Source organism: Hippoglossus hippoglossus, chromosome 23, assembly GCF_009819705.1.
Source record: "Hippoglossus hippoglossus isolate fHipHip1 chromosome 23, fHipHip1.pri, whole genome shotgun sequence".
NCBI classification, from domain to species: domain Eukaryota; kingdom Metazoa; phylum Chordata; class Actinopteri; order Pleuronectiformes; family Pleuronectidae; genus Hippoglossus; species Hippoglossus hippoglossus.
In genome coordinates this window covers 11,869,957-11,989,210 of record NC_047173.1, presented here as the reverse complement: position 1 = coordinate 11,989,210, position 119,254 = coordinate 11,869,957, and the positions used below count along the sequence as shown (strand labels likewise).

General features: G+C 43.2%; 6 protein-coding genes across 11 annotated transcripts in view; 1 reads left to right on the top strand and 5 right to left on the bottom strand.

Annotated features, from left to right (window-relative positions):
* Positions 1–793: 793 nt before the first annotated feature.
* On the top strand, positions 794–5,203 carry mest. 3 transcript variants are annotated; one of them, XM_034578505.1, is made up of 12 exons: positions 794–948; positions 1,734–1,912; positions 2,431–2,510; positions 2,605–2,682; positions 2,803–2,939; positions 3,065–3,123; positions 3,314–3,354; positions 3,478–3,548; positions 3,634–3,735; positions 3,852–3,928; positions 4,354–4,417; positions 4,597–5,203. In XM_034578505.1, exons 2-12 carry the CDS (start codon positions 1,759–1,761, stop codon positions 4,712–4,714), a joined length of 981 nt encoding a protein of 326 aa, XP_034434396.1. In that variant the 5' UTR covers positions 794–948; positions 1,734–1,758; the 3' UTR covers positions 4,715–5,203. The 3 variants fall into 3 exon arrangements, with proteins under 3 accessions (XP_034434396.1, XP_034434398.1, XP_034434397.1); XM_034578507.1 differs by having other exon boundaries at positions 797–948; positions 1,740–1,912; XM_034578506.1 differs by lacking the exon at positions 794–948 and having other exon boundaries at positions 1,717–1,912.
* Positions 5,204–5,549: 346 nt separating this feature from the next.
* copg2 (COPI coat complex subunit gamma 2) lies at positions 5,550–12,143 on the bottom strand. The gene is made up of 24 exons (XM_034578504.1): positions 12,013–12,143; positions 11,399–11,451; positions 11,197–11,277; positions 11,035–11,106; positions 10,866–10,945; positions 10,643–10,718; positions 10,412–10,504; positions 10,224–10,310; positions 9,950–10,107; positions 9,693–9,826; positions 9,519–9,586; positions 9,129–9,317; positions 8,759–8,854; positions 8,392–8,635; positions 8,189–8,264; positions 7,894–7,997; positions 7,643–7,768; positions 7,488–7,559; positions 7,180–7,361; positions 6,929–7,058; positions 6,713–6,810; positions 6,477–6,615; positions 6,182–6,280; positions 5,550–5,959 (listed from the first exon to the last, which is right to left on the bottom strand). The coding sequence occupies exons 1-24, from the start codon at positions 12,047–12,049 to the stop codon at positions 5,829–5,831; spliced, it is 2,625 nt and encodes an 874-aa protein (XP_034434395.1). The 5' UTR covers positions 12,050–12,143; the 3' UTR covers positions 5,550–5,828.
* A 1,762-nt stretch (positions 12,144–13,905) lies between these two features.
* Positions 13,906–15,461, bottom strand: ucn3l (urocortin 3, like). The gene is made up of 2 exons (XM_034578994.1): positions 15,127–15,461; positions 13,906–14,858 (listed from the first exon to the last, which is right to left on the bottom strand). The coding sequence occupies exon 2, from the start codon at positions 14,846–14,848 to the stop codon at positions 14,396–14,398; it is 453 nt and encodes a 150-aa protein (XP_034434885.1). The 5' UTR covers positions 14,849–14,858; positions 15,127–15,461; the 3' UTR covers positions 13,906–14,395.
* Positions 15,462–17,825: 2,364 nt separating this feature from the next.
* col7a1l (collagen type VII alpha 1-like) lies at positions 17,826–67,781 on the bottom strand. The gene is made up of 108 exons (XM_034578790.1): positions 67,683–67,781; positions 62,661–62,867; positions 58,754–58,934; positions 58,410–58,569; positions 57,274–57,367; positions 55,315–55,488; positions 54,789–54,952; positions 53,154–53,283; positions 52,935–53,051; positions 52,488–52,643; positions 51,897–52,013; positions 51,626–51,772; positions 51,400–51,519; positions 50,364–50,522; positions 49,845–49,958; positions 49,572–49,721; positions 48,947–49,084; positions 48,468–48,614; positions 47,837–47,956; positions 47,119–47,265; positions 46,406–46,678; positions 46,143–46,282; positions 45,406–45,529; positions 44,657–44,800; positions 44,371–44,558; positions 43,851–43,931; positions 43,677–43,694; positions 43,555–43,581; positions 43,311–43,376; positions 42,935–43,015; positions 42,825–42,851; positions 42,523–42,567; positions 42,324–42,398; positions 42,151–42,246; positions 42,023–42,049; positions 41,818–41,871; positions 41,604–41,675; positions 41,451–41,510; positions 41,154–41,189; positions 41,016–41,060; positions 40,797–40,832; positions 40,608–40,652; positions 39,850–39,921; positions 39,731–39,763; positions 38,688–38,759; positions 38,515–38,574; positions 38,371–38,406; positions 37,909–37,989; positions 37,583–37,618; positions 37,372–37,416; positions 37,002–37,073; positions 36,769–36,804; positions 36,481–36,507; positions 36,233–36,271; positions 36,083–36,145; positions 35,698–35,736; positions 35,498–35,551; positions 35,362–35,394; positions 35,073–35,138; positions 34,891–34,935; positions 34,733–34,768; positions 34,623–34,649; positions 34,468–34,539; positions 34,168–34,230; positions 34,022–34,039; positions 33,892–33,927; positions 33,772–33,810; positions 33,654–33,689; positions 33,431–33,565; positions 33,163–33,261; positions 32,935–33,075; positions 32,565–32,672; positions 31,713–31,757; positions 31,384–31,455; positions 30,612–30,680; positions 30,252–30,305; positions 30,103–30,153; positions 28,919–28,972; positions 28,773–28,826; positions 28,649–28,687; positions 27,971–28,561; positions 27,696–27,731; positions 26,980–27,006; positions 26,830–26,889; positions 26,378–26,503; positions 26,222–26,293; positions 25,995–26,030; positions 25,762–25,821; positions 25,434–25,478; positions 25,281–25,316; positions 24,203–24,238; positions 23,995–24,051; positions 23,631–23,702; positions 23,392–23,463; positions 23,249–23,284; positions 23,074–23,154; positions 22,924–22,977; positions 22,782–22,835; positions 22,629–22,691; positions 22,474–22,536; positions 22,246–22,362; positions 21,287–21,364; positions 20,987–21,040; positions 20,826–20,874; positions 20,256–20,459; positions 18,800–18,871; positions 18,121–18,306; positions 17,826–18,022 (listed from the first exon to the last, which is right to left on the bottom strand). Exons 2-108 carry the CDS (start codon positions 62,734–62,736, stop codon positions 18,003–18,005), a joined length of 8,985 nt encoding a protein of 2,994 aa, XP_034434681.1. The 5' UTR covers positions 62,737–62,867; positions 67,683–67,781; the 3' UTR covers positions 17,826–18,002.
* A 12,149-nt stretch (positions 67,782–79,930) lies between these two features.
* lrguk (leucine-rich repeats and guanylate kinase domain containing) lies at positions 79,931–93,683 on the bottom strand. 4 transcript variants are annotated; one of them, XM_034578852.1, is made up of 21 exons: positions 93,582–93,683; positions 93,396–93,449; positions 93,035–93,136; positions 92,341–92,422; positions 92,134–92,234; positions 91,782–91,863; positions 91,503–91,627; positions 90,267–90,410; positions 89,978–90,058; positions 89,660–89,746; positions 89,340–89,446; positions 88,647–88,766; positions 87,508–87,604; positions 85,715–85,828; positions 85,112–85,313; positions 84,140–84,253; positions 83,430–83,587; positions 83,085–83,173; positions 82,668–82,736; positions 81,228–81,349; positions 79,931–81,009 (listed from the first exon to the last, which is right to left on the bottom strand). In XM_034578852.1, the coding sequence occupies exons 1-21, from the start codon at positions 93,585–93,587 to the stop codon at positions 80,792–80,794; spliced, it is 2,274 nt and encodes a 757-aa protein (XP_034434743.1). In that variant the 5' UTR covers positions 93,588–93,683; the 3' UTR covers positions 79,931–80,791. The 4 variants fall into 4 exon arrangements, with proteins under 4 accessions (XP_034434743.1, XP_034434745.1, XP_034434744.1 ...); XM_034578854.1 differs by having other exon boundaries at positions 79,931–80,998; XM_034578853.1 differs by having other exon boundaries at positions 81,228–81,346.
* Positions 93,684–95,370: 1,687 nt separating this feature from the next.
* The window catches only part of exoc4 (exocyst complex component 4), a 112,248-nt gene continuing 88,364 nt past the window's right edge, over positions 95,371–119,254 (bottom strand). Inside the window, exons 17-20 of the mRNA XM_034578378.1 lie at positions 112,762–112,906; positions 110,616–110,794; positions 110,244–110,403; positions 95,371–98,125 (exon numbers count right to left, since the gene is read on the bottom strand). Of these exons, the coding sequence (XP_034434269.1) occupies positions 97,888–98,125; positions 110,244–110,403; positions 110,616–110,794; positions 112,762–112,906 (722 nt within the window). The 3' untranslated portion in view covers positions 95,371–97,887. The remainder of the gene's footprint in view (positions 98,126–110,243; positions 110,404–110,615; positions 110,795–112,761; positions 112,907–119,254) is intronic.

The window sequence follows — 119,254 nt, the reverse complement described above, 5'->3', positions numbered from 1 at the left end:
ATATTTGCATTTAACCCAAATTGGTTTGTTAATGTCAATGAATTCAAGATTTTGTTCAGATTTTTTAAAAATTTCATTACTTCCTTTTTCTTTTCGCTTTGCTCTTATTTATTACCATTTTTCTTTTTTACATTTTTCTCAATTTACATTTTAATTATATTTTACTTTTTTACCTTTACTTCAAAATTAATTTATTGAACTAATCTAATATTTTCTACTGAGTGTGATTCAAGGTAATTAATATTGTTTTCTTTTAATGGGATTTTAAGTGACAAACGTTCACATGTGAATATTTCACATTCAGCAATATGGAGTAGTGGATTAGTTTTTGTGTATGTTATATCTTTGAACATAATTCTTAAAAAACATGCAATTAATTTATTCATTTTAGTTGTTTGGGAAGTAATGAACAAATTTAATTTTATATCAAGTGCTTAAATCACTTTTGGCTTTGGAGCGCAAAGCCAGTTGCCAGGAAGAAAGACAGACTTCATCAGACTTTAAACAGGACTGAGGTTATAAACATATATTTTCATTATTGATTAATCTGCTAATTAACTTCTGGATTATCAAAACAAAAGAAATAGGAGAAAAAGAAACTAATAATTATCTATCTATCTATCTATTCTATCCTGAGGACATGTTATTACACATCCAGACCATCAGGGGGCAGTAAACTTCTCTGATCTTCTTCTCTGTGCACTTTAAACCTGTCAACCTCTCAAAGATCGTGTAGGCGTGTGATGACTCCCTCCGTTTCCTGACCAGGCACAGTAGCTGCCCCCCTGCAGGCAGCTGGACTCTCCGGCCTGAAAAGCAACATATTAAAGGAGTCAGAAAGCGGAGCGGAGTGAGAGCTCTGCGTGTGTCTCTCCTCCCTGTGCTTCCGCTCTGCAGTAATGGGTCGTGAACACAGGACGAAGGTTGAACACTGATCCGCACATTTCTGTGAGTACTGAGCTTCCGGAGACTCCACCGACCAGGACCCTGCTCCATCAGGGCTGCGATTGGCTTGTTGTCAAATCGCTTATGCACCCTGCAGGTGCACATGATCGTGCACGGTCATGCACGACTGTAAACAGTGTAGGTGCAGGGGTGCGTGCATGTGATGACACCTGTGTGCACGATCTCTCACCTGCAGGGGGGAGGCTACAACCTGGAGCTGCACTGTAATAACCTGCCCCTTGTGTTGTTGTTGTTGTGTTGTTGTTGTTGTGTTGTTGTGTGTCACCTGCAGGGAGGAGACTACAACCTGGAGCTGAACTGTAATAACCTGCTCCTTGTGTTGTTGTTGTTGTTATGTTGTTGTTGTGTTGTGTGTCAGCTGCAGGGGGGAGGCTACAACCTGGAGCTGAACTGTAATAACCTGCCCCTTGTGTTGTTGTGTGTCACCTGCAGGGAGGAGACTACAACCTGGAGCTGCACTGTGATAACCTGCCCCTTGTGTTGTTGTTGTTGTGTTGTGTGTCAGCTGCAGGGGGGAGGCTACAACCTGGAGCTGAACTGTATTAACCTGCTCCTTGTGTTGTTGTTGTTGTGTTGTTGTTGTTGCTGTGTGTCAGCTGCAGGGAGGAGACTACAACCTGGAGCTGAACTGTAATAACCTGCTCCTTGTGTTGTTGTTGTTGTTGTGTGTCAGCTGCAGGGGGGGGGGGGCTGCAACCTGGAGCTGCACTGTGATAACCTGCTCCTTGTGTTGTTGTTGTTGTTGTTGTGTTGTTGTTGTGTGTCAGCTGCAGGAATGACACTGAGCTCATCATGAGAGAGTGGTGGATCCATGTGGCTCTGATCTGTGTCCCCCTGGTGGCCGTTTACCTGCACATCCCCCCGCCGCAGCCCTCACCTGCCCTGCAGCAGTGGCACAGCTCCGGGGAGGAGTTCACCTTCAGAGGCTGGACGGTCTTCTATAGAGGCGAGTATATACTTTATATCTTTATATACTGTCACACTTTACATACTTTACACATCACTGTAGTTTACTGAACGTTGTGATGAAATATATCACAACAGCAGCTTTTTTAGTCGTAATGCATCATCTTCATCAGTAGGTGGCGCTCGCCCAGTTGTGTCATGTTGTCATTTTTTAAATTAAGTACTAAAAAGCTCTTCTTGTTAACGTTAGCGTACAAACACGCGTGATGATGAACACGCAGAGAAAATCAGAAAATGACTTTTTCTCTCTCAAGCAATCAACTGATTAAAACATTTGTCCAGTGACTAATTGATAATTGACTCATCATCTAAACCTTTTATTGACCCCAAAATTCATGAATCACGTCTTTCCTCAGCATTAGTCACCTTCACAAGACTCCTTGCACCAAACAACATATTTACCTCTTTGCTTATTGTACTTTATGTGATTGTTATATTATGATTGTTATATATTATGATTGTTTTATATCATATGGGTGTGTGTTCTCCTCTGATCAGACTCCTACGGGGCTTTGGGAAGCTCTGATGTCATCATTCTGCTCCACGGCTTCCCCACCTCCAGCTACGACTGGAACAAGGTGTCCACTGCACAGCTCCGTCAAAGCGTTCACGTTTCGTCACCTCGGCAGAGACGATATAAAACTATATGTGTTTTTTCTTCTCTCGTCACAGATCTGGGAGCCGCTCACTCAGCGCTTCAATCGAGTCATTGCTCTGGACTTCCTGGGGTTCGGCTTCAGCGACAAACCGGTGAGGAAAGCTTCCGTTTAAATGTCGTGCAACAAAACTATGAGAATTCACTTAATCCATTATTAAATCTATATTTCCTGCTGGATGCTCTTTTTGCTAATTCCCTCGTGGGCTTCCCAGCGACCACACAGCTACTCCATCTTCGAGCAGGCCAGCGTGGTGGAGGCTCTGGTGGCCCACCTGGGTCTGAGCCACCAGAGACTCAACGTGCTGTCACATGACTACGGAGACACCGTGGCTCTGGAGCTGCTCTACAGGTGTGTGTGTGTGTCTGTGTCTGTGTGTGTGTGTGTGGGGGGGGGGGGGGGGGGGGGGGGGGGTCAGTTTGTATAGACACACTGAAAACTGTCTAAACTCATTCTCTCTGTTGTTTTCCCACCAGGAGCGACCAGAACCGCACAGGTCACCTGACCTTCAACAGCCTGTGTCTCTCTAACGGAGGTTTTTTCTTTTACTGTGCTTTTATAATAATAATAATAATAATATGCTGTATTTATAAAGCAGAAAATACATTGAGCAATTACAGCATTTAAACCTGCAGGGAGACGATGGATAAAACATCTCATTGAAAGCTATTTTATAAGAGCGTGTTTTTGAAAGTGACAGTTGTGACACTTGTCGTTTCCCACAGGAATCTTCCCAGAGACACACCACCCGCGGCTGCTGCAGACGGTGAGTCACCTTCGTCTCCTCCGACCTACTTTTGCCGAGCGAGAGCTTAGGAAGACGATGCGTGAACGGGGGATGAGCAGAGGATGTTTGACATTTTTTTGTTTGTTCTTTTATTCCCAAAAGCTTCTGAAGGACTCCGGCTTCCTGTCTCCTCTTCTGATGCGTCTCACCAACTACATGATCTTCCAGAAGGGGTGAGCAAGAAGCAGAGGTCGTTTCCATGGTGACATGAAAAGCATCAGGGTTTACATTTAGTCGTCTCTTGCTTCCTCTTCTCAGAATCGGTGACGTGTTCGGTCCGTACACGCAGCCCACGGACGCCGAGTTCTGGGACATGTGGACGGGTTTGCGCCACAATGACGGCAACCTAGTTTTAGACAGGTGTGTGTGTGTATGTGGTGTTCACGCTGTGTGTGTGTGTGTGTGTGTGTGTGTGTGTGTGTGTGTGTGTGTGTGTGTGCGTGCGCTCACTTGTGCTTCTCTCTTCTCTCTGTCAGTATTCTCCAGTACATCAACCAGAGATTAAAACACAGGGAGCGATGGGTGGGCGCGCTCACTTCCACCTTCGTGCCACGTGAGTTTGTGCAGCTACAGCACACAATGGCGTGTGTCTGTGTGTGTGCGTGTGCATGTGTGCATGTGTGCATGGGTGTGTGATGAAGTAATCAGAGGTTTGCGCAGGACAAACATTTCCTTAAGGTGTGTTGAGCCAGCAGCCGCCTCGGCCCAGAGAGCCACTGACGCTAAGCTGCTTAACCCAGTGGGGAGCGGCCTCGTGGTCCATCTGTGATCCAGAGTTTAGGAGGGAGGGGGCAGGCGTGTGTGTGTTCACATATTTCTGTGTTTTTAAGAAGACTAAAACTCTGGGAAAATGACAAATGAAACAAACAAATGTCTAAATGTGTTTAATTATGCATCTGTCAGTTTCTCTTCTATGCTGTTTAACTCTGGACCTTCTCCATGTGAATCCTCCCTCTTCTCCTCTGTCTTCTCTCGCAGTGCACATGATCTACGGACCCCTGGACCCAGTCAACCCTCATCCACATTTCATCCGTCTTTACCAGTGAGTGAGGTTTTCAAAAAAATATGTTCCCTGACTTTGACTTGAAATTCCAATGCTGCCATTTTTCTGTGGTGAACCAGGGTTTACATGGTCAAGGACATAATCAGTTGCCACTAAGCCACCAGGGCTTTGTCTGTCCTCTTGATGTTACATCTGAGATCTGTGTCTCGTCCCTGCAGGCAGCTGGTCCAGAGGTCCACCTTCACCGTCTTGGACCAGCACATCAGTCACTATCCTCAGCTGGAAGATCCCACCGGCTTCCTCAACGCATATTTCAACTTCATCCACTCTTTCTGAACGATGCTCAAACTGGGACGAATCATCACATGTGGTGAAAACACCACCACCACGATGATCGAGTCCCAACTGACGGGTTCATTAACCAGCATTAATCCCCGAGATGTTAGTTACTGCCGTAGAAGACTTGAGATGAGCTAAATAAACAAGTAATGCAAACTGAGTGAGAAATGTGTTGAACCCTGTGAGGAAGCATGATAATGTCGATTAGATCTAATTGTGTGAGGTTTTAGATATTTTAGGGCATAATGATAGGAATGAAAAGGGGACAGAACAAAGTCGGAATCGAACCTGCTCAAACCGCCATATTTTGGGCACCTGCTCCACCTGCTGAGCTGGCAGGGGTCCGCTGGTGCAATCTCATTTTGATTCCCTCCATATTCTGTTTGTCGGGTCCTGTGATCAGCTGCATTTGGCCTGAATTTTGATATGATTTTCTACATTTCTCTTGTCAATGAGTCTTCAAATAAACCTAGTTTTGTAAAAAATCATGTTTGTGCAACAAATTATTCCAGGGTTATTTCTTTAGGTCCTGAACTGACATGGAAATATTATATTTCCTCTGTTTTCCCATAACGAGTTAGTGAAGTATGGCTTCCATTATCTCGTTATCTCTAGATAACAAGTTAATTATCTCATTATCTCCAGATTACAAGATTATTATGTCGAGATAACGAATCTTTGTTTTCTAATTATCTCGTATTGAGATAAGTAAATTATCTCGTTATCACGGGAAAACAGAGGAATTGAATGTATGATCCCATGTTAGGCCTTCTGTAGTAAGGTGTAAAACGAAAAAGGCTTCAAAAAAGGTCATTAAAAAATGAAAGTATAGTAAGGTGTCAAAATCCTGTTTTGACCTTTATTGAAGATTTGACAAATCCAGGAGCAGCAGAAAGTATAAAGTCAAGAAGAGGAAACACCTACGTTCACGCACTAGATTTAATAAAACATTAATGACATTTTTCTGGTTGGATGGTGTCGGCGTAGTAATTACAACATTATATATATTTAATTTTAGAGCTGTGAAAAAAAAAAGTGACGGTTCAGAGGGTTCGCCGTGCAGACATGACATTACGGTAGCGGTTGGCACAAAAGCTGCGCCGCGAGCACTTCAGCCCACGGACGCCAGGATGACGTCCACGACCGTCTCTTCCCCGCTGCGGACCGTCACCTGCATGGTGACGCCGTCGGCCAGAGCGAGGCGGGCCCGAACCAGCACGTCGTGACCTCCACGGAATACACCTGGGGGGAGGAGGAGGAGGGAGAGGGGAGGGTTAAACAGATGTTGACTGATTAAATCACATCTGTCAGTGTTTTATAAAATCTTAGCATCCAAAAGTATCTTTAGAGTTTCATGAGAGACAACATCTTACATATATTCTTTTGCATTTCAAGAGATTACATTTAGGAAGAAGCAATTTGTCTGAAAAGGTCTGAGACCAAAGAGTGACACTCGACACCCACCAGCCAGGAAGAGGACGTGCGAATTCTTGTTTTCGGGAACTTTGTCCGAGCGCTCACACGGCTGCATTCCCAGGAAGCTGATGATGTTACCCACCGCCTCTGTACATGGAAAGCACACATTAGTCACATAACACCGAGTGTCAGTTAATGCACCAGTCGAAAAATGATACGGAAGCAGTTATTCGAGAAAATATCCAAAAAGTACAGATAACTTTTGTTGAAAATTCAATACAAGTCAAATAGAAAAAGTAAGTGAAATATTATTTTCAGCCTAAAATCTTTGACTTCTCCGTACCATCTAGAGTTCGTACAGACGCGAGGGCAAACGTCTCCTCCTTTTCAAATTCGTCTCCCACTTCATCCCACGCCGCTCCGAAGTTTGGTTTCAACACCTTCTGGATGTGATCTGCGACGGTCACCTCCAGATCCTCCAGCTGAGGAAGAAACACGAGAGCAGTCGGTAACACACGTAAATAAAAGAATAATATTGTTTACATTGAGGAAGATGCACAGCTCAGTGTGATCACGTACCACGTATTCGTCGTCGTAGCCGTCGTCGTCGGGCTCTCCTGTGTTGGGGTCGCAGTCTTTGACGAGGTACTTCATAGTGCAGCTGAACGTGCACGACACTGAGGAACAGACATGGACACGTCAAGCTTTTCTCAAATCAGCTCTTCCTCATATTCAGAAATTGCTGTATAACTTAGTGATCTAGAAGTCAAACGTTTCTTTGACCAGTGTTCCTACCAGCTGTGGGGTCGTCTTCGGGCAGGCGGACCAGAGTGTAGGTGGACCCGGGATGACTGTAGGGGAGCGTGGCGGCGGGGATGTAGTGTATCACCTCGTAGGATTCTGACGGCTCCATCTGCACAAGGACCTGACCGAAGAAAACCACACGTTCACAACTTTGAAAATTCCGAATACTAAAAGTAAATTGTGAGGATACATTTGACCGAATCCTCGGGAGAAACCAAACGAAGCTGTGTAAGTGCTGGTACCTTCTGCAAGAGCTGGTCGTTCAGAGTGTTCGTGCAGTCGAACTGGAACACCATGTGTCGGGCGAAGGTGTGTTTGATGCAGCGCACCACGTATTCTGTCTCCGCCTCCGTCAGCTGCACCTGGTCCGAGGACTTGAAGAGCGGCCCGAGACCCTGGAACTCCGTGATGGCCGCCAGTTGCTCTGTGAGGGGGACGAAGAGGCAGAGACAAATTAATATTACAGAAAATTAAAGGGTTTAAATTTCTGTGTAACAGCTTCGTGTACGTCTTGAATTCCATGAAGGACGGGTGGTGGTTATTATCGTACCCTGGTAAATGTCCTGGCGCGATGGGGTCAACTTGTCTGCAATTTTGCTGGATGCAGACATGGGGGTGATGTCTGGGGAGAAATAAACAACTTTTTACAGACACTTCTCGCAATGATATCAAAGTACGACAACCAAGAGAAACCCTTCGTCGTACCTGACTTGTGCTCTGTGATTGGAGTGGTGGCCAGGGGGACGGACTTCATGTCGAAAGGTTTCTCTGAGGGATCTAGAGTGTACTGGTGGAGGGACTTCTCCAGGCCGGGGATGGAGACGGACAAACCTGAGAGAAGCAGGAACAAGAGAAAACTGTCAGGCTCAACGTGCAATGGCAATTTTTACAACCAGATTCCATGACTGATGAACACAGAGAGAAGTGGCGTGTGCGTGTGTGTGTGTGTCTGTTACCGTTGAAGATGTAGGCAGCATTCAGAGCCTTCTGCTTCTGCTGGAGCACGTTCATGTAGAAAGTAGCTCTGTCACGCACCTCATCATCACTGTCCATCATGCACCTGGAAGAACAAGAGGAGTCACATATTCACCACCACTGCATGATCCATTTTTACCATCTTATTAAAAATCCACTAATTTTGGGGGTGAAAATTAATTTCTCAGGTCCCTCGAGGTCAATATTTTATCCAGAAAAATGAAGAAAACACAGTCACAAACGGATGAAGACAACAAAAGCAGATAAATGAAGTACCTCTGCATAAGAACCAGGACACTCGGCAGCAGGTCGTCGTTCTGAGCTCCGAATTTAGCCAAAGCGCTGACGGCAGCTGAGAGTGGAGAAAGAAACCAAAACCATTTACAGCCCGTTTCAAAATGTCTCGAAGGACTCACTGGTAAACAGGTTGCGATGTGTCCGTCTGTGGATGTTAAACGATAAAGTCTCCGGAGTCTCACCTGCACGAACGGCCTCGCTCTCCAGCACCACTCGGTTGAAGATGAAGCGGATGTACTTGGAGGGCTGCGGCGTGCGCGGGCCCTCTTTGCCCAGCAGGTGCAGGATCTTGGTGGCCAGCACCGTGTGCTCGCAGTCCTCGATGAACTCGCACAGGTGGGCCAGGCCCGTCTCCTTGCTCTCGGGGTTCTCCTCGATGATGCTGATGATGCAATCCACGATGGCACGCTTGTAATCGAACCCGCCCTGCAGGGAGAGGAGAGGGGGGTCACTGGATGGACATTCATTTTTTGTTTTGTACAGGTAAGTTTTCTGTAAAGGTAATGAAATCAGCTCCTAAAGTCTGTGCTCTGTTAAATATCCACTTACATCATCTCTGAGCATGTTGGACAGGAAGTTCATCATGACGCTGTGCTTCCTGGGATACTTCTGACACAGTGCGCTGATGGCCTGCACCACCACCACCTGGAGCAAACGGGTATCAGCGACAGATTGAGGATGAAAAACATTAGAACAAAAATAACAGGATTTAAAAAACGGGTACAAAGCGATGAAATTCGTATTAGAAGTTAATCTTTCATGGCCACAGACAGACGCTGAAATCCTGGGATAAAAATAGATCATCCTGACAAGTTGAGGACATTTCAGCAGGTATCATCTTTTCATTCATTACAGAAATATAATGGTTTTGTTATCAAGCACAGGATGAAACAAGACTTCGAAAACAACGATTTCTGACCTTGAACTCGTCGGAGATCTCAGAAACAAACGAGGAGATCTGCTTCATGAGTCGGTCCACGCTGCTCTCGCTGCCCGTCTTGAGCAGAGTGGTGATGGCGAGCGTGGCGATGCTACGGTTGGAGTCGGTGATCAGGTTCTCCAGGTCCAGATTACACGCTGTGACGGCTGAGGGATGCTTCATCGCCACCTTGTGGACACAAAGACAATTTCAATAAAGGTCTTGAACTATTACAATAAAATGTGTTGCTTTTGAAGAATAAACTTGTCCTGTAAAGAACTTGTATGTGATATCATTTTAATACGTGTGTAGTAACTGAATTATGATGCATATTAATTCTTATACATGAAAAACCAGCTATGTAAGTGGAGTGACAGAGTGAAGCTGTACCTTGTTGAGGGTCCTGACTGCAGCATATCTCAAAGCAGCTTTAGGAGAACTGCAGAAGAGCTGCAGCACTGCAGGGGGACACACACATTGATATTTATTAGCATGTAACATAAATAGTCACTTTACAATGTCACTAGGACCTCACTGTACAAAGAGAGTGAGTGAAGGACGGACCTGACACAGCGGGGGCCAGCTCTCTGGCAGTGCAGTTGGGCATGTGGACGATGGCAGACGCAGCCTCATACACCACCATCTCATTCTTGTTCCTCAGGCAGCTCTCGATGAAGTCAAACAGGGGGCTGTCGTGACTGTAAAGATAAAGTTAAATGCCATGAATAAGTCATCACTGTGGAATCAGCTGCTCTATTCGAGGACCCAGACGTCCCTGTCCATCTCTACTGATTGTGTCACATGACAGCACGTCCACTCACCCCCCCTCGGTCTCGTCCAGCAGCTTGCTGGCGATCCGGATGAGCATGCAGTACGCGAAGGGAGACTTGAGACCAGACTTGGTGAACTTGTTGAGCATCTTGGTGACGGCAAGTCGGTCGTTCTTCCTGAGATGGTACAACAGGCCCAGGGCATGGTACTGGAGGACGGGACAAAAAACAAACAAACTAAATGAATATACGCTTGTTTAATCTCTACATTTATTATATATCTTTCAAAATCGCAATAACTTCATTTATGTTTGTTTCTTCTCACCTGAACCATGATATTGTCACTAGAAGCAGCTTCCTGGGCTTCATTCACCCATCGCTTCACCACGTCATAGCTCATCTTCACCATGTGCTGCACACACACACAAACAGAAAGACACACCCTGATTAAACAACGTTACATTAACCACATGGTAACACAACAATTTGAAGTCAAATCTGATGCTGTCTTACCAGTGACGACACCAGAGCAGAACTGGACACACTGGGCACCTTGTCCACAATAGCCTGCTTCATGTATCTCTCAATAGCCTGCAGCATGGTGGTCTGTGGGGAAGACAAAGGAAGCATGAGGAAAAAGTGCTTTCCTTCTTATTTAGGTGCATTTTGAGGATTCACAGGGTGGTTTTGTATGTTATGGACTAAAAGCAAAGGAAGAGATGGGGAGAGAGGACAAGTGCTCACATCTGTGATCCTGCAGAGGGCTCTGATAGCAGGTCCTCTGTATACGTCCTCCTTCCCAGTCATGTCCTTGGTCAGGCTGGAAAAGACCAAACAAGACATAACTACATGACACAAATCAGAATGTTGTGCATCAAGTATCCTCGAGTTGTACTGACACTTTCTCCTTTTAGTCAGCCAGGAAAAGACAAGTCCTGTGTGAGACACCACTATGTCGGGTACAAACCTGCTGGTGACAATGATGACATCCTCGGAGATGTTGGCCATCTCTTTGATGGTAAGGTAGCACATCCTCCTCAGGGTTTGCTACGAGGGAAAGAGAGCACAAACTTACAATACAGCATTTCTACGTTAACAAAATGGAACCTATAATTAAAACAGATTTGATATCTTACATCATTGGACTGAAAGAGCCTGGTCATGGCAAAGAAGGCCTCGGTGGCCTCTGTGGTCCCGAAATGCTCCCCCTGAGGAAACAGAGAGAAGCAAACACAGTGAGACAGTGTTCAGACGTCAGTGAAAAGCTCCGTAACTGTTTTCCACACAGATGTTTTCACCTGGTTGAGGAGGTAGATGATCTTGGTGAGGATGTGGAGGCATTTCCTCGGGTTGATGGGCGTCTCGTTGAAGATACGCGCCTGTGAACGACAAGGGGGTCAACTGATTTAATGTCTGTGCGGCGATTGATATAATTCAACATCTACTTTCATTTGTGCAAATCGTGTGTTTTCAGGAAAAAGAAACAGGTGCAGACTTTACCTCCTGCAGCACAGCGCTCTTCTCCAGGTGCTGGAACGGGTTGGACCCGCTTCCTGTGAGGCAGAGCAACACGGTCAGTGATGTTAACCTTTGACTTGTTATTGCACTGAACTGTCATCAGACACAACAACACACGAAGGACGCAGAGGCGACGTGGGCTAATGCTACACGTACGTGTTAATGCAAGGTGTCAGGTGTCTCCATTCATTCAAAGCACCAGGAGTCATCCATATAAACACAGGGGAAGCTAACGTCACAGCGGACAAGTCAGACAACGACCAGACATCACAACACCCAGCTGACACCGACCTGCTACAGTTGAGCTAATGCTAAACATCAACCGCAGCTAAACCCCGACGGGAGGAGGAGATCTATCTGCGGGTTAACAGCAGCTGCACCTCCGCTAAAAATCTGCATTAAAACATCTGCTGCATTAAAGTTAATAAATCAGAAAAGTCCCTGTTACACTGAGCGTCATCTCTCCTGACAGCTACTTTAGCTCGTTAGCTAACCAGCTAGCACCGAGTTAGCTTCAGCAGCGACCATAGGTTTTTCCATTCTTTCCTGCGCCGTCGCTTCTTTACAGTAATGAACTGACGATGTTAAAATCTCACCGGACTCCTCGTCCTTCTTGTCGAACTTCTTGATCATCGTGTCGCGGGGGACGTGTCGCTCTCAGCCTCGGTGAAGAGAGAAGCTACTTCCACGTAGCCGAAGAGAAAACTCACTTCCTGTTAGGGAGAACTCACTTCCGGTAAGAACGTCCACGTCGACGGATCCTACGTCACAACCGTTCTGTACCGGAACCAGCAGAGGGCGCTGCTGCTACACAAGTCATTTATATTATATTATATTATATTATATTATATTATATTATATTATATTATATTATATTATATTATATTATATTATATTATATTATTGTGATTAATTACAATTATAAACATCCATTGATAATTATTTAAATAATTATAAACATTTCTTAAACGTAGATTATATTTGTTTTAAATATTGTGAATTATTAAAATATTATTTTATCAGTTTATTTACGTTGAGAGTGTCCTTTAGCTCAAGTTAAACTAATCTAAAAGTATAGACAGTTTCAAATAAGACTATATTACAGGTTATATTACCATTCCATGCCATTCCAGGCCCAATGTTTAAAATGACCCACTTTACAGACGTGTGTTTTTCCTGTTGCATGAAAATAACTATTAGATACACACAAAATAGTCTTATTCTTATTCTTATTCTTATTCTTATTCTTATTCTTATTCTTATTCCTATTCCTATTCTTATTCGTAGGGTTAAGGTTCTCACTTAATATATGAAAGTACAATTTGATATTTGACAGGACATAAAGATGCAATAACATTTGTGAAGCCGCCTTTTTGTGAATTGAGGTCTATACAGTATTTCGGTGTCTCTGGAAAAAAGAAGCCAAACTGTGGCAGTGGACTTGAACCCTTCAACCCCTGATTGTTTTAGGTCCCAGAGGAGTTGCCCACTTTGACTGGGAGCCACATTTGAAAGATGAACAATGAAAATGCACTTACTGAACTTATTACACCAGCAAAGCAGCAGAGATCTGGGGGAGATGCACCTGTGGATCTGATGTGTAGTTAACCCAAATGACCACAAGATGAAGACATTGTTCTGTCTTGTCTGAAGCAGGTGAACTCTTTAACCCCAAAACCCCAAAGCTGCCAAAACTAAATTTGATAAGATTAATACTGATACAAATTAAAAAGTGGGTCACTTATTGTTTGTCTTCAACATAAATACACAGTGTGATCAACTTCTGGATCTATTAAATCTGGTTAGAAAGAAATGTGATCAAGTCAAGTGGAACAATATGCGAATGACAAACAAACTTTTATATATTAATACAAATATGATAAGATAATCTCAATCAGTCAGGCTCAAGTGTCATGGACAGTAAAGGAATAATAATAAGTGAAAATATGAATGGATTGTTCATAAAGCTGCATAAAAAAGGGCACATTTGATTGGTTCTTTTTCGTTGCTTTATTTGAGGAAAAATAATCCTTTATTTTGAGTTGTATAAAAATAACAGACATCTGATGAACACATACATTCCCATGCATTTGCATTTTGACTGTGTTTCATGATGTGTCGGTTGGTTCGTGTGTTTCACACTGAAATCTGGAGTCGTCACAGGTCCTCATGTGAATTTCTGAACAACAAATGATCAGAAACGAGGCAGCAAAGAGAAAAAAAACATGTAATCCTCTGAAATGTAATGTTATGATTATGCAACATTGGTCATTTGCAAAAGGAAATAAAAGTAGATGCTAACTTTGTTCTTGTGGTTTAGTCCGAGATTGAAAATTTCATGACTCAGGGGTAAACTAAACCTATTAAGTATTCATTCTCCTGAAAAATAAAATCAGAGGTTTGTCCCGTACCGCTATAACAACAATAATAATATTAATAATAAAAATATGAAATCCTCTCTGCAGACTTGAAAGCAGTCTGCCGCAGAGTCAATCACATTATAACACAAATAAAACATTAAAAAATATAAATTCGGTTTAAATAGGTTTGGAAATTTGCAGCAAAGAATATCGACTAATCAACTTTTCATCAAATTTGTATATATTTTATATACGTTCAAATTTATGAGTTGGAATCCTGAATCATCATCCATCTTGGAGTCACAAGGTTTAATCTGTTCACATCCTTTATTGCCCCTATCATTATTATTATCATTATTATTATTATTATTATTATTGTCCCTAATCTGGATTGGAGCAAAAAAAAGATGATGAACACCTTTAATCTGATTTGGAACTTTCAGTAATCGCGACATTAGAAATATATTTTACCTGGAATGTGAGAAAAACAAAATCTACCATTGCCCCGCAGAATCAGACCAATACAATTACTTTAAAAAGTGAATGAGAAGTAATCGATTACAGCAGAGTAACGAGGCGCACACTGGTCATGTTAGAATCAGACTTGTGTCCTTCACGGTCACTTTCTCCGTCCTATCTGCGCCAGGAGACGCGCGTTCTCGGCCGCCTTGGCGCGCAGGTTCTTGGCCTTGGCCACGTCGAACAGGACGTTCATGATGTTGGTGGGGACGTCCAGGGACAGGGTCAGTCTGCTCCTGCGGTCCCCTTTGCTGCTGTTGCGGAGCATCTGCCCCCTGAGCTTGGTCCGGCTCATGAAGCGGTAGTTTGCGGGACTCGAGGTCCTCTTGCCGCGGCCGGACTCGCCAGAGGAGGATGACGATGAGGAGAGGGAGGTGAGGTACTCCGCGGACTGCAGCAGGGACCCCCAGTCCTCCACGGGGGAGTAGCCCGGCTCCTCCAGCTGGTCGGTGCACAGGAGGTCGGAGCGGCTGTGGTAGAGGCGCAGGCACAGGCTGGAGGTCGGTGCGCACAGGACCGAGAGCAGCAGCAGGGTCTTCAGGGAGGACAGCATGCTGGCTCCCCTGGGACATGGAGGGTGGAGGACAAACATTCACTGCGTGCACGTGTAGGGTTTTTCTTTTTGTATTGTGTTTTACTCTGAAGAATGAGAAGGATATTTTCTAAAAAAGGAACATTTTCTTTTCATAAAAGTCAATTAAACATGTTCATTTACGCACAGAACAAGCAGAAAAAACACTTTCTTCCATTTATCTATAGGACTAACCTCTTGTTTTAAGATGATATGATATAATCAGCTCACAGATGTGTACAAGCAACTTCCCAACTCACCACTCGCGTCCTGTAATAAAGAAAAAACTGTTGCAGATGTCAACCACTGCGTTTCCCTGCAAAGAAATGAAAACCCAAACAGGCAAGAAATCCTCAGGAGTGACGACGACAAATCCTGTGTGTGATAGTGTGCGTGCGTGTGTGTGGTTGTGTGTGTGCGTGTGTGCGTGGGGAGGTCAGCAGTGCGCACAGTCTGACCGCCGGTGCGTCCTGCTCCTCCATCCCCACCATGCATTCATTTAGTAGCAGCCGAGGAACCGCAGCTCTACGCCAGCAAACACGTCATCCCGCTGCTGGTTCACACGGAGGAGAGGCTGCTCCTATTGGCTGAGCTGCGCTGATGAAGAGGTGGAGGAAGACTAGAGAGGAAGGGAAGTTGGTAAATGTGACCTGTTGGTGAACACGAGGCATCACGAGGCACACACACACTCACACACACACAAAGAAAAGTTTGGTTTTGTTTATCACAGACTTTTTAGTTTGAAATGCAAGTGAATTGTTTGTATGCTTTTACAGAAGTTTCCCTTAAGTTAACACTACACACCAACACTACAGACTGACTACACGCTAATACTACTCACTAACACTACACACTAGCTACACACTAAGAAGTAACACTACACACTACCACACCAGGTCAATGTTATATTAGAAGCAGAATCATGATCCAGTGTGAGACTGAGCTCACATTCAGGACCATGGACAGCTCCATGTATCATTGTGATATATTTTCATGGGACAATGTTAGAAACTGTTTCCACAAACATTTTCACAATTATGTACAAACTCTAAATAAAATGCATTGGTTAGTGGGTCAATTAGTCAATTAGTTGGTATTTATATGAATAATTAATCATCTGTTTACAATCATTTTCTCTAATGTGAAGATTTTATGATTTTTATTGTCACTGAAGTGAACATATTTTTGAACTAGTGATGAAATAAAGCAAACAATCTTAACTTAAGCTGCATTAGTGAATCAATTAGTTTCATTTTAAAGCAAAAACAACATCAAACATTATCTAAAATATGAGGATTTGGTGCATTTCTTTGTTTTATATGACAGTGAAGTGAATGTATTTTGGTTTTGAACCATTGCTGAAACTTGAACTCAGCACCTTCAACTGTTGGTCGATCAAGAAAATAACTTGCAGCTAAACTATTAAGGAACATGTTGGTGGCACTTTCTAATATGATGCTTTTAAATACGTGTTTATAAGAAGGGTGAGTAGAAGTGTTTTACTCATGTTTTTACAGTAGTTCCCCTTAAGTAATCAATAACAACACTCCACTCTAAGAACTAACACTACACAGTAACTCATAGAAACAGTCATTAAGTGTTGCGTGAATGACACCATGTAACGTTAGTGTTTGACAATCGTACCCCGTGTGTATGATTTTCATGTTGCATATGTAGTTACTTGATTTCATAAGAGTGAAGATATGCGAGATGTCAAAAGAACGTTGTGTTTTTAATCAAAATGAATAATTGAGCGTACGTGCAACAGACACCAGCACCACCCGCAGTGATGCTCCATGTCAGTCAGGAGAAAAGAGCAAGGAGGAAGCGAGAGGGTGTTGGGTCCGGGTCTAACGAGCGACTTGATTGTAGGATTAATAAGACTGAGTCCTCACAGCTGGAGTAATGACACATTGTGTAACGAGATGTCCTCCCACTCTGAGGTGGAGTAATAATCTCCCCTCCTCAACCTCAATGGAAAAAAAATCACACGTTCATGCCTGTTGAGCCAGGAAATAATGGGCTGTGTGAAGGTGTATTTTTATCTTTTATATATTATTGGCTCTATTCTTCTACCAGTATCTATCTACCAGAAGACTGAGGTACTTTCATTTCATACAAAGACGTTTTAACATTTCCTTTTACTTTCACTGTCCCTGGTATCATAACCTCAAAACCTCAAACTTTTTTGCCAAAGTAATTTCAAATGACAGGTTTTAGAATTTGTGTTTTTGTCCTTTCCTGTACGTTTATTTGTTGGTTTGTTTAAAAGCAAGAAAACATAACAACTAATGGATGGATCATCACGAAACTTGGAAGGATACATTATGTGTCAGGGAAGAACCCATAAAATGTTGGTGCTGATCCAGGAATTTTTACTTTCTGTAAAATTGCTCAGGGAATAATGGCTTACATGAACTCAAACTTATCTCTGCCAAAGTCATTTCACATAAGATGAGGAGCTAACTTCAGTTTGATAGAATTGGTGCAGATGCTAAATTACAACCCTGACTGTTGGCACGAGAATTCAGCAGGAACTGAGACACTGCTGCATTTTTCATCAACCAATGAAAAACGGTTCATCTTAGTCGTGTTGTGTCGCTCTGCCAGAAGAAACAAAAAAACCCCTCCAAGGCGTGCTGCCCCCACATCAACACCCACGCAGGAATCCCCTGCCACTGCTGCGGCGGTCTTGAAATCAGTCCCTGCGTGTTCTCCCTCCCTGGGCCCCCCGTCGGCCTCTCGTCTGGCTCCCAGCCTGACCCATAACACCCCCCACCAAAGGAACATATGTAGCGGTGGAGGAGGCAGCAGGCAGTCAGCTCCACCAGCATCGTATTTTTCACACCACACAGGATGGAGGGCAATCCACAGACACACGAGAAAGGTGACTGAGTGTTATATAAAGAGAAACTGCAGAAAGACGTGGGCAGGGAAGAGACGAGCACGACAATACAGAAAGGATTTTATATATATTTATATAATTACAACATTTTCAGCATTCACATATTCGAATCCATACAACACATCGAGACACAGCTTTTAAAATGTATAAATAAAAGCAACATAAAACACAAAATAATAACATTTTACACAGTTATGTACATAATGAGGATATTATCTCGGGTTGCTGGCTTCATCTCCAGGGTTCAGTGCCTGTGAAAGTGTAGAGATGAACAGGACATTATCTTTCAGCATCTACACTGTTAAATGTCTTATCAATCTGACCCACTGCTCCTCCGTTTGTGCTCTACCTGTCCTCTGCTTCCCACACCAGCTCTGACACTCCTGCCTTGTGGAGAACCGGTTTCGGTTGCCGCCACAGCCGCCGTGCACAAACGGCCGGCACTCCCCTGAGCGACGGTGGAAGTACCAGAGCAGAACGTACTCTGAGCACGTCCCCTCTGACATGGGCTCCAGACAGCGGTCAGCTGCCGAGGCTGCACGTCAGACGACAAGAGAGAAAGTGAGGAATAAAGTCGTAGCTGTTTTTCAAATTATTAATTAATCCTGTAGATTTGATCAATTTCCCCAAACTTCAGGTGCAGAATAAATTAGATTAGCTATCAACTGAGTTGCTGCGAGCTTTATTTATTGTCCTCGGTTCTGACGTAAACAAAAGGTTTAATCACCAAACTCTCGGCTGCACTTCTGATCTGTTTCCACTTGATATTTTTTATTTATAAAACCCCTCATGAAATCGACCACAGGCAGTCAAACATTCATGGATTAAAATTCTGCTCTTATCTTTCTCTCCCACCTTGTGCTCTCAATAATCTCAACTCATTACTCACAGATGATACACGAAATATACGAAGAGAGAGACAACAACACAAAAATAGGAGACTTGAGACACAGAGCAAGTAAACAAGGGGGAAAGAAGAGAGGAGGAAGAGAGAGATAAGGAGAAAATGAGTTGTCTTGGCCACTCACCAGCTGCGTTCTCTCCAAATACTCTTCTTTTCTTCCTCTGGCCCCACTCCGCCGTCGCTCCATCAACAGAATCTGAAGCCAGAACCAATGAGAGCGATTAAACGCTGGTAGATTCAGTTGTCAAGGAGCAAGAAGAAGCTGGTGACATTCGGACTTATCTCGAATCATAATGAGAGAGAGATGGAGGTGAGGGACGAGGGGCAGAGCTGCAGCATTTATTCACATGTTTTTTAAATGTCTTAATGCAAACTTTCTGTAAATGTACAATCTCGGTATGAGATAATAACGGGTAACCTTCAAATTGCTTTTCAATTGTCTGCTTTTTTTAACCATTTCCTGTTGTTTGCCTTCCATTTTATATCTCTAACTTGCAGAGCCCCTTGTAACTGCAGAATACAGTTTATTATTATTATTACAATAACCTGCTGTTGCTAATAATCAGAAATGAAAGAGAGAAATCCAAAATATCACATTGTCATCTCATACAGAGATACATTTTAGCAGCTCGATCAAAGCAACGAAGCGAAGCATTAGTGAAGTCATGATTTCACTAAGCTAAAAGAATAAGGAGCTAAAATAACGCAGCTAGCAAACTGCTGGATGGGTCAATAAACATATCAACTTAAAAAGGTTATGATTGGTTCCATTCACAACTTGTTAACACTGCCCCCAAGTGGCCAAAAAAGTCAGTTATTGTAGGTTTAAATTCCACTTTATTAAATCTTCCATGGGGGTTATTTTTTGTCTGTTTGTTAGTCTCATATATAAAATATGAAATTCAGGTCAGATGCTGGTACAAGTGGCAATTCTTATTCAAATCTAAGTTTAACTACTAACATTAATGTGTTGATATTGGACTGTGGCCCACTGTGCTTGTGCAACATTCATTAATTTGTACACAGGGTGATGAGTTCTCATCATTTCTCAATAATCACGCTGACTTTGACGATGGGCAATGACAGGCTCACTCTTTGATTAGGTTTCTGGTCCCTGAAGCTACAATAACTCAGGATGCCGACAGATATTATGTCCCCGAGGCTTTAGTCACTAATGAGCTCTTTAGAATATTGTGTTGGTACATGATGACCTTTTGTTTAACTTTCTGATTTTTGCTTTTGGCTTTGACGCTGACGGCCCCAGTAACAGCAGCACTGGAGATACTGGCATAGGGAGAGCAAACTGGGCTATGATGTGTTGAAGGAAACTTGGTGGTTTTCATGTGATCAATTCTTGAAGTAGCACATTTTACGTGAGGACAATGCGGTGAAGAGAGAAAAGGCTTCCAGACCTGCAGATCCTTCTCCAATCTAAACTAACGCATGAGAAAACATGCCTTCGTCAGAGCTGTTACAAAACCAGTAAACATTTATGGTCACACCCTACGAATCTGTGTGTTCGGCCACGGGCTCGGACCCGGCTACCACGTAAGAAACCTCTATAAACTGTATTTGTTTACCAGTGCGGTTTGGTATCATCCCTTCTTCTCCAGGGATCCCAGGGGCAGGACTGTCCACTTCCTCCGCCCTGTCTCCATATTCTTCTTCTCCCTCTCCGTCACGAGAGAGAGATATCACCACATCTCCCGGCTCAGTTTTACTGTCAGTCGTTGCTGTTGTTCCATCTGGATCCACTGACCTTACCATGAACTTGTATTCCAGTCCTGCAAAGATATAAAACCAGGAGGAACATGGATGAACACAACGTAAGAATGCTGTTTTATATATTTTCTATCTTGTGCCACACTTTTATTGCATGTCGAACATTCAGTGAGACCTTAGACCTTGACCATCAGAATGATAATAATCCTCTCAGTGTCTTTGAGGCGTGTGGATTCTCTGGATTCTCGGTGAGACGTCCCACTTAATTGCGGTCTCGTGTTTGTGAATGGCTCCGCTGTTGCTGGCACCATGGCGCGTGTTCCTCTGAGAGAACATAACAGATGGCACAACACACGCGGGTGCCATGCTGCTGCCACAGGAGCGCCACCACAAACAAACCCCCCCCCCCCACACACACACACACTTACCACACTTATCTGCCACCTCCTGCGTGACTATCTCCTTCACGTCTTCAGCCTTGACAGAGAAACACAGGATTCAAAGACATTTCATTCACTCAGTCATTTGAATAACAATGTCTGTATTTGTATAAACATGTGTTGTGTGGGTGTGGGTGTTAAACACGTACTGAGAGTCCAGGATCTCCCTTCTCCCCCTTTACTCCTGAACTCCCAACTATGCCCTATAGGGAAAAAAAACACATTGACATGTCTCTGTGGTGAACCCACACGGGGGAAGTTACCCACAAAGAACCCATTCAATTTTGAATAAAGAGATGGATCCAGCTATTTTTTAATCACTTTCATTAATATAGCAACGTAGCATTTTTGGACATTTTCCCAGATTTTAATACACGACGACAGCGAGTGGAAATAAGGCTTCCTGTATTATATGTGTGCAGTTTGTCGAGTGTGTTGATGAATCTCACACTCTGTCCATTTTGTCCCGGTGTCCCCGACGCTCCCCTCTGACACGGCTTCATTCTTCCTCTTCGGCCCCTCTCCCCCTGTTTGACAAAAAAAACAGATCGCACGCAGAATAAATACAAATCTGAGCTTCGAATTCTTTCCGTACGACACTTCTACGTCAGCGAGAAACAATCTGATCACGTATGAAAGACGGACCAATTAGGCACATCCTTCCATTAGAGGTCCCCGTCCCCTCTCTCTCAAAACTGAGTCTAGTGATTGCAGCTGAAAGGAGCTAATTGAGTAAGATATTACTTGAAAGCTGCAGACGGAAATAAACCTGTGCGCGTGTGTGTGTGTTAATTAAGGACACGTCTCTGCTGCAGTACACAGACCACATGCTGCCACTCAACACACAGACGTGGTGATGACTAATCAGCCTCAGCTCACACTTCTTGTTCTCCGTGTTCTGTCACTCTCTCATTCTTCTTTTCTTGTAAGTCGGACTTATACATAAATGTAACTGTGAGTGAGAGATGCACTTAATTTATTATATTAAGTGCATCTCTTATTAAGTATATGTTTCTGTACTGATGCCTATTTGCATGTACTATTCAGTACATGCATCATGTGTGTGTTTATTTCCTTCCTGCATGACTTACTATTGTGAAATTATTGTGACATTACAGAAAATATGTGTATTAATCTTTAAAGTATATTTAAAAAAAGTATTTTCTTAGCTCTATATATTTGGTTGTGCTCTTTTTCGCTTATTTAAAATACATTTTATGGTTGAACTGTAAAATATTAAACCTCGATTACATGTATTTGTCATTAGGATATCAGTATTAGAAATGTTTTACTTTTGAATATCGTCATCGGCCACCAAACAGTGTCTTCACAACAATGCATGATCACTGCAGCAAACACATCAGTCAATATCATCAGTCAATACATTGAGGCAGTAATTATACTGTACCTTAGGCCCACCGCCCCCCCGAGGACCTGGGGTCCCTGGTGGCCCCTCATCTCCGTCCCTGCCTGAACTCCCTGCTGAACCCTTAAAACCTGGGAAACCCGAGAACCCTGATACACCCTGAATTCAACAAGAAGAAGAAGAAGAAAGCACACCATGGTTCATTTGCACAGGGGAAGATACAAACACGTAAAGGAGTTGGTTGATGAAAAGTGCTGTTAGTTTACCGACCCTTTCCCCTTTTACTCCTGGTTCACCATCAACGCCACTGGTCCCTCCTTGTCCTTTGTCGCCCTAAAGTCGCCCATGATGGAAACAACAAATATAAAGTAAAGAAATAACAACACTGAACTTGTTTGGGGAAGAGAGGAAGAGAAAGACTTCACCTTGCGACCCGTGAGTCCATTCAGTCCAGGCATACCAGCGGCGCCGGGTATCCCCATTTCTCCCTGTTTTGCCGAGACACCATGTTCACCGTGTCACAAACATCATACACATGAATCTTATTAGGTGTGATCAGACTTAAATTAAGGTCTAACCTTCTCTCCATTGAAGCCTGGATTCCCGATGCGTCCGGGTAATCCTCTGAAACCCTGGACAAGCAGGTAACACGGCAGAATGTGAGGACACAAATAAACAACGTCCAACTCAATGAACTGGGACAAATAATAACCGTCTCACCTTCTCTCCGTTCTCCCCGTTGTCTCCTGGTAACCCTGCTTCCCCTGAGTCGCCCTGTAAAAAAACAAACAAATCACAGACGGAAATTTAAAAAAGAGGATTTGAAAATGAAGACGATCGTGTTTGCTTGGATCATTTTCTTCCGCGTACCTGATCAGCCTTTTGACCTTGCAGTCCTACATCTCCTTTGTCCCCTTTGGCCCCGTCCACTCCGTGATCCCCGCTGCGACCCTTTCACGCATAAATACCACTGCTTGTGATTCCTTGAATTTAATGCTGTAGAATTTGCATCCAAAATGTTGTAAATTGAAAAAGACTGATCTACCATCACTCCGTTGAGTCCTGGCTCTCCTGGATCTCCCTGCAGAAGAGAAGGTGTTGTATTGTAAAGTTTAATGACATAAAGTAATGGATGGTAAAACTAAATGTTGCTGTAGTGTCAATATATTCCAATGACACATCACTAACCTTCTGTCCCACAGGTCCTCGTGCTCCAAACCTCCCCAATGCCCCCTTCGTGCCTGCATCACCCTTCAAGCCCTTGTAAAAACAATTCCTTCCATTATAATGATGTATTACAGCTGACGATTATCTCACAGAGACGTAATCATGGCAGGTATTAGTGACACTGAGCCGCTATCATGCCGCGTCATGTCCAAGCTCTAAATGTCTCGTCAGGAGGATTCATCTTCTTCAGGTTTTATTACCTTGAATCCAGGAGGTCCGTCCTCGCCCTTTTCTCCTTTGTCACCATCGAAACCCGGTGGACCTCGCTCACCCTGAAACAAAACAGCTACTCAGCTCTTCATCCGTCTTTTTAGGTGTTTACGGTGTTTTTAGGTTGTTACTTTGTTTGTGTTGCAGTTTGTGTGTATTTTGGTGCAACTTCATTGGATTTAAGGGGACGGTTGGGCCTTGTCAGAGGTATGTGCTCAACTGAGTTATAATATTTATTGAAGCATTGTTTACTCATTCTGAATAAAGTTTTTAACCTATAGCATTTGATTGTTTTGGCTTTTTTCCCCCCTGTATTTAAATATAAAAGTAAAGTGCAACTTCTCGTCATCTCACCGGATATCCTTTGACTCCCTTAAATCCTCGAGGTCCTTGGATTTGAAGCACACTCCCCTGTAGGACGGAAATCAAGAGTGACTTCCTGGTGCAAACAAATGTAAACTGCAACAAATAATAAAGTAATTCATGCGAATTCACATGGAAATTCGAACTTGTAGAGTTGCAAAGACCCTAAAACTACGGAGCAACATGAAAATCGTCATACCCTCTCTCCTCTGATTCCCGGTAGCCCACCATCTCCCTGAAAAGAAACAGGAATCTTAAAAAAAGACTTTCCGCTCATGATTATTTCAACACAGATTACGTCATATCTCGTGTTGCCATGTCGATGCGCGAGGAAAATTGTTTTCCCCCCTCGAGGCACTTTATTACATCCTTTCAATTACAATATAACCTAGGTGAATACGATCCACCGTTGATAAAATGTAATGAAAGGTTGATTCGACAGGAAGGAGCGTGATAAATAAATCTCAGTCGTGACACTTGAGTCGAGAGGGAAACAAACGCACATGAAGCCGGACTGACTGACAACTGACATCGCTGCTATCGACACGGCCCCGGACCTGGCGGCACTTAAAAATGAATGAGAAACTGCTATCTCGGAAGTGAAAGGCGTCTGCGAGAGCACCTAGACAGTTGGCCTCTCCTCTCGAACCTCAGGACGCGCTGTTGACGCAAACAACAGTAATAGGGAGTGATTTGTACTTAAGATTGTGGACACGCAGGCAGATAAAGCCAGGATGTTCCAGCGTCTCGGAAATAGCAGCACTTTCATGCTACTTTGTGCGCTGTGGTTTTTACAATAATCGGAGAAGAACACTCAGTATCTAGGTTGAACGTACTTGGTGATGAAAGGGGTCAGACAGGTTCAAAGTAGGGATGAGGCCTTCCTGCACTGCCTGCTGGTTGTACTATGTTAGGTTCCTTGGTTTAAAGGCTAAATATCATGTAAAGAAACACTTCTGCTGATTAGAAGCAACATGTCCTTGAATAAAATTGTCACGACGGGGATTGGTACCAATTCCTAAAGAGGCTCCTGCATCTCAATTTATCAGACATTTGCCATGAGGTCTGAAAAGGTGGATCGCAGCAAGAACTGTAGGTCCAACATTCCTCTGGACGTCAAATTCAAGTAATCTTAATAACTAACTAAGTCGTATTCACTGAAATCTTTAGCGACTGAATTCTCAAATATTGGCGAAACCGGACATTCACAAAAAAATACCTATGTTGTAAGTATTTCACACATTATGTCAGTTTTTAAATGTTCAATATAACTTCACCCTTTCTCCTTTGCTGCCTCGAAATCCTTTCGAACCCTTGTTGGAGAAAACGTAAAAGAAATGATTATTTGTTTTTTGATGTTGTGCACAAGTGAATGATCTTAAATATAATTTTAAACTCATTTCTATGGGTTTGACTTGTTAGTTGTTTACCATATGTCCCGGAGATCCTTTAACACCCAGAGGACCCATTTCACCCTGAAGGAAAAGGAATACATTTATGTTTTTTACACAGTCCGCCAACATCACTGATTGTAGTGAATGTGTTTGATAAAATACAGACTTGATTATATTGTGTTAACCTGGGGACAAAAATATGACACAATCTATGATATACCTCAACGTTTTAATATGTAAAACATTTTAGGCAACTGCCCCAGTGGATATTTCATGATCCTGAACTGTAACACTAACTGTTTCTGCTCAATCTGAAATGAATGAGTCCTTGCTTAATTTAAATTGAAGTTATCTGGCAGCTCACCCTTCTGCCTGGGACACCGGTCACACCCCTGGCACCCGGTTCTCCTGGACTACTGTCACCCTGATGAGAGACACAATCAAGAATTAATAAAGTCACGATAAATATCTTTCTCTTAGAACAGATTAAATGAAAGTAGAACACTGCTACAAACATAAAACTAAATATATAGAATTATTGGATCAAACACAATAAAAGCAGATGCCACTCAATTATCACACATGCAGTAATTGTACCTTTTCTCCTTTTCCTCCAGATAAACCAAGCGGACCCTTCATGAGAGAAAGTGATTTAAAAAAATATCATTAAGAACAATTTCCAGCCGGTATTCAGATATGAAAAATAACCAAACTTGAAATCAATTCCAACAAATTACAAATGGAAAAGTACACGTCTGGTACTATTTGTTCTTTTTAGTAAAATCAGACGCAGCGGGTGCAAAGAGCATTTGTGTTTTTCTTACATGAGATCCAGGTGGTCCTCGAAGTCCAGGAGCTCCAGGGGATCCGTTCTTCCCCCTTTTACCTCGCTCGCCCTGCATCAACACAAAAAATGTTTTACTCCTCTTTTACACCCAGTGTTCCCAGTGTTCCAAAAATAATTATACATGATGACGCACGTCTCTGCCCGGCTCCCCTGCGTCCCCTGGGGGACCCCTATGGCCCGGGGAGCCCTGGATGCCTGCGTTACCAAGGATACCCTGGATGCCCTGAGCGCCCGGAGGCCCAGTCTCACCTGGTTCCCCCTGAAGGTAGAACAGAAAAATTGAGAGAAAGAAAGAGAAGACAAACACTCAGTTAAAGGTCACTTGTTTTGTGCAGCTCTTCTATTACTCTTGAATAATTGCTTGGTCTGTTTCCCTTTATCTTAGCAAAAGCTCGAACAAAACTTTCAAAGAGCGAGTCAATTAAGTTCACTAAATTAAAAACCGCAGGGGGGAAACGTCTATGAATCACACTGAATGCGACAGAAGAGACTGAAGTTAATTGATTCAATGCGGACGTCACATATGTAAATTGCTGCTTGTATTTTGTTTGAATGTTTTGAAACTAGGAAGGACGGACATGTCACCTTCTGTCCCGGAGGACCAGCCTGGCCCTCAGGTCCTCTGTGGCCGATACCTGGTTCTCCCTGAACAAACAAGAACAAACAGCCGTCACTCCCCCACACGATAAAACATCAGCCCACAAACACGCAGCTTCGTCGTGAGTCGACTTTCACCTTTTGTCCCAATTCACCAATTTCGCCCTGAAAAGTGAGAACAGAAATGCGTCAGAAAGTTGGAATACACCTCAACACATCTTTTTTCTTTTTGTGTGCCAAAACAAATAGACAGAAGAGTTTGAAATAAATTTAAAAAAAAAAGTAAATAAGAATAAGCAGACGTGTCAGCATGTTTAACAAGGGGAATTATTCATGTCTGCTTTAATCTACTGTCTGGCAGTCAAACAGAAAATAGAGTAGCGGGGACATCAAAAGCTTTGGACTCCTCTGGCTTCACTGACAGTTGAAGACGACAGATGACGCCCCCCCCCCCCCAAGCTCTGATGTCATTTACTGATGCAACGTGGGTAGGGGGGGGGCGGTGGGGAGATATTCTTATGAAGCGAAGGCACATTTCGCTCGGCGACTGTCAGTCCTGCTATGTTGGGATGATGATAATGATTTCCACTCAGTGGGATCACGTCAGTGAACCCTCGCAGCGGAAGGATCCGTTTCACAGGAAATTATAAAACGATAAACATGTTCACTCACCTCTTCTTGCCATGTAGACATGATCAAAAGATAAGAGCGACCTTGACCTTTAACCTTAAACCTTAAAGCTACTGACTGCTACGCTCATCATGGTGTAATATTCAGATTCATGGGAACAGAAACGTGGAGCATTCGACTTCACAGCCTTTTCTGATGGTGAGTTTTATTTTGTGTTCAGTCACCTTTTGTCCTGGTTTTCCATTCTCCCCTGGTTGTCCCTACACAAGAGTCAAATTTAATTAAAATGAATTCACAAAAATAGAAATAAAAGGCTTTATTTATAAGTAAATAAAAACAATTAGATAGTTAAAAGCCTGAGGAAATATCTGGGTCTTTAGTTCAATCTTAAATATGTCTTTACATAATTAAAGTGGACATTTATTTTACTTTGACCTGATCAAATGTTGATTTATTTTCATTGAATGTTAGAATCATGAGTTGTCCTTTGTGTCCTCACCTTCAGGTAGAAATACTCTGGAGGGTACGGGTAAGGCTGTCCAGTCTCCTCATCATAGCCTCCTGCTCTCCCCCTCTCCATCTCCTGCCTCCTCCTCTCCCACTCCTCCCTCTCCCTGTCCAGGTCTCTCTCCCCCTCCTCTCTCTCTCTCCCCTCCCTCTTCCTCTCAGCCTCCCTCTGTCTCTCCAGCATCTTCTCCCTCTCCACTTTCTCTTTCTCCCGCTCCATCTTAGCCTCCCTCTCTCGGTCCATTTTCTCCAGCTCGGCCTCCCTCTCCTTCTCCAGCTCCTCTCGCTCTCTCTCCATCTCCAACCGCTCCTCCTCTCTTTCCCTCTCCCGGTCCACATCCTCCTCAGGATCCCAGTCGTAGTCTCCGCTCCTCTCCTCCTCCTCGTAAACTGGATCAGGGACAGTTTCTGTAAATCCATCCGGCTCAACTTCTTCCTCTTTTTCCAGCTTCCACTCTTCCCCATCTTCATCTTTAGTGTCTTTACCTCCTCCACCTTGCATATCTGCATGAATCTCACTCTCTCTTCTCTCCTGCCTCTCCCTCCTGGTGTCTTTGTGAAGATCAGGGTTCTCCTGCTTCGTCTGAGGAATAAAAAAAAGTGGCACCATCTTAATATGGATTAACGCTCATGATCTTTATCTGCGTTGTTGATTAAAGTGCAGACCTACATTGAAGCCGCGGAAACCTGCAGCTCCAGAGGACAGATGCTGAAATTCAAACGAAAAAGCGACCATGAAATTGATGCAATTTGATCCACATGTTTGATTTTTTTTAAAGTGGGAACATCTTTACTTTTTGTTCCTCCTTGAACCGATTCCTTCCACCAGGGGCGCCTGGCATGAACACCTGAAATATAAAAACTATTACTCCTGCTGTTTTTTTTAATCACTATTAGTCTGTTTTATGCACACACACACACAAACAAAGCAGGTACTTACAGAGGAATCAGGCCAGGGGGCGCCTCTTCTCACCCTCAGTTGAGATTGAGGCACCTGTCGAGTTCCCCCAAAACGTTCACGAGAACATGTTTAGTGCAACAGTTGTGATGATTCGTGTAGTTTGATGTGTGTGACGGGGAAAAAAAAAAACGATAAGAAAGAAAAACACAGACTTGCTTCGACAGTTTGTATAACATGTTTTTACTGGAGGATACATGTATATATTACAGAGAAAGATTTCACCAGTGAAAATAGTGTTTGTTCTGGCTATGAAATATAGTTCCGTTATAATATGCTGAGTATTTTGGGAAATAAAAAATCAAGCATTTTTTTCCATATTTCAATAAATAATGTTTCAGCCGTGTTTTGTTACAGAGAAATGTTTGTCTCAATAAATAAGGAGCTGTGAAGTCAAGGCTACACTGGTGTTCACCCTGAACAAGTTGGAGAATAACAACAGTCTCAACACAGTTTCCAGATGTTTACGGTGGTGCCTGGTTTTCTGGAGCTCCTCTAGAAAAAGGCTTCGGATACATAGAAATGAGTTTGGTTATTGGCCGTGGCTTTTTTGGGGGCGAGTGACGTCGTCGCTGAGTGAAAACCTCGGGTCAGGTTCAGGAGCTCCCCGCCAGCAACACAGTTCACTTTTATTCACACCCTCCATGTAGTGTGTGATCGCTTATGAATGATTAACTCTCTATAGTCAGTGTATAGTCCTGTTTAAAAACAAAATGAGAGAGAAAAGTAGTTTTTAACTTTTTGTCAGTAATTCACTCATAATCTGGTTTTCAAAGCATGCTGCTCAAAAAATGCTCTTTCTCATGCTTCAGATGTATATATATTATATACAAAAAAGAAAAGTGATTAAAAACTGTGTTGGTTTGTGTCCATTAGCCTTATACAAACACGTGCACCATTTTTGCACTGGTGAAATTTTCAGAAAAGAAGACGAGATCCTGAAATATGATGCCAAGTGCTTTTTTTCTATTTCATTTAAGCCCCCTTTGTTTATTTATGGGATTTTCTTTATTGTGGCAGAGAGGGGATGAAGCCCGCCCTTCACATTATTCAAGCTACTTGTTCATCACCATCCAGGCCTCTTTAATTAAGTGTAAATGAAAAGAGCATTGCATTCCCACGCATGCAAGATTCAAGCCCGTGCAAAGTGAAATCAGAACTCTTACCTTGTCTGGTTCTTCTGTCGTGACGGGAGGTGAAGGCAGAGACGCCTCATCCTGGTCATGGAAATAAAGAGCAGATAAGAATATTGAGTACATTAAAAATCGACATGACATTTCCAATAAGCACCAATGAGGCGAGGAAGATGCAGTACCTCCTCCACATCCTCCAGGGGTTGAGACGGGGGGTCTGTGGTTGTCGAGGCGGCCTAGAGGAGAAAACAATCAAAAGTAGAGGTTTAAAAATGTGTAGATCTGAATTAAACCTATCCAGTTACAGCTCTCCTTTCTTTTGCATCCCTATCCTGTCCTTTCTTTTCCTTTCCCCCTGTCTCAGTCCATTCCCATTCTTTCCCTTTGTCTGACTGTATGTTGACAATTCTCACCAGTTTTATTGTGTCTTGGTGATGTTTCTACATGTGCTTGTTATCAAGTAACCGCTTACAGGGCAAATATCTGGGTTTGTTTTCTTTCAGATTTCAGATTCTAGCATGTACAGCATAGTGTACTCTCACCTGCTCATCTATCTGTGTGTCTGCGGAGGGCGTCAGAGGACGACTGGAGGTGTGCGTCCATGTTTCTAACTGCACAAATGAAAACAGTAAAATATGTTTAGTTTTCGTCAGGAACATTAAAATCAGTCTGTAGCCGAGACGGTCTTGCAAAAGTGAATGATACTGTTTTATTGTCTGAACTACAGATTGAATGATCCTCTCTTCTTCATCACCTTCTTGGTGGTATTTATATGTTTGTACTTCAAGCTGCATACGATAAAAAACATGGAGCGTGTGTGTGTGTGTGTGTGTTTAAATTAAAAAGGAATCAGAAGATTTAGACCCAGTCCGGCTGAAACAGATGTTACAGGCAATCGTACCTCTCTGTTGTCTCGGCTCTCCTGTAGAGTAGAAGAGTTGTGTGGGGAAAGTTCTTCCTGTTTCAAAAAGAGAAAATTAATTTCATTACAACTTTGAAACGCTCACAGCTCCGCGGATGGCGTGAGTGAACTCTTAAGGCAAACTAATTCACTCCCAATGATTAATTCAGGTCGTGGGTGTGTTATTAATCAACTCTCTCCTGTGTTTTTATGTGGGCAGGGATATGTTTCAGTCCCCTGAGATGCTGTTGCTATCAAGCAAAAAAGAAAGGTGATTATGAGTTTGACAGGGCTGTGAACAGGAAGGCACCCACAACGCTCCCAATCTGTAACGAGCCCGTGTCATCGCCCTTCTCTTAAATGGAAGTTTCCCACAGTGCGGGAATTAGTCATTTACCACAACAGCTGCCTACCTCATATTCATCATCGTATTCTTCAGCGTTATAAAACTCCTCGTCTTCTTCTTCAACTTGCTCTCCACTTGTCTTCGGACAAAACAGAAACAACAACAATTACACGAAGATACTGTTGCAGATCGTCATTTATTATTTTGCGTAAATGGGAAAACAAGCAAATTCATTCAGAACTTTCATTATTAAGAGAATAAGACAACTGCATGCTTTCATGTATATCTGGTTAATTCCACTTGTCATATATTAAAAAATGTTAATTTGTTATAATTATTTTTTAAAGTGAAAGTGAAGTCTTCCGGGGTTAGTGTGACCCCTTCAAGGACATTTACCAGGCGGTGTCTCTGCCTCTTATGTCGTCCTTTATTTCCTTTGCCCTGGTTAAGAAGTTCACAGTCAGAGAGAGAAAGTAAAACACAAAGATCTCCCATGCGTCAGAGGTTGTTGATGATCAATAGGAGTTGATACTGTAAGTTTAAGAAGATATTTCAATGAGAAGGGAAGTTAATAAACCTCAAAAATTAAACCTTTAAATAAAGACGTTTAAAAGTTATGTTCAAGTTAAAAAAATAAAAGGTATATATGTATTTATAGGACCACACCGGCAGTTTCTCATTTTTAAGCCCATTTATAAAAACGTTATATTATTTGGACCATTTTGGCAAATTTCGTAGATCAGATTGTCTTAGATATAGTCTCTGGTTGCTGAATGCACATTAATATAAAGTTTAACTATGATCCAATGTGCTATAAAATAAAATGTCCTCGTCTAGGCTGTGATCCAAGCAGCTCAAAGTTGTATTTATCAGTTTTTTGTGTTTTATGAAATTGGCTTTATATATAAAAAAACAACATTAGACATAAAACTGAGGCTAGGGACTTTTTAAAGGGGATAATACAGAGGACAGAGGGAGTTGTCTCTTAATGATGTCAAGCAAAAGTCTCTAAGATCATTTTCATGCTGTAGTTAACAGTTGGAAGGGAGTAAGATTGAGCTCAAACATGAAATACTGGCGTGGTCCTGTAATAATATACATGTAAGTTATTAAACACATCAAGAAACATAATTACACTTGTTAAAATGAGTGTTTTATGCTCTATGTTGTATCTAAGATGTCTCATGCTCGTTTTGACTGGTGAGGGGGAAACCAAGTTAATGACAAAACGAACATTACAACTTTTACCTTCCCACGTTCCCTGTTCTTCTTCTTCTGTCCTGAACTCTTCTTCAGGGAGTCGTCCTGAGTGAGGACAACTGTCTCCACCACAGTTTCGGGTAATCCTGAAACCGTCTGACATCCACAGATTAATAAAGTTAGATATATACAGTTTAAAATATTTGATATATTTATCCTCTAAATCTCAACCTCCCTTAGACTTTGAGTTCAGCAGTTCGGGGCAACAGTTAAAGATTTTCTTTTGTTTCAATGATAATTTTATATTTACATGTCATATTAACTACGATAAATACAAAAGATCAAGTTCAATTATTTGAAATCATGTTTAAAGATGCTTTTTTAAAATTCTTTATTGTAAAAGATAAAGGATCCTTACCTCCTGAGCCGTAGTATAATTATAAGTAGAATTTACTTCAGTTCGATTGATTTTTAGTGAAGACACTTTGTCGTTGTTTCCATCCACCGTCTTGGTCCATCTGGATCCGTTCAACTTGGTCTGAATCCTGTCGAGCTCCTGCTTTAAGTTCAGAGTTCAGAGGATCAGTAACAGTGTCGATACACAATGAACAGTGGGAGGAAACCAGTGTGTGATGTGGTTACTCACGACTGACGTTGAATCTGGAATCCCTCCGTCCAAATCTGGGACTTCAGTGACGTCCAAGTTCGACCTCGTCTGGCTGGTGAGGTCAAACTTCACTGGACTCTGTTGAGGCGACAGAAGCACTTTTTAAATCTCAAGAGTTGTTTCGTCTTATTTACTCTGAGTTAAAATGCATCTTTCAAAAGCACATAAAAAAGCTAAAGCTGCGACAGGCCATGGACTTTCCTCTCGATATCAATGAACTCTCACACGTGCACTTTTTCTTACGTACGCTGAACTCAGTGATGACGTTGGACGTGTGAGTGTCTGTATTTTCCTTTGTGCTCTTGACGGTGCCAAGCACATGAAGCAGCTCCTCTATTCCTTCCTGCAGCAGCCGGTCAATCAAAGCCTTCAGCAAAGGCAGCTGGAAAAAGAAAAAAAAATAGTTTTCATTCAGAAGGGAGAAACTCTGTCAACCTCAAAATGTGTCCGGCGTCGCGCTCAGAACTCACCCGTATGCCGTAGGCTTCAAACATGATTTCAATGTCCTGCAGAAGGAGGCAAAGACTCAATAATGCAAAATGAGGGAACAGGTATCCTAGGAGATGAATCAGTAAAACCTGTATTCACCTTCATCTCAATTGATTTTACAGGAGCTCCGGCATCACCCTTTGAAAAAAATGAAAGCAAACTAACGTCATTTACATGTCAATATACGTGTTTTTAAAGGGTTTCACGGCTCAGCTCTACCTTCTCTCCGTTCAGGCCTTGTCCTCCCTGATCACCCTGCAGAAAAAAAAAAGACAAATGAGGTAGAAAAGTAATAATAATAATAAGTTATTTTACTTTGTTTTACTATAAAAACCCATTACCACCTTACCTTTGTTCCTGGTGAACCCTAAACATACAGAAGAACAAGAGTCAGACATTGGAACGTGATATCAGGCTCATCACTGAATAATGGGAAATATGAATAATGCAAAGCAACAGGTGAAATGAGGCGAGTTCCAGATGTGTAGAATGTACCGTAGCTCCTGGAGGACCCATTGGGATCGGAAAGGCTTGGCGGACTTCCTCGTTGGTGGCGCCCTGTGAATGGATCCATGTAAAAAGATCAGTTAAGTTAAACTCTCGGCTCAAGGTGGACTTGTTTTCAATGGTTTTCTGGATTTGTAAAAAAAAAAAAAAAGAAAGAAAAAGAAACGACCCACGGTAAAAATTACCCTCCGGCATTGCTTAATATTCTGTTACTCTTACGACAGAGAAAGTAGAAACCTGCTTCCCAGGTGATTAAATAAAAAAGGAAACGCTGGTGGTTATTTTTACCTCTGGGGTGACAATCACCTGTCTACCAGGCAAACCTGGAGGTCCTGGCTCCCCCCTGCTGCCGTCTTTACCCTGTGAAAGAACAAAACCACTCAAAGGTGCAACCTCAATTTCCTCAGAGTTTTTTTTTTAATCAAAACCCGAAAACCACTTACATTTGCACCCGTGTCTCCCTTATCGCCCTGGAATGGAGAGCAAAGTTAACGTGTGCATTCGGAAAATATTTTAATGAATGTTTTAAAATACATGTTTTGATTCTAAGGACCGTTTTGCCGTCATCTCCTTTACTTCCTCGTTCTCCCTGTGAAAAGAAAATAGATGTTCAATTTTAAACACAATTTTAAACATTAAGCACATTAACAGTAATCCAGCTGGTAACACACAGTTAAACAGCTAAAAGTGTCACATGAAAATGTTGCTCACATTGTTTCCTGGCAGGCCTCTCTTCCCATCAATGCCAGATCTCCCCTGTGGAGCAGAGGAGGTAAAACAATCGTATTTTTCAGATTCAAGTTGGGAAATGAATGGCTCATGCTCATCAAGCACGAAAACAACAATGGTTATGTTGGCTTGAAAGTTCGAAAAGGATGAGTCTTAATACTCACTGGAGTTCCAGGTAAACCAGGCATTCCTGCGATCCCAATTCGGCCCTGGTCTCCTTTTTCTCCTTTCTGCTTGCACACACACACACAAGCACACCTGTAAACTCTTCACTGTAATAAACAGTTTCCTGTGCAAACTAAAAAAAACAACCTAAACTGACAATATTCAACATCATGATAATACTTTTATCCTTCAAGGAGAATTGTCACATTTTAAACAGATTCCCTGTATGAGTTGTTAACTAAGCACAAGCAGTATAATTGAATATAAAAGAAACACTGGCTCTCTCACCGGACTCAGCTCGCCCTTCAGTCCCTGGTCCCCCTGCAGTTATAATGAAAAGGCTCGTGAATAAGATCTTATATTCAAACACAGAGTCATTCACACAGGCTGGTTTCAATGTGGCACGTAAATAGTTTGTTATAACCTTTGCTCCTGGTTTCCCTGGTAAACCATCAAGACCATTTCTACCAGAGCCACCCTGCAAAGAACAACAGTTTCAACAAAACGTTGAATTTACAAATGAATAAATGGAATTCACAAGTAAAATATAAATGTTTAACAATTGTAAGCCGCACTGATACAAAAAGAACAATAACAACCCTACATTACAGAAGATGCACGTACCAGAGATGACCCTGGTACTCCTGGTTTGCCTTCTGGACCCTGTGGAGAAAGACAGATATGGAGATAGTGCGATGATTCAAAATTCAAGAGATTTATACATGAAAAGACCCCAAAAATAAAAACAACTAAATATAACCAAACCGAATGATGATTTCCTAGCTGCTGATGATCTTCTTTATACGTTTAATTGTTTAGTCTGTGAATTTACCTATTTCATCTGACCAATAGTTCAATATTTTACTTAAAAAGTACTTCAACTATTAACTTATAGTCAATCAATAGTTGTATTACTCTGAAGCAGAATAGGATTACACTATTATTGATGGTAGTCTTGGTTAGTGTGCTTCTGAACTCGCTGTACATTCAGTACGTTTCTGACACTCACTTGTGATCCAGGAAGACCTGCTTCTCCTCTCAGGCCAGAGCGACCTGGCTCTCCTGGTTCACCCTGCAGGAGGAGAGGAGAGGATTTTTTAATTCTCCTTTAAAGAATTTGAATCAAATGAAGCACATTACCTGTTAATTGTCAACACACCTTAATCACTCTTGTCAATATATTGTTGTCTGCGACAAGCTGCGGGGGTGAAATGCAAAAAAAAAGAAAACTCAACTTGCTAATTGACAGACAAATTAATCTGATTGAGAACAGACAGTAATTATCTAATGTCTCATGGGAGTGCTGTGTTTTTCTTTTCTTTGTGAGCTTTGTTACAACCAGTGCCTCTTTCAAACATGGCTGAACTGGTGAGGAGCTGTCAGAAAGGATAATAAAGATTTGTTTACTTGTGCTCCCGGAGGTCCAGGTTTCCCCTTTGAGACGCCAAAGAAAGAAGGGCACAAAAAAAAAAAGTTAAAAACGTCACACTACTGAACACAATGCACATTTACAACACAAAAGAAAATGAGCGCGGGCACTGAGGGGATGACACATGGGGTGTTGAAGTCACAGGAGGATAACAGGTTGTGATGCTGTGACATGGTGTGTGACATAGAAGAATGATCAGAAGGCACTCAACCATTACAAACAATGAACATGCTCATCAACGTGAGAGACGGTGAATACAAACATACTTGCTCGCCTCTGTCGCCTCTCTTCCCATCTGTGCCCTTCAGGGAAATAAAGAAAAAACAATCACTGATTATCTTTAAATTATCACATTTATAGGAGATTCATTTTACAAATATGCAGCACTGAGGTTTTTCTAGACAGAGAAATAACCCGCACAGCGAAGGAAATTCAACATATCATTCAAATCTATTTCAGGGTGTAGGATTATTCTATTGAGCAAATTCAATGAACTTACTGGCAGCCCATGTTTCCCACTATCTCCTTTATCTCCTGGGTCCCCTGGTCGTCCTGGTAACCCCAGTGGACCCTGATCAACCACAAGAGGACAAATCTTTGCATTAGTGTTTAACAGAGGATACAGAGTTAAAAGCTGAAGTGAGCAAATGTGTGTGTAACTGCGACATGATTGTCTGGACTGTCTTTCCATTTTGTTTCTAAATATAGTTTTAATCATTAAATTAAATATAATTGAAAGTTTTCAGGGTATTTTCTAAAATACCTTGATCAGGCTTATATATTTGCCATTAAATGGAAGGTGACTATAAGTGGTAAATAAGTTTTTTATTACTGCATCGAAATCCTCAAAAAGAATACTTCAGATATACCCTGATTCCTCTGTCACCAGGCTCTCCAGATGGACCTAGTTCACCCTGTGAAGGACAAAATGAATGAATCATTTAAAGTAGAACTTAAAAATGGACATGACTGTAATAATTACACATCATTGTTTACTCTGCCTAACCCACAAGCAACATGTTAAAAAGTTCACTGACTGATAAATAAAACAAAAGCATTGAGGTAATATATTGACTGTGCCTTAATTCCTTGGTCTCCTTTGGTTCCGGGTTCAGCCTAAAGACAAAGCCAACAGTAATAGTCATCAACGTATATCATCAACAGTCATTATGTATATTTATCTATGGAAACATATACAGTACATATCTGAAACACTGATGTTAATATTCACAGAAACTCTAATGAAAGGTAAATGGTATAACTTGGTCGTCATGTTGTAATTCATACGTTGGCCTTTCCTCTGATGTTGTCGGTTTCAAACAAACCCTTATGAGAAAATCTGAATTATGCTGTGTCATACAGGAAATGTCTATTGTTACTGTAGCAACCACTCAGGAGTTACTTACATCTTTACCTCTTAATCCTGGTTCTCCAGGATTGCCAGGGAACCCAATATTCCCTTTGTCACCTTTAAAGCCGTCGAATCCCTGGACAAACAATTGGTGTTCAGAAAAATACAGCGTCTAAGTTTTATAATTTTTAATAATAACAATACAAGAATTCATCCTCTATGTAATTGAAGCTTTAAAAAAATATTTTTTTGCCACTCTTAGGTTGTGGCAAAGCAACATTAGAATTTCTGTTCTGTGAGCATTTGCTCTGTTTTTGGTCTCCACCAACCCCTGGGGGAAAATGTCTGGCTTTTCTAACTTTGTGTGTCTGCAGTTTATCAACAGGGCAGGGATCACACTAGCAATAACAACCTTTTGGGGAAACAGGTTCGTGAGAGCAGTGAGGATGAACCAAAAACAACAAAAATAACGTTTTGGTGATAATTGACGAGCAAAAAATAATCAGATATAATTTACCTTTGGTCCTGGTTTTCCGGACAAACCAACATTTCCCTATAAATGATAAAACATACATATAACAGTCACAGACGGTTGTTCACTGCTTCATTATAAAAGCAACCGACGTGTTCAATGAGCGATTTGACTTTGCAGGTGACTCACCCTCTCGCCGTTCTCTCCTTTTGGTCCCTGCTGTCCTGGAATCCCGAAACCAGGACTACCCTACACACATCAAAACAAACCATAGCCATTCTGGATCTTTACATTTCTTGTATATTTGATGGTTATTTGCTTCAGTGAATGAGAAATGACTAAATGCAAGTGTCACTATTAACCTTATCTCCTTTGCCTCCTTGTTCGCCTTTGACTCCCTGGGGGCCCGTGGGGCCGACCGGGCCGATGTCTCCCTGACAGACAGAACATATTCACTCACACTCAGAGAAAACCAATCAATGATTCTGGCCATCGGGCGAAATTAGCGCGACGGTTTCAAAACAAAACTCTCCTCACTTTAAATGGTGCCCTGTGAACTGGGATTAAAGAGGTCGCATCCAACGAAGTGCTCATTCCCACAAAGCTAATGAGAGAAAATCTTAATTGTGTTTGAAAAGCAGACCCCGGAGGACTGAGTCTGAATAAGCAAGAATACCCCGAACAATTAATTAACAATGTTGCCAGAGAATAAAACATCAGGAGAATCACTTCCCTCAGGTTGAGCGACTTCGTTTGACCCAGCGAAGATAAATACAGGACAAACAACTTGGACAAAATTTAACAAGATGACACAGCAGCCTGGTTGTGTCCAATTAAACCTTTTCTGGGAAAACCTCCAATCTGTAGTCGAGCAGCAACAGAAAACTGCTGCGCACTTTTACAAGTTTTAATCGTACAAATACTTCATGGAAGCACAGGCTCATATGGATGCATCCTCCTCAATTGGATATTAAATTTAAAAAAAAATAGCCATAGCCAAGTGGAACATGTGTCACTATAGATATACAGAAAGATGTTTTTGACGCATTAAGGTTGAAGCAAACAGGGATATGGAGGTTTGAAAGTCCCATATCACTGTGAACCAATTAGAGTGTGATGTGATGACAGTTGTGTGACTGTTTGCCACGTTGTCAGTCCACTGTCAAACTTAATAAGACTGTGGTTTCCTCAGATTCGACTGAGCGCTGAAGTCCAAATGACTGATGACATTTTGTTCCAAAATATATGATCCATTAGAGACTCATAATTAAGATTTGAAACCAAGCTTTAAGAGAGTTTGATCTTTGTGGATGTAATAAATCTTCAGAGAATATCAACATGTGGTGCAGACTCCCACAGCTACATTAATGCAAGCTGGAAAATAAAACTACCTTGGGTTACTTACCCTGGCACCTTTTTTTCCAGTCGGCCCAAGTATCTGTTGTGATTGGGGGAAAAAAAGACTTAATTCAGAGTCACGTGCTCCTATTGACAGAGTTAAAATGGGAGAGATATTTTTCTTACCCCCTTGGCAGGGTCTCCTGGGGCTCCTCTGAGACCCTCGTCTCCTTTTAACCCCATGGGTCCAGTGAATCCCTGGAAAATATAAATAAATCAAGGTAAATGTAAAATATCACTATGATGGTGATGATCTATTATGGCCTCTTACGGCCTGTGAGCTATAATTACTTCTAAAATAACCCTCTAACATCATCCATCACTCCATCAAGCTGTCTTCTATACACCAGTCCAAAATGTATTGTTATCTTCAAAGCTGAACTTAATTTTATTTTGAAATAATAAAAACTGTATAACAAAAGACGGGATGCATTTTTTTTGTGATAATCTCCTCCGAGGGACCATTCTGTCTGAAATTAAAAATCAGCGGAGCGGAACAAAATGGCCCATTTGCAAAAGACATGCCCACTGAGGTCTGACAATTCTGGCTCACGGTCGTATAATCACAACCATCTCTGATAGAACCGAATCTGGAGAACTCAAATAAAATGGCCTCCTCATTTGTTCATTTATTAATCTAACCGTCTGTTCGGAGACGTTAGGAAACAGTTATTAAATAGTGTATCGAGATTGGTCCCGGATAAATATGCTGCACCTGCGTCAGGCTCTTAGCAATCACAGGAGAAAATGGATTTTAATATGCTCAGGTGAGTTAGTGGGAGAAATATTGGTTTAATAGGAGTTCCTGATGAATTCCAATGTGCAGGTATAGTTTGTATATAGACACATCTTTTTTAATTTTTGTAGGAATTATTGTATCTCACTGTTGGTCCTTGTCGTCCGATTGGTCCAATCACTCCTTGATCTCCCTAAAAAGAAAATCAAACATGTGTGTGAGTGTGTGTGTTATTCAAATATCTATATCTAAATATCTATCACTTATCGTCATATTAATATTAATGACGCAAATGTTCTCAGTCTGGAGGACGAGCGGACGTGTTGAATGAACTCACCTTGTCTCCCTGCTCCCCTTTGAATCCCTTCTTTCCCTGCAGGCACAAAATAAATCACTGGCTCTTAATCCTTTCATCACAATATTAACCCCTCAGTTAAATAGGTGCGATTTCATCTCATTAGCCGAAGCAGGAATGAATTAATATGCTTTTCAGGGAGTAGCATGCAGAAACTCGGAGCTATAGCTATTGAGCTGGAGATAATGGTGAAGTGCACACCCGAAGTCCGATGATTCCCTGGATGCCGTGTTCTCCAAGGTCGCCCTAAAAAGACAAATTGCATAACATTACTATCCTGCTAAAATATCTGTATATAATCCGTAGCATGAACTTTATGTTGGAATTCATTTTTTGTACCTTTGGGCCGACTGCTCCCGTGAAGCCAATATTTCCCTGCAAAACAAAAAAAGTTCATATGGTGAAACAGAAATGGGAATTCGACATAAACATTACAATTATTTTCTATTTTACAAAGATTTTAGTGCCGGTGAAGTTCAGAGGTCGGGAAGCTACAAGTACAAACAACCTTAGCCTCCCTTTAAAATTTAAACCAGCCATTTTCAAGAACTAACTCCCGTTGGCATCACAGTCTAAAGCTTTGGACTCTAGATAAAATAATAATGACTCTATTATTCTGTATTTAAGCTGCTGTACCTTCTCTCCCTGCTCTCCACGAGGACCTTGGATACCTTGTATACCAATTCCTTCGTCACCCTGCAAAAGATTATACATGTATTAGATCAGATATTCAGTCAGTTTCATGTTCTGTGTGTATTTTCAGTCTAAAAGGTCAAATGCAAAAGATACCTTCACTCCTTTCTGACCTGGTAATCCTGGAATCCCATCTATACCGATGGGACCAGGCAAACCTGCAGCACCCTACAGTCGTGTGCACGTGTGAGTCATGATTTGTATAAGGGAGACGAAGAAGAGAGATATGAACGAATAATCTTTTATTTTGTTTTTATCGTTATGCTTTGTGCTTTGGCTCGAGTGACAATTTGATCAACTCTGCACTTACATCTTGTCCTGGATCTCCTTTGTCTCCTGTCCCGCCTGGTTTCCCACGTAAACCCTTTCAGAAATAATGAAAGCATTCTCAATGAAACAGTAAATATCATATAATAAAAAATCTGATTCTGAGGTTTTTAGGAAAATGGGTCAATTTGCAAGAAGAAAGGATTTATTAAAATAAAATTAAAGTCAGCTTATGCCTTCATACTTACTTTAGCTCCTGGCTCTCCAGAATCTCCCTAAACAACACAAACAGTATGACACACATTATTGTTCTGTTATTCTCATGCAAAGACACAAGCATTATGAAACAATACAATATAAAAAGAGTGGATGTCACCTTGACAGAGATTCCAGGTGACCCTGCAGGTCCTGGCTGACCGTGCAGCCCTGTGGCTCCATTGACCCCTGATACACCAGGAGGCCCCTGAGGTCCCTGTAACGTGCAGTGAATAATGTTTAATCTGTCCAAAGATACACACTTGAAAATCTCCCAGTGTGTTGAACACTCACCGAAGATCCCGGCTCCCCTTTTCGTCCAGGGACGTAATTTGCATCCGTGCCAGCTATAACGTATCCAGGCTCTCCCTGTGTCCAACCATAAAGAAATGTCTTTACTCACAGAAGGGGAAAACCATCTGTTCTTTGCAACTGTGCCCTCAACACGAAATCTTTCAACAGGAAAATTAATTGCTTAAGTTATTAGACCTACTCTCTCTCCTCTTTGTCCCTTCAAACCAGCCGGTCCAGGACGACCCTGCCATGGAAAGAAATGGGACAAGTCATCAAATTAAACAAATGCAAATAAAAGACACTGAGAATAATTCAGGATTAGGTTCGATCGGGACGTCATTAATATTTCAGCCGTCTTTTCAAGGTGATCTTTTCCTTAAATTTAGGTGAATTTATATATCTTCTTTATTATTTCCATTTTGATGGTCGACAAAAGGTACTTAGGTACATTCAAAAATACGTTATCAAGGTAAGCCAAAGCAAATGTCATCTTCATCTCACCAGGTCACCTGAGACGCCAGGAGAGCCCTGAAAAACAAAACAAAAACAAATGTCATTTTCAGAATCAAATACATGTGAAATAAAGTTTATTTCTTTCTGGATTCAGTTACCCGCTGGCCGGCAGAACCTGGGGGTCCAGTTCTGCCTGGTCGCCCAGGCAACCCAGGAACACCATCTGTTCCTCCTGGTCCCTGTCAAATCAAAACATGATGTTAAGAGCTGGAAAATTAAATAATACAGATAAACAGTAAAGCCACACTGACCCACACAACCTCTGCAGGGTTATTAGATTGGACTCAGTAATAATTTGATAATAGTAATTGGATTATACTTGACCAATGAATTAGAGAATGAATGAAGAAATTCTAGGATTACAATTTAGAGTATTGGAGGAGTGATTTGGATGTTGTGTGTGTGTGTGTGTGTGTGTGTGTGTGTGTGTGTGTGTGTGTGTGTGTGTGTGTGTGTCTGTGTGTTTTTTCTTACCTTCTCTCCCGTCTCTCCTTTGGAGGAAGTGAAAGGATCGTACTGTCCAGGGCTTTGCCTGAATTTCTACACATAGAAAACCATTGCTTATCAAAAGTTAAATCAATAATAAGGTGATTCAGATTCATTTAACGATGCCTGACAGAGAGAGGACAGCGCCTAAAGGTTCCTCTCGCAAATTATTACACTATTTTATGACTTAATTATAGTCATTATGCAGAAAAGAAAGACTTTAAAAACCTACCAGACCTCCGAGACCAAAGCCGTTCCCCTGAAAGACGGAGCAAGGTGACACAAAATTACTATCTCTGTTTTAAGATCAATTTATAAATATATTTAATCTTTAACATGTTCAAATTAACTCACCTTTTCACCTTTCTGGCCCTGGAAATAAACCCAAATGAATGATAGGATTAACGGCCAATTATCAATGAAGTTTAAACCAGGATGCAGATAAATTAAAGACTCTTTGTGCTGCTTGAAACAAACAAAAAGCAATAAGAATATATATGTCTGGGATTTTATTCATTAAGTACCAACCTTCACACACTGGGAGAGGCAGGGACCCTGAGGTTTGACCATTTCCTCTGGGTCCTCAGTCGGGGTGTCCAGCTGAGCAGACTGACGATGGAAAACAAAGGGGAAGGGATTCAATTATGCACCGGCCATTAAAGACCATAGTGGCAGAGAGCGGTGTTTAATGGAGCCGCCTCGATGTCAGCTGCAGTCACACCATGCGCCGCTCGGACGTCAAAACTGGCCGAGTGTTTCCTCCCACTGAGTCTTTGTGTGGGAATTAAAACACTGATTGCTTTTTACATTTAAGTAATAACATGGGGACTATGCATGGCTACACATCTGCAGAGGGGGTGTGGATGACCTCAGCTGTACATCTGTGACTGCAGCAGCATTTTATTAACATGTACAACGTCGTGTTCAATCCCCTAAAACAAACTGGTGTTGCTTTAAATTGCATACAAGTACAAGGTGTTGTTTGAAATGTCTTCTTATTGAGGATTAAAATAATGAGACAGCACTTTTCCTTTGTTTCCTTTGTTACCTCATCGTGCAGTTTGAACTCGGACAGGAGCTCCTCACTGCAGATGGTTTTGATAAATTCCCTCTCGATGGAAGGAAAGTCGTCAAACGTTGGCGAGAAGAAAATGTTCTTGTAGCTGGTGGGAGCTGCGATTTTGTTCAGCTCATCCATGTCTGCGTTGGAAACTCCCACCGCCAGGACGCTGACGCCTGCAGAGAGAGACAGATTCAAGACAATCCAGGGAGGACATTGACGAGCCTCTACACTCTAGACACACGTTAGAGGTTTGGCGATGACGCCGACTGACCGAGAGCACGGGCAAATCTGGAGGGAGGCAGCACATCGTCCTGGGCTCTGCCGTCTGTGATCAGGACCAGAACATGAGCCACATCCGGCCTCATCCCCAGAGGCTCCTGGAAGAGCTCCTGCAGGACGTAGCTGATGCCTTTTCCTGGGGACAAGCAAAGGAAGAGCTGAAATGATGACTTGATTAATCAATTAGTCTATCTACTATATTGAGGATTACATTTTTTGTTTCAAATTTTTCAAAAATATGTGCAGTTTCTCGAAAATGTAGTTTTGCTGCTTTTTCTCTATTTTGTATCTATTAACTAAACATATTTGGGGTTTCGAAATATTTGTCATACAAAACAAGACTTGGAAAAACATCAATTATGGACAAAACATTTGATTGATTAAGTTTTATTTCGTTATACTGAATGTTGGCAGACTATATTCACATTCACAGCAATTGTCGTGAACACTGTGGGCTCCCAAATTAAAAATCATTTCTTTATCATGTTCATTGATGTTATTCAGACATTTCTATGATCATTCTACGAAAAGAGACGATTATATGTAACATGGTGTTTTTAGTGGAGCAGTTTTTAACACGTTATTTTCTCCTGATTATCTTGCCTGAAACTAACCACGTCAGCAGCCACAGTTAAGGTCAAAAATAATGATTTCGATCCACCAGTTAGACAATCAGTCGAGGCTGTGACGTGAACTGTCTACCCCCTGATGTGCACACGTGTGAGCGTGAGCGTCACTCACCTGTCTTGGTGTTGCCTCCTCCGTAACGCAGTTCCCTGAGCGCCCGGAGCACAGAGTTTCTATCTTTGAAGGCGTTCAGACCGAATTCGATTCGGGGCTCGTCGCTGTAATGAACCACAGCGATCTGCGAGGAAACAGAGGGAGAAGAATACACGTCATCATCGCAGCAGGGAGTTAAAGGTGAGAGTTAGGACAGTATAAACTGTGGGTTTATTTGAGACTTGGATTACAACCTTCTGCCCAGTTCTTTCACAATGAGATCAGACTTCTTAACCAGAAACCAACACCTTACAATCAGCCTCTTTGTTCGGATCCCGTTACCCTCCTACTCCTGTACTTACTACTCTATTAAACACTTTAAAACTCCTATTTTTGTGTGTGTCTGCCTCCTGGTTCATGCTCTTGGGGTCCAGCTATTACCTGAAACCTAACATTAGCCTCATCACAAGACGTGTGGCATTGTGCCTTGTTTGTCCTTTCCGCCGGAGTTTTAAATGCGACGATGCCCGTTTGGTGAGAGAAATGCACGTCGTGTTCCTGCTGACGGAACTGGTCCGCACGGTCGACTCACTGCTGCAGTTTGCAGGCGTCTATTATCGTGTGAAAATCACTGTAATCTGCTCCCGTTTGTAATTTATCCTGACACTCTAAAAAAAAGACCATGGCCAAAGATAGCAAAGTATAAACCCTAAAGTAAAAAGAGAATACAAATAAAAAAGGTTTTCACTGAGACTGACCTGTGTTCCCTCGGGACCAACCACAGGGAAGTAGGTGGTCACACGGAATATGAAGTCCTTCATCTTGATGAAGTTATTAGCACCAATGCTGGAGGACTCGTCCACTAGGAATATTATGTCTGCTTTGCTCTTACCGCATGCTGACAAAACACAAAACACAGGAAGATTTAAGTATAAACCTTAATCTCACATATATTGTACTTGATTATAAAACAATATATCCACTGCTGGGATCACAGGCCTCAGGTCACGTGTTTAAATACCTGGTCGTGGTGGAGCTGTTGTCTCCGTACTGACTGTGGTTAATCGAACGAGGGGGACTGTTGCTTCTTTGGCCTCAATGACTCTTGGCCGAGCTGGAGGCTTTGTGGTGGTTATTTTTTTTTTTGTGGGCGGCACGGCGATGGGTTGCCGTGTCGTCCTGCCGGCCTTCTGACTGCCGGTGGCGGCCTTTGAGGCAGGCGTGATGCGAGGGAGATGGGGAGCTGCTGTGGCGGCCACTGACTGGGCCGACACCCCTGGAGGTTCCGGTCCCACTAAGAAGCAAAATAAATAAAGTTATTCAGGGTCTCTGGAGGGGAAAGAGTCATTGCTGCAGCAGCAAATTATACAGCACAAGAAAATAAAAAACTCTAATAAGTAAATCCATTCTGAATTACACCGGGAATTGTGGGTTTAAAACTTTGGAGCTTGTTGCACTTCAGTGGGTTTCACAAGTTTTTAATTGATACATTTGTGTTTGAAGACTTTAAAACTTTAGTTTGAAGCTGGTCATTTACAAAATCAGGTTGCACCAAGGTTAATTTTCAAAGACTGATTCCGTCTGGATTTACTCTGCAGTCAGAACAGAGCACAGAAAACAATCCAACCAATGTCTAGACTGTAACATGTTCAAAATGAGGATGTACGAGGGACATTATTCATATCCTGTAGAATCAGGAGGAATGTTGTAGGGATTAGAAAAGTGCTGTCTTACATATCCTTTGATACACAGTGCTGATAGGCCCCTCCACTTCTCCGTACAGAGGTCTGATGGTGAAAATGTATGTTCGGCCGTAGAGGAGGTCGTTGATCTTAAGGGAGGAGGAACCAGGGCCCAGTGTCTCTGAATTGGTCTCCAACACTGGAAAGACACAGAAACATAACACAAATATTATGTAGAAAACTGTGTTGGATGGTCATTTTCAAATCAAAGTGCTAAACCATGGGTCAATGGGAATGGAGGAATTATGATATGACTTATGACATTTATCAAGAAATGAAATGGATTAGGACATTCTGTATATTTTTTCAAAGGAAATGTGAGCCTGTAAAAACTCTGGATACACGACAAGACGTGAATATTGGTTTTTCTGCATGTTTTTCTTCATCTCTCCCTTTTCCCCACAAGTGTGATTAGGCTCAGACTCAATACACATTCCAATAACATGTGTCATGCTGCTTCCACTTCAGACCCTGAGGGACCAGTCAACTCATACTGTGCCTGGGATTCATCCAAATTCATATTGGTTTTAAATCGATGCCACCATAAACAAAATAGTGTTGATGACAGGGCTCAATACTCAACGCAATAACACCCCCACAATATGAGAATCACATTTTTTTTGCGTGACACCATTTGACTGAAATTTGCATGAATGTTAATTCCATGTTTTATTACAGGGGTGAAACTCTGTTGTGGTTTTCACGCTGACCTGAGATGTGCCTCCAGGAGAGAAGGTAGCCTGAGACGCCGGCGACTCGAGTCCAGTTCAGAGCGGTGCTGCGGTCCGTCGTGTTCAGAGCAGCGAAGCCATTCACTTTGGGAAGATCCACTGAAACACACACATAAACAACACATTCATAATCAAACAAAAAACTCAAGTGAACGGCCACATTTGACTCACTAACACCTTTCCTAAAAACACTATTGTTAATTATTACTTTATAGACCAATCTTAAACATTAACATTTTTCTCCCTTGATAACATTTCTAATTTGTCAGCTCTGAATATCAGCATACAATTCTGAAAACATATTTTTTATTACAACCGCAAATAAAGAAAAGAGATGCTGAATTAATAATGTTACTCATAAGGAAACTGTTTTCAAAGTGGGTCCTGAATCGATACCCACTCCTCCTAATAACCTCTGTATCAATCATTAGCTTCTCGACAAACATGAAGGAACTAATCTATCAATTAAGAACATTTTAGACCAATTTATAAGACTAATTTGTATAACAGTGATATAACGGTAATATAACAGAATATCTGCTGTATCTCCCTCAAAACTCGAGAACGCGTCTCATACTGCTCCTCAGTATTTGGAGCAGGCAGAACTCACGGGTCCTCGCAGTGACCAGAACCGAGCTCCCCTCCCTGTTGGCCACCATGGACGACACCTGGATCTTATAGGCCGCGCTCTCCCGCAGGTTGCGGATGGTGAAGTTGGTGGAGGCGGCAGATGCCAGGTGGAACTTCTCAACGCCCCCTAGAGCAGGAAATAGTATCATCCAGCACAGAGAGATAATGGGTGTTGATAACAGTATTGTTTACCCATTTATGGTTGAACCTCACACAACGTTTAAACTGTGAGCTGAGAGATTTTACTATTATGTAAGAAGTAGGTTTATTTAAAAAATGAAGCAAATATCCAAGAAACCTTAAGGTTTTTAGTGCGTAAATTTAAATTCTATACATATAAATGAATAAATTAAACATTTAATAAACATTTTAATGGTTACAAATGTCCATTTCTCAGGTTTTACCATAATACTGTGTCAGCACACATGGTTTACTGTTTAAAAGTGGGTGGTCTCTTACCCAGGAAGGGGATCCAGGAGATTTTGTATCCAGAAGCCCCTGGTGTTTTGCTCCAGGACAGGGTGAAGAAGTTCACTCCAATGTCCACGACCTTCAGTTTCCTCACTGCCTGGATCGGCTCTGAGTCCGAGACAGCAGCTGGAAAAAAAACACCACATATATATATATATATAACATAACAACTGATGTTATTTGCATCATTGTCTAATTTAATATCATATAAATATTGTCAGTTGAAATCACGATGCAAAAAAAAAAAGAAAAGATGTATCCAAAATGTCTGAGCTGGATGAGCTGGTATGGCTTCCCCCCCCCACACCCTACCATTTATCAGTGAAACAAACTTGGCCCACACATTGACTCAGACAGTGATAGAACGATAGCAGCCCTGCGACTACAAGTGACAGCGGCAGGAACTGTGGTTAAAACGGGAAAACCAAAAATACATGACACGTCAGTCAGACGAAGGAACCACATGGGCGCCGCGGCACGGGATGGAGAGCTTCCCCGTGCCTGCCCATTTAATTACAATGGGCTGCACAGCTGCACAAAACCCATTTAAAATCCTCAGATGAATCATTAATAAATAAAGATCAAAGTGTGAGAGCTCACTTCTCTTCTGTACCTGTGAGCTGAGACAAGGAGAGTTCTGGTCCCTCCGAGTTGCCGTACACTGCAGAGATGGTGATAGTGTGGGTGGACTGCGGGTTCAGGTCCTCGATGCGGTGGAAGAGAACACTGCGGTCCAGGTAACGGGACTGCAGGCTGCTGTCATCTGCAGGGGCACAGCCACTTACATAAACATGACTGGTACTTCCTCATAAAGGGAAGTTTTGGTTTATAACTTAAAGACTGTGGACAAGGCTGGAGTTAAAGAAGCCAAGATTAAAGACATTACCTGTGTCCCAGGTGAGTTTGTACTCCGTGGCCCCTACGATGGGACTCCACTCCACATCTATGGACGTGCTGGTGTGGGACGTCACCTTGAAGTTGGACACGTAGCCCAGAGGAGCTGAGAAGAGGAAGAAACATCAAGAGCCCGTTAATGACACTATTTGCTCTGTGCCATTGAGAACTAAGGTACATGTGTGCAGATTAATTTCCTGGGACTAATAATACTGATTATCTTTGAAGTTTTATGAATTGGAAAAGGTGTAATATTTTGTATTAGAGTTTTGTGCCAGAGAAGTGAGGGAAAAATAGGTCAAGTTAAAATAACAGTGACTGGGGCTCAATGGCACGTACCACAAGTGACAATAGGCCCACGACTTGTCAATCAAACAAAGACAACTCAAAGACAAGCGTCATAGACAGGCGTCATAGTTGCTGGATGAATGACAGTACTTTGTAAGGAGAGGAACAGGACGACTGTGGATGGTGCGAGTCCATTCAGAGCTCCAACAACCCTGATACTCACAGGTTCTGAAGGTGGCGCTGATACCGGGTCCCACCAGGGATCCAAACAACACGTAGAGAGTCAGGACATACTCCGTATCATGGGCCACGTTCTTCAGATGGTGGTCCGTGGTGCTGCCATTCAAAGCCAACTGCCTGGGACGGTCCCGCCCGGTAAACTCTGTAAACACAGATAATAGAGTTCCTGTTGCTTTGAATTGATTATCGCTCCACTGTAGCTCTGGCTCAGCGCCAGTGCCTCCTCCCCTGCAAACAACATCCTCCTACTGTGTTCCCAACATTTGTATTTCATCAAAGGGAGTGCCCGTCCCATCTGTCACATCCTGCTGGCAGACCGGTGGAGGTGTAGATGTGTCTAAGGTAAAAGCAGAGTCGTTTCAAAAGCTCTTGGCAAACTGAGTCTGTCACTAAGGAAATAATAAGAGCATGAATGTGTCCTTTACCCTTCTTCTCTCTGACGTTTACATCCTCCCACTTGGCTAATTCATACAAAATAACAAAACTGTCACTGTTATCCAGCTGACACCTAAATTTCGCCGGCACTGCCGCCCCACAGATTCTAATTGAAAAGTTAACTTTCTCCGGCAAAATGCAGTAAAAGTTAACTGTCTGTGGTGGAAAATAGGAATTAAGAAACTATTATCTCACAGTGGCTTAATACATATCATACAAAACATACGTCTCTGACTGTCTTTTACGAGAGGAACCCGCTCAACCACCCAGACAATTAGGATTCTGCTGTTCTTAGACAAACTAAACACGGATAAGCAGAGTTACATTATTGTGCATCATAGAGTAAACTAAAAAACGTATGTTCTGCTTCATCTTTGACTGAATCTTAAATACTCTTCGTGAGCCATCTTGCCCTTCTTTCACTTCTCCTAAGATTTCTATTGATTTGCATTTCAATGTATTCCTGCAATGCATTATGGGTCTGCATGCTGTATCTTAAAAAAAATGCACAGAACAGAACTTTATCACCATATGAACATTGTTGTGTGATGTAAATAGAAGTAGGTCTAAAACATGTGATTTACCTGGGGTGGGTCCCCAGGAGAGTCTGTATCCTGTGGCCCCGGGGACGCTGTTCCACGAGATGACGGCAGAACTGGTGGTCACAGCCGACACCTTCAGGGTCTGGACTGCGCTGCTCTCCACTGACACAGGGACAAAATCACAAAGGTGATTCCTTTCTCCTATGATTTTCATACTGTAACCTCTCATGCATGCCTTTATGTACTTTATTGTAAACACTCTAGTTACATGTCTTGGCTTTGGTGGCGGTGACGGGGCCCTCAGTGTCTCCAAAGATGGGGTTGATGGTGATGGTGTAGTCAGAGCCTGCGTGGAGGCCCTGGATCATGTAGAAGTTAAAATTGTCCCCAAGGTTTATGTTCTCTATGTGATCATCTAAAAGATAAAAATGAATGTGAACGTCATGAATTAGCAGCAGTATCATCATCATAGTTTACTTTAAGGTTACTATAAAAGATTAAGCTCTAATATATAAAAAACATGAGTGTAAACACAGAACCTGGAGAAGCCCACGTTAGACGATATCCTGAGGCGCCCCTGACTGAAGTCCACCGCGCCTGGACGGTGTCTGTGGTGGCGTTTTGGACCAGGAACTGCTGAACTGGCACCAGCTTCACTGTTAAACACAACCCATCAAACACACAAACGTAAATGTAATGTTTCATTTGACTTAGTGGGCCACAAAACCATAATGGTGACAGAAAGTGCGGTTGATTGAAGTAATGTAATGAAATCTTTTATTTCTATAAATCTGTATCAAAACACAGGCCCCAGATACATCTGTCTAGTGCAGCATGAAATAAAAGTAGATGTATATGTGTATATATGTAACAGACCTAATGCTTACTGGTATTTATACGTACAACAACATCACCCCTCTGTGGATATATTGTGGTACTACACCTTGGCTTTCTTTTCTTTTATTTCTTGAGAACTAATACATAACTTTGTCCTGTTGTGGATCAGTTCCACGTTCAGAGTAATTCATAATTAAAAGTGTTACAATCACTAAATAAAGAGACCTGGGTGTGTTCCTTGTTTATGTAAATGACCATTATAATGGCCTTTTGACTCAGGTCATTAAACTTACACGTCTTGCCCACTATTGAAACTGTTTTGCCTGGTCCCTGCGGGAAATCGGCGTAGATATTGATAGTGTACTTCTTGTCCTCGTCCAGGCTGTCAATCACGTGAGAGGAGGTGTCGCCAGGAAGCAGCTGCTCGTAAATAAATCCCGGTCGGTTGGCTGCAAAACAACCATAAATACAAACAAATCAATAAGCAGGAAGTATACCTTTCAAACGGATTGTTTCTGTGGTGCTGGCTGCCTTGTGTGAGATTAAGTAGGTGAAAGGCAGCAGAACTGACGATGGTTTCCATTCAGCAAATACATCCGAGTTAAACACGGCTAAATGAAGTCAAGTGTCACTTCAAAGAAGGGGTATCTATCCATACTCTGAAATACTTCATATTGACATAAGTCTCTACAGTAGTTCGGGTCAGATGATAATAGCTGCATGGTGCAATGTTAGCATACATCTTGGGATGAAGAGCTTGAATCCGTTGAGCTTCCCTACAGGAGGCGTCCAGCCCAGACGCAGCGAGAACAAACCCTCCTCGATGACACGGAAGTTTGACACCTGGGGTAAAGGGGCTAAAAGAGAGCGAGACTTTGAAAATACACGTGCACACTCACGCATATAGAATTTGTATTTTCTAACAGGTTCAGGAGAATGTACTTTTGTGTGACACCTACTTGTCTGACCGGTGATGGTCACAGAGTCTCCTATGAGGTTGGGGTAGACGGCATAGACGGTAAAGGAATAATCTGTTTTAGGATTCAGATCTGGGACCAGTGCTGTGCTCACGTCTGCCTTCAGATCGATCTGTCACACAACAGCAGGAAAACAAGGGCTCAGCGTGCGTGCGTGCGTGCGTGCGTGCGTGCGTGCGTGCGTGCGTGCGTGCGTGCGTGCGTGCGTGACTGATCAAGACAGATTGAATCGGAGTAGATGAAACACCCAGACCCAATGCAATGACACAGGGATACTCTTCTGAACAGCTTGAATAAAGTATCCTTATGCTTTGTTTACACTTCTATCCAATTCTCTCTTCTCCATTATATTTAAATTGAGTCATATTGTGCCTTATGATGCAGAGAACATAATATTCCTCTTGTCCGTCTGGAACATGATTCTCTCCAGAGCACAATTGCAGCAGTATCACGAAAACACACAATCACAATCACAGCAGGGATGTTGTTGAAAAGCAATAGACACATTCTAAAAAAATGAAAAATTGATAATCCCCCGCTTAAATATGATTTTTGAATTAACTCAACAACAAATATTTAATGGCATTATCAACTTTAAGTATTTACTTCAATTAACTTGATTAAGTTTCTCGTGCACCACAGAAATAACCGTGTCAAGTTTAGAACAGGGTCTACATTACAATTCAGCAGGGGTGCCATCTTAAACCATCTGTCCTGAAAGAGAGGGTTTGTAATTTGCTGAGACTTGTTGGCGTTATCAGAAAATGTGTATGGAACAATTTAATGCGACTTTTCGTCACTCAAATGTAATGATTCCTCTCATAATAATGAATGGTGTGTGACTGCGGCTCAGGGGTGTGAGTGGGTCGTCCACTAAACAGTTTTTTGGTGGTTTGGTCCCTGGGTGAATGGGTGAATGTGACTTGAATGGTCAATAAGACTAGAAAAGCGCAATATGAAATGCAGCCTTCAAAGAAAGTGGGTGGCAGTGGGTAAAACTGCTTTAAATTTGTGCTATTTAATTTTATATAATTAAGCAAAATAGATTTACTGAACTAATGATAATTACTTGGCACAACTTTTTTGTGTTGACCTTCAAATACAAAAATCCCCACTGTTGATGTCCATCCCACTAATGCAATCTCGTGGCGATGGCGTTGCCCAGTAACTCGGCACCGAGCGATGACTCAGTGAATTTCAGCTCAGTGCATGTGACCTGCAGTTCTGAGTTCGGGGCAGAGATGACAGGTCGCTGGGATCGTGAGGACGTAAAGCGCACCTGAGGATGAACATGACCTCCCTGAAGAAATGACGGACGATGTGAATGTTTTTCAGCAGGAAATCAATCTTTATCAAATGGAGGGAAACGTTATATTACAGAAGGATTCATAGACGTGTCAGGTGCTCCATCAAACCCTCAAATCCCATATCCGTCAATGTTATTTCCTCCAGCCCCTTCAGCACAATGTGTCATTCGCCTTCATGCTTCATTTTAAGGTCTGAACTTCAGGTTATAAACTTAACTTTAAAAGTCTAAGTTCCACTGCATCTATACTCTGACCTACAACAAATGGTCACATCCTCAATTATCAGTTGTAGAGTCCAGTGGGCCCTCACCTGTCTCTGCTGCAGCGGGAGGAGCTGCCCCCTAGAGGTGAGAGGGGCGACCAGGAGGCGATAGCCGGTGACGTCGCCTGTGGCCTGGCTCCACGTCAGTCTGAGGGAGCTGTGGGCAAACTCACTGACCTGCAGGTCTCTGGGGCCGACCACACGCTCCTCAACTGGAGGTGGGAGGTGTGGGAAGATGGATGAGGAAATGTACAAATACATAAAAGTGTATGAGTGAGGGGGAAATGCACATGGGAAAAGGAAAAAATGCAAATGCTGGTTTTTGCATAAAGCTGGTGTGAAAGATAAATCCATCTTAATGAGAAAAGCTTCAGTGCAGTGTGAAATAAAACAAATCCATTTTTCATATTTTATAACATGTTACATGGTTTATAAGATGCAATTCATCTATATAAAAACGCATCAGCTGTCAGCACGAGGGCTCTGCCTGGAAACCAGACCAAGGGGCCAATGCAATTTGAAGGCAGCTACACAACTTAAGACTAAAATCTCGTTTTCTTTTAATGGAACTCACCAGGTTGGGAAGTTTTCACAGGACGCGGTGGTTCGGAAGCTGTGACGCACACTCTGCGGGACAGTTTGGGAAGGACCGGCTCCAGCAGGGAGTAGTCAGCAGCCAGCAGGAGGTGCTCCTCGTGGGGCTGGGCTACAATCCTCCTCAGCTCCGATTCATCCGCTCCCCACACACCTGGAAACAGGAGAAACCAGGAGTGTGATACAGCAGCAGTTTGCCTTCAAATGCTCAGTCCCATGATATTTAAAAAAACATTTAAAACCAGTAATATTGAGAATAATGCGACAGGACGGGAGGATGAAACCATTTGAAAACAAATCATTCCAATGTTTGACTTCCTCTCTGTTTGTGTTTTCTCCACATACCTTCACACAGACATCACAAGGGGGAGCTGTTGCATTTTTAGTGGTTTATTCCAAACTATAAAAAAGCTGCAGACTCCCATGATGAAGATGCATGTTATAAACTCTCAGGCTTAATCCTATCTCAAGTTGTGTGTTATGTGTGTGTGTGTGTGTGTGTGTGTGTGTGTGTGTGTGTGTGTGTGTGTGTGTGTGTGTGTGTGTGTGTGTGTGTGTGTGTGTGTGTGAGATAAAGACCCTTTCTGGGCTCCAAAACATACTTAAAGGAAGAAAGATAAAATTCAAATATAAGTAGATGACTGTTGTAATTTGGCCTCACACAGATAATATAAATGTGCATGCTTTTTTCCTGTGTGTACAGAACATGCATGTCAGTCCCACATTGCCATATCCAGCCTTATTCGTGCTACACAGGCCCATTGGCTTCCCACTAGTACACGAGAGGCGTGTGGAGCCAGCTCTCTGCAGGAATGATGAACGAAAGGAGCACGCCTCGGTGTCAGAGGTGCAGATGGGAGGGGGGAAGGGGGGGGGGGGGGGAGACACCGAATCGCCTGATGAAAAATGGCTGCGATTAGCACAGCATCGGCTAATGAGCAGTAATTATTGCACCGCTCCCAGCAGAGGGGGGAGCGAGTCGTGTGCTTGTGTGCTTTATGCATGTGTGTAGGAGAGAGGGGGGGTGAGATGTGTGTAAGTAAACTTGGAGGTGAAACACATGGTGGAGTAAAAGCTGAATTAATCACTCACTTATTCCTACATACACATTGAGGAGGGGCTTTTATGTTTGTTATTACAATACATACATGTATTAAGTGCAAACTAAAACCAGAACAATATACTGGTCAGCAGATTTTAGCAACCAGTATTTGGCCCATTACAAGAACCTGATATGTCTCCACATGCATATTGGTATCTGCATGTATGTGAGCCAGTATGCAAACTTTTATTTTACAGAATAAACAATGTCAAAAAGATTTGCATTCATGTTTATATTTTACACAAAGAATATGTTAATTTCCTTGATTGAAGTTCTATACATTTTCTTTTTATTTAAAGTCATTTAAGTTCATGTTTAAACTGTAAAATATCAAGCCACAATTTAATTTCTTTGTCATAAGAGTTATATAAAAACATCGTAGACTATATTAGTTATAATGTGTTTAACAGCCGATATATCAGTATCAAGAGCGGCCCCCCAAAATCCATATTGGTCAGGCTCTACCTATCATAGATATATCATGTGTTATATCTACCCTGTGATAGACTGGTTACCAGTCCAGAGTGTACCCAGGTATACCAAGGGTATATTTATATATGTATTGATATTAGAATTTGTGTTACTCCCTGAAATTGGTATCACAATGGGCACCAAACATCCAGTAAGGACTCTGGATTCTGCATAATCCTGCATGACTGTGCTCAGACAAACAACAATCTCACACATACTCACAAGTACCCACACTGAATCCAATGAATTCCAATGTACAGGACATGAATTTCCATCTGCAAACACTGATGATAAGAGGCGGCAGAGCTCGGATAAAAATCTGAAGGGTCGCCGCAGTGGGGATGTTGAAGGAATTCACACACTCACCTACTGCAAAGAGGGAAATGCCGTTGTCAGCCGCAGCTGTGGCTGTGGCGTCAACTTGTTCGTCCGAAGGTCCGTTTGTGATCAAAACTGCAATCTGTGCTCAGGGAAGAGAGGGAATTACATAAGAGGAGTCATTCAACATGACATATACAGGAGAATAGTTAGAATATTGTGATTTTAATGTCAGTGGACGTCATTTGTCAAAAAATCTGGTTTCTTTCTTCAAATTTGCAAAGTAAGAAGTGGTAGAGAACAAGTTTTCCCCATTGTTAACAGGATGTTAATCTTCAGTCTTAAAGTGTACTCGGTTCATTTAAAGTTCAGCGCTCAGTCAATGACGGCGGAGGCTCGAAAGCATCAATGTGAGAACGCAGCTGCTGATTTCTGGCTCTAGAATTTAATATATCTGATAAATCCCCAATTCTCTGCCTTCCCACGTCGAGTGTGCTGAGTCGACCGGAATGCTAACCAGCTGTGAGACCACACCACAGACTGTCAGAGGGATGGAGCAAACTGAAAATGGAGATCTGTTGGAAACAAAGGGAATTTGCTAATTCGAGAGGCACCTATTAGATGATACATTTAGTTAAATCGCTGATTATTGTGTCTGGTTTAAGTCTCAAGATTGGGACCAGCAGCAGTTCAGATTCAGAGCAGGTCCTTGAGCATCTGGCTGATCAGGTTAATGTCACCACTTATCAACAGCCACTGAATCGCCAATTTAAACCCAAAGAAAAAGACAAATACAAGTCTGTTGCCGGTGCATCTCAGTTTGTCACTATATGGTTGAATCAGATTCACGGCTGTGTGGAAATAGGAGAACAGTTAGTTTGGTTTGTTTTTCCATTGCGTCCTGTGGAGCACACATGCAGACTGCTGATAGTTATTTGCCTTCCCAGTGGGACTGAACCGTAGGGAACATGCATGTTGCCGGCCGGGTGGAAGCAACAGTCTTAGTGGGTTGTGATGTCAAATCAGCGGTTTGCCTGGTGCTTGTGTATCCACACTTTGAGAAACGTGTACACAAATAAGATCACGCTTCAGTTTTTAATGAGCGTATGGAACTTCTGTGGTATCGGCCGGTACCCTCGATGGGTACATCACATGATCACATCCCTCTGGGTGAGGTGTCGTACCTTTGGGGCGTGATCCCGACTGATGGCGGGGCTGAAAACAGGGTCGACCAGATACTGGAGGGCAGAACCCATCCTCCTGGATCCACCGTCGTACGGGAGGTCCCTGATGGCTCTGAGCACCTCCTCCAGGGAACTATAGTCTGTCAGAGCGATCCGCATCCTGCAAAGGGAGGATTACAGAGGGAAGGATTACAGAGAAGACTGTGGACGTGATGGAGCAACTACTACGAACATTGTTAGGTGAGTGGATTATTCAGCTTTTATTTGTTTCCCCAGAATATCAGAGTTCAAGGGATTTTCACAAAACTGTGTGCAATGTGTTAGTGCTTGTGCTTGAGTGTCACCTCGGGACATCCCCAAAGACAGTGACGCCGAAGCGGACCCCCTCGGCTCCCACCACACTGTCCCGGAAGGAGGAGATCACAGCCGAGATGAAGCCTTTAACTCTGGAGAAGCCGGTCTGACCCACACTCCACGAGACGTCCACCAGAAAAACTATGTCTGCCTGCACCACCGTCCTGCATGCTGAGGGGAGAAGAACGGATGAATCAGTGAGTGCGTGAGTACAAAAGGAGGAAGAAGCAAGGATCTGACAAAGAGTTAAATGCAAAGTAAATCTTTTTTTAAGGTTTAAGGATTCAACTGTTGCCCTAAAGATGTGTTTTATTCCCCAGCTGACCACCAGATAGCAGTCTTGTTCCATCCTGTTGAGGATCCTCCCATCCTTTGCCTCTGCTCTGCTGCCAGAGCACCACGCAAATCCTCATGAATGTTTAATGAGACACAAGTGAGCCAAAGAGACTATCAATATTCTGAGCACTCCAGCAATAAAACTTTAGTGGAGCGTTGAGGAACGCTTAGAATAATAAGGTAAATGCACCCGAAAATCAGGGTCAGTCTCCTCGCTCACGCAAACAATCACATTTTGGATAAAGATGTGCTGCATGTGGGAGGATCCAGATGCTTTTTAACATGGCGTTGAGAAGCCACACACACACACACACACACACACACACACACACACACACACACACACACACACACACACACACACACACACACACACACACACACACACACACACACACACACACACACACACACACACACATGCCTAAGCTCTGGAATCTCCTGATGCAAAGGCCTGCACTCATTCCCACACACACACTCCAGACAGAAATCTGCTGTGTCCGCAAACACCCACCAAATCAATATACTGGCATTACATATGCAATAAACCACAGTGACGACAGCATTGATTAGACTGGCGAATAAAAGAGATTGGCGCCGCTGATTGTTTGGTAAGTGATAACTATACGCTTCTCCGCTACGTCCTCTGTTTCATTAGCCAAGCTCTCTCCCCTCCATTATCTCGCCCCTCTTCCCTTGGCGGTCATCCCAGGATGCACTGGGGGTGACATGTGTCTCCAGCCCACCGGCGACCTGACATTGTGTTCCCCCTCACGCACAGAGGGAAACTAGATATTGTTGGGAATTCAATTTTTGGGATTGTTTCTGCAGATGGATTCAACACTGATGCCGATTCCCAGGATTCAACAATGTCCATCCTTCCCAGTCCCAGTCCCATGTAGGCAGCCGACCGCCCCAGCATGCACATGTGGGCTGTTCCATTCACCAGGATACATTTTCTACTCCAGAGGTTTCTGCAAGAGCACATGAAATATGGCGGAGGCTTTCAAGCTACGGAGCAGCTGGAGGTTTGTCTCTGTCAGACGGAGGCAGACTGAGGGAGAAAACAAGATCAATTATCCAGAAGTTTGTCTGTCTGGGCTGGCAGGTGAGAACCACATGCCTAAAATAAGGAGGCAACACATGCTGAGGGATTAGGCATGGTCTTTCTTGAAGGTTATCTATGCTGATATCGCAAAGGCTGTATGCACGTCTGTGTAAAACCTCCATCGATTTACGCATTAGACGTAGCTCAGTGGCTTCAGCGTGTGCTGCAGAAAAATTCTGCCGGGAGAAAAACACGCATCAGAAATAATGATGCACTGCTGCAATTAGCTCCCGACGAGATCAAGAGAAGAGATGTAAACCATCACAGAGTCCGAGAGAACTCAACAGGCCATCAGGTTCAGATGTTATTCACACAGAAGAAGGGAGGAGGAGGAGGAGGAGGAGGAAGAGGAGGAGGAGGAGGAGGAGAAGAAACTGCAGTAAATTGCTGAGGAGCCCAAACTCTCAGAGAAGCAAGGAAATATGAAAAGATAGAAAGAGCAAATATTGACAAAGTTTCAAACGGTCGACATGACAAATGCGCGTTCCCTCAGGATCTGTTTCCAGTGCCATAGCCCCCCCCCCCCCATGTGGGCAAGTCAGTGCCAGTGGATACAAACAAGCTAATCAGTCTCATAACGTCGTGTTTCCAATTTGAATTTCGTGCAGTTTCTAATATCGTTAAAAAAAAAAAAAAGGCACAGAGAGAACAGTAGAGTCTTTTAGGAGCCGTTAGCTGGCTGACACATGGGGCATGAAGCATTAAATCACATACTTATACATGTAGCCTTTTTTATTTAGATTTGATTTGATGAACAGAAAGGTTCCCATTATTCAGAGTCAACTTGTAGCCTTGTGTTCAACATATTATTCACAGTAGAGTTGTGCATGATGTTTAATAGAAGGCTGGGGACCTTACAGCAGGGGTTGTGTTCATACACATGTTGATAAAACATTGGAGCGCAGCATGGATTAAAGTTATTACTAACCCCAGCTTCCATTTCTCTTTCTATGACAATGATATGACAACTTCTTGGGTTTGTAAAGCTTTGTCTTTCCACTTTAATGCTTTAAAGTATTTTTGAGAAACGGCTCCCTCCTCTCCAGGGAGCTGTAGCAACACAATGATTCTTGACATATGTGAGAAATATTTGCACCTGCTGGACACAGAGTCATGGGTTGAGAGTTGCATGTTTGATTTGGCTCAACTTGTCATTCAGACAGGGGGGGTCTGTGATCTTAGTTAACTTCTCAAAGTTGCTAGAAAATAATTTGTGTTGTCGTGTAAAATGTTAAAGCAAAACCAAAGAACAAAAAAAATACATGATAGTAATACCGTATAGTAATAATAACCATTTTTTTACAAGTTCTTGAGTATATTATGTTTTTTATTTAGCAGTTTTATTCACTACTTCTATATCCCAGAGGAAGCTCACAAGCCCGTTGCCCTTGTAAAGCTTTTGCGGCCAACTATTCTCTACAAATATTTGGCTCTTCAGCTGCTGGATTTGTCTTTGTTCAGTTGCTCCTTTTAAATTTACCAGTAGCGCACTGCAGGTTCGTCAGAGCATATTAACAAAAAACAGCTATTTACTGCTTCTGGAAAGGAACATTTTGTGCCATAAAGCAAAAACACTGACCTACAAGTGGCTGGAAAAGCTCCACGGTTCAGATGATTCCCTGAGGATCCCTCCCAGTGCTCATTTGAGACGTTATCGATTAAAAAATATATATATATATATATATATATATATATACACAGTAGATTAATGGAGCTTTAAGGTGTCAAGCTGTCCTCATGATTAAATATTGACCACTGGCATTTGAATTAACACTGTCAATTAAACCGCTGCAAAGGAGGCGCAGCTTCAAAAACATCCTCGGTCTATTTTTATCCTCCCCATAATTCTGCCCGACAACTTTACCAATCACTTTCTGCCAACCGCTCTCCAGGTGGAGGAGATCTAACTTCTCATTGGCTCTTTGACCTTTCGGTGACATCCAATAGCACCTGAGGCTAAGGCTCTGTATCTAGGGGGGGGGGGGGTTGAGTTTGACAGGCCGGCAGACCGAGCTCTGTACTGTACATGAGGCCAGCAGATGTTTGAATTCCCTGACTAGACACAGTCTGGATGGTAACTGGAGCCGGGCGGGCGTCTGCCCCCTGTGTACCAATCCAGGTGTGGAGATTTAATGATGGAGCACCCGCACAGGCTGTGTTCATGGAGAATCTGCCCTTTCCGTGGCCCGAGCATCTGAGTCGTCTAATTCATGCGCCCCGTGCACATTTCTGACAATCAGACATATGGTTCAGACTCAGAATTAAGCAACGCATGGCACCATAAGGTGGAGCTTGACACGGAGGAAGTGACTGCAAAACACGGAACAAAGTGAAGAAAAAGGTGACTCACTGAATAAATGAATAAGTAAGCGAGGGAGTGAGTAAGAGGAAAAAGTAAAAGGAAGAAGTGTGATGCCGCTGTGTGGGACAGAGAAACTTGTGTTGTCATTTACCTTCAGTTTGTGCGGTGACTCTTTGATGGGAGAGAGACAGGGACAGTAGGAAGATCCACACACAGGAGCAGCCCATACTCTTCCTCTCCTCCTCCTCTTCCTCCTTCGATCAGCCGCTCCTCCTCCTCCTCCTGGATCTTCTCCTCACAAATCCCCTTACTGAATTCCACTCGTCGATCATCAATTCAAACTCTTCTCTCCTTTTGTCTGAAAGTATAAAAAAATGAATAGAGGATGGAAAAAGTCATTAAAGGCACTTGAAGATAAAAAAACTTAATCAGCTACTTTTAATTTGGTTTTTGCAGAAACACATTGTTACCTCCGCCTCAGAGATTATGTTTTCATCTGCGTTTGTTTGTTAGCAAAAACTACCAAACCAGTTTCTGTGAGATTTTGTGGAGGAGTGAGAAATGACCCAATGAAGAAACCATTCAGTTTTGGTGCCGATCCAGGACTGTTTTCACTTTATTTGACACATTGGATGTGTTTTGGGAAATTTCGGTTGATTTCTCAGAGAACAGTTCTTAGATCTTGATGAAAAAAAGCTGGCATGTTTATGATCGTGTGCAATTCAGTGCATTCTAGTTAAATAAAGTTTAGATATAAACAATCTATAAACTTCTTCATGCAGCTGCATTGTTTAATATCCATTATCTATACCGCTCACCCCCGGGGCTAGAGCTGAACCCAAGACACCGGGCAAGAGGTGGGGCTGCCAGGGTACCACAGGGCCAACACACAGAGACAAACAACCTTTCACCCCTATGCACAACTTAGAGTCTCCACTACATGTCCTTGTGGACTGTGGGTGGAAGAGAACCCAGAGAAAACCCACGCAGACACCATGCAAACTCCACACAGAAAGACCCCCCCGTGCCAAACCGAACCGGGAACCTTCCTGCCGTGAGGCGACAGCGTTAACCACTGCACCACCGCGCTCGTGTTTACTATCCACTGCATTTACAACCCACTGTATAGTTGTTTTGGTCTAATACGGGCCAATATATCCAGGTTAGCACTGTGTTGTCCTGGCTCCCGTCGCTGTTGTGTGTAAACAGTTTTACAACGGATTCCAATGACACAGAGGAAATAAAAGCATCAAAGGGGCTTTTAAACTGTCCAGTATGAGCCCAGTTATTAAAAGCTGTTATTGGGAAGTGTAAACCAATGCGGACATTAAAAGTAATTACTCCAATAATCTATTGCCGTTGTCGGAGCCTCTTCCAGATTCAACCTGCGGGCTGAGCTGGACGCATGCCACTGCTTTGTTGACATTGCTCATACTTTTTTATCGATGGGGGGAAAATGTACCTTCAGGCTTGTTTTCCTAGACATACGCACACATTTAAACACGAGAAAGGCTCATGTTGTGAGTATGGAAATGTCTGATAAGCTCAAAGAAGTGTGAATAAGCGAAAAATCTTCAAAATGAGTTCACACTGGATATATTGAAGTCAAACTTTGTGCTGCTTCCAGACACAATATGGATAAAAACAACTGATCAACCTGATGAGTCTCGATCTCTAACAGTTACCCAGGCAAACTGTTGCTGTTAGGCAAGCCGCTGCACCACCGTGCCGCCCTCCACCTTGAACATCACATGAAAAGAGAGGAAACGCATTGACCTGTTCAGTAAATTCAACCAGACAAGGTTTCGAGGAAGCTCCTAAAGGATTCCACAGATGCAAAAGAGGTTTGGACCAGTGATTCAAACCTGTGAGCCATATGCACCTGTCCGACACTGCGATGCCCCGGAACTCACAGCTGCGATTATCTCCAGAGGTTTAGACCGAGACAGCCCGGATAATCGCTTCCAGTGCCTGTGTGCGTACTCGGTCCAAAAGAAAATCTACCACCATGTCAAATCTGCACTAATGGACCCCAAGTGTGTCTAATGACAGTGTCCACCTGCCCTCTGCTATGTTCTGGTTATGGTGTTTCATGCTTGCATTGCAAAATAGTGAGAAAAGGCACGGTGGGAATGAACTTCTTATCCCGACTCACGTGTGGGGATATCGATAACATACAATTTCAAGGACAGACACAAATACCCAACTTTTATCTGTGATGCAAAATGTGGGGGTTTGAATTCCTGCTCGACAGCGATCATATTTATTTTTGAAGCATTTTGTTTCCACGCGCTTTAGTTTAGCTCTATCTTCAACGATACTTCAGGACAAACACTATCAGCCGTGGACGTGTAGGAGACAGGTGAACGCAGATGATCTCTGGAAGAAACAACATCAGGATGGGGAGGGGGGGGGGACATTTCAAGACGGATGAGCCTCGGCGGTCAAAGCACAGCGGTTCTTCACGGCAAATCTAGATGGAGGCAGAATATTAGCTGTCCATGAGAGTAAATGGAGGTACAGTAACGCTCGGGGATACAAAAAAAATCCTCCTCTGTCTCTTCCCTCGACAGACAGAGGAAACTTTGGGTTAGCATGAAAGAGATTAGCCCCGGAGCTACAGCTTTTGACTTGGCACGACGCACTGAGTGGAGGCAATTCAGTCCCCGCTGAGACGCCGCGGCCGCGTATCATCCGTCACCGAGGGCTCGGGAGGTGACATTTAAAAAGCGAGCACGGAGGTGAAGGTAACAGGAACGCATGAACAAAAAGAACAAACTACGACAACATCCAGTTAAGCGAGTGCAATTAATGCCTGGGCAGAGTAAATCAAGCACTTAAATCAGGTGGCAAAGGAGCTATGCAGCAGTGAAGGATTATCCCGTTTGAAATGAAGGAACTTCCATCGGAGAGCAACATGTTCAACGCATTAACTGTGATCTAGGGAAATGGTTCGTGCTCTTATGTTTTACATTAGCTTTCTAACCCCCACGTCTACGAGTGCGTGTGTGTGTGTACGGTGCGGGCATGTGCTGTTGTAAATTCATAAGCATCACACATCAAAGCGAGATCTGCCTTCACTCAACTGCGTTTCATGAGATGAAAACATGGCAGGTTTCTTTTCGGCTTTAATGATTCACGTTGCTCTAATCAAGCTGTGCACCGATACCTAATCTCCAGTGTTTCCCGATGAGATCACATTTCAACTATTAAAATAACCAACTAAAAAAAACAGATAAATGGTAATCCGTTTGAATTCCAGATTATTCCTGGGTGGGATTTGTCTAACTGGTCTGACGGAGCCTCTGCAGGGTTTGAACCCTTCTCGCCCCCCCCCCCCCCCCATACCAACGCAGATCTAAGATGTGTCTCTGCACGTATCGTCTTATTACTGTAGCGCGGAGAGAGAGGGCCGACTCAAATGTGCCTTATCGAGACTGACAGCCGGCGTAGATGCATACAGTTAATATCTTGTATCCAAGCGACAGCGGGACTTTCAAAGAGGTTTGCACGGGTGTTCAGCGAAGCAGCAGGTATGCAGAACCCGAGGGTTTTTACAAGGGCTTCGACGTGATCATCACGGGCAAACGGGAGAGAAGCTTCCTGAAGTTTTAGTGCAGCTCAAATGTGTTTCTGCAGTTTGAAAAGATTTAAAAAGCAAGACCCACCTGAAAGTAAACAGCAACAATACTAACATGCATGATAAAAGTTATTGATTGGCGCTACAATCAAAGACCAACTGAGGATCATGGGAATTGGTTTTGCAGGTATTTGGTGCAAAAATCAAATTCTCTAACCTGATGACGACGGCACTGGACCAAAGGTCAAGGGGTCACCAGAGTTAACACAGTTTAACCATGAATTTAAGAGTTTTATGGCAATCAATGAAATCTTTAGTGGGCCCACCATTGGACAGAAAGACTTTGCCATCCAATAATATCACACGAGTCCAAGTCAGGAACTAAGACAATATGCTTGTAAACACCCCACATCATCAGAAAACACTTGTACAGGACAGCAGCCATCACTCACACCCTGCTGGGATCATAAGCTCTGTGTGTCCAGGCCTTGCCAGGGAGGAACCAGGTTTATTGTGTCTGAGGCCTTTAGTTTATCACTGCCGCCAAGAGGATTAAATACTGTAACAAAATGAAGTTTACTGGCCCCGGCCCTTATGCTCCCGCTCTGGTCCCTATCTCGTCTTCTCACACACACACACACACACACACACACACACACACACACACACACACACACACACACACACACACACACACACACACTCGTTCACACATCGCTTTCCCTGCAAGTCTAACGGGACGTCAGCTATTTCTACATAAGGATATTTTCCACCTCACCACTTCACAGGCGGGATTATCCCTTTAGGTGGGAAACAGTGAAAAGGCGCTCGCTCACACACACACACACACACACACACACACACACACACACACACACACACACACACACACACACACACACACACACACACACACACACACACACACACAAGCACACACACTTTCCAGAATACATAATAGTTTATTGACACACATGAACATCTACAGCTAAAACAGACTCAAATAAAATCCTATGCACTCATACACAGCTCATAATCTGCAGCACATACTGCCTAGATATCACATTTGCAGTCAACCAACTCAGACAAGTCCATGCACGGGGGGGGGGAATAATACAATTCCTCCTACATAGTTTCACCTCAGGACGATGCTCTCACATGACTGTAAAACTGCACGTCATTGTGTTTTTATGCTCCGGTTGAATTTGGAGGAGTGAAATCTTTGCATCGACTCCCGACTCGGGACGTGTGCACTGCATGAACAGAGTTTATCGTGTCAACTTGCTCTCAAACTTCGTGAAACGGTTCCTTTGTAGCAATTACTGCAACTCAACACTTGGAAGCAATTGAGACGAGAAAAGAAGCGGACAACAAAAGCGCTAATATCACAGAAGTAATGCTGCCTAAGGAGAAATTGCACTTTAAGGAGCTGCAGTATAAAGAGTGTTGGCGTTTGTCCAGATACTTTGGCTGTAACAAGGGTATCTGGACAGTTAAGAACCCTAAACTCTTCGGTAAAGCACCATATTAAAGTGCAGTTAAAGTAATGGGTTTTGACTACGGCCCTAAATGGGCCCTCACGTTCTCACTTACCACCGCAGACGAGTGAATCATCATTATCTTCCAAATCCAGACGACCTCTCGAGGGCTGAGAGATGAAAAAAAATATATATCCCTAAATATTACAACAACAACAACCAAAAAAAAAAAAGTAAAAGTTTTATCCGAGAGAGGCAGAGACGTAAATGAATAAATCAAACTTCCTTGGAGAGGTGCACGAGATACTGTATCCAGTCGTCTGTATCGGAGGAACGGAGGAGGTAGGTGTGTTTGAGAGCGTGGAAGTGTGGTTGACTGACAGTTTTTTTCCTGGGCTCTGCTGAAGCGCAGAAAAGTTTAGGGAGAGGGGGGGGGGGGTATGAAGCTGCTGCAACCTGTTGGCTCTGAGAGGGAGAGCGAGACAGAGAAGAAGAGAGAGAGGCAGAGAGAAGGGGAGGTGGGGTTTATTGGTGAGCTTTGACCCTGCAAGGAATGCATTACTACAGTGCTACAGTGCATGTGAGTGCGTGTGTGACGGACAAGCTTCCACCTCGGGGGGGTAACAGAAGAAGCAGCGAGGGAGAATGATGTCAAAATACTTGGGAGCTAAATTAGCCGTGATTAGCTGAATCTTCCCCTTGAGTTGAAGGAATGCGAGAACACAACAGAAACCAACGCAAACTTGACAACAGCAGTCAGCCAACAAGTGAACTGTGCATGTTGGTGCACATTATATTCGAGGTCCCACGTCTTTTACGGCTTGTTTCACTTGTGGTGGTAAAGGATGTTTTGGTTTAAAAAAAAAAAGAAGCCTTTTCACAATATTCTATTCATCCAACGTTAGATTACGTAGCATCAAATAAAGTCCGAACACGGCCAAGGTCAATTTGTTGAAACATGCGCTCTTGTGTCCCCCACATACCTTTGTGTTAAAGGGTTGTGTACTAAAAACCCATAAAATATAAACCCAGCCAAAATATCTTGTAGAGCAAACGCCTTCTCAAGACAGAGAGGACGGGAACGAGGATAAATCAGTCGTGTTTTACAAGCACGTCTCAGTGTGTGTGTGTGTGAGCTTGTTAATGTGTGTGTTTTGTGTATATTGAGGGGCACTGGGTCACCTTTTAAAGGTGGACCCCAGGAATGTGGTGACCAGTTTAATAGGGTTTAGCCAGCTGTCAGTGTTGACATGCTATAACTCAACACACATGCACGCACGCACGCACGCACGCACGCACGCACACGCACACACGCACACACACACACACACACACACACGCACACACTCCTAGCTGTAGGATGTGGCTGAGGTGCAGGTTCAGATGAATGTGTAGAAATGGGAGGAGGAACAATCTACATTACGTATACAATTACACGACAGTATCTACCATTCGTTACTGCCTCACATATAGGAATTTATTATAGCTTCAAATTAACAAGCTAATGATGTATATGTGGTAGATAGACGTATTCAGCCCTGCCACCCAGCTTTGAGTTCTATGGGCGTGTTATTTTAACTTCCAGGGAGCGGCACTACAGCCAAAAGCTGAAGGTGAAGTGATATTTATTATCCCATAAATTGTGTTGCAGCCAGGTGCTAACAAACACACACAAAACATCATGAATACAACATTAAAAATTAATATCCGACAGATACAATAAAGCACAGGATCACTACATAGGGAGACTCTGCAAGAACAGTGCGCTAGCAGCATCGATCGTGCCACTTCAGCATATTATTTGCCCTCTTGAAAGATTTAAAAGATATATCTGTGTTTACAACGTGTGGACAAAATGCTCTTTTTTATTGAGTACACACTGATTACTGTGATTTGATGTGAACGTGAAGTATGTTGACAAGTCGATAGCAGAACATGTCAAAGGCACAAGCTTGTGGCAAGAGTGTAAATGAACGTCAGACATCTTCTTCCAGTCTTGATGCAAAACGAAGCCCTTCTATAGGGAACGGCATCGGTGTGAGAGATGTATTCTGACGTACGGAGGAGGAGGATGATGCTGGTTTGGCCTCGGGGCCGTCTGAGCAACACGCCGCCCTGCAACTGACCTCAACGTGTTCAGGGAAGCTCAGGAGGCGGCATCAGTTCAGGACCACATCACGATTCCCTCCCGATGCTGTAAAACTGGGCCTGAACAGCGAGAGGATCCTCCGGTGTCGGCGTCGATAGTGATTTCCCCTTAACATAACATAACTTTAACTAACATTCACCAATTTACAGTCTTGATGGCTTCCTGAGCTCAATTACGTCACGGGTGAGCGAAGCCTAGCTGTGTTTGAGCAGCAGGTGTAATTAGGTATAAAAGGTGTTGCGGATCTGCCGGGGCTGCTCCGATAGGGAATATTAACTAGCCCTGCCTCGGCTAATTGCGCTTTTTACTCCAAGTGGGCCGCCATAAATCTCGCCTCCAGTCGAGAGAGGCGCCGGCAGCGGAGAAAAAGAAGAAGAAGAGGCAGGGAAAAACTTGCAAAACTGCAGTAAATTAGCAGAGGCTTTGGAGGGGAGGGTGTGAGAGTTATTGTGGCTGAGTGGAAGTAAATAGGGAAGGCAAAGGATTAAGAAAGTCTGCACACAGGTAAGAATGTGTTCATCGGGTTCATCATTCATTAGGAATTCCATACGGCTGCCCAGCTTTACTGGCAGCCCAATAAAAATATCAATCTCAGGTAATTACCTTCGTGGTTATAATAACAGCGTCTCTGAAGTGAGACTTTAGCTCCTCTCGCCAACTTTTATCTTCCCAAAATACCAATGGAAAAAAGGTAAAAAGTAAAAAAAACCTTGCAGACATGTTTTTTCTTTAGCAGTTCTTGTCTCTTACCCCTTCCCTAAGTAGCGTGTTGAGCACAGAGGCCACTGACGATGTATAAAATGGAGGTACAAGTGAATATAATTACCCGGTGAATATAATATTCTGTTTTCGGCCATTCTCCATTCATGCCTCGTGGCAGCTATTCAAGGGGCCTCTACTTCTAATTTGATGAAATACAGATTTTAATGTATTCTGAAATCTTCATTTCTCTCCAACTCCCCTTTCCTCTCTCTCGCTCCACTGGCTCCATCGTGGAGGTTATGAGAATCAAACACCACTTAAGCCGCCGGTTGTGAGGCGCCCCGTTAATTGTGTGATTTCTCACATGGCACTTTAATTATGTAAAGTTGAAGCTATAGGAGTTGAAACTCAGAATTTATTACTTTTTCATACAGTGCTCTGTATCACTGGTGGGTATATGACTGTAATATCATTAGCTCGGCCTCATGTGGAGATGGTCGCGGGGCTTCTTTGTCTAAAATTAGACGGCAACTCTGAGACGAACTTTGACCACATACGTCTTGAAATGTTTCACAATTAAAATTCCCAGAAACCCGGAACAGGTTACGTGCTGTTCCCAGTGAGATCCACCTCGGGGGCTTGTTTTCCCATGTTGCTATTTCATTTGCTTCCCCGCCTCCTTTTGTGCGGCGTTAATGCAACAATTGATGAACTGACAGCATGAGATATGAGTCGGGGAAGATCCGACGCCTGCATTAGTTTCACTTCAACCCAGTGTTGGCACATTTGTTGGTTTCACACCAGGAAGATGGGCAGTCGTTCCTCTGGCCGCAGGCTAATGTAAGTCTGAGTCACGTCCATAAAACCACACAAGCTGGGCAGAGTGCCCGCTGCTGCCAACTACAAAAGGTCTGCTCAGTGCCAAGCCTTTTAGCAGCATAAACATACGTATGAACACATGCACGCCTGCACACACACACACACACACACACACACACACTGAGATGCACAAAAGACGGCATAAGCCAAGACAGAAACAACAAAAGCACACACACACATCTATACCCTTGGTGCACGCTCACTCGCCGCTCGTCTCACGCAGACAATTTTCTTCGTGTTAAATTAATTTCATAAACCATGCGACTCCCCGTCCTCGCCTGAGATATGAGCTGTCATGGCAACAGAAGAAAACAGCAGCTGCAACACGAGTGCCTGGTTTGTCGGGACAAGCGGCACCAGAGCAGAGAATTGAGATGCAGCAGCAGAGGTCTGGGGCTGGGAGGGAACGGGTCGTGAGTGCGTGTGTCCAATTACCACTCGGAAGCTGCCAGAAGGATTTTTGAAAATAATGAACAAAGCCACTTCTCTTCTTCGCTGTGCTTTAAGAAGACATGGTGTCACGGTAAATCCAATGTTCGACACAAACAGACAACTAGAGACGCACACGTGGGGGAATGGGAGTCAGGAACAATCGCACAGACGACCTTTCTGAGTCATCAGTCTGAAGAATTAAGTAAGGATTGTTTGTTATTTAGCTACGGGAACAAAATGTCAAGATTATCCAGAATTCCATAGACTTTTAAGCTGCAATTTAGTTAATTAAGTTACATGATAATTTAACACACCAATGCAGATTATGTAGATAAATGGACAACACGCAGATCTGAGAGATTTGGTTCGTTGAAGACGAACTGCAGCCCTTTGTCGTTCAGGAGTGATGATCTTGTGTTTGACCTGCAGAGATGACTTACTGTACACACCCCCCCCCCCCCCCCCCCCCCACCCCCAGGAGGTTAAAGGTCACCAGCTGTCGACACTCAACATTTGAACCTTCCAGACACCACATGACAGAGACAGACGCAGAGATTCTGTCTGTCAAACAAACCCGACACAGGCCGAGAGAGAGAGTGCGTTTTTTTTTTTGTTGAATGAATCAATGGGCATGTTCCCACCTGCTCAGGTGTGCGCCCGTCACTCAGAAAGACACAATTTACTACTGCGTGAAATGTTGCTATCACCTCCACTATCACCGCTCCCAAACATCTCCGCTCTGTCTGTGCAACGCCGGCACTCACTCAGGGTTCGACTGAACTTGTTTAAACGGCGTCTGCGGAGAATTTTTTTTTTAACCGTGCATACGCGACGACGCTTTGCTCAAGGGTGCAAAAGAAGAACCTTCAGTGGATTATCACTGCTCGTGTGCGTTTGTGTGCGTGTTCAAAGTGTGCGGTTATTTTATCCGCCACTGTTCCCTGCCTTCCCAGCGTGGTGCTTCACTCCATCTCTGCAGACTCACACAGGCTCCGCTCACTTGGCAGTCCGAACGTTTGGCTGCCGAGCACAAACAGAGGCGAGGTTAAGCTACTGGCTTGTAAATCCAGGTGTTTCTGTCAAACGATAAAAGCTGAGGAATTCTTGGCTAAACTTCGCCAATTAAACCTGACCTATCGCCGAGATGAGGCAGGGAAACACAGGCGGGAATTACAGTCGGCTGAGGAGGCTGCTTAAAAAAGAAGCTACATCTGCAGTATCTGGTGGAAAAAGACGGAAAATTATTTTTGATGACTTGTTAGTATCTGAATTTAGCATTGGTGTGAATGAAGAGAGCTCAAAAGTGCCAACTGGCGTGTGTCGTGTACATTCCATTTGTCCACTGCCCTATATGACCCACCAGGTCTCAGCTCCCTGTGTGAGCAGCACTTCATACAGTGTCCAAGGACAGAAGACAAAATGGCCTGAATTGCTCTGTCTCTACCAAAGCTGCTGTTTTTGTACTCAAAGATTGTTGATAATGTGAAATGAGCATTAGATAATATGGGACTTCACCACTGGGTCTAAAACACTGATGAAAGACACTGGTTCCCACTGATAACAGAATATTCAGCTCAAGATTATATTCTTATCTCTTTTTTTTCTTTTTGAAATTGAACTTCTGCTGTATCAAACTTAAATCTTCTGGTAGCCTACACTATTAAATACAGCAGCAGAACAATTTATTTGGGGTTGAATCATAAGACTCTGTATAAACATGGACGACATGGCGGCTCCTCGAAAGTGAAGCCGAAGCATCTCGGGCCACTTCACTCTGCCTCCTCCATGTTGGATGGGATTGTTGGAAAGATTGTTTCTGTCATTTAAATTGGTTCTTCTCACACTGATATTTGCGCAAATGTTAATTTCTCGGGTAAAATTGGTTCTAGTTAGTTAATTGATGCTACAATAATAGGACAAAACGTCACGATTGACAGCTGAGACGGACTGAGATTGGTCGTCAAAATCAAAATAATCATTTGTTGATCATACTGAGAGCTAATTAATGTGTTTTTAACCGTTTCAGTGGATGTCACAGAGAAACAAGCTCCATCAGACTTTGGTGTGTTGAGAACAGCCTGGGATCCAACCTAATCCTACTTTTGTTAACACATCATTGTGGGTTTATATTCTATAGAATTATCTTTTAGTTCTTGAGGGAGGGTTTACAATTCATTCATCCAATCCTGCCTTTGCCCTTCACCAGGATTGTGTTGTACAATATTGCACATTGGCCATGGCTGAGAGATGACACACACGTACACATGCACACACACACACAGACACACACACACAAGCAGAGACAAGTCTGTTGAGCAGGTCACTTGAGCTCTATGGAAGTACTCAATGGAATGGAAAATGGCTGGGGGGGGCAGGCTTCGTGTGCATTATATTAAAGTGTTCACATAAAAATTCAGGGAAGTAGATGTTTTTTGCATATAAACATGAAAGCCGACAGAGACGTTGAGAGGTAAATGTGGCTGTAGAAAAAAAAGATAGCGGCATAATTCCCTGAATTATCTGTGACCTGACATGAGTTGCCATTTACTGGCTTTCACAATAATCAGGTTTTATGGATAACAAAAACAAAATGAAGTTTCTTATCCACCGACGTGGTCTTTTTCTCTCATTGAAAATCAAACAGGAAGCTGCCGGGAGATGGCAACGTCAAACTCTGGCTTCAGCATGAGGCGATGGGAAGGATGTTAAAGCGGGGGGGGCCACCTCCGCTTCTCCTCCCCCTGCTGTAATTGTCTCTTTAGACGTTTGCACGGCCTTTGAAACGTCCCTCTTTGGTCTAATTTTATATGCACGGCACAGTCGAGGGGAGGAGGGCGGTAATTTGTCGGACAGCTGGGGGTCTGCGCCTCCTCAGGACGCTGGGACTTTTCAGTGGATCACTCGATTTCAGAGGAGGTGGACTGTGGGAAACTTTTTTGGGGGGAAATGAGAGGCTGGGAGAAAAAAAGAGAGCAGCGGATACAGTGACAGAGAGGGAGGACAAGGTAATGAGAACACCTCCGCAGGCTGGAGAGACGCACAGATGGAACAGGCTGGAGTAAAAGGATTTCTGACCGACAGGGTGAAATACAAAGCTCCTCAACTGAGAGAGAAGGGGGAGCATGAAAGATTGTTATTGCAAACACATGCTTCATTTATGGCCGGGTCCAGTCGGTGTGGTTCAGCACTTCTCACAGGAGAGGAAAGAGTGGGAGCGAAGAAAAATGACAACACGAGGAGGAGGTGAAGAGGCAGACTGAGGGGGAATAACATCTGCAGAAGGAGAGAAAACACATGGAGGAGAGTGATGGAGGATGGAGGGAGAGGAGAAAAGAGGTTTGGGAGAAGTGCTGTGGTCACCGTGTGGAGGGCCGAGGTCGGAGCAAAGGTCAGAACGGGTCGACACCTTTAGAGACAAGACGACAGGTCAAATAAGTTTACTCGTTCACTCTCTATCTCTCTCACACACACACACACACACGTATAGACTGTAAAATCTCACACCTTCTCCTTTTGCTCCCTCGGCTCAGCACAGCTGGATCGCTGCTCGCCTCGGGGGGGCATTCCCTGGCTCCCAGGCCAGGTCAGCCCACCCTGGAGGGGGCAGTATTGCTCCAGTGAGGGTGTTTGTCTGGACACGTTCCACCTCCACCTGATCCACAGCCGGAGGGGATGAGGCAGAAGAGGGAGAAAGACGTGTGTGTGTGTCTCTTTTCATCTGCTGTCCCGTTTGGTCCTTCATTCCTTTTGGGGGCATGGCTGCTGTGCTGGCCTGTCACCCCCAATGTTTGCAAACCAGCTGGAGCAGTGGGAAGTTTCAGGAAGAACAGATCATGTTACGCAATCGTGAGAATCAGAAGTTTGCTTTTAAGTGACATCGTGCAGGAGGTGGAGAAGAATCAGAAGTTCCCTTAGAGTTGGTTTATTTTCATTTTGATTTGCTTTGAAGAATATCTTCAAATGTATAAAAATGCATCTCCTCCCTTTTGGGATGGAGGAATGAAATGATGACTCGGGGAAACAAAAGAGGTAACACTGCTCATAACACTGCTCAGAATAAAGTAAGATGAATATAGCAACTGTTACTTTTCAAGATATCAAGATATATAATAACATATTTATATTGATTGCAAATAATAAAACAAAGAAAATATTATAATGTGAAAAGTGAGAATAAAGCAAACTCATGGAGTGTGGGTGAATAAACTCTCATGCAAAAACAATGGTTGACAGTTAGCTGGTAATTGCACCCAGGAGAAAGTCTCCGCCCGACGACGTCAGACGTTGACAAAGCAACATTTAAATCGGATAAACAGCCCGAGAGCAACAAACAAAAAGAGAGCGAGAGAGAAAACAGCACATCTAAGAAATAAAGAGTCGGTTTAAAACACTGCACTTCATAAAAAAGCTGCAGTAAGAGTGAACCGGGCTCGGTGACATCATCTGCCCACCAGCACCACAGGAGCTCACTAATGAACTCGATACGTCCTGATTGTTTAATCAGATTTAACTCAGCCAGCTTTCACTAATTTAAGTTAAATGGGTATTTCAGTTTGTGGAAATCAATCTTATCATGTAACTCAACATCTAAGAGAGTGAATAAAACATGTATTTGAAGCTAATGTATGATATGATGACTTTATTTACACAACATCATTTACTACCTGCTACTTAAACACACAGTTTATTGCAAGTGTTTGTTTGTGTTTTCTACTGAAACACAATATGACTAATTACAGCAGAAAGCGCATGTGGATGAATGAAAGCGACTTCCTCCCACTTCTGTGTACACTTCTATACGTTGACGAATGGTGACTTCCTTACCATGCACTCTGTATTGATTATTGCAATTACACACTATTACGCTTCTATTACCCGCACTGACTGTTTTTAATTACACTGGAGAGCGAGGGGGAGAGTGAAGGAGGAGGGGGAGAGAGACAGCTAAAGTGTGAGAGAGAGAGACACTATCCAGATAGATGGATGAAGCGAGACACTGCAGCGAACTAATTAAAACAGAAACTTTTTTTGTTTCAGCGAGTTGACAGGGAATGAATCTGGCAGGGAATTAATCTGTCCGCGGGGGAACACAATAAGGAGTCGCACACACATACTATACACACACACACACACACACACGAGCGCGCGCACGCACACGCACAGGAAGGTGCAATGCAGAGTGCCGTTGCCATGGTTACCGAGTGTGCCACCACATCATGCGGCAGAGTTAATGCAGAGGTGTGTGCGTGTGTGTGTGTGTGTGTTGTTTAAGGTTTCACTTCATCAGCGGCCTGACCTATTCCAACATCCGCTGCACAAGTAGCACAAAGGTTGCAGTGATAAATCCAGACTGTTCCCGTTGAGTCTTCGCCGTTTGGCAACAGCCTCCAGTCTGGGGCTCTTACCCTTGAGGTGAAGTGTCATTTGTGCGTCTGCGGCGGGTGACGACATGTCGGAGGGGAAATATTTGGCGAGCGAGATAAGCACTTCAAGTCAAGGACTAAGTAAAGTTGTTTCTGTTGGCTGCTGAGAAATTGGGGACATACTGTAAATAACCTTATTGATTTACTCTTGCAGAACTAAATCATAAATATGGGTGGAGTTTTCATCCCTCTCATTTACTGGTTGCAGTTGTTTCATGCATTACAACACTATATGATTTCATTTTGGGACTTTTGTATAATACAAGAGTACAAGTACTTTGAAGCTGTACATCCAGTGAGTATTAAATGTCACTACTGTAAAGAATGAAGCCGAGGGATAAAGTTGATTAAGAGTGAGATGGAGAGTCCACACATGTCAGTGGTCAGCGGTCACTCTTCCATTCTGCTGAAACACACAGCCCAGTGCCTCCAGCAGCAATCAAAACAACAAGCTCAGCACAAATGTGAAACACGTGGGTCCAGTCCGGCACCCGGTCACTCTCCCTTTTCAAGGAGCTGTCAGAGGAGATCCATACGAAAAGAGTTACTCGTGCAAGGTTTACAAATGATACCAGCTCGGTGTCAAGTGCTATCGATTCCCTGTCCATTCATCAAAGCACCTGTGGTTTCTTCAAACAGAAGAAAAATTGCAGGTATTTTAATTGAAGAGCATAAATCATCTCTGCAGGAAGAGAGACATGCATGAGCTGAGTGGGTGTGTCCCCGCTCCTCCGTCACACCGGGCCCCTCCACATGTGTGAGGCCGGTTTCCACTGGGCCTGGAACACGTCGTTGTTCTTTCACAGACTACTTTCCTGAGTCCTTTCTCAGCCTTGGAACCCTCCCTCTCTCCTCCCATGGTTTTCACGAGACCTTTTATAAGAAAACCCACAGCGGGTGAAAGTGGCTGTAACTGCTGCCGTGTGTCTGCCGACAAATCACTGTCACTGTGAAGACGGGGGGGGGTAATAGAAGGCTGTTTGAAAGGCGGTGGCAGCTCATTAGGCTCGATGATGGTGGCGTGCACCTGGTCCGAGGCCCGAGGAAATGGTACGAGAGTGAAAGGAGCAGGAGAGGAGGACCTCGGCCGCGATGGATGGAGGTGAAGCTCCGAGTGTGATTGACCTCCCACAACAGGTCTGTATTTAAAAAGGGAGTTCAGTGCGATTCACTTCCACTTCCCAGATCATTTTCTGAACTATGAGAGAATAACAGCAGCTTCAGCCAGAGTATTATCTGGTGCTGGCTCCGTGAAATAGAGAGTGGAAATAACTCCGACAACACAAGACCACTAACTGAGCACATCAGCTGTCTAAAGACCATCCCCTCACAATGTGAACCAGTAACATTCCTCTTCATCTACACTACTGGTTTCCATTGGGAGAATTTCTGAGGGTATTGTATGGTCAACAGAATTCATATTCAGAATTTAGACATTCAAGTTAAGTAAAAAAACAGTATAATAATGTATAGTATATTGCAGTCAGTAGTACTGAAGGGTAATATATGGTATAGCAAACATATTTAGTATAGTACGGCACAGCATAGTTTAGCAAAGTTTAAATTGAAGTTTTGATTAATCTTTCCGTCAACCTGATTTACACAGGAAAATAACTATTAAAGAGCACAGTGCTGTTTTAGAACTGAGGGTTCAATCAGTCAAACTGATGCAGCACTGCTTCTGATTCCTCTTATTTCAAACCATCTCGGTTATTTATTACAACATCAGCCGAATAAAAATACAGATTAATTATCGTTCCTTCCACTGTTCAAGTCTTAGATATAACATAAAAAGTTCATTCCTAAAATCGGGGGGGTTTGAGCTTTGTGGGAAATTGATAACATATCTGAAACGTTGTCCTGCAGACATAAATCTCAAGTCTTTGTTCCTCCAAGGAAAATGTGCTCTCCTTTTTTTTATCCTGCGGTGAAAAGTGTTGCTGTCTCGGGGAGTTATGTCTGGAGGAAAGTGTGCAACATGTTTATTTTCCAGCAGCTGATGAAGTGAAGAGACGAGCGGACACATTATATCATTACATAAGTCAAATCCTTCATTTATAATGATGTTTATACTGTTTTATGCAGTAAATATATAAATGTGTGAAATAATACACTGCAGTAAAAGCTGTAGTCATCCCATGTAACCCTGCACGTTAGAAGAAGATGGACGTCATCTATCTTTTAAAGCAAGGTTTCCAGTCACTCATGCGCTAACCTCAACATTATACTTCTGTATCTCCCTTTAAATGGGCATAAAGACCTTCACATATCATTGCTCACGGAGCTAAAGTCAGTGTAACGTTCCTTCACACAGAGACAACACATCAGTCCATGATAGGCTGTGGTAATGTGTGAAGACTGCAGAGTAAGTAGGTTAGACCCCAGGGGCCTGAAAGTCACTGTCTGGCTTCAAACAGCCAAAGAATTATGACAGGGGTTGCAACATCTGCTGCCTCAGAGACGAGACAGTGATGGATGGCCAGGTGTGTGTGTGTGTGTGTGTGTGTGTGTGTAGCAGTGCTGCACACACGTACAGTCCAGGAAACGGCACATGCATACAGTATGTCTGCACACACACACACACACACAATACACACAACTACAAACAGACTGAGGCCCCGTTTTAATAAGCAATGCATACATCTGTGACAGATGACATTTACTATGAGACACAAATAAACAATGCTTTGCCAAATTCACAAACAAGCGGATACACAAGTGTGCGTGGCTATGTGCAGCACACACACACACACACACACAAAAAAACACACTCAGACATTTTTGTTTTGGCCCGCTGTTTAATACCTGTCAACAACTTCCATATGAACGCTTTTTCCAGTTGAATAAATAATCCCAACACAGGAGATAAAGATTAATGATGTATTTATCATGCGATGACAAGAGCTCTACGCTACACATAAGAGATCAGTATCTAGATGTCAATAGCAAATCCTATTTGATGAGATTACTGAGCAGCAGGAAGCGTAATGCCACTTCACTGTCAGGGAAAGTAATGCCACATTCATAAAACATGACATACTTGGTCGACGTGAACTTTTCCAAGATGAATGCGTCCCTCCCCTGGTCATAAATCTGAGGTGTTAATATAGAAAGACAATGGAGTTGTTTTTCTGCTACACTGTATTTATCTCAAATGAAAGACGTGTGTGTCAATCTGCGTGAGGCTGAATCGTAACGTGTGTCGACACCGTGTAGCTTCAGGCCGATGAGGAAAACGCACAACTTTGCCTATAATTACACTATATAGTCCCCTTATATATGGTCATTAACACCATCTCTTATCAAGTATACGCTAGAAAGCAAGTGTAAAAAGATCCAGACGTGTTGTGACATGAGGAGCAGGGAACAGGAAGAGGCAAGTGCTGACAGTGTAAGTGCTGAGAGTGTATCGCACCTCGAGCTGAGATAACAGCAGATCCGTGGTTTTTATGGTCTGTTAGTGATGTTCTTTTAATTGAGCATATCGAGCTAACATTTCAACCTATGTACCTATATATTTATCGATATGAACTGATCAACATTGTTTGATTGTCTTCCAAGGTTAAAACTGTTGTCTCACAATCAGCAGTTACTTTTGATTTATGACTTTCTTAGATATGAGATGTTCTTAAACTACTTTTAAAAGCTACTGCTCCGTCTTTGCATGTCGTCTCTCTCTGACTGCTCTGGGAGAGGGGGGCGGGCTGGGTGCTGCGGGGGTCTTGCGCCCAGTGGGGATGGGGGGTAGGATGGGCTTGACGTTGGATCCAGGACGTCGATCAGAGGAAGGGGACACGTCCTCAGCCGGTTGATCTGTGTCTGGATGGGGAGCGTCAGGGGCGGGGTCTGAAATGGATGAGTTTTATTTAAGATATGGAGATACACCAAGAAATGTTCTGACATAATACAGTCATCTTTATCATCTTGTAAAGAAAAGTATCACTTGGGGGATTTACAGAGAGTTTTTAAACTGAAAAAATATTAAATGATACATGAAAACGTTAAAAAAAAGTGTTAAAATATATCAATACATGAATGGCAAACAGCTAATAAAGAAACGAGCTGATGTAATAACCTTTGAGTGTTTCTGAGGCGTGTCCAGGGACAGAGGTATTGAGCGGTGCCACCGAGCCAATCAGGGCCCCAGCTGAACTGGGCACAGACAGAGATGAACTGGCCTGAGACTCGTCCGGGCTGCTTGCAGATGGACGGGGGTGGGGGGGGGGATACACCACAGACAGAAGGTGTGTGGGGGGGGTAAAGGAGGGAAGATGTTCACGCAGTGAGAAGTGTACGAGTTTTACAAAAAGGAAAAAACACTAGAGAGTGAGGAGGTAGAGAGATCAGTGTTTCTCATGATGGCGCATATCAAAGCTGGGGACACTCACAGTATCAATGATGGTATAATAATAATATGGGAATAACTACAGGCACTCAATAAACAAACAGGGAGAAGTTTTTGTCTGTTATTTCCCTCTTCTAGGCAATTCTCACACAAACACACATGCACACCGACACGACTCCAATCAGAGAGACAGGATCTTCTGCGCCAAAGTGTGAGATAGAAACACACAAGTTAAGACACATCCCTGCAGAGAGCAGTGACGACAGGTAGATAGATGTCTGGTATCCTCTATAGAAATACTGAAGGGCTGAGTAATGCAGAGTGCAAACACTGGGGGCATGTTTCACTCACACTGCGCTGACAGAAGGTTTTTTGAGCAGGGTTTTTGTGAAGCTTGCCTCCTCAGCGCACGATACCACAGGGAACAAATCAATTTCCACTCAACGCTTTACTGTATCTCTGCATCTGTAGCATCTCTTTTTAGAGGAGAAGTAATGACAAAATGTTGTGCGGGTTAGGGAGAGAGCTGTGTGTGCTGTTGCGTGCAAAATACACAACACACAACACACACACACACACACACACACACACACACACACACACACATCAGTGCAAGACTGATAGAATCCATATTTCTGCAGCGAGTCTGTTCATTGAGCGGAAAAAAGCTTCTTCAAAAAGCAGCCAAAGCTTTAAAATGTGAATTCAGGAGCGGGTGTGTTTGTGTGTCTGTGCACGTGTGTGGGGTGTCTGCTCACATTTGTCCCCACATGGCTCATACCTGTAAAATGCACTCTATAAAAGAACTAAGGAGGAAAAAAATAGTGCGACAGAAGCAGTTTCCTGCTGACAAATCTTCAGCTTGAGATTGTTATGGAAACACAAGACTTCTGGATTGTCTCCGCTCAGGAGGAATCAAAGAGCCGTTCTTATGAGTTGTGCAGAGCAAAGGCTCATACAGCTCAGTATCTGTTACACATACATGTGTACTATACGTGCACAACATATGTACACAGACCCATTCAAGATCAGATACAGAAACATCTGGTCTTTAACTCTATGTATGCACGAGCACCTGTTAGTGTTCACTGATCAACCGCAACATTAAAACAGGTACCTGGTGTGTGTGTGTGTGTGTGTGTGTGTGTGTGTGTGTGTGTGTCTCTGTACCTGTGGTCCTCACTGAAATGCGCTCCAGGATCATGACTCTGCTGTGGTGACGGTGCCGTTTGAGGAGAGCTGAGACGGACAAAATAACACAATAAACCCTCTTCACCAGTATAAATCACAGGATAAAGCATTTTCACACACATTAACACAATCCACTACAATAAAACATGCAACCGTTCATTCATATTTGGTTTAGTTAGAAAAAGGTGACAGGTACAGGTGCATTTTAGGAAAGCACGAGTACGAGTCCGTTACTGCAAACAGTTTGGACACCTGCCACTTCACCTTCAAGGTCAAACACTAGCCACAAGCCATCAAAACGCAGTTAGGACAAGTGCTGCGATTACAACAAATCTGGCCCAAAGGAGAGTGGCCACTTGAAATTAGGCGCTGGAGTGTGTGCTCCTGATGATGGACCTTTTGAAGAGCTGGCTGTAGACCCCTGGACTCTTCCCCACTATAGCTTCCCTAACCAGCTGCTCACGCCTTCTGATGGACGCTAGCTCCTGCAGAGAGGAAGAGACAGACAGACGGAGGAGGTGAGGAGAAGAAGCAGCACAAAGGTGAGATGAAGGGGAGACAGAAGAGGAATGGTAGGTGTGGACGTTGATAAAAGGGGACAGGGGTGAAAGTGGATGCACGTAGGAAAGGAAAAGCAAGCATCCTGTCAGAGGGTTGAAGCTGATGTTTTAATATTAATATTAATATTCACGTAAAGGCTTCACAGCTGATACATCTTTCATCACACATCTTGTGACTCACCGCGGCGCTCTTCTGAGGGGTGAGCTCGGCCTGGATCTTGGCAATATGGTTTCTGTAAGAGGGATCTGAGGGGTCAAGAGCCGAGGCAAGGAGTGACGTGAGCGTCCCTGATCCTGACCCCAGCGGAGGGGACGCCGGCTTTTCATCTGGCTCATGACCTGAGGCCAAACGAGACAGATAGTGTTTATTAGTACTGGGTAATACTGTATATGATGGTGACAGAATACATATGGGCAGACAGTGCTTCTAGAAACATATAATGCACAACGTAAAGCAAATCTAATTCATAGTGATAATAACTTAAAGTGGCACACTGACGGACAGATTTGAATTTGTTCAACAGTTCTAAACTCTGACTTTCTAATAAAAAGGTTTGAGTCCAAGCTGAGATACTTAGTGAATCCATCTGACTTTCTATAGCTTCTCCAGAACCAGAGAATAAATTGTATAACAGTTTTAATGAGCTGATCATAGACTGTATATAAAGATGGACATTTGGATTTACAGCCTTGTGAAAAGAACTACAACATAATTGACCTTTCAATTGACTTTTTAGTTTGGTTTATGTCCCATCTGCTAACATGGAGGAGGAGGGACTTATGATTTATACTGCAGCCAGCCACCAGGGGGCATATTGAGACTCTTTGGCTTTCATACAGTCTGTGGCAATGACCCTGACGCTTTAATGCTTTGAACAAACAAACACACACCTGTGGGGATGTTGCCAGGGGGCGCTGTGCTGTCGGGTTCTCCTTCCTGCTCCTCTAGCAACAGGTATTCTTTCACTGCCAGCCTCAGTGCCGGGTACGTTTCTTCCCAGTCATCTGCTCACACACACACACACACACACACACACACACACACACACACACACACACACACACACACACACACACACACACACACACACACACACACACACACACACACACACACACACACACACACACACACACACACACACACACACACAGAAAAGAAAAGCTGGTTGTGAATAGAGCCAATACATCTCTCATCAAACAGCAATGACTCAAAGATATGGGGAGGATGACCTTAGTGTAATGAGGTGCTGGCTAGCAGTGCATAAAAGTGATGAGTGTCCCACGCTCCCTGTATGTTCGTCTCATTAAGAAAACAGCTAACATGTCTGAGTGCTTTCATGAGGGAATGATAAACACAGCTAGTCCGCGGCCACGTGCCCTTAATGCATGCGGTAATTGGATTGAAAGTGTAGTGTATGGATTTTAGAGGAGTGTGTTTAATTTATCCGAGGCTATATCAAGCCAGGGGAAGGGAGTGGGGGGGTTATTTGGGGCTTTTTTTGCGACAGTTCCAATGACGAACTTCCTGTGAGCAGAGTGATCAGAGTACGACATTTAAATGTCCTTCTTACTAACACGATAAACAAAGGTTGAATAAGTAGAAAGATCATAACATCTCATTTGGGAACCAATTAACTGTTTTCTTAGCTTAAACACTGATGTTTGTGGAAAATGATTTCATAAATATTCATAACACTTTACACTGCGATTAAACATTAATTGACTAATTAGTAGAATGGATCAAATTAGCCACAGGAGAATATTAAATTACTGTAAGTAAGCACTGAATTGTAGATGAATGAATACAGCTAATGGCATAATGAGAAATAATTCAAATGACAAAGTGCTGCCTCGCCGTACCACAGGGGATAACTTCATCGAAGAAGCCCGGCCGCTGCCTGTTGGTGTTCGTGTAGAGCTCCAGACGGGACGCGGCCATGTCAATCTGCTCCGGGGTGTAGGGACCACGGCCCCTGAGGTGGCCCCTGTACTTCTCCTCTTGGGTGGGGATGAGGAGGATGTACCGAGGCTCGAAGGAGCTGTTCTTCAGACTGAACACACCCTGCAGGGATGGACGAGCAGTTTACATCTCTGTGACAAAATGTTTTTTAATATACTTTTAAATTGGAACTGTATGACTCCTCAGCTACTTCTTTGGGAGTTAAGGAGATTTTGGGGGTGAGTGGTTGAAGAGCACAGATTAGATTTACTAAAGATTTTTGTAAGTTTACACAAGAGCCCGACTCGTTTTATTTACCAACTGACAAATCAGTCGATATTGAAACTTTTTACATGTTGTTGTCAGCGTTTAGTTTTGCTGATATGCACTAATGTGAAAACTTAGATTTTACAGAACAAACAATGCAAAAAAGATGTGTATTCGTAAGATGAGTAAATAAATACAATTTTATTTTATCAAGTCATATGTTTGGTTGTATTTGTGTTTATTTTTTTTATAGTTACCTCCAGCTCCACATGCACACAGCAGGCCAGTCCCTCTCTGGCCACATCCTCAATGGCGTCTCTGCTCAGCCCGAAGCTGTGACCCCCGTACTGCAAGGTCTGCATAAACTTACCCTGAGAGGGAATTTCCATTTATGACGAGGGGGGGAACAAGAACAAGAGAGCATTTTAGTGCAGCACTAAAGAACAGTTGTTTATCAACTCAAGGGACACACATACACAGCCTCAGCATGTTCTGTCAAGATAAGCAACCCGAAGTCATCTGTCCACCTGCGAACTGAACTTTTCACCTGGTTTGTTACTTCTCACACACGTGACCTCTGACCTCTGACCCTGTATCGGCCCGGCCGTCAGGGCTGTTGTTTTTAAGCAGCTCTCAAGGAGCTTATGGACAAATTCAATACAGATGTATAAATAAAAGTTGAAAGAATTCGTTATGATCCCCGAGATAAAGCTGTCGTTTTTTGAATTACTGTAAATTTAGTGGCTGCAAATGTAATTTCTGAGAATTGTTTCAAAAGCAATGAATATCATTTTACTGAAGCCTAGTTTTATCTCACAGTTAAATCACTGCAGCTGGAGAGCACAAACATTTTACTGGTTCTAAAACTAAGGATTCAATGGGAAGATCATTCCCTGGCCAACTTATTCCAGGGCTTATTTAACTTCTGTTACAAACTGTTATTCAAAGAGAAAATGTGAGTATCAGGCTTTAACTCAACCAAACACTGCTTCACATGTTAAAACACAAAGAGGCATTAAACGTATCCGCTAGTTACGCAAATCACAGACATTCTCGGTAAACCGGACCATCTTATTTCAGTTTGGTGTTCCCGTCCTACAGGTCCTCATAAAGATGTTGCCCCTAAATTGGGGCCTGAAGATATTAAATCAAACCTGACGTTGAAAAACAGGTAATTGAAAAACATTTAAACACACAATTATTAACATGTTTCTTTAGATTACATAGTCATTTATAAATAATCACACAGTCGGCCTTCTTTTTCTTTGCAGCCCAGTGAAGAGTACGATGAGTTCCAATAAGAGTTGCTGATTGGGGTTAATTTTGTATAGGAGTGGTCACAGGAAGTGGTTTCAAGAGGTTTTGATTGAATTGTAACTGACGAACAAATCAGAAGAGAAACGATTGAAGAAGAAAAACGAGAGAGGTGAGAGCCCGAAGAGTGAGGGGGGGGGGGGACAGGGCGGCAATAAATCAAATCAGGCAGCAGGAGAAGGAAGGGAAAAGGTGGATGAAAAAGACAAATCAAGTGGAGAGGGGGGTGGGCAGACTGTCAGGTTAACTTGATCCACTTCCTCTGTTGGAGGAGACAAAAAGGCATCAATGGCAGCATCAAAGCCTTTGCTGTGTAAATCACGCCCCCCCCGCCACTCTTACACAACAGGCAGGCTGACGAGACGGACGGGATGAAACGCACATGTCTTCAAGGTGCAGGGACCCATTCCTCTAAGGCGACGTTTTGACTAAATGCTAAGGTTTTAAACAAAATATCAGCAGGTTAAAGTAAAATCAATCCATCCTCTAAAACTAATTATCTCATCTACTCGACTCGTTATGGCCGAGGAAGCCAATTAGAAACTGTGTGAGTTATGTGACTGAAGCACATTTCAGATGCAGCTTTTCAAAAACCAAAGTGTACATTTCATCAGCGTGCAAGCGAGTTTCGAATGACTTATGACCCTGCGCAGGAGATCAAAACTTTTCTTCCCACGCAGCCACTCCTCGGACCTTTGATGCCAAAAACAAAACTTCTAATGTCGAGCGAACGCACCATGTGAATCATGTTCTGAAAGTCCTCTTCAGTGACAAAATGGTAATCGATTCCATTCTCCTCTCCGAAGTACGGCTCCCTTGTGGTGTGACAAATTCTGTGGACAGACACACACACACAAACACACAGAGAAATATTCATCAAACATATCCAGCGATACAATTTATGACATCTATGTGTAACCACTAAGGGCCAGTAAGGGGGCAAAGAGCCAGGAAAAGACCCGTCAACCACCCAGTGAGAGCCAAGAATATGTTGTTAATTTATAATAAAGGCTCCTCTACATGTGTTTCGCTTCATGTTTCTTTATGTTCATACGTATCTGATCCTCATTTGATATCTGAACGCTGCTTCCTTTACCAAACTTGTTGTGTATAAAAATATCTACTAATAAAATATAGTTTTATTGACAGAGTTTTTGGTTGGTGTGATCTTTCCATCTCATTATTCTGGTCGTGAAGAAATCCCCTTGTTCCAGGCAGAAATGTAATCTGAAGCAAAACTAATGCGAGTCAGGAAGTCGGGTAGCTTCGAAAATGATGGTGACATTTCAGTATGATTGTCCCTATTTGTGTGTCTGGGACATTATTACCTCGTTAAGCTGTGGCTGATGGACACATCCTGTTATTTACATTGCAGGGATACAGCTCTGGCCGTCAATGTAAGTGGTCTAATTACTTCTAAGGCTGCTTATAGCACATTTTGACACTGTGGATCTTGTGCCCAATTGCTAAATGTACAAAGAAATGACTTCAGGGTCAACATTGAAAAGGAAGCAGCAAGAAATCAACATCATACAGCTATTATATCAAGATTTTAATAGACACCCAGTTCTCACCTCTGTGCAGCTTTTAGCTCAATGTTTTGACTCACCAGCCCAGAGAGTATGATCAAAATACAGTAGTAAGTAAATGACACATAAAAGTTAATTTGTAGTAGATTTAACGTCCATATTAACATAGGGTTGTTTTACATTGTGGATACCAGATAAGTCATTTTAATACTTACCATATGGGTTTATCCTATTGGATTCATTTATCTAAAGTTTTGGGCTAATATAAGAACTAATAATTGACACTGAGTCTCAGAGGACTGGACAAGTGAGGGATTGAGTGCATGCACATAAACTCCATACTGACCCATATCCAAAGTACTCGTTAAAGTCCTGACACAGTCGGTGGGCCAGCTCTCTCTTCCCACAGCCCTGAGGACCCGTCAGCACCAGCATGGGATAGGGAGAGTCGGCACTGGGCAAGGTACTGGTAGGAAGGACACACACACACACACACACACACACACACACACACACACACACACACACACACACACACACACACACACACACACACACACACACACACACACACACACACACACACCGAAGATGAAAAAGACTTAAGTATAATAAAACCATGAGGCCGGAGCACAAACTTCACCCTTCCTTGAATGTCGCTCTTACGATCAATATAAAAGGGAACCTTGTAGGTAATGTGGATGTGTGCTTTCTAGGAAGCATGGGGGGGAATGTTAAATTGAGTCGAGCTGCAGCATTTTATTTGCTGATGATGGATGTTTTCAGAAAAAAGTGCTGATGCATGAACTCATTTTTTTTCTTTTGGAGAGTAGATAATATGAGCAGTACAGGGACACTGCAGATAAAACCCCCGCTCGTGTTTGGAAACAACTGTCATGACTTTACAAGATATCTACGGTTATATTCTGGAACCACACGTCCAAAAACAATGCTCAGGCCCCTCATTTCATTCACCAATAAAAATACACTGCCTGTTTCCGTTTGAGGAGGTTGTAGTATTACTTGTAGTATTGTGTACCTGTCGTAGAGCAGCTGGGGCTGCATCAGCTGATACAAGAGGTGGGTCATGTGATCTCTGGCGGCCACCACGTCCATCGGAGGATCGTATTTGTTCACTGACGCCACCTGGAATTGGTGACATTTTTATTTTTATGTTGTTATTTCCCAGTCACATACTGGATATAAAGATGGACGACTTGCCCCCACTTCCTCCTGGTTTATCCCGGATAGGGGTGCCGCCATCTTGTATGTTTGGCTTCAGTTTACAGGAGCCGTCATATCGACCATCTTTATATACAATACAATAATAACCAAACAGAATATCGTGTTAATTTATACCTTCTCTCTAGCAGTGACTTTCTCTTGGTCCAGCAGAGTGAGGTGTTGCAGAAGATAAACAACTGACAGTCTGTAGTCTCTTTGCTCCTGTTAGTTACACAAAAACATATGGTGACGTTAGATTAAAGCACATTTTCTGTGATATAACCTCATAAAGAATACACTCAACAGCGGTGCCAGAGTAAAACACTGTACAGATGGAAGTCATCATAGAAGCTCGAGTGCATTACAGGCCAGAACAGGATATATGACGTGGATGATGACCTCTCACCTCTGACCTACACACGAGTGCTAGTTCAGATAAAAGGTTTGTGTTACCTGGACGGGGTTTTGCAGCAGATTGAGTTCCCTCAACAGGAAAAGATCGTGAATGTGCTTACACTCCTGAATCTCGCAAATCTGACAAAATAAAACACAAACAAAAATCATGTTGTGGAATTCCTCTGGGACAGTTCATTGGTAAACATTGAAATTAGAAAGCGTGAAATGTCATTCTATATCTTGTCTATTAAATATATCAGTACATTTGTTATTGTGTCTTAATTTCATACTGAATCTAAGTACTGAATCTCTGTTATCAACCAGTTCTCTCTCTCTGGACCAGTACCAGGTTTTTCTCAAGGTTGACGGAGCCCAGCAGGTGGAGGTTCTGGAGGCCAGAGAGGCTGCTGAGGCTGTTCAGAGACAAGTCAAGAACCTGCAGACTCTTTAGATTCTCCAACCCTTCAATCCTCTCCAGCTGGTTCCCCCTCTGGACACAAGACAGAAAGAGACACATGATCGTCATGCATATGCATGTGCACACACGTGGCTTCCGAACCACCACCTCTACTTCATATCCGCTAAATGATTCCCGCTAATAAATATTAAGGACGTGTCATGGTTGCTCTGCAGGGTGCCTGAACTTTCTTTCCCCTCAGTGCTGGGTTGAGTGACAGGCTGCCGCTCTCCGCTAAATTCTGATCGGTGAGGACTGACAGGCAAACAGCTGGCGAGGTGCTAGCGCAGCACGCTAACCCACTACAGAACCAGACGCGGGCACTCCTCCCTTGTCAGGGTCCCCAGCCTGCCTCTCACTCCATTCCAGTGACTAAAGTTGTTATCTTGCCGTCTGGCCACACCTCGCCCTGCCTCTGCCAAGCATGTCGCCTGGCAGAGGGCCGCTGTCAGTGGGGGTGGGTGACTGCGTTGGTCCCTTGAAGCTCGGGGTCGTTGCTGTGATGAGCGAGGAAACAGGCTGGCTGACAGGGCCGTGCTGTTTGGGGAGGCAGCGTGTGAGGAGAAAGGGGGAAGAGGGGTCAGGGATGGGATTAGACGGATGCTGGACGGACAAGGTGGTTGTGTGCGAGAGTGCGTGCTGAACCTGGTCCAGGCTCTCTCAAACACCAGCAGCTGTCAGCAGGGGCAGACACAGCCAGACCGGTGGCTGCTGACAATGAGGAAACACTGATAAAGGAGAGCACACACGTGTACACACACAGAAAGGGAGCAAAAGAGTGAGAAGAGGCCTGCTGGTCGACCATATGTTGAATCTCAAACAGGGGGCCAAGGTTTTACTGGATGAAAAAACCTGTCCCCCAAAACAGAGACATAAAGACAGAGGAGAGAAAAGAGAGGCAAACAGAAGCAGGTGAAACTGAGCATACGTGCACATAACAAGGGAAATCCACTCCAAATGAATTCCAGCAGTGTTTGTGTGCACAGCGCTCATCCTGCGAAGCATCGACATACATGCAAAAGCAGAGAAAGAACCTCCGTTTGCTTCAAAATGCATGTTTGTAAGTGCGAGCTCGTACATGTGTGAATGTGCACCCGTTTATAAATAACGGAGGAAAAAACCTACGAGGCAGAGATGACTCAGCGGCAGATTGTCCAAGCCGTGGATCCTCGAGATCTTGTTGCATGCGAGGCTGAGATGAGCGAGCTTGCAGCATTTCTCGAGACCACTGACCTCGCTGAAGCTGTTGTCTGAGGAGCGGGCAACTTAGGAATAGTACACAGGGGAGAAATACAGGTGGAGAGACGGTGTTTGTTAGCAGACATCTCACATCGAACAAGAAAGAAGCTGGGGGGGGGATGATTTCCAGTGCACATGGATGTAAATGCTGCTCAGTAAGGATACGGTCCAGATCCAGTTTGCTCAGAGATGTATAGGCGGACAAGTCCTTCATTTCTGTCATGCGGTTATGGGAGAAATTTACCTCCTGCAAGAGAAAGAGCAGCACACTGAGTAAAACAACCTTAAGTACGTCTCACTGAAGAAATACTCTAAATCCAGAGTATGGCAAAGAATCTTTAATCCAGTAAAAGTTCACTGTCATTCAAGGGCAGCTAATGCCTTGTAAGCATTTTCTAAGTGACTACAGATGGGCTATGGAAATCCAGGCCTATCTTGGGGGAATAGCATGAGAGAACGAAGCCCGAGCCACCAATCAAATGCTGCCTTATCCTGTCAGCTCAAGGTCCCGAGTTACCTTTAAGTTCTTGGGTGGCTGGAATCCAAAGAAGTTGGAGATTTGGTTGTGAGAGGCGTCCAGGACGACGAGGTAGGGCATGTGGCTCAGGCAGGACAAATCTAGCAGAGGAGAAAAGTTGAGGATTAAGTAAATCTATGTGTCTTATAATAAGTCTCTAAGAGGAGTAAATACATGCAAGTCATCCAATATATAAATAAGACTCACCTTTAATTTTGTTGTGAGGCAGCTCCAGCTTTTGAAGATGGACAAAGTTGCATAAGATGGAGATGTCGCTGAGATTGTGATTCTAGAATAGAGAAAAATCAAACCTCGGTTAAACTGAAATTGCCTCTAAATGCAAAGAGACACAATATGGCTGTATATTATTGTTGGATCTTGTTAAATCAGATAGTACTTGTAAGCCTGAGTGTGTCTGTTCATGATTCCTGTGAGTGTGTTGTTGGTGTAAGTGTTTTCTGTGTTGCCATCGAGACGCCATCATGTTTTTACCTGCTCGTAAAACTCACCGCTGCTCCAAAGTGTTTATCACTTCGACAATCACTCATTTACTAGAGTTAAATATATTTTGAATTTTTTTTTTAAAAAGGTTGAATAAAATACATTTGATGAAAGAACATAAATTAACACAGATTAATGTTTTCAGTCCGAAAATGATTAGGAACAAGCAACATCATTTTCTTGTCCTTCCCCTATTCTATACTAAATCTGCATTAAATGGTACTTAGGTTTTTAAATGTAATATTGTCATTAACTTTGATATTTATTCTATATTTACTCTTACATATTCTCTCTCTCTCTCTCATTTAGCTCTTAGTATCTTGTACCTGTATATGTTTTTTTATTTGTACACGCCGTTCCATATCAATGAATAAAGTGGTTTGAGTGGAAAGGGTCTTACAGGCAGCGACAGTTGATGGTACAGGTGCTGCAGCCCAGTGCCAACGCGTCTGAGCTGGGTCACACTGCTGGAAACCACCTCCGCAGTTAAAACACCAGTCTTCTGTAAACATCATGAAACAAAATGCATTAATTTAAAGGTCACCCTGAGGCCAGCGATCTGAGACTGTGCAGCTGTCACAGCAGGGAACTGGGGGAACTGCAGCCCAGCTTTACACCAACATGACACGAGGCCACTATAAAGCATCACCTAGTAGCGTCCTGCCCCTGAAAGCACACATGCACGAGGTTCATGCAGATGGACAAGAGTCTACTTTCTAATAATGCTGCTAATGCAAATAGCAAATAATCCACCATGTGACCTTGTTGTGTTGCTTCACTTCCCCAGACCTCTCCTGCAAGATTACCTGCTTCACCTGGGGAGCAAACATGGACGTTTTCAAAACTCTACTTCCACACACACAGACACACGCGTAGGAGTTTACATTTGAATAAATAACAACATGTAAGGAAACTGAAAGACGTGTTTATTTGTGTGGAAGCCTCACCTCCATGTCTGTGTTCTCCTCCGGCTCGTCCCTGCTGGGAGCTGCTGGGAGCTACTGGGAGCTGCTGCTGCTGCGGGGGGGAGGCGTCAGTGGCAGTAAGAGCTCAAATCTTGGCAGCGGCAGCTCGTAGAGACACTTCCGCTGTCAACACAAACATCCACTGATATGTAGAACTGCCTTTGATGCCAAACTGTTGAAAGGCAGCTGCCTCTGATGTAACACTGTTTGGAGGCAGCCGTCGCCTCGTGTGTTTAGGGGCAGTTGTCCCTGTCGGTTGTTTTCTTCATTGTTTCATAAAGAAACCTCACCGACGATGGACCAGGCTAAATACTGACTGACAGGCAATCAAAATGATCGGGTGAAATAGAAAAAAACACTTTAAATATCCGTATCCCGGCGATCTAACAAGTTCGCTTCACCTCCCAGCGTCCTCCTCTGTCGCCTAGCAACAGGTGCAAGGAACTATGGGTCGTGTAGTTTTTTTTTACCCGCCTCAACCTCCACATCTGTGTTTAAAGGGTTTCAAACTCCCCAGGGACTTAAAAAATCTATTAAAAACGTTCAATTCAGGGACGTGAGAAGTGAGAAACCAAACGTTGGCATCAGATGTGAGTTTTAAAAAGACGTTGATGAGATCAGGAGGGAGAAAGTGCCCCACGTGTCCACCACGTGTTCGAGTGAAGAGCAGCAGGTAATTACGGGGGAATCACCGGTGTTGATTTGGATTTAGCTGCAGCAGCCTGAGAGCATCTGTCCCTTCACAACCGCGGAACACACACATTGCACTTCCTATCAAAGTTCACTCGCAGAAAGAAACATGGAGGGAAACATCAAAGCACTTTCACTTAAACCAAGCAGCGATTAAAGAATGTCAATGGTTTCAATTATTACTTATTTATAGACATTTATTTCCAACTAATTCCCAAAATGACAAAATCTAATAAATTATCTTATGGAGGGAATATGAGAGGTTTATGTTTCTCCGTTAGAAAATCTAAATATGAGAATGTGGGCCTCTGCAAATACACTGAATCCAAAGTTTAGCACATTGGACATTAGAGTAAGAGCAATAATCAAATCAAGACATAAAGTTGTGTGGACATGTACATGCAAACAACATGGGAACCTAACAAGGAGTTGGAAACTCGTGTATTAAACTAATTCTCGTGGGAACGTCCGACGTAGTGGACTTAAAGTTGACCTTAGTCAAAATCCCATTTTGTGGTGTAACATGTAAACAGGATTATAGTTGATAATATACAACTGTATTAACATCACATGTTAACATTATAATAGAAATAATGCCTCATCCTGAATGAGGTTAGGGAGTCCATATAGAAGTAGTGACAGAATTTCAATGGGGGGGGGGTTATTCTTTGTTTACACTTGTTTACACTCTGACTTTAATAACACATCTGTGGTTTGCAAATATCACCAGTGTGCAGGTATGTGCAGGAGTGACGCCCGTAACAACACAGGCGATCAGGTGGTATGTTCGTACGTGTTTGTTTTTCTCATTCCACTTTGCTGCACCGTAACACTTCATGCTCTCGCACCGTGTCACAACACACATCACCACGCCTGTCGGGTAAAGTGTTGGTTTTGGATCGGCCTGACTCGCATGATGTATGAAGGCAACATCTTTGCCGCGACGAACACAGTGAAGGATGGTGCTGTCACAGGCGGGAGAGGGTTAGTGTGTGTAGCTGTGAGCTTTTGTCAGATGCACCTCACCCAGTGGAAAATATGCCACACACACACACAAGAAAAAGAGAAACTCTGCAAGATACACAAGACGTGACAGGGATTGGATGGTTTATTTCTCAGTGTATGCACAGGAAAATCACACGTGCTTGATTTAGAGTAGACAAACTTTTCAGAGTATTTGAAGGATGACAACAGACGAACAAGACAGATGTTTAGACTTGTTCAAGACTGACAGAAAAAATAAATGTCAAGAATTTAACACATTCTTATTTGAATTACACAAAGAGCCGATGTGCAAACTAAAGGTGCGCTGAAAAGAAAAACAATTAAATGGAACCTTTATTACATTTGACATATTTCACTCATTAATTTAAAAAAAAGAAGCTTGGACAGCAGGAGTGGTTTTCACTCATTGTACGTAGAGTTAAACATAGACTGTGTATACAGATGGATGATATGACAGCTCCTTAAAAAGTGAAGCCGAATAATTTGGATCGCTCCCTGGTGGCTGGCTACAGTCAAGGACATAAACCCCAAATTATCCATGTTAGCAGATGGGACATGGCCCAAAATAAAAAAGTCAAAGTACACATGAAATACATTTTAGATAGTAGAAGAGTTCATGTTTCTGCTAAGGTTGGTTTTAAGTTAAACATCATGATTGACAGCTGAGACTGACTCGTGATTGGTCGAGTGCATGAATCTGCAGGCCCCTCGATACCACTGCTCCTCATTACTGTTCAAACTGCCTCTCCTAACAACATCCCAAGCACAAAATGGCGCCACCTGTATGAAGAACATTATTTTACTTCAGTTTTGCACAACAGGAAGGAAGTGGAGAAGCGTCATCCATCTTTATATACAGTCAGTCTCCCCAATACAGAAGCCTTCTGGACTTCTGTGTGTGCGCTAGCGGTGACGCGACACACTTAGTTAACATTGTATTAAAGTTCCTCATGTATAACATTACAAAAGTAGCTGTGAAGTGAACAGCCGAGCAAGCAGATTTTAGATTTCACACAGTGTGTACGTGTGTCGGAGTGGTGTGGGCGAACCCCTCCGCAGCTTCACCGTTGTTTTCCCATCGATCCCGGCCGATGTGTCATTATGATGGATTGCTCCGTGGGCTTCAGGGAGACCAGCGCTGGGCCCGCGCTGTATTGACAACACTCCCAGTTCCCTCTCCTGCTCTCGTTAAGTACTTCTCTCTCAAGTTAATGAAGTAAGAACAGGGAGGGGGTTTTTTTGCTGGGAGGGGAATGATGTGTGATCGTCTCTGGAGTTTATGTGTTTAGTTCACTTTAAAAGGGTAAAGCCCAGCTGGTGGCGATGACAAAATAAAGAGTCAGAATGGCTTTGTTTTGGTTTATAGAGCCAGTACGGCTGATGAAAATGTACGAGAAATGAAAAAAGGAGAAATGTATAAAGGATGAAAATGAAAACTCATTGATTAATGTAGAAATGTGTAAATCATGAAACTGCGGTGTGCTGGACATGAAATATTATTTCTTGGGCATGAAATTAGCAAAACAAATATCTTAAGTTACCGAGTCTCTCAATCGGCGAAGAACTTTTCACACTGCAGCCGCAGAACTGCACAAACTGTACGAAAAACAAAAGACAGATTTTTATAACAGCCGTAGATACGACACCATTCTCCGCTACGGGAATTCTTCGGGGACCGACCCAAATTGGCAAGCAGGCGGAAGATGTGGCCTCATTCAGACAGCCTAATCTGGCATCTGTTATTGCAGACAGAATCAGTGGGCCCATGGGGCTGCCAGGAGAGGAGACATAGAGGTGTAATTGAGAGCAGCAGTTTAGATCTAATAGGAAAATGAGATGAGATAGCGGGCCTAAGTTTGGGGTGAGTGTCCAAGACAATCGCCTTTTCATTCTGGAGCCGCAGTCATTGTCGCGGCGAGCGGGGGGGGGACTGTTAGGAGTCGTGACGATATAGGTTACCTTATGATATAGATATACAAGGAGCTGGACTTGGAAAGTCTGTAGTTGGTTGTCAGCTCACTTCCCAATTAGAGGGAGACACTGCTGCATATATAGTATATATTATAATCTGCAGAGTTTGGGAAAAAAGTATATGTGTCAGCCCCCCGACTACGATGTGTCTCATCACCTTAAAGCTGCTTTCAGACATGAACCCTGGATATTCTCCTGACATTCTCTGAAGGGGATGAATGTGAGGACGCAAACGTCCGAGTCAGAGGCTCCGGACTTTCTCCGGAGTCTCGCCAATGTGAGGACACGGCAGAATATCCAGAGAGCGAGTGGGCGAAAACGAATATCACAGGATGAAGAAGCGGTGCCACACATGTAGAAGACACCAACGATGATGTTGGGAGAGATTTTGGTGATGAGGGCCGAAGTCGGTGTGGTTGTTGCTGCGCCCCCCCCCCCCCCCTGCCCTGAACGCTGCGGAGATCTGAGTGGAGAATCTACTGCTGCGTTGTTCATGTGTGAAACTCCAGATCAGAAGGAGTTGAGCAAAGAAAAAAAAACATGTAAAGCACAGGTTATTTGAAAAATGTACAGTTCTTCCCTCTCAGGCTTCGCCCCTCTGAGCCCCGACCTGCTCTCCTCACTACACTGTGGTGATCTTCTTGTCCTTGGTGGCCTGTTTGATGGCCGCCTGTTCACAGATGATCTCCTTCAGCCGCTGCAGCCGGGTGTTTTGGGTGCTCAGGTCCCCGACGCCCGTCTGGCTGCGGTGGAGCAAGGACAGGGCGTTGATGTACTCCAGCTCCGTGTAGCGGACGCCCTGGTCCACCACCAGGTTCAGCAGCTCGTCGGCGGCGTTGTACAGCATCTCATAGTACTGCCTGCAAGGAGGAAGAGGGAGGAGGAAGAGAGAGAGAATGACAAGAGGTTATGAGTGGAGAGAGGAAAGGGGAAAAGAAAAGCATTTGCAATAGAAAGGATAAAAAGCTGAATAGCGCTTTATATTCCTTCGTTTTACACGATTCCTGTGCTGAATCAAAAAGGATAAACTAAAGATCAAGTACATTCGTTACACACATTTCCTTCCTGACTAAAACATCAGATTTTTGTAAACTAAAATGCTTTTTTCCCCCAGAATACATAGAGATGTACCTCCTGTGTATGTGAGCATCGGCTGTAAAACTCATTAGCACCAACTCAACGCGGAGAACACAATATTTGGCCATAAATATGGATTTTTAGAAGAAAAGGTAACTTGTCACAACGGACACAATTTACACATTCCTGTGCATAATAGAGGAGGAGAGGCTGAAGGTGGCAGAGTAGTGCAGGAGAGTGTTGGGATGCAGGACAGACCATTATTCTTTGCTCGGGGGCAAAACAGGTCAAATACCTTGGAGAGTGCAGGTGTGCGTGTGTCTGTGTGCATGTGTGTGGTAATGTGTGCAATGCTCTGAAATACACAAAGGAACAGAAAAACGCAGGCAGGCACTAGAACACATTTCACCAGTATCTGCCCCCGGCTATGGGGCAAATCCCGTGTTCTGATGATACACTAAATGTTTTAGTCCCACACAGTCAGTGTAAATACAGTAAGAAGTAAGGAGTGGACAGCAGGTGATGTGTACTACATATTGTACTATAATATTCAACTGTAAACATGTTTTTATGTCTGGATGACACCAAAAGAACAAGTGACGAACCGTTCCATGTTGATGTTTATATTTAATACTTTTATTCTACAGTAATTGTTTGCATTTCATGTTAAGAACATTTTTATTTTATATTTCAAGTTCTATATTGTTGTTATTGAGTTTTCTTTTTATTTATAGTTATTTATCATAAAGTTTGTGGTTAAACAAAAATCCATATTGATTGGTCTCTGGTTATTTTGTTGACATAAACAGTCTCAGCTGCCAGAGCTTTCTTTAATATGTGAATCCATGTGGAACGGAATATTATGGATGCACATATATTTGATCTGTTGTCCTGTACAGCCATTGGTTTTCATTCATGTGTCTTTAATGTGATAGTCAATAAAGTGACTACTGTCAGTCCACAGCGGCGCCTCCTGCTACTCTGTGGGCACAGCAGCTCAGCCAGGAGAGATCTCTGTAGCACTGAGGCTGAGGAAAGGCCTTGGAGGTGTTGACTGAGATAGAAATAGAAGTTCCACCTGTTTTCACATCTCTCCGCCGTGTGACAGCAGAGAAAATGACTCGTTTGTAACCCACGTCCACTAAAGAATCTGCAGAAAGAGGGTTAAGCTCAGAGGAAATTAGAGGTAAAATGGATCCAAATCTCTACGATGTTGCACAGTGGGAAGAAAAAAAAGAAAAGAGAAGATGACACGTTGGTGAGGAAAAAAAAAGATATTTTGATCTCATTTGTTTAGCTCCAGCAGCCACCCAAGACCCATTCCCTTCTTGAGATGATCATTTCCAATGCTAACGAGGCGTTAACGAGCACTCAGGGAGCCTCTGTTCCAAGGTGTTTTATGTGCTGTCATTGTGGGAAAATCCAACAGGAGGGGAAGAAAGACCTGGAAAGAGTAATGAAGGGGTAGAATGAATGAGATGGAGATAGAGCGGCAGAGAGCGAGAAAAAAAACGAGAGCGATGACTAAAGCTATGAGTGACGAATAGCGGTGTATATCTTTCTTTTTTTTTTTTTGCCTTCGCCCTGACAAGTAATGCCCTTGGTCATCAGAGCATTTGCATTCTGTCTCACTCTCCCCGCTGCTCTCAATTTCTCTCCAAGGTCTTGTTCATTTTTCCGTCCCTGAGCTCATTTCATGAAAAAGCTTGTCAATATTGATGAGGGTCACATTCGTTTACTGAGAGTGTGGGGGGGGGGCAGAGGAAAGGCGAGGAAGAAAAGAAAGATGGCTCCCACTTTTGTGTTTTTATCTCATGATGAAATGTGCCATGAATTTGCTTGTGTTTGTCTCACTGGCTGATAAATGTCGGAATGCGAGCGGCTTTGAACGTGCATTTGTACGTTTAGAGTGCGTGATGGAGTGCGCCGGATTTACCTCGGTTACACGGGCATTACCGCTGCATTCCCCCAGACCTGGTGATTGACTGCACGCTTGAGGAAAATCGCCTCGTTATACTTTATGATCTAATGAGAAAAATGAGTATAACCCACAAAAAAAACGCTCATTTCTTTCGTTGAGGGACGGAGCTGTGAACAGACGAGGCTCCTCTCTTTCAAATACACCGGCTCTCTGCAGCAAACAGCTCAGAGGAAGGAGACTTGATTCTGAACAAGAGCAAGAAACTAAATTGTACCCGACTATTTAACCCTCTGACTTTCTAAAGAGGCATAGTGATGGCAAACCTCTGTGTGGTCATATGTGTTTATAAGGTTCTTGTGTTTGGAATTCAGGTTTTTTTATTCTTTGTATTTACAGCTATAAATGTGGAGGTTAGGTCAATTGGAGAGTTCAAATTGCTTGTTCGAGAGGGTGTTTGTCTTGGTGTGATAGAGACTGGGGACCTGTTCATGGTGCTTTTGACTCTCCAGTGTTAACTTGGCCCGGCTGCAGCTACTGTGTATAAATCATAGACTGTTTATAAAGATGGACGACATGACACATGGCTGGCAGCAGTTGAGGTCATAAACCCTGGCGCCTCCATGTTAGTTGACAGGACATGGACCAAACTAAAAGGTCAAAGTACACGTCAAATATGTTTGGTCATTTTAGGTCGGTTTTTTTTTCACATTTACACATGATTTCCTTTCGGGTTCAGGTCGAGCTCGGTTTGTGTTTTCTCAGGCCTGGGTTTGCACTCAAGTTTAAAAAGGTATTTTTTAAATAAGTTTGGTTTGTATTATTTATTTGAAGCTATAAAAACGGGGGGAATTTCATGATTGACAACTGAGACTGACATCCCATGATCCTTACTGCACAGACGCTGGCTACAAATGATGCATCGTCCATCTTTATGTACAGTTTGTGTTATAAATAATGATGTTAAAATAAAAACAGTTGCCAGTGTCTCAGTTCTTGTTGTTGACTTTGTGTGGTTTGACTAACCGATGACTTTTTTTAGGCTCGGTTCCCCGTTTCAACGCTGCTAAGTTTTAAATGAATAACAAACACATCTGCTCTGCTGCAAACTGAAATTATCGCTCCAACAGAAACTAAGTGCTGTTTGTACACTTTTCACCAGTCCCCCCCAAAAAAACACGATTTGTCTGATAAAATAGCAAAACTGGGAAGCTTTGGAACCCATCTGTTGATGTGGCAGCCAGCAGGAGAAAATTAAAAATACCTCATCAGTGCTATAAAACATGGCTTAACTACAGTATAATAGCAGCTATAATTCACTTGGCAGCGATGCATTTGGGAAAAGTCCCACGCAGGATTTGTTAAAAGCAGATCAACTCTTGTTCATTTACAACTGATGACAGTGTAGTAAATCCACTGGGCAATTTGTTGTGCTTTCAATATAGCATCCGATATCTAAACAGAGAAGCTGCGTCCACGGGAAGACGATGCTGCTGGGCTGTCAGCTGGTTATTAGTGTGTGTTTGTGTGTGTGTGTGGTGTGTGTGTGTGTGTGTGTTGTGTGTTGTGTGTGTGTGTGTCTGTGTGACTGCATCGTGAGGACAGCTGGAAGTCTAGCCTTCAGTTCAAACGGGAGGAAGCTGGTTCAGAAAGAGAAAGTGTAAGGTGTGTGTGTGTGTGTGTGTGTGTGTGTGTGTGTGTGTGTGTGTGTGTGTGTGTGTGTGTGTGTGTGTGGGTGTGTGTGTGGGTGTGTGAGTGATGTATGTTAGTGTGCGCTGAAAACACTTTCAAACAGTTCATTACACAAGCAGTTGGAAAGCCATTTGCCAAACAGGGTGAGGCTGTTAATAAGATTAAAATCTCTCCGAACTCCACCATCAAGTAAGAACCCCCAGTGACACACACACACGCACACAAACACAAACACACACACACACACACACACACACACACACACACACACACACACACACACTTCTTCTTATCTGTTAGAGACACAGTATTATTTTTTTAGACAATACTTAAGTGAATTGTTGTTTTGATTGCTCCTTCTTTTAAGTCTTTTCTCCATTTAGCCTCTGTCGGTGTCTCACACAAACACACAAACACACACACAAACACACACACATTTTACCAATCTCCACCTGCCTCTTCCAGAAGTTCCATCTATGAAAGCACTGCTTCAGTAATCAGCTTGTGTGTGTATTTGTGTGTGTGTGTCTGTTTGTGCGTGTCAGCATGCCTCCACTGTGCGCTTTCTATTAAATTTTAATTAGCTGCCCCCCCCTCCCATTTCCTCATATACAAAGAAAATTAAGTAAATTTATGATGCGTGGACGCAGCATCGGACACAGACATGTATGTCAGTGGTGTGAGGGACAGAGGGAAACATGGAGGAGAAGGGGGGGGCATTAAGAGAAAGATGAAGACGCAAAGAGAGAAGAAAAGAAGGAGAGAAAGACAAGAATCAGCACAATTAATTTCCCCTCATTTCCACTGTGTACAATATTAAGGCCATTACAGGCTGCCTCTGTCAGCACGTTTGCAACAACACATTAGTTAGTGGGGGAGAGATGAGGTGAGGAAGGAGGAGGAGGAGGAGGAGGGGGAGAGGGGATGGGAGAAAATCAACTGGAACCGCGGCTCGTTGCTGCACAAATATCGATGTTACTGACAACAACAACAAGGAAACTTGTCTTCTTTTCTCCCCCTTTTTTTTGTCTCAGCCTAATTTGTATCAACCCTGAGCCGGAAAGATTTGAAAACGCATCTTTTCCTCTTTGGCCTGTTGTCCTTTTTGTTCGCAGCAGAAAAAAAAACGAGCTTTTTGAAAAAACAAGCAATCAGTCTGCGAAACTTTGACTGCAAACAAAGAGCGTGCACGTGAGGTCATTGATGAGAGCCTGGTGGGGGTGCTGCAGGGAAGTTGTTGTTTCTATCCATAGACGGTATGCAAAGATGGACGACATGACAGCTCCAATGCAAAGTGAAGCCAAAGCGTCTTGATTGCCCCCCTGGTGGCTGGCTGCAGTATGAGCCTTAAACCACACCTTCTCCATGTTAGTGGGTGGGACATGGACCAAACAAAACAGTCATTTTAGGTCGTTCTTATCACATGGATATATGTCCAGTAAGTTTGGTTTTAATTAGTTATTTGATGCTAAAAATGTGATGCTTTATAAACAGTCTATGGTTCTTACCCTTTCTGTTATCCCTCATTTTAACTGATGATACAGGTGCTTGAAGACTTAGTCAACGTGAGTAAAAAGTGATTTGAGCGATCTCTTTTCCCTGTACCTGTAATGTGCAGTGTCAAAGTGGAAGTATCATTAAAGAAAACATCGCCGAGAGTTCTCTACTAAACTGGACATAACATGACATCTTGTTCTTGTAATTACACTATTGCTACTCTGCTATAATGCTGAGCTAGCATGTATAGTCAAGTCTGTCTTTATCGAGTCTGTCAGAGTTAGTCAGCCCTAAAAATAAAAAAATGTATGTGCAGGAGGTTACAACTTAAAATGATTTGATGGCGTCTCCTGACTTCAGGGAGAAAACCCTCAGAAATAATGTCTCTACGGGCGACGAACTGAAAGAGAGAGACTCCAAAATATGCTAATTGTCGGTGAAAATGATTCTGAGAGAGGAGCACAAGAGGGAGAGAGGAATCGACTCACAGCGGTGACTCAGTCAGCCGGGCTGGTGACTACACCCACTGAGATATTGACCTGCATGCAGACGTCTGACTGAACAGAACCTGCGGTAAGTTGCAAAGCACTGTTTCATTGTTGAGAGGCTGCGATCAGAAAAGTCTTCGCACTATTCAACAGGAATTTACATGGGATGGTTAAGATGTTAATTATATTTGTTTTGATGCATTTGAAATAAATCCTGCAGCCTTGACCTAGGAATGTTTTTGTGAATATATTTTTGTTCTCACATATAAATTCTGCTTTGTACATTAACCAGCTTAGTCTCTCTCCCTCCCCTCCTTCCTTCTGTGTCTCTCCCTACAGGGCAGTGCATTTGTCTCTCCTCTGGTAATGAGGGAAGGTCTGCAGAGACTCTGAGACTGAAGCTTCATCAGCAAAGACCGGTCCCATCACGCTGCGCCACGCACAACAAGCACACACACACACATACACACACACACACACACTCTGACTGGCTTCATCAGCAAAGACCAGCGTCATCAAGCTGCGAGGGCGCGCGCACACAAGCACACAAACACACAAACACACAAACCGGCTTCATCAGCAGAGACAAGTCTCATCATACCGCATCATACACACACACACACGACAGAAAACAGGAGCAGGGGAGGGGCGGTAAGAAGAAGAGAGGCGAGGGAATAGCAGTTCAGTCGAGGCGGTGCAGGTGATTGGATGTAGCAGAGGAGAGAAAACATGAGGAGAGAGGGACAGAGAGAGGAGGAAGAGAGAGAGAGCTAAAGAGAGAGACACAAGGTGACAGCGAGGGAGACACAAGCCGGGCGAAGTGACAGCGTATTGAAGTCAGGCCTAAATACAAACAGTTTTATCTGTTGACACCCACTACCTCCTGACACGGCCGTCAACTGTACTTATTACCACATTCTCTGTAGACACACCAGCCTGTCACCTCCACACACACACACACACACACACACACACACACACACACACACACACACACACACACACACACACACACACACACACACACACACACACACACACACACACACACACACACACATACACACATACACACACACACACACACACAAACCAAGGACAGTTTATTCGCCAGTGCGCACACACACACCGCATCTTGCAGAGGCTGGTGTCGCACACCCGGGGACAATACACACTAGCACCTTTGACAAGTCACACAAGCAGACTGCAGTGATTTCCAGTGGCAGACAGGTGGGTGTGATGGGTTAAGGGGCTTGCAAGTTTTGCAGGGGATGTTATGACAGCGCCGCAACCTGCCTACACGGGTCACCGGGCAGCTCAGAGCTCCACCGCCTGTGTGCTTGTGTTACTGTGTGTGTGTGTGTTCAGAGCGTGTCTGGGAAATGCTGCGGCACCAGACATCGGAGGCATTTGGACAAACGGGTACATATTTACTTTAGGTTTACTTTTGCTGTAGGGGATTCATGGAGAGTGAAGTTCCTTCAGAGGCTTTGTTCACTGGTGCGCTGCAGTAAAAAACATGAATCCAGCTGGTTGTGTGTTCGAATGCAGTTACACACAAGTTTGCTTATACTTTGGAAACCATTTAGGGGTGGTTTAAGTTGTCAGCTTCATGACATCAAGGCAGAATCTAAGCTTACTTGATCTGAAACTAGATGCTCCTACAGATGTTTTCTGTCCTTTTAGGTAGTTCTTACCTCACTGATGTTTATTCAATATGTTCATGGTTTTAATCAGTTACTTGATGCTATAAAACAGGGTGAGACGTCATGATTGACTGATTTTTGATTGGTCGAGTGTTTGTATTGAAAGGACCTTGCTGCCGTGGCTCCACCCCTCGATCGCTACAGAACAGATTCTAGCTTCAAATGACGAGTCAACCATTTCTTATGTACAGTCTGTGGTTGACACTATAATTTGATTAACAGAAAATCAAGACACGTGCAGAGCGGAACTTTATGATGGGTAAAAGAAAGAAAAACTAAAAAGGTGTTGTCTTGACTTTAGGCTTCAAGGTCGATGACCAAGCTGTGATTTAAACATTTGCTTAAACTTAAAATATATTATGTTTGTTAATTATGTTAGATCTCTATTTTACTTACTAGGTTTCTAAATCAGTTGCCAACGAATTAAGTCCCAAATATCTCCATAGGCTGGAATGGACAGTTGCCAGGCAACACTTTTTTGACAATTTTGCTGTTTTGTTAGCGTGAGGACGATTGTGGCTTCTGGACATTTCAAGGTAAAACACTCACAAACAGCCTCATCTGTTTATCTCGTATCTGCGGAAAAGTCAAAATGAACAGACAGAACTAGAGAGGAAGGGATCAGTGGAGTGATACACACGTACAGACACACACTGGTACACACAAATGTGACATTGCGGTAACATTGTGGTGACACACAGGCCTGCAGAATAGAAGTGAGCCCCTGAACCGTTTCTGAGCAGATGGTCTGTGTGCCAGTGTTTAGGTGTCCATGTGTGTGTGTTTGACCCTGACCCTCTCACTGAGCCTCACTGCCAAATGCATGACCGAGAGAAGAGAGACTGACATACTTTGCTATAGAAAAGCACATGCTCTCTCTCTCACACACACACACACACACATTTGAGCACCTCTCACATATTGCAGCTTTTCAGTTAAACTTAAACAAAAATGGATTTCACCACAAGATGGCACTGTTTCACCATGCTTCGTCGCAGTCTGTGAAAGTGGTGATTGAGAGAGAGTGTGTGAGTGTGAGAGTGTGTGTGTGTGTGTCTTCATGAGTTCTGCAGTGCTGGTTACTGGGCCTCTCTTTAGTTTTAACTCAGATCAATGGTGCGCCCTTGTCCAGGTCTCTGCTGGTCTCTCTTTTCCATGCAAGCACTCAGATACAGAAAAACAGCCGACACACACACACACACACACACACACACACACACACACACACACACACACACACACACACACACACACACACACACACACACACACACACACACACACGTAGTTGCGGCGACACTCCTCGATAAATTATTCCCTAGCCCCTTTCCCTACCTAAAGTCAATCCTAACTATTCCATTTAAATGAGTTAAGCCTGAGCAAAGTGTCCTCGTGAAAATTGTCTACAACTCTTAACTGGTCCTCATAAAGATTGAAGGACCAGTACGAGCACACACACACACACACACACACACACACACACACACACACACACACACACACACACACACACACACACACACACACACACACACACACACACACACACACACACACACACACACACACAGAGAGATAAGAACATAAAAGTGCACAGATGCACAGACAAGCATCTGTTGCCTGTCTCCACACTCTGCCTCCTGCTGCCCCCACTTCCTGTCTTCATTTCACACTTGTTTCTCCAGAGGTGGTCATAAAATACTGATGAGGAAAATTCTGCTTTCGGTCTCTCCCCCACTGCTGGTCAGCCAATGTGAGCCTTCTCCATGTCTGCACAACAAACGGCTAAATATGCACAGCTTGTATCGATGCAACATGAAAATAAGCTGTAGTCTATCTTTCAAAATCTATGAAATGTTAAGGATTCAGCCGCTAAATGATTCACGTCGTCAACCAGATGTTATTTTTTTCGTATATTCTTTAAAACACAAGACACATTATTTGTATTTGCGCTCCAGATTTTAAGCTGTAGGTACTTTACATCTTCTTTACTGAGGCATTATTGGTGGGGAGGCTGAAATGCTTTGGCTGCTCGCACATGATCACTGGAAAAAGTGTTCTGCGCTGAAGCTAACATTGTTTACCTATAGGGGGTAAGTAAGTCGCACCCAACCAGACGGATTTGCTACTCTGGCGTGGCACCGGCTGAAATTGCTGCTTTAAAAGTTCAAATTATTTCAAATTCGACCCCGGTGGCCGCTGACCTTTCTAAGCGAGATGAGATAACAGCTGTACGTGACGTAGTTCTTTTTACAGTTTATAGAAATGACTGTATATCAGAGGGTTATGTCTACTGAAAAAGACTCTACCTGGATTTACATTTTAAAGGCTTTAAATGACTACATGTGTCATTTAAGTAAGTGCTTCAACATCATACTACATCATACAGGCCGTCTCAGTTGCACAAGCAGGTGGGAGTTATGAATATTCATCTCCAAAAACATAAATATGGTGATTTCAAAATGCTGATTGGCTTGGCTGAGTGTCTGTGCATGGGTGAGAACAATACATATTACATGTGTGTGTGGCTTGGTCTGCGTGTGTGTGTGTGTTGTGAGTGTCGGCGTGTCATGAAAGCCGGAGGCCGGCCAATCCAAAAAGCCATGACTGTGTAAACAATGCGCTCTGCAATTCCCAATCAACACCTCCACACCGCCCACGCCTCGTAATCAGAGAGAGTGGGAGAAGGAGAGAGAAGACAGAGAAGCCATCACTGGCATTTCTCCATAATCAAAGTTGACAGAGGGTAGAAATTACATACTAATCAATGGTTCTCCACATCCAGTAGAGTCCAGTTCATTTCAGTATTCTTCTTTGTTTTGTTTTTTTTACTGGAGGGAAACTTGGCTCGGACCGTTACAAGCAATAGCCATGTCCAAACGACGCCAGCACATAGACACCACTCAAACATATGACACACTCAGAAAAGATGCCAGGAGCTGTGAAAAGGAGCTAATTAACCCTGCAACCCAACGTGACAACACTGCAGGCCCGGTTTTACAGCAACAACGGTTACAGAAAGACCGTGAAGGTTGGGAAAGATGCTTTTGAAAACGGGTTAAAGTGCTGCCTTTAAAATGATCATACAACTAGAAGGGCACTAAGAGAGGGCATACCTCCGCCAACGCCCAGCAGTCCCCTTATGAAGCCACATTTAAAATCACTTGATCCACATTTTTACTTGGATCTGACCCAAATTGCTCATAAATATCAGTCCCCTTAACATCAAGATGTCAATTAAAACCTATTTCACAATGCTAAATAAAGGGTTCTTCCCTGACCCATAACACAGCCTGAGCGTAATCCGGACAGACAAACAAACGAACCAAGATGAAAACTTCCTTGACGGATGTAATAAGGAACTAAAATATAATAAAGGATCACTGATAAATAAAGTGTTCCTAATGTTCTTAAAACCCAAATGTACAAATCTTCAACAGGCCACATAAAAGAATGTGTCAAAGCCAAGTTTCATGTTTTTTTAAGAACATTTAAACGTATATTCATTTTCTAACAAAGTAAGAGCTCTGCCTCGTCCATGCACTTTATTCAAGCTCCTTTCCTCCGCCTCCCCGTACGTTTCCTGCTTTCAACTCTCACTCCGCTGTAAACTATTGTTTATCCGCGCCACCTTCTCAGAGTCTTTCTATGCATTTCCTGAGAAACTCGTCTTTTCTATGACGTCCTTTAGCTTTTCAGTTTTCATTCCCCCCCAAGCCCTCCCTTCTATTTCCATCTTTCCATCACCCGCCCTCTCGCACACTCTCTCTCCCGTCAAGGACACAAACTTCAAGAAAATCTTGAATACTACGAACCACCCCCTCTCTTTCTGTCCTCTTCTCTCTATGCACCCCCCCCTGCTCCCTCCCTCTCTTCCTCGCTCCCTTCATCTTGTTCACAAAGATATCTGAGCGCTGATTTCCCCCATGCCTGTCAGGGCCGGACAGCGCCGGGCAACAGCAGGTAGACTCGCAAAATATAAATGTATGAATAAGGAATAAACACCAACAACCCATGCGCACTCAGACACACAGCGTGGCTGACAATCTGTTTGACCATCTGTCGGCCCGTGCATTGACATCGTTGCTTTCTGAACTTGAGGACATTGTGTGTGTCTGTGTGTGTCTATTCAGGGTCGGTCCGGTATACGAGTAAATGACAGAGTTTGACAGAAAAACGTAAGATAAACTGGAAAGTATTGTCCATTTTTGATGGTTTCAAAATATATATATTTTTTATAATATGATGTAAAATGTAGAAATACTACAGTGATTATCTTAAAATTGTGTGCAGCATAGATTTAAAAAATAAATATGTTAATAGTATTATTTCAAAGATATCAGAGGCCATGACATCAGCTTAACTCAAGGGCAAACAGCCAGTATCTATAAATTATAGACAAGGAAATAGGATGACATTTTAGAGACACTGACTATCTGCACAACGCATCTGCCACCTGCTACTTCAGTTGAAGGGTGTCAGCCCCCCCTCAAACCTAAACTCACACTGGAGTGCACGTACAACATTGTACAAACACACAAAACACTTCTCCTGGCTGTATTTGTGGCTAATCCTGTTCAAATGGGAGACAGACTCTGACCTGGCAAAGTCGAGGTCGGCCTCCCTGGACATGGTGATGTTGGTGAGGTTCTGCTGGAGGACAAAGATGTTCCTGCACATCTTCTTGATGCCAGAATCGTTGATCCTCTTAAAGTACTGGGCCCCGTTAATGAGAATACAGGAGATCAGATGACCCAGACCTGGTGGGGAGAGGAGAGGAGAGGAAATAATAATTGTAAAATACAGAAGGAGAAACAAACGAGAGAAGTAGACAATGAATAAAACAAGAAATGAAAATCTGGGACCAACATAATTAAAACTCTGAGTCAATGTGACAAAACTCAAATTCTGCTTTAATTAGGAAGGTGAATGGTGTTTCTCAGGCAGCTGTTCACCCAAGGTCTGTGCTGACCTTCAAAAATGTACTGGAACTTGTGCTGCTGCAGGGCCGCCCCCATGGTCTCCTCTATGGCCGAGATGTCCTTGTTCAGTTTGACCACCAGTGGGTCATAGTCCATGCTCTCCACATTGGCCACAATGGCATAATTCCCTTGCTTGGTGAGGGGGATCAGGTAATGGAAACAGTGCACCCTGGAATACAACAAGGAAGGAAAAGAGAAAGAGGGAGATAAGATGTAAGTAAGAATAATGTCAAAATGCCTCTATGCTTATCAGGTTTTGTGCGCCCCATGTTCTCTCACAGTTCACTGTTGATATGTTGAGAAACACGACTTGTGCTTAGTTTCAGAATAAAGGAACTATAAGGATAAGACAGACTGACGCTCTTGAAGGGAGGTGTGTATTTTACCTATATGCAGCATATTATTTCCTGCCCTTACAACGTAGTTAGAAGTCACACTTCAGGGGGCACCGAGTGCTCTCACTTCTCCAACACCTATAATTTCTACACAAATCATCATGTTTAGAGTACTTATATCCACTTATTCAGCTACTACGACATCGTAGCTGGAAACTATTCAGGCAGGAAACCTGATTAGTTAAGGGCAACCTGTAGAGCGCAGCACTAAGTATACTGTTGAACTCTACTACTGAGGAGTATGCCAGAAAGCTTCCACATCAAATAAATGTACAGCCTTGACTGCCTTCACACTACAATTGTGAATGGTGTCTTCAGAAAAACATGTAATTATGTTTGCAAAAAAAATGTCAGAGAAGCTCATCTTCATGCCTTTATGTCTAAAACGTATATTAGATGTTTATTTCTGAGGTATCAGAAAATAACCACAATCTTGAGAAGCACAGCAACTTTATCTCTACTCTAGTTTGTCTATTCTAATATTTTATGTCAGTGGTAATGTATTGTGTATCTTAAAAACTGATGTCAGGACTGTGATGTGTAGACGAGGTGATGCTTCTCTCTGACCATTTAAACACCTATGTCTTACTCCGAGGTCCTTTAAGCCCACAGACGGCTCATTTCTGTCTAGACTGGAGGAGTCACTTCTGTCCTAAGTCCATAATCACAGCGCCCTGAGCAGAAAAGTATAAAATGATATGAGTGGATTCCCCTTAAGGCAAAGCCAACAACCACACCGCCATCTTAAATGCCTCCATCTTACTTCCTCTCCTCTCTTTTCAATCATTTCTCTCATTTAGATACTGCATCTCCCTTCTTTAACCCCCCACCTGCCATTTCAACCTCCGCACCCTGTGCCTCTCCCCCCCCCCCCCCTTTTTTTCTCCTCCCGCCCCCTCCTGATTTCTTCCTCATGGCTTCATTTAGCTGGTAGCACTATCAGGGGAAATTCGGTAGATGGGGAGAGTCAATGGAGCGTAGCGTATAGCTAGACATCAGCCTCAGGGAGGGTTTTCAACTGAAATCATAAACAATATTGCATAAGCTACACAATAGTCTGTGGGGAAATAGTGGTACATGGAGGGATGGAGAGGAATGGGAGAGGAATGGTGACTATTAGCGGCTGTGGGAGTAGAAAGTATATGGTGTGGTAAATTAACTTACTATAGATGTCGACGCTGAAAACACATTTTCAAACGATGGTAAAAAATCCCCAAACTGTGCATTTAGGGTGTAATTATGATGTTGATGATAACTTTTTTCTTTCAGACTCGAAAACTTATCCTTTGAGTTTGTGCTGTACAATTATGGAATTGGTTAATTAAAGGATTTTAATTCATAGTGTAAGAATGTCTCAAATCACTGAGTCCAGATTTTATGGCAAGAAGGTTAGAGCAATACATAACTTGCACAATCTTTACGGAGAGCACTTTCCCTTTGTGATTTTTGGACCCCAGTGTATATGTTTCAAACCTAATATAATAAAACAACTTCACGAAATACAAACTAATTAAAAATACAGGCCAATTTCACTTTCCTGGGACTGTAGTTTTGTGCCTTCACTAAAAAAGGATATAACGCACTTGCATAACAAATAATGAACAAATGTTTTTTTTATCTTTGAAATCTATTTAAAACTTCGGAGCATATAACTGCTGGCTGAGAATCTAATGCTACGACTAAGATACATTTAACATGTTTGTATTCTTCATGTTGTATGAGTGAGTTTTCTCCTGCCTACCTGACCTCCAGGTGCAACACCAGGAGACAGCGGTCGGAAATGTCCTGAAAGGCCCTGGACAAGTCAGTCAGGGTCTGGAGGATCTGCTCCCGGCTGCGTTCACTCTCACCAACCACCTGACTTTCTCCAGAGCAGGGAGACACACCTGAGTGGACAGAAAAGACAACAAGAGACACACGGAGACACTATTAACAAACACTATTTGTCCAAAGAAGGGCAGAGGTAGTGAGTAGAGGAATCATTAGGACTAGTTTCAGTGTCTTAAGCTGGACCCCAACCTTGTTTTACGCTGAAAACCGACACACACTGTTGTAATGTCTGTGTCTGTGCACACACTTGTACTGTAACCCCTGGCAATACACATGTGTACCATGTAATACTGGCATAACCAGGTACTGTAAACAAGACACCAGCACACACACACACTAAAGAAAAGCCATTATTTCAACTTCACACACAACCCGAGTCCTTCAGCATGTTCTTGTACTTTCTACTCGTCACTTGTGCTGAGGCAGCAGGAGCATGTGTCAGTGGCTCGCATTGTAAACCATACAAAAGACCTCAGTGTGTATGTGTGAGAGAGAGAGAGAGAGGGAGAGAAAGGAGAGAGGGAGAACCACAGAGCATGATGAGTGTATATAAATTCAGCCAGGTGTAGATCAATGGCCATAAATTAGCAAGTGGAGGAAAAGGAGAGAAATTGGCCCCGTCACTCACATGTAAGTCTATTTGGTCAATGAGGCGAGTTAGTGGGTGTGTGTGTGTGTGTATGTGCATGTGTGTGTGTGTGTACAGAGAGTGACTGTTGAGCAGGAGAATGCAGGGGTCCACAATCGATGTGCCGCAGTCTAAGCCAGCTCCCCAGTTACTCTTCCTGCCCTTCCGAAGGTCACACATGGAGGCGAGCATTCAAGCACACACTCAAAAAGACCTGAGGATAGAGTGGCACCATGTGTAAACTAAGGCTGAATAATGTGGTCTGTATGATAAGATACTTCTGAGTGACTTCACCTTAAAGAAATGGAAGTTGGAATACAGGTAGAGAATATTTAGCTCCAAACGTGTTACTTGAATTAGGTACTGCCATACCCAGACTAGCCAATTCGTTCTTACCTACACATTCTAAGATGTTCGATTAATCTGAGCTCTAAAGGTGACTGTATTTAAAATATGTTAAGATATATTTAGAAAAGGATTGAGGCAAAACTGAGCCTTGTTCTATTAGCATAAGAACAAAAGAAAAACAATGAGGAAGGATCTACTCAAAAAAATTAAGATCATAAAAACTACCTCAGCCAAGGCCCAAAAGTGCCCTTCTATTTAATCAAGCTGCACCAAATTGCACACATGCATAAATATCAGTCCTATAAATATGTCCGATTTTTTCATCAGGATCCGTGAATTGTTCCCTGGGAAAACAGCGAAAAGGTTGAAAAATACTCTCAAAAATAATCTCACAATGAAAAAGAAATTGAAAAGATATTCCTGGATCCGCCCCTGAACTGCACCAAAATGTAATGGGTTGTTCCCCGACCAGTACCACGTTCTTCCACAAAGTTTCATGGTAATCCGTCCAGCTGTATTTGAGTAAGAGGGAAATCCTACCTTCCTTGGCAGAGATAATAAGGGACTGTAAGACTTCATACATTATAACCACACATGATCTAATACCTCACATATATTCTAACAACTCCAATACCTGGAATTAACATTTATAGGCCCACATTTATACGACCTATTCGAGTTCAACACCTCACTCTCGACATATTCACACATTGTTTGAAATCATAAAAGCTCATTAAAGCAGTTATTCTCCGCTGCGTCGCGCGGTGAGAGCTCCTGTGTGCTCATGTCCATGTGTGTACATTTTATAGGTGCTGGTGAATATGTGCTTCTGTCCCCGTGACACTTTCCATGACTTTAAATGAACCCCTGATAAGATGAGACACCATTGGTTTAGGCAAACAGCGGGGAAGTATGTATCCCTGCCATCCAATTAACAAAGCAAACACAGCCAGGGCTGGGAATGTGACAACAGTGACAGCTGCTCTTATGGTCCACCAGTTGGAGGAACCCCGAGGCGCCCTGATCCGGCGCCCGAACCACCTCAACTGCATCTCTTCGAGTCGGAGGAGCAGCAGCAGCAGCTTTGCTCTGAGCTCCACGTGAATGCCTGAGCTCCTTATTTACAGGGGTGATCCCAAACACCTTATGGAAGAAACCCATGTCTTTCAGTCACAACCCGAAAACTCCATATGAGAGGGTTGGAACATAGAAACAAGTTATTGGTTAAGTCATTGTTATAATCCTTCTTTTTGTAGTTGAATAATTATTATTTTTTCCTATCGCTGATCAACAAGTGTGGGACAATTTCATTTATCAACTCTACACCTGGCTCTCTATTGGTTGGGGAACTTTAACAGATTTGTTGCCCCATAAAAATCCAAGCATAGAAGATAGGAAATTATAAAAGCTGATGTTTCACGTGTGCAAAGAAGCAACATGAACACGAGAAGAGCTGAAGCTGGAGTGCAGAGAATCTGTCAGAGGAACAAAATATCTGAGTACAAGCTCACTGTTTGTGCACATGCAGAGCAAGTTGAAGCACGAGCAGGGCCTGCTTGAGTGCAAACGCAGGGTTTTGAGTGAAAGCAAGCATTACAAAATCTGAATGTGAAATCAATAAGTCCTGCTCTCAAATTGAAAGACACACCACCATGATGTCAGGTGGGGGATAATTGAGGTGGCTGACATTTTATTACACTCTTTATATATTGAAAATTCTAACTTTTTTCACATAAAATCAATCAGTGAGACCAAGAATAAGACTTCTTTAAATCAATGGATTTCTCTAATATATCACATACTCTCGGTTTGGGTTTTTAAATAAAATGTCAATCAACATCAATGCTACTGTATAAAATCTATATAATATCTACTGTACACTAGGGACTGCCTCATCCACATGGCAGAAAACAGACAGCGATGGATTAGATCTTCAGATTGCAGGCATCAGTATTAATCCTGCTAAATGAGTCACAGGAACAACAAACAAGGTCGGCCTCGACATTAAAAAAAATCCACAATGATTTCTCACGGGAGCGCGGCATAATGACATAATTGACTCCATCTGATTGGACGGAGCTGAGGTTGTTTATTACTCCCTGGTCACCTTATCAGATCATTAACAGATACAGAAGCCGGCACTGACACACAATACCGCGACTCAGCGAGGGAACTTGAAAGCGGTGATTTATGACATCACTGTTGGAATCAAACGAGTGGCAGCGGCATCAACAAGTGTGTGATGCATCTCGCACTGCGCTGACAGCAATACGCAGACACACAACTGTAATCTGTGCTGATACGCAAAGTCTGAGATAAAGCACCTCGGAAAAAAGGTACTTTTATATTTTGTCAGATAAAGATGTTTTTGCTCTTCCTCACTCGGTCTCTTTTCTTCACTTAGCTCGTGTGAAAGAGCAAGAGTGTTCTCCCTTCAGGCGTGCGTGTGTGTGTGTGTGTGTGTGTGTGTGTGTGTGACAGTGACTCGAAGGCTTCTGTTTCCTCTCATGTGCATTACACTCACTCACTTTGGCAGGAGAAAGGGGGGAAAAAAACAGGGCTCGCTGTGGCACACACTGTTGGAGGTCTCTCCGGGGGGTGTCCGTGACAGACACACACACACACACAGCCAAAAAAGACACACGAATAGACGCACACAGATTCCTGCACCGCCTCCCCCCCAGCCTGTGCCGCTTTGATGGTGCAAGGGAGGCGTCGCAGCATGGGGGGGGCGCCATTAGAGTCAGGGACAGACGGGCAAAAGGAGACGACTCATTGGTCCTGACTGACAACTCTCTCGCTCTCTTTTTTTCTCCTTTCTCCTTTTCCACAAACCAAATTACTCCCATCTCTTATTTATAAGTTCTTTGTGTATGCATGATTAAATGTGAGGATGTGTATGTTGCGTATCTATTTGTGCACCCACGTGCGGGCCTGTGTATGTGTGTGTGTGTGTGTTTGCAGTACGCTTATCCAATTATTTTCGAATCCCATCTAAGAGAAACGTCTGTTGTTGCCATCTGCGGAAGATGAGGGTGGCAGACATTAAGAGAGAAGATCAGTGATGGAATTCACACACTTACACACACATGCAGGGGACGCAAACGCACACAAAGCCGGAACGCGCTTCGGTTTTAACGCACACTCACTGCCCTCACCTTTACACAATAAGTTAGGAAACAAGAAAACAATACGATTTTTACTTCTGTCGCACAGACAAATACAGATGCTAAAAACATGAGAGAAAGTTGTCGGTTTTGTTTAAAAAGTACAACAATGGCCTTTACCTCTCAGCCAAAACAGAGGGATGGAAAAGAATACGGAGGAGGAAAAGCAAAGGACGGTATCCTGCAGGGGTGCAGCAATGAATGATTCATAAATGACTGAGTAAGAGCGGAGTTATTAATTATTTTGCTGCCTCTGGTAGAGGATGAACATCTGCACATGGGGATCTGAACTTCTGTCCAGAGAGAAAGAGGAAAAATGAGAATGAGATGAAGAGATGCTAATATCCGAAACCCCCCAAATTGCTTAATGACGTCTTATAATTACAAAGTATAAAAAATACAGATGGACATTTTGGACAGAAACAAATGGACGGATGAAGATAAGACAATATCTCGACAACTGTTAAAACAACAGCATCACCTCCCACTCTAAGCTGCTCCCCCCCGCAGGCCCCTGCAGCGAATCAGAATGTGTTGTTAAATGGAGTCAAGAAACAAATTGCTGCTAAAGGGTAAAGACCTACACTTCACCACAGTCAAGGTTAGGAAAGTGTATTCCATAAGCCCTCAGACATGCAGCAGAGCAAACACTGAGGAGAGAACAAACGAACTCCCATCGGAAGACCCATGTGATTATCATCTTGAAACCCTGTGGCGTAGATTGGAGGCCTGTTGCTATGCGCCCTGATGACGCCTGGGCCTCGTACATGAACGCACACATGTACGTGAAGAAGACAGAAAAGGTCGGCGGGACAAAGACTTCCCACTACGAAGATCTTTCACGCTGATCATGACCTCCAGTTCGCGGGTCGTTGCTCGCTACACAAAGTAACTCGGCTGCCAGACACACTTGTAAATTTAAGAAAATCGCACACACACAGTGGTCAACTCAAACATGGCTGTCATGCTGACATTGCCCCTCAGGCATCAGTATATATATTTATATGTGTGTGTGTGTGTTTGTGTTGTGGGGGAAATATTGTCAAAGTGGATTAGAAGTTCAGTGCTGCAACCAGATGGGTTATAAGACCCTTTCTCCAGCCACCTTCACGGCAAATCACCATCAGCGGTCTGTCTGCATATACACACTAACAGTCCCCACACACACACACACACACACACACACACACACACACACACACACACACACACACACACACACACACACACACACACACACACACACACACACACACGCTGACTTGCTCCTTCATTCGCAATAATCTGACACACACTGATATCCGAGCACAGATGAACAAAACTGCATGTGTACAAGCCGAGTGGATCCCATGCACATGTGTTTTTTTTTATATTATTCTCTATATTCTCAGAATGTAACAATGTGTGTAAGTACACATCCACTACAATTCAATCACACAAGAAGGTGATCAAACCAAACGTCCGCCGCCAAGCTCACCCAACCGTGGACAAAATCTACGAGAAAAAACAGGAAGAACAATGTTCCCACTGCCATGATGAGGACAGGATGAAAGAAAGAAAGAAAGGAAGAATGAAATACCAAGAAAGAATCAAGCAAAGAGAGTAAAAAAAGAAAGAAAAAACACCAAAAAAAAAGAGGGAGAGGAAAATGAGTTGTTCATACCTGACTGCGTCTGTAATATAAAATCCAATTTGGAGAGGCATAGACGTGAGGCGGGGGGGGTGGAGGATGAGATAAGGTGGGGTCCTTTTTTCCCAGCCATACCCTTGTCCCATCTTACACAGTGCATGCTTATGTAAATACACACACGTGCACACAAGCACACGCACGCACAAACCAACACACACATGGTGCTGTCATCAGCTCAGCAAACACTAAATATTGAACAGTGCGGGGAATGTCCCAGCATGATAAGTGCCTGGCCTCTCCTTCCCCATTAATGCCATCCGGCAGAATTAATGATAATTATGTCACGTCCCTTCTCGTACTTTTATTGAATTCTTATCTCTGAATAGACAAAGAAAGCTAGCGTTGCAGTGAGAGGGAAGAGTTTAAAAAGAGATAGCGACAAAGTGAAGCCCACCGAGGAATATCTGGAAAATGTGTCATTTAATTATTTTATGTTGGGGGAAAAAAAAAAAAAAAAGTTGAGATACCGAACAGCGGAGTAGAGCAAGTTCAATGAGCAATCAGAGGTCTGGAGCTGGAGAGTTGTGGCGCTGGCTGATAAAGGTTGAAGCACTCGCTCCATCCCTCTAGG

Excerpts from the sequence above, each read along its gene's own strand:
- mest (XM_034578505.1), top strand. The coding sequence starts at position 1,759 with ATGAGAGAGTGGTGGATCCATGTGGCTCTGATCTGTGTCCCCCTGGTG. Across the intron at positions 1,913-2,430 it reads CTGGACGGTCTTCTATAGAG|ACTCCTACGGGGCTTTGGGA; the intron begins GCGAGTATATAC and ends TCCTCTGATCAG. Across the intron at positions 2,683-2,802 it reads TCGGCTTCAGCGACAAACCG|CGACCACACAGCTACTCCAT; the intron begins GTGAGGAAAGCT and ends TGGGCTTCCCAG.
- copg2 (XM_034578504.1), bottom strand. The coding sequence starts at position 12,049 with ATGATCAAGAAGTTCGACAAGAAGGACGAGGAGTCCG. Across the intron at positions 9,318-9,518 it reads CAGTCAGGACCCTCAACAAG|GTGGCGATGAAGCATCCCTC; the intron begins GTACAGCTTCAC and ends TGTGTCCACAAG. Across the intron at positions 7,998-8,188 it reads GTCCTGGTTCTTATGCAGAG|GTGCATGATGGACAGTGATG; the intron begins GTACTTCATTTA and ends TTGTTCTTCCAG.
- ucn3l (XM_034578994.1), bottom strand. The coding sequence starts at position 14,848 with ATGCTGTCCTCCCTGAAGACCCTGCTGCTGCTCTCGGTCCTGTGCGCA.
- col7a1l (XM_034578790.1), bottom strand. The coding sequence starts at position 62,736 with ATGGGCTGCTCCTGTGTGTGGATCTTCCTACTGTCCCTGTCTCTCTCC. Across the intron at positions 39,922-40,607 it reads TCGGACGACAAGGACCAACA|GGATTCACTGGACCCATGGG; the intron begins GTGAGATACAAT and ends TATATTTTCCAG. Across the intron at positions 25,479-25,761 it reads CCGGTGTCCCAGGCAGAAGG|GGTGAAATGGGTCCTCTGGG; the intron begins GTGAGCTGCCAG and ends CTTTTCCTTCAG.
- lrguk (XM_034578852.1), bottom strand. Across the intron at positions 90,411-91,502 it reads CGCTGAGTCATCTCTGCCTC|AGGGGGAACCAGCTGGAGAG; the intron begins GTAGGTTTTTTC and ends TCTTGTGTCCAG. Across the intron at positions 83,174-83,429 it reads CCCCTCAGAAGAGCGCCGCG|GAGCTAGCGTCCATCAGAAG; the intron begins GTGAGTCACAAG and ends TCCTCTCTGCAG.